General features: G+C 44.2%; 1 long non-coding RNA gene across 2 annotated transcripts; it reads right to left on the bottom strand.

Moving 5' to 3' along the window:
- Positions 1 to 2,855: 2,855 nt before the first annotated feature.
- LOC128324613 (uncharacterized) lies at positions 2,856 to 56,622 on the bottom strand. Of its 2 annotated transcripts, none has more exons than XR_008306985.1 (3): positions 56,545 to 56,622; positions 26,513 to 26,587; positions 2,856 to 3,002 (listed from the first exon to the last, which is right to left on the bottom strand). It is a non-coding gene; the product is annotated as an uncharacterized LOC128324613 (long non-coding RNA). The 2 variants fall into 2 exon arrangements; XR_008306986.1 differs by lacking the exon at positions 2,856 to 3,002 and adding an exon at positions 20,908 to 21,024.
- Between the last annotated feature and the right edge of the window lie 87,557 nt (positions 56,623 to 144,179).

The raw sequence follows: 144,179 nt of genomic DNA on the forward strand, positions 1-144,179 counted from the left end.
ACCAATCACTCGGTGCACGCCTCCCAAGGTGGTGCAAGGACTCAAGAGAGCTCAGTTTCCCACAGAAGATTCCCTTGATGCTGGACAGCGCAGCGTGAATGGCTACCTGCACATACCAGGGGGACTGTGTAGAGTATTCATCTTTGGCCAAAGCTTCACAGAGGCCCTATCTATCTATCTATCTATCTATCTATCGCCTGATGTGCATCCCTAGGTGGTGTACATAAGTTAAAATGCAACAAATATAAAAACAGGATAAAGTGATTAAAACAATCATGATATAAAACCAATTAAATTTAATTAAAAGCCTGAGAAAACACGTGTCAGAGATGGGGAAACTCTGATTTTAACAGGGAGTGCATTCTATTGCCCTGGGGTAGCCACAGAGGGGTCTCGAAAGAAGCCTTTTGTATTTTGCTCAGAAACATATCGGCAGCCAGTGCAGTTCTTTTAAGATGGCACTGTGTGGTCTGTTCAGGTTATCCCAGATCACGTTGCTGCCTTCTGCACCAACTGTCGTTTTCAGACTATGTACAGTGGGGGAAATAAGTATTTGATCCCCTGCTGATTTTGTCCGTTTGTCCTCTGACACAGAAATGACCAGGCTATAATTGGAATGGTAGGTTTATTGTAGCTGTGAGAGACAGAATAACAACAAACAAACCCTCAAAAGCCCAGTGCCCAAAAGTCAGCGATGGATTTGCATTGTAGTGAGGGAAATAAGTATTCGATCCCCTATCAACCAGCAAGATTTCAGGCCCCCAGGTGTCTTTTCACTATATGCAGGTAAGGAGCTGAGATGAGGAACACCCTCTGTAAGGGAGTGCTCCTAATCCCAGCTTGTTACAGTACCTGTATAAAAGACACCTGTCCATAGAAGCAAGCAATCACTCAGCTTCCAAACTCACCACCATGCCCAAGACCAAAGAGCTGTCAAAGGATGTCAGGGACAAGGTTGTAGACCTGCACAAGGCTGGACTGGGCTACAAGACTATCGCCAAGCAGCTTGGTGTGAAGGTGACTACAGTTGGCACGATAACTCGCAAATGGAAGAAACACAAAATAACTGTCAATCTCCCTCGGTCTGGGGCTGACAGTACATGGTCCCGTTCATCATCCCTTCAATGCAGTGAAGGTGTCCTGTCCCCTTAGCAGAAAAACACCCCCAAAGTATAATGTGTCCACCTCCATGTTTGACGGGATGGTGTTCTTGGGCTCATAGGCAGCATTCCTCCTCCTCCACACACGGCGAGTTGAGTTGATGCCAAAGAGCTCGATTTTGGTCTTATCTGACCACAACACTTTCGCCCAGTTCTCCTCTGGATCATTCAGATGTGCATTGGCAAACTGCAGACGGGCTTGTACCTGTGCTGCCTTCAGCAGGGGGACCTTGTGGGCACTGCAAGATTTCAGTCCTTCATGGCGTAGTGTGTTACCAATTGTTTTCTTGGTGACTATGGTTCCAGCTGCCCTGAGATCATTGACAAGTTCCCCCCGTGTAGTTCTGGGCTGCTTTGTCACCGTTCTCATGATCATTGCAACTCCACGAGGTGAGATCTTGCATGGAGCCCCAGACCGAGGGAGATTGACAGTTATTTTGTGTTTCTTCCATTTGCGAGTTATCGTGCCAACTGTAGTCACCGTCTCACCAAGCTGCTTGGCAATAGTCTTGTAGCCCAGTCCAGCCTTGTGCAGGTCTACAACCTTGTCCCTGACATCCTTTGACAGCTCTTTGGTCTTGGGCATGGTGGTGAGTTTGGAAGCTGAGTGATTGCTTGCTTCTATGGACAGGTGTCTTTTATACAGGTACTGTAACAAGCTGGGATTAGGAGCACTCCCTTACAGAGGGTGTTCCTCATCTCAGCTCGTTACCTGCATATAGTGAAAAGACACCTGGGAGCCTGAAATCTTGCTGGTTGATAGGGGATCGAATACTTATTTCCCTCACTACAATGCAAATCCATCGCTGACTTTTGGGCACTGGGCTTTTGAGGGTTTGTTTGTTGTTATTCTGTCTCTCACAGCTACAATAAACCTACCATTCCAATTATAGCCTGGTCATTTCTGTGTCAGAGGACAAACGGACAAAATCAGCAGGGGATCAAATACTTATTTCCCCCACTGTACAAAGGCAGCCCCACATAGAGTGCTTTGCAGTAGTCAAGCCTGGAGGTTACCAGCATATATACCACTGTTTTAAGGTCATTTAGAAATAGGCATAGCTGACAGAAAAAGGCATAGCTGACATATCAGCCGAAGCCTCAACCTGAGACACCAGAGAGAGTTTTGGATCCAGAAGCACCCCCATGTTACTAGGTAAAAGTAAAGTGTGCTGTTGAGTTGGTGTTGACTCCTGGCAACCACAGAGCCCTGTGGTTGTCTTTGGTAGAATTCAGGAGGGGTTTACCATTGCCATCTCCCGTGCACTATGAGATGATGCCTTTCAGCATCTTCCTGTATCTCTGCTGTCCAATATGGGTGTTTCCCATAGTCTAGGGAACACACCAGCAGGGATTTGAACCAGTCAAGTCATTTCCCTGCTGTGCCATTAGGTGGCTCATCCAATCTACTATGTGATAGTAATTAGTCAGGCAGCCGCACTTAGGTTGATGAGGGCCACCACTGGTCCCCAGACCTTACAGTGAAGAATATTGCCAGAATGCTTAGGTTCACATCTCATGTTTACTCTCCTGCAATCTGTATTATTATTTTAAACACTTGCACTCTTGAGCGCAGAATTGGACAAAAGGCTGAAATTTTACCTTTTTAATATTTGGAATAACATAAGGGTGTAGCTTTAGTGTTCTCTTTTATTTGCAGGTGTGCTCACATGTGCACAACAATTTTCTTTTTGGTGGGAAGAATTACAGAACATTTAGAATCAATGTTAAATTGTATTCAGTATTCAGCAGAAGGTCTGGCAATATAAAAAACGAACTGTATTGTGAAGGAAACCATGTACTCTGAAGGATAATTCTTTGACTGCTGCTGTTTTTCCTTTTCTGAAAGCAAAGCAGGGGAAATGAGCATTAAGTAAACTCAATGGATTTCCAACAACTATTATTACTATTATTATTTAGAATATGTATATGCTACTTTTCAACAGCAGCAACAACAAATTCAAGGCAGTTTACATAGAAGTAGAGTAGTGAGAAGGTGGTTCTTTGTCCAAAAGTAAAATAAAGTTGTGCCATCAAGTCGGTGTCAACTCCTGGCAATCATAGAGCCATGTGGTTGTCTTTGGTAGAATACAGGAGGGGTTTACCATTGCCATCTCCCGCGCAGTATAAGATGATGCCTTTCTGCATCTTCCTATATCGCTGCTGCCTGATATAGGTGTTTCCCATAGTCTGCGAAATATACCAGCAGAGATTCGAACCAGGAACCTCTTGCTCCTAGGCAAGTTACTTCCCTGCTGTGCCATTAGGTGGCTTTCTCTGTTCAAACAGGACACAAAATCAAAAAAGAAACCCAAGGGAGACAGCAGCAGCCACTGCGAGGGATGCTAAGCTGCTGGTAAGAACAGGGGTAATTGCTATCCTCCTGCTAAATATGAGCAAATATACATATCTGATGTATATTGATGGATAGTTTTAATCTGTACTTATATATGGTTTTTGTTTAAAAATATTGTAAATCACCTTGGGACCTCTGAATGAAAGATGGTTAATAAAATTAAATTAAATTAAATTAAATTAAATTAAATTAAAAAATGCTACAACTTTTAAAAGCTTATTTTTGCTCAGGTAGAAGTATACACTACTTTTATTGCCATCCCATAATGGGCTACTGAATCAGCCTGTCAAGTTTTTCTCCCTGGCATTAGTAGCTGGTCAATGTTGTGACATTATTTCAAATTCATTATTTGGTGCAAAAAATTAAAAAAGAAATCACAATGATATCATATACATTGGGTTATACATGCAGAAGACACTCCTTCCTCAAGCCTTCCTCAGTGCTAGAACAAATCTTTTGCATGCAGAAGATCTACGATCAATCGCTGGCAGCATCTCCAGGTAGGGCTTGAGAAAATTGCTTTCTAAAACCCAGGAGAGCTGCTACCAATTAGTGTAGACAGAGCTAGATGGACCAAAGGTGTGACTCAATATAAGGCAGCTTCACGTGTAAAAATGTACTCAGCATCCTGTCCTGCTCCAGACATTTTCTGAAATGTAGATGCATAGTGCATTGGTGCAGCTGTGTAGCCCTCTGTTGGATGTGGAGTGTATTGAATTACTTTTGGACCTGGGGGGGTGGGGCGTTGCGGTAGCAAGTGTCTGAGAGGGAGAGCATTCCGAGGAAGTTACTTTGTGAGGAAAAAAAGAAGAAAGACGTTTGTCTGTCCTTCAGCAGACTTTTGGGCTTTGTCTCATTCATTTTGGTAGCAGACAAAGCACGGAAGTTAGTTGCTGGAGAGGAGAGAGTGTGCATGTGTGAGGAAGACCAGCCGCTATGATGCCTGCCGCCTACCTCCAGCTGACGGGTCACTGTTTGCTGTAGAGGAGTCAGTCAACCAACATCTAGGATCTGTGGTGGCAGTCTCTCTGGCTGTGCCGACTGGCTGGCTCTCTCTTGCATGTGTGCATTTAAGAGAGAGCCAACCAGTTGGCACATCCAAAGAGACTTCCACCACTGATCCTATATGTCAGTAGTTGCCTGCTCCAGCAAGCAGTGACATGCCAGGTGGAGGCAGGCAGCAGACATTGTAGCAGCTACTCTTCCAAGCAGTGTAAGTGCCACCCAAAATCATTTTGTATGCCACTTTTGGTTGGTGCCATAGGTTGGTGACCCCTGTGCTAGTGCAACATGTTTATGCAAGTGCTCTGGATTATGCCAGCCAAGCTCTTGTTCTTCAAATCGAAACAAACCAGTGCTCCAGGTAGATCAGTGCACACACTGGGTCAACATGGGTTTGAGCCTTGGTTTGGGCTTGCTTACTGACCTGACCAACAAAGGTCTTTTGTTTTTCCTGGACAGTCCACCTGAATTCTGACCCCACCCTCTCCCTTGATAGAATCTGGGTTAGATTGATTGATTAAGTGTCAGCAAGTTGGTGTCAACGCTTAGTGACCACATAGATAGATTCTCTCCAGGAAGATGAAGTCCAAGATGAACTTGGCCTTTAAGGTCTCTCAGTGGTGCATTCATTGTTGTCATAATCGAGTCCATCCACCTTGCTGCTGGTCTCCCTCTTCTTCTCTTTCCTTCAACTTTGGACTTCTCAAAGAAGCTGGGTCTTTGCATAATGTGTCTGAAGTATGATAGTTTGAACTTGGTCATTTGTGCCTCGAGTGAAAATTCTGGATTGTTTTGTTCTATGAGCCATTGGTTTGTTTTCCTGGTTGTCAAATGGTATCCTCAAAAGTCTTCTGCAGCACCAAGTTCAAACGCGTCAATACTTTTTCTGTCTTGCGTCTTCAAAGTCCAGCGTTCACATCCATAGAGTGTTACGGGAAAAGGCATTGTCTCAACAATTATAACCTTTATTGTGCTATAGAAGGGAGACCAATTGGTCTGAACCTTTCTGTGTGGCTTCTGTATTTTCTTTATCAGCCCACCTGATATAGACTTGAAGACTCTATGGGAGGGCAATAATAGATAAAACCACAGGTTAAATTAATTAAACAGATAAAACACAGCAAATGTTACCCCTATCCTCCTACTATAACAGCATAATAGCTAACCCAGCCCTGCTAATGATATCCATTACAAGATGTTTGAGAAAAGATAGATCAGTGGGCTTGTCAGTGGGCTAAGGGAATCATATGAGAGTTGCCATCTGTGAGTGCTGGAAAAGGGGAGGGGGAATAATTTGCAGATGGGTACCAATGAAAGGTTAGAGTCTATTTGTGATCTCATTAAAAGGTTTTAAGACCATTGGAAAAGTACCGAAAGTTTCTATCAGCACTTTTCTTTACCTAAAGCTGTTCTATATCTTGTGCAACTTCAGGGCTGTTTGTAGATCTATTCCTGACTGATATGAGGTGTAAACTATGGGAAAAATCAACCTGGCTGGCTTTGCAGAAGTTATATATCCTGCCATATCTTGTACTGCTGATTTCATTTTTACTAAAAGCTGATACAAGGCAATTGTAGCACAGTAGGTAACAGCCTTCATCTTGGCATCAGCCATCAGTATCAAATGTTTCTCTCTGCCCCTTGCTAGTTGTACCACTTCGCTCATTCCAGAAGAATTACCCTCCCTCTTGCTAGGGTGCTACGCTGTTCCATATGGGCTACCTAACAAAGATCGCAAAATGTACTGCTCAGCATTAAAACAGCAGTTCCCTCTGCTATCGCCTGACCTTTACAACCCCAATCAAAAATGAAGTGTTATGCTGTGAACAACACTGCTGGCTAAAAAGCAATACTACAGGTATTTTTGTTCTTAGTTTCAAAAATCTTTCCTTAACTGTATGCCTTGGAGCAGAAAGGAGGGCAAAGTAGTTCTGAAAACACTAAATACTCTTCTCTCTCTTCATGAAAGTCTGGAAGTGTAGTAGGCCTAGGTGTAGGAAGCCCTGTGGAGATCACCAAGCCTATCAAGCAGCTGGCAGCTGGGAGGCCAGACACAATGGGTTGGATCGTAACCTTTCAAAGCACAGCTTTGAAGTTATATTTGAAAGCTGTGGTCTATAAGGATAACATCTCCCTTACCAGGGTCCCTGACAGGGTATCGGACCATATTGAATGTGTGTATTCGAGTTTGGGGTCCAGGGATAGATTGGGACTTCTGTTGGTGTACCGATCGCCCCACTGCCCAGCGGAATCCCTTACTGAGCTCATGGACTTGGTTGCGGAACTCGCGTTAGAGTCTCCCAGACTCTTGGTGCTGGGGGACTTCAATGTTCATTTCAGGACCAATATGTCCGGGGCAGCTCAGGAGTTCATAGCGGCCATGACAACTATGGGCCTATCCCAAGTGGTTTCTGGACCGACGCATATTGCAGGTCACATGCTTGATTTGGTATTTTACTGGGACTCCTGTGATTTCCCTGTTCCGTGGCTGGGGACTCCTGTGATTTCCCCATGTCATGGACGGACGACCATCTGGTTAAGGTTGGACTTACAACCACTTCCCATCTCCGCAGGGGCGAGGGGCCCATTAGAATGGTCCGCCCGAAGAGGTTATTGGATCCATTAAGATTCCAAGAAGCCTTGGAGGGATGTAATGTTGGCTTTGCTGGTGATCCTTTTGATGCCCTGGTTGAGAATTGGAACAACTTGTTCACCAGGGCAGTAGACATGATTGCTCCCAAGAGTCCCCCCCGACCTGCTTCAAAATAGGCCCCTTGGTATACAGAAGATCTACGGGGGCTGAAACGGCAAGGTAGGCGACTGGAGTACAAGTGGAGGAAGAATCGACTCCAATCTGACAGATTGAGACATAGAGCACATCTAAAGATCTATGCTCAGGCAATATGTGCGGCAAAGAGGCGGTTCTTTTCTGCCAGTATTGCCTCTGCGAATTCACATCCAGCGGAGTTGTTCAGGGTTGTGAGGGGATTAGTATCTGCCTCCCCTCCCTTGAACCAGAATTTGGAGTCATCAGTTACCCACTGTGATGTGTTTAAAGAGTTTTTTGAAGATAAAATCTCTTGGATTCGGGCCAACCTAGATGGAGACTCCACAATTAATTTGATATCTGAGCTGAAGGTGCCCAACAACTCCTCTTATGTGATTCGACTGGATTGGTTTCAGTTTGTGACTCCTGAGGATGTGGAACAAGCTGCTTGGATCGGTGAGGCCTACCACTTGTTCTCTTGACCCTTGTCTAACATGGCTTGTTTGATCTAGCAGGGAGGTTGTTGTAAACAGCCTGGTGGATATCATAAATGCTTCTCTGAGGGAGGGCAGGATGCCTCCTTGTCTTAAGGAGGCAATCATTAGACCTCTTCTAAAGAAGCCTGCATTAGATCCCTCGGAGTTATAGGCCTGTTTCCAACCTCCCATGGCTGGATAAGGTAATTGAGAGGGTGGTGGCCTCTCAGCTCCAGGTGGTCTTGGAGAAAATTGATTATCAGTTTCATTATCACTGATTATCAGGAAACAGGTTCTAGACCCATTTCAAACTGGTTTTCGGGTGGGCTATGGAGTGGAGACTGCCTTGGTCGGCTTGATGGATGATCTCCAATTGGCAATTGACAGAAGAAATGTGACTCTGTTGGTCCTTTTGGATCTCTTGGCGGCTTTCAATACTATTGACCATAGTATCCTTCTGGAACGCCTGAGGGTGTTGGGGGTGGGAGGCACTGTTTTACAGTGGTTCTGCTCCTACCTCTTGGATAGATTCCAGATGGTGTCGATTGGAGACTGTTGCTCTTCAAAATCTAAGCTTAAGTATGGTGTCCCTCAAGGCTCCGTACGTTCTCCAATGCTTTTTAACATCTACATGAAAATGCTGGGAGAGATCATCAGGGGATTGGGAGCTGGGTGTTACCAGTATGCTGATGACACTCAGATCTACTTCTCCATGTCAACTTCTTCAGGAGCTGGCATATCCTCCCTAAATGCCTGTCTGGAAGCAGTAATGGGCTGGATGAGAGAGAATAAACTGAAGCTGAATCCAGATAAGACGGAGGTACTTATCCAGATAAGACGGAGGTCAGAACTCTAGAGACAATTTTGATCTTCCTGTTCTAGATGGGGTCACACTTCCCCAAAAGGAACAGGTTCGCAGTCTGGGAGTACTTCTGGATTCACACCTCTCCCTGGTTTCTCAGGTTGAGGTGGTGGCCAGGGGTGCTTTCTATCAGCTCCGGCTGTTACGCCAGCTGCGCCCGTTTCTCGAGATCAGTGACCTCAAAACTGTGGTACATCTGTTGGTAACCTCCGGACTAGACTTTTGTAATGCACTCTACATGGGGCTGCCTTTGTATGTAGTCCAGAAACTTCAGTTGGTTCAGAACGCAGCAGCTAGGTTGGTCTCTGGGTCATCTCTGAGAGACCATGTTACTCCTTTACTGATGGAGTTACACTGGCTGCCAGTAGGTTTCTGGACAAAATACAAAGTGCTAGTTATAACTTACAAAGCCCTAAATGGCTTAGGCCCTGGGTACCTAAGAGAGCGTCATCTTCGCTATGAGCCCCACCACCCATTGAGGTCATCTGAGGAGGTCCGTCTCCAGTTACCACCAACTTGTTTGGTGACTACACGGAGACGGGCCTTCTCAGTTGCTGCCCCAAGAATGTGGAATGAGCTCCCTGCTGAGATATGATCCTCCCCATCTCTGGCAATTTTCAAAAAACACCTGAAAACCCTTCTTTTCACCCAAGCTTTCTCAGCTTCCTAAATTGTGGGGTTTTTAATTTCTGGTTTATTTTACAATTTAAAACCTGATTTTGGGGTTTTTAATCACTATAATTGTTTAATTGTTGTTTTAAAATGTTTTTAAATTGTTAATTGTCATATTATTTTTTAATTTGTTTTAGCTCTTTACTTTTTTAGTGGTGTGTTTTAATTGCAAACCGCCCTGAGCCATTTTGGAAGGGCGGTATACAAATCAAATCCATCAATAATATATAGGAACATAGGAAGATGCCTTACACCAAGTCAGACCCTTGATCCACCTAGCTCAGTACTGTCTGCACTGACTGGCAGAGGCTCTCCAAGGTTTCAGGCAGAAGTCTTTCCCAGTCCTAACTGGAGATGCTAGGGATGGAACCTGGGGCTTTCTGAGGCTATTCTCACGCACAGGCAAAAGGGGCTAAGCAAGCCCAGCCCAGTTTCGCCTGCTCATGAGAACTGCCACTTGGCTCCTAGTGGCGCCAAATCTGCCTCCAGAGCCCAACTTCAAAATGAGGTTGAGGGAGCAAGCGCCAGAGGCCGATCCTGGTCTCACTGCCAATGCAGTAGGGCCAGTCAATCTCCCGGGCCATGTGGTCCCATTTAGGAGAGAGATCAGCCCACGCCCCATTGCCTTTAAGGCAGGGAGAGTCACTGCGGCCCACGCTGCCCAACGCAGTGCGGGCCGATCTCCCTTTCAAATGGGGCCACGTGGCCCCATTTGGGAGGGAGACCACGTCCCCTGCATCTGATGTCAGATGCAGGGGCATGGTTAGCCGGGCCCCTGTATCTATGTCAGACGTGGGCGGTGGGGCCAGGGGACCACAGCAGCAGCTGCACATGGACTGCCACCAGCCTCCCTCCGCTGCTAGTGCCTTCCATAATGTAATCTAAAGGCTGGAAGAAAACAAGATATGGTGCTAATCTGGGGGATCCAGGCTAACTACCAGGGCCACAGAGCCCTTTGCCACCAGCTGCGATAGAAACCATTAGGGCTGTAAGAATAACACACGTTAACTTGTGCTTTTCTGTTTCCCGTCTCATTATTTATTACATATCCCTTATTTGTCAGCAGGTTCAGTTTCCTTTTCAAACTTAATTACACAAAGCTCCTGTAGAAAATAATGAGTGTTAAAGTGAGGGATACTTCTTGGCAAAACACCATGTGTGCCAGCTGCCCCTGTGTTAGTAATACAAAGTGACAACAATTAATAATCATTAATATTAAAATAATGCAATTAGCTGCAGTGGGGGAGACTCCTAGAAGAGCTAGCTTGAGACAGTTTGATGCTGTAAGATAATGATGAACAAACACCGCTTATCGTTATTTGTCATTTGCACAGCACATTCATATGGAATTGTGTGCCCAGTTGCACATGTATACGTTCCAGCATTTTAAATGAGATGTGCTTGCGTGCACCTTAGGGTCAGAGGAAGTGTTCGGGGTCATCCAGGTTGGACACTGGTTGGCAGCCCACACCACAGAGTCAACCTTGCTGGGCCAACTCTTCAACACCTCAGCGACCATGGTAGTGAGTCCACCAAGACAATCACACTGCCACTGCCTTTCCCAGCTCCATACCATCTGCAAAATAAAGAATTCCCCAGAGACCCCTCTATGAATTCTCCCTCTATGAATTACTCCCATTGGCTGATGTGGCAAGCCGTCCTGCCACACATGCCTCTTGGCCAAGACTTGGCTTTCTATTGCCCTTCCCACTGGCTAATGGGAAGCTAATGAGAATGGGCTTTCTCAGTGGCTGCCCCAGGGAATATGATCCCTGCTGAAATAAGAGCATCTCCTTTTCTGCTTGTTTTCAGGAAGACTTTCCTGTTCTCGCAAGCTTTTAATTAGAATTTTAATAATTTTAATAATTTGTTTTATATTGTCTTTATTGTGTTTTATGTATTTTAACTTGTGATTTTAATGTTGGGATTTGTACACTGCCTAAGAACATAAGAACAGGCCCAAGGCCCATCTAGTCCACCATCCTGTTTCGCACAGTGGCCCACCAGATGCTGCTGGAAGCCTAGAGATTGACATATCAGGCGGTATAAAAATATGATAGATAGATAGATAGATAGATAGATAGATAGATAGATAGATAGATAGATAGATAGATAGATGCATTAGTGGCCAGTAGAGGCGCCACTGGAGGGGGGCAGTGGCAAGAGGCACATTTTAAGCATGAATTAAAAGGTGCTTCACTTTGCTCTGTCAGCTTCTCTGAGCTGCTGCACGCCTCCCAGCACTCCCTGTGGCAGAGGGATCGGCTCTGCCATTCACCTGGCCACCAGCAGGGGATCAGCTCTGTGGAAGCCAAGAGAGTGGTGGAGCCGATCCTCCACCGCAGAGAATGCTGGGCAGCGCGCTGCAGCTCAGAGAAGCTTGCAGGTGCTGCCAGAGCAGAGGTAAGCACATTCTAATTTATGCTTAGAGGTGCCTCTCGCTGCCTCCCCACCACCACGGGTGCCTGCACTGGCTGCTACTGGCTAATGGACTTTCTCCCAAAGGCCTTGGGATGTCATAGGGGCCTTGAGGAGAAAGTCCATTGACTGATGGGGGAGTGTGGGAGGAGGATGACCATCCATTGTTACTGAGGGATTCGGCAGCAGCAGCTGCTCCTCTTATTTTCACCTGTGCATGAATGGAGATGGGACATGGCAGCAGATTATCTTCCTTCTGTCCTCTGAGGATGGAGGGATGCAGGAGCTGCTGCCACCGAAAAATTCTCCACTCATCAGTGGGGAGGGTGGGCGGCAAAACTCCATGGTGTCTTGGGCCACCCAACAGGAAGCTTGGTGGGGGCCCAACACAGCATGGAGAGCAGAGTGCAGGGCTTTGTCCAAAGGTTTCCTGCAACCTGGAGCTGGTCTGTTGCTGGTTGTACTGAATCCTGGAAGTGGCAGGGGCCCTTTGTAAGATACCATTGTAATCTTACAATATAGTTATGGCCCGGTTTAAACAGAGTTTGGTAGAATGTGTAGAGGGGTGATCTGGATGGCCATCCCTCACATGTGATTAAAGGACCTGCCAAGATAGCATCAGCATGTCCTAGAGTGATGTCAGGATGGGTGTGTTTGCGCCACAGCCCCAGTGTTATTGCATGTAGGGGCTGCTGTGGACTGCTGCTCATCTGAACCGCCACTTGAGTTTATATGCAAGACCTGCCTTGCTAACTCTTCTGAAATTTTCTTAGTTCTTAAACTAAGTCCATCTTACTTGTAATGTCTCTCTAGCCATTGAAAAGCTTTAAGCTCAGACGAGAACTGAAAGAGAATCTTGAAAACCATTCCAAATGTGGTCAATTTTTGAATTTTACAATTCAGAGACTGCCAAGTAGTGATGGTATTTGTGGAGAGGCTGTAGCTCTGTGGCAGAGCACATGTTTTGCAACCCGAAGGTCCATGGTTCAATCTCTAGCCTCTTTGGTTAAAAGGCTCAGCCAGGAAAGCTGCTGCCACACAATGTAGGCAACACTGGGCTAGGTAGACCAGTGGTTTGACTCAGTATAAAGTAGAATATATGTCTTATGTCAGCTGTCATATATTATTATTATTATTATATTATCAGTATAAAGTAGAATATATGTCTTATGTCAGCTGTCATATATTATTATTTATTATTATTATTATTTTTACATTTATATTGATGGCTACATGCAAGATAATGTCAAATACAGACTACTACTAATATCAAGGGAAGCTATGGTAAATGTTTGTTGAAGATCAAAGATTTAACTACAGGTGAAACTCGGAAAATTAGAATATTGTGCAAAAGTCCATTAATTTCAGTAATGCAAATTAAAAGGTGAAACTGATATATGAGACAGACGCATTACATGCAAAGCGAGATAAGTCAAGCCTTAATTTGTTATCATTGTGATGATCATGGCGTACAGCTTATGAAAACCCCAAATCCACAATCTCAGAAAATTAAAATATTACATGGAACCAAGAAGACAAGGATTGAAGAATAGAACAATATCGGACCTCTGAAAAGTATACAGTGTACTGTGCTTGATTGGCCAGCAAACTCGCCTGACCTGACCCCATAGAGAATCTATGGGGCATTGCCAAGAGAAGGATGAGAGACATGAGACCAAACAATGCAGAATTGCTGAAGGCCGCTAATGAAGCATCCTGGTCTTCCATAATACCTCATCAGTGCCACAGGCTGATAGCATCCATGCCACGCCGCATTGAGGCAGTAATTGCTGCAAAAGGGGCCCAAACCAAGTACTGAATACATATGCATGCTTATACTTTTCAGAGGTCCGATATTGTTCTATTCTTCAATCCTTGTCTTCTTGGTTCCATGTAATATTCTAATTTTCTGAGATTGTGGATTTGGGGTTTTCATGAGCTGTACGCCATGATCATCACAATGATAACAAATTAAGGCTTGACTTATCTCGCTTTGCATGTAATGCGTCTGTCTCATATATCAGTTTCACCTTTTAATTTGCATTACTGAAATTAATGGACTTTTGCACGATATTCTAATTTTCCGAGTTTCACCTGTATTTAGTGAGTATTTTTGAGAACATTTACTATGAACATTCACAGAAGTGCTATTTTTAAGATAAATTTGGGAGGTGAATTTATTTTAGCTCCAATGAAGATTTGTTTCTGCCCCATAAAGGGAGAGGATAATGACTGGCAGTAAGTCAGGGGAAATGGCAGAAGGATATGGGATAAGAGAGAAATAATTTCTATGGTACCATATGAGATATTTTCTGCCCTTGGGAGCTCATAAACTTAAAAGGTTATTATTAACCCTTTGGAAAGAGAGCAAGATGTTTTTATGCACTTTTCTTCAGACCTATTTCATCTGTTCCCACCCACCTTTTCAGTGAGAAGGAACTATTTTAGTCCATTGTAACTGTGTTTCCTGCCATGTTTAACACTCTTCTATATGAATCAGGGTTTCTTAACCTTGGGCCCCCAGATGTTTTTGGACTATAACTCCCATCATCCTCAGCCACAAAGGCCATGTCTGGGGATGATGGGAGTTGTAGTCCAACAACATCTGGGGGCCCAAGGTTAGAAAACCCTGAATTATATGACTTCTCTCCTCCTCTTTATGGAAACTGTACAGCTGGGATACTTCTTCATTTTCTCCATTATGCATGTGCTGAAGAAGTGCTGCCTATGACACATGTGTTGCGCAGATGTTTGGGCTCTTAAGATGCAAGAGGGCATGGACCTCAGACACTATAAGAACATAGTGAATGGAGAAGCCATCTTTCTTCCTTGCTATCTTAAGGGAATAGGAGAAAATAGAACAAATTCAAATTCAAATCAAAGGCAGCATGCAGAGGAAACACATGCAGGATCTGGCAGACAGACATGTCTGACTACTAGACAGTTCTGGCTATGGTTATGCCATAGAAAAATGGTTCAATAAATAATATTCATTCCAACACTTCATCATGACCATATCAACCAAACACTCTGTGGGTGGGGGCAGAAAGAAAAACCCTAAAATAAATTTATCTTGCCGTTTTTGCTTTACTAGGGAATATGTAGCAGTTGGCAGTGTAATACACTTTTTATTTTCATGAGTTATGGATGTGCATGGCCATCCCTAAAAAACTGAAATAAAAACTGTATTACACCGCCAAGCATCATATATTATATTTATACCATACCAGAGGAGGTGTCTGCAAAGCAACTATGGACATAAACTTTTATTTTATCTATACTTCCTTGTATTATTAGTATAGTTGTGGAAATAATAGGATTTACTAAAGGCTGTTACTCTTGGTAGTAGTATTGATATGATATGGTATAATACAATAGAAGGTTCTATAAATAATATATTGATCTTTGCACTGGATTGAACCATTGTGACGGATTCCAAAGGGTGATCACCTGCCAAGTAGCTTGAATTATGAGACAAAGAGTTAATAGTGTCTCATACAGCAGTGCTTTACAACTATTGTCAGGGCTGTCAATGATCTGTGCTAACAAACAATGAAACATTTTAAGCCACATTTTTCACCAAGAAAATTATGGACATCTAAATTGAGCAAAATTATGCTGAAGGAATGATGCAAATATCCATCCATGTTATTATTTTATGTAATAAGTTTTGCTAGTCATGAGGAAAATTGGATAATACATCAAGAGCGAACCCCCCAATCGGCACCAGTCAGAGAAGAACTTTTATTGGAGCCATTTTCTTGAATGAGGTAGTTTCCCTCTCTCAACTAAGCTTTATAAAATTCAGAACACATTGGAGTTTCCTCCTGTTGTTTAATAATAAAATGTTATACCTATTATTTGACTAGGGAATGTGGGTGGGGCCAAGGCTCTGCTCACTGAAGGCCTACCCTCTGGCCATTAAAAATCCTGCCATCAACCCTAGCTTCTGATACTGTCTTTCATGAGGCATGGCATGCTTTCAAGCTTATCTTCCTAGCCTTCAGGAATAAACACACTGTAAGCTGAGGTTCATTCTCAAGCATATTCAGTGCTTGTGAGGTGGAAATATAGAATCATGCCACACACAGAGACCTACTCACAGGGGCTATTCACATGAACTACCAGGCGGGAGGGGGAAGGCTTTGTAGCCCTTGCCTCCTGCCCAGATGATCGACATGTCCTTGGTGCGAGTGCCGAGCATGCTCCCACACGATCAACCCTGCTCCATGCAGTGTGGAAAAGGGCGGATGACTCGGAGGCCAGGACTCGAAATCCCAGTCTCTGAGCATCCCACAGTACACTGAGCGCAGTGTATTGGGTGATTCCCCTAGGAGAAGGGTGCTTTGGGTATACGATCTCGGGAGCTGGGTTATGGGCACAAATGCTTGGCTACGAGCCAGGCTTTGGTGCTAGATTTGGCACCAGCACTGCTGGGATCACGTGGATCCCAGCGGTTCTCACGGACAGCCAAGCCCAGGCTTGGCTGTTCGTGAGAACAGGCTGAATTGTGTTTTAACATACTACCCATTGTTCAAGGATATCTAAAACTCAAGAATTGTAATAAACAATGTACTGAGCCATTCTGAGCAGATGCTAATTGAAAAAGATCTGGAAATAGAGTTAAGAAGCTCCATTTAGATACTTTTAAAAAAAAAGCCACTAGGGTAACCTATACAGGCAGGTAACCAATACTTTCCAGGTGATGGCGTGTAGCATCCTAAGAGTCTCCATGTTCATTTATTTAATTAAATGTCTGTCCTTCAAAATGATTACAAATATGAGTGAAAAGAAAAATGGCTGCAAGTCTGTTCTGTTTAACAGGGGTTTGGTTCAGCCTTTTGGGTACTTTTATTGAAAACCTGGGCTGGCATATCATGCAAGGGAACATGGGTGCTGGAGCACTGCCAGGGGCGTAAGTACTATTAGGCAAGGGGAGGTGGCTGCCTGGGGCCCCCCATGTCTCGAGGGGCCCCCCAGAGGCAAGCCACATGACTATATATTGTGAAGTAAGAGTGTGTGTGTGTGTGTGTGTGTGTGTATCAGCGAGGGGCCCATTTTAAAATTTTGTCTCTGGGCCCACTCCAGCCTTGTTACGCCCCTGAGCACTGCCCTTGCTCTAGGCTAGGCCAGGGATTCTCAATGTTTGGTCCTCAGGTGTTTTTGGACTTCAACTCCCATAACCCCCAACCAAAGGCCACTGAGACTAGGGATTATGGGAGTTGAAGTCCAAAAACATCTAGGGACCCAACGTTGAGAATCCATGGGCTAGGGTACATCCTTGTAAGCACTGCAGGTGGGGCTGTGCGACCAGGCAACAGCACTTTGCTATAAGGCTTCATGATGCAGCTGTGGCATGTGACACCCATGATTTCCAATGGACACCATGTCATGCAGCTACATTCACAGAGCTTTACAACTGAGTGCTGCTGTTCTGCAGCACAATCCCATCAGTGGTTCTTCAGCCACTCTAGCTTCCTTGCATGGCATTCAGCTGTTGACCTTTGTTGGGCCACGTTTGGGGGCAGCTACTATAATAGCTGCAGAAGAGCATTCACCCTTTTTTTGGGTCTAGTATGACATTAAAGCATCGTGTTGGCTCCTCATTGCTGCCCTTACGCTACTACCAAAATCAGTTTTGAAAAATGATCTTAAAGTTGCTTTCAACTCAGTCTGGGCGTGCCTTTATAGCTAGAATATCACCCCATACACTGGGATCTTTATTACATCACACTAATCTAATTTAAATGCATTTTTACTGTACTTGGTTTAATGAATGTGGAATGTGTCACTATGCAATTGCACCATTAATTTGATAAATAGGACTTGAAGGTATAATTTTTTCCAGCATTGCAGACTAATGAAGCTAAAATACATATATAATAAGAAGTGTAAATAATAAATTATTCTTAGGAGCAAAAAAATTAATTAGATCTTACCACAAATTGCATCTCAATGTCAGTGGGTTTGGGGGATTTTTTTAAAAGAAGACTACTCACTTTCAAACTATAGAACTGCAATCTATGAAAAGTTTCTCACATTATCACCACCACCACCACCACCACCACCACACATCCTTGGGAATGTACTTTAAGGAATTACACTTAGGAGTCCAGTCTTATTCATTTTCTTGGAAATTACATCTGATTAGAATCTCATTGATTCCACTGGCATTTACTTCCAAGTAAGTATGATTAGATTTACTACTTTGTATCTCCATTCACAGAACTATAATCAGACTCAACAAAATGGTGCCTAAGTGCAAGTTCTTGTGCAAATACCAGTCTATCAATTGCCAAACCTCTCACAGATTAACTCATGTAGCCCAAACTACAAGCATTTGCACTATGGAGCAAATGCCTTTAGGAAGGTACTATAATCACCTTCGGAGGCGGTGGCAGGGCTATTCAGGCTGGCTTTTACAGGATGGGCAGAATAAGCTATGTTCACTGGTTTGGTTGCAGATGGGTAGCTATGTTGAAGCAACAAAACAAATCAAACACAAAAAACCAGGGGATAACACTTCATATATCAAGTGGGAGATCTCCCTGGCTTAGTTTAATGTTCTTAATTATTGCTTCTTTGCCTCCTTGAGCATGGCAGACTTTATTTATTTATCAATCTATCTATCTATCTGCATTTAATTAATTAATTAATTAATTAAATAGTACATGGCCCCAAACTTTCACTTTAAACTAACTCCTGCTAACTAGTCAAAGAGGCAGCTTTTCAAGTGGTGATTCTCTTATGCTGATCGTGGGCTGGGTGGGGGAGGGGAGTCCCTGTGAAGCTCAGCATAGTATCACTCACAGTGGCTGCTGGTGGTATCCCCTATGTGCAGTGTGTGTTGAATAGTTGTGAGCCTTTTGGGAGACAGGAAACTAATTTTTTCCAGTTTCTTTTGCTATGTATGTATGATGTCTCTCTCTCTCTCTCTCTCTCTCTCTCTCTCTCTCTCTCTCTCTCTCTCAATCTTAATGGCACTGGCTGATCTTCTGCACAGAGTAATATGGACCGTTTTGAACCAGCTGTGCTGTTGTGAAACAGGGCTGGTGCACTGCTACTTAAAATTGTGCTATCACACTTCTGTGATGCTACGGCCATTGGAAATAACGGTCATTGCATTCAGGAAATGTGATTGCAGAATTTTAAGTAGTAGTGCACCAGCCCTATTCTCCATGGCCGGACATTGTTTTAGGCACTTACAGCAGTACATGGGGGTCCACCGTCCAGAATCACCAGCATCGCACTGTTCAGAATGTCAGCCAATATTAATAAACATAATTTAAAAGTGAAAGGTCTCCATAACTGAAACAAACCAACAAAGATATATGCTGGCAAGAAAGGAAAAAAGTTCCCTAGAATATTCAGACAATTTGACCTGCAGTGAGAGTAAACCAATCCATTTTGTCATCCTAACAGAAAATGTTCACAGATTCCAACATTTGATCTCCAGTTACTAATAGTCCCTGATGCTGCAAGGAGACCAAAGGTAAGAACACCATATTGAAATTAATTAAGGTTGTGCATCAGCAGTTCTTGATGGACTGCTCTCTATGCCAAAGTGGTTTCTAAATACATTTGTATCTGCTCCATACTCTCCATGATGAAATCTAAAATAAATAAAGAGATCCTTATTGTTCTCAGTGCTGATGTGATTTGAAAAAGTAAACATAAATTGTGATTATGGCTATGGTGCTTGCTGGGTTGATTTCTAATTCATACTGATTCAGTAAATACTTCTCCAACTGTATGCTTGCTGTTGCATCTACAAATGTTAAAGTCTTAGCCCTCTGGCACAACGGTGTGTGTATAGGAGGACTGGTGGAATTGCACATGGGTACCCATGAACCTCCTTACAAGGACCCCCTTACAAGTCAGGATGTCAGCCACTGAGTAGCGTCTACCAGGGCTGCTCAGCTTCAGCCCTCCTGCAGATGTTGGCCTACAATGCCCATAACCCCTGGCTATTGGCCACTGTGGCTGGGGATTATTGGAGTTGTAGTCCTGTGGCTGCGGGGGCTAAGTTGAGCAGACCTGGTCTATACTGACTGGTAGCAGCTCTGCATGGATTCTAGACAGGAGTAGTACTGAAATGTGACCCTATGAAGGGGAGGGGCCAAAGGCCTTATAAGGAGTGGGAATGGTGAGTAAGTGCTGTGTGTGCGTGCATGCATGCATGCGCTTGCTTGCTTGCTCTTGTTAGATGAGAGATTTACTCCCTGTTCTCTTGGTTAGGTATTTTCACTGGACACCAGTATCAAGTTTCAAACAAAGCTTTGTTTCATAAATAAAGCTAGCAATATTTAGCAAAAGCTAGCAAAAGCTTTGGGTGCAGCCGCCTGCCTAGTCTGGCAGCCCACCCCCTTTTTATACCCTAGGGCAGGGATGGGGAACCTTGGCACTCCAGCTGTTTTTGGACTACAATTCCCATAATCCCCAGCCACAGAGGCCAATAGCTAAGGATTATGGGAATTGTAGACCAACATCTGCAGGAGTGCCAAGGTTCCCCATCCCTGCCCTAGGGTAAACAACTTTTGCACCTGCGCATCACATACAAGCCAAAGTGTTACTTTAACCCCAAAGGTTCTGATTCGCTTCCAAGTGTTATATTCCCCATTTACACTCTCAAGATATCTGGCTTGCGGCCCTGGCTTTCCCTCCCCGCTGAGACATACTTTTAAGCAGTGCCATCATAAAATATCCTCAAGGCGTGGGGGTATCTACCAACAGCTGCAAGCTTCATTGATGAGGCATGTAGCTAAGTGCTGCGCAAACCTGTTGAGAGCTATTTGCCAATAATATTCCAACACTCTTTTGTTCTGGAGACCTTCTTCAGCTCAAGCAGAGCTAAGACAATAAAGAAGTTGTTCCTGTTTCAACAGAGTTGAAACATCATTACTTTTATTATTCCTATCAAGAACATGGTGTCAGAAGTTGAAGCCACTTTCTAGTGGCAGAAAAGAAGCAAAAAGAAAACAAACCCTGACCCAGTTCTGCTGAACTGAGGCCTAGCATGGCGTTCTCTCCACCAGAAGGCTTTGATTTTAGTAAGGTTGCAGGATGGCCTGACTGAAAGCAGCAGATCGTTACAGGATTGCTACAAAGCTGCATGGTGAAGAAGAAATAATTATGGCCTGTGCTCTCATTTATGCAATGGACCCACAAACAGAGCAGATTTTTAAGTCCTTTACCTTTGCTGCTTCTGGGGATAGGGGATAACTATCTCCTGGGGAAATTTGATGAATATTTTGTGCCAAAGAGGAACCTTATTCATTCGAGGGCCTGCTTCCACCAGAGGACTCAGAGGCCTGGGAAAACAGAAAGAAAGAGAGAACAGCTGGCTAGGGATGTGCGAACCGGTTCGGATCCGAACCGGTTCGGGTCCGAACCGGTTCCGGTTCGGAGGTTCGGATCGAACCGAACCACCCCTGGTTCGGTTCGAATCCGAACCGAACTGGGGGTGGTTCGTTTCGAACTGGTTCGGACCGGTTCGGATCGGTTCGGAAAGCTGAAAATTGGTCAGATGGTAGCTGGCACCCAGGGGTACCTGTCACCCAAACCCCAAAGCAATTGGACACTCGTACGATTTTTTATGAATTTTTGAAAAATATTTTTATTTTTCTCTCATAGGATATAATGGGACCCGAACCAGGCCATTATTTCTTATTGTGGAGCACTCATGGGTGCCAACAACCATGCAAACCCTGAAGCAATCAGACACCCCTATGATTTTTTATGAATATTTGAAATATTTTTAATTATTTTTCTCATTGAGTATAATGGGACCCAAACCAGTCCATATCCCCTGTTGTGGAGGACCTAGGAGCACAAAAGCAGGGTGGGTGGTAGACAGGCATGGGTGCCTACCACCCAAAAAATCTCAAGGCAATTGGACACTCCTCTGATTATTGGTGAATTGTTAAGTGTTTTTGAATTCCTCATAGAGAATAATTAGGATTGCAGCAAATGTATAGCTTCACGTCGGGGGGAAAGGGGTGTCGTAGAGTGCAGTGTGGTGGGTGGTAGTTCCTAGGGTGGGCAAGGAAGCTATCAGAATTATTTGAAAGGAATTGGGCAAAGAGGTGATTTTTAAGTGATTTTTGAAGTTTACGCGTCTTTAAGGTTTTTCCTCATAATAAGTTATAATGGAGCTTTCAGCAGCCCTATAAGTGCACATGGGGGTGCTGGGGTGGCCCAGAGCAAGTGGTGGTGTAGTGCACATAGGGTGCCAACCACCCCCATGGGTTTCTAACCCATGGGGTACAGGGATCTCTGGTAGGGGCACCCCCATGGGTACAGGGTTCTCTTGTTTCTGAGGTATTGAGTGTGGATTCTATGATAGCAAATGAGATTTTCAATGAGACACCATCAATCCACTCTAATATGCTATCATAGAATCCACACTCCGCCTCCTGCTTCTTCTCTGTGTGTGTGCTTAGTAGGGGTGTGCAATTTGGGATTTCAGGTGATTTGGCTCGGACCTGAACCGAATCACCCCTGTTCTGTTTTGTGCCCGAATCTGGGTCACCCGAATCACCCTTGATTTGGTTTGGATTCGGATTTAATCCAAATCTGAATCCGAATCGATTCGGGGGGTAAAAAGGGGCCCAGGGGCAAAATTTTGGGGTGGGGTGGTAGTGCCCAATGGTTAGAGTCTACCACCCCAATTTCAGGGGGATTGGGCAAAGGGCTGATTTTTGGTGAATTTTTAAAGTTTTAGTGACTTTGGGGCAGTTTGGGGGCATAGCATGGGATCTGGGCAAAAGGAGTTGGGTGGGGTGGTAGTGCCTAATGGGTGCAGGCTACCACCCCAATTTCAGGGGGATTGGGCAAAGGGCTGATTTTTGGTAAATTTCTGAAAATTTCATATCTTTGGGGCATATTGGGGCATATTGGGGCAGAAAGTGGGGCCTGGGGCAGAATAGTGGGGTGTGATGGTAGTGCCTAATGGGTGGAGGCTACCACCCCAATTTCAGGGGGTTTGGACAAAGGGGTGATTTTTTGAGAATTTTTGAAGTTTTAGTGACTTTGGGGCAGTTTGGGGGCAGAAAGTGGATCTGCCCCAAAATAGTGGGGTGGGTTGGTAGTGCCTAATGGGTGGAGGCTACCACCCCAATTTCAGGGGGATTGGGCAGAGGGCTGATTTTTTGAGAATTTTTGAAGTTTGGGTGTCTTTGGGGCAGATTGGGGGCAGAAAGTGGATCTGCCCCAAAGGAGTGGGGTGGGCTGGTAGATAGTGCCTAATGGGTGGAGGCTACCACCCATCCCCAATTTAAGAGTGATTGGGCAGAGGGGTGAATTATGGTGAATTTATTTGTATGAGGTTTGTCTTCATAAGGTGAAGTGTGCTAAATTGATTACTTCCTCATATTATTCATAGTAAAGGAAAGTGTGAAAAAGTGAAAGTGGGGTCATGAGAGTTGTTTAATTGAAAAATATCTCATTTGCTATGATAGAATGAGAATTCACACCTTTTCTATTCACCATAATTCACCCCTCTGCCCAATCACTCTTAAATTGGGGATGGGTGGTAGCCTCCACCCATTAGGCACTATCTACCAGCCCACCCCACTCCTTTGGGGCAGATCCACTTTCTGCCCCCAATCTGCCCCAAAGACACCCAAACTTCAAAAATTCTCAAAAAATCAGCCCTCTGCCCAATCCCCCTGAAATTGGGGTGGTAGCCTCCACCCATTAGGCACTACCAACCCACCCCACTATTTTGGGGCAGATCCACTTTCTGCCCCCAAACTGCCCCAAAGTCACTAAAACTTCAAAAATTCTCAAAAAATCACCCCTTTGTCCAAACCCCCTGAAATTGGGGTGGTAGCCTCCACCCATTAGGCACTACCACCACACCCCACTATTCTGCCCCAGACCCCACTTTCTGCCCCAATATGCCCCAATATGCCCCAAAGACATGAAATTTTCAGAAATTTACCAAAAATCAGCCCTTTGCCCAATCCCCCTGAAATTGGGGTGGTAGCCTGCACCCATTAGGCACTACCACCCCACCCCACTCCTTTTGCCCAGATCCCATGCTATGCCCCCGAACTGCCCCAAAGTCACTAAAACTTTAAAAAATCGCCAAAAATCAGAGGAAGGTCCAATCGACTTGAAATTTGGGTGGCAGGTAGAACTCAAGGTCCCCTTTCAAACCAGCTATTTTTTGAGATCCGAACCGGTTCGGTTCGGATCCGAACCGGTTCGGATCCGAACCGAACCGGGGGGTGGTTCGGCAAAACCAAAACCGAACCACCCTGGTCCGGTTCGGACCCGGTTCGGATCCGAACCGAACCGGGAGAACCGGTTTTATGCACATCCCTACAGCTGGCCCAGAAAAGCTATGCCCAAAGACAAAACCAACCTGCCCCCAAACAGAGGAAAGCTCCTGCATGCATACGCTGTGGCAAAGCACATGCACAGAAAGCCAAGTGTTCAGCAAAGACTGCAGTATGCCACATATGTGGGAGGATGGGTCATTTTGGTATTGTCTGTTGCACTCAAGGGGTGAAAGAAGTCACAGAGCAAAATAATCTAGATGAAAATTTCTTTTTCGGACCATTCGCCTGCCTCCATGGCTCTACTGACCCATGGGAGTCGCAGCTGAAAATTAATGGTGTCCTAGTGAGATTCAAAATTGATACAGGTGCTGATGTAAGCATGATCTCAGAATCTGTCTACAGGAGTTTTTGCAACCCACCTCATCTCTAGCAGACATCGGCATGCCTCACTGGCCCTGGAGGGCAGAATCTAAATTCCATGGGCTATCTTACAGCCAATGCCCAATACAGAGGCAAGGAATACAACTTCAAAAGATATGTGCTCCATTCTCAGACCAATAATCTTCTGAGCCAGGACACAGCTACTGCAATGGGCCTGAAAAAATGCCTGGAAGAACTTTCCACAGAGCCTCATGATGAGGTTGGAACCTTAAAGACAGCATGAATACAGATAAGACTCAAGGAGGAGGCAGGTCCTTATGTAGTCTTTACAGCTAGAATGAGATCAGTTCTACTACTTCCCAAAGTAAAAACTCAGTTAGAGAGGATGGTTAGATATAGAGTTATTGAGTCAGTTACAGAACCTACTGACTGGTGTGTGCCAATGGTACCAGTATCAAAGAAGAATTATATATATATATATATATATATAGAGAGAGAGAGAGAGAGAGAGAGAGAGAGAGAGAGAGAGAGCGCAGGGATTCTCAGTGTTGGGTCCCCAGATGGTTTTGGACTTCAAACTCCCATAATCCCCAGTCCCAGTGGTCTTTGGTTGGGGATTATGGGAGTCGAAGTCCAATAACATCTGGAGACCCAACATTGAGAATCCTTGGTATATAGTATAGTATTGACCTAAAGCAGCTGAACAAAGCTGTGAAAAGAGAAAAATACATCCTCCCCTGGCCGTTTTCCATATTACATGCTGCAATGTACTCGCAACATGTCCACTAAGTGCCCCTCTGTATTTCCCGTGTTTCCACATCGGTGTCACTGCATTGCCAGCAGGGTGCCGTTCTTATTTCCCATGCCTTGATTCAAATTTTAATGATGTGCTTTTGCCCTACAATGTTGTAAATGCGCTGCAGGAAAGTAGCTGTATTTTTCCGTTGTAGGGAGCCTTGCCCTGCATTTTATGCATTGTAGTGTGTTGCAGTGTGGACAGTTCTTTGCCATTCCCGCCAGTGCTTGCTTCCTCCGCCCCCTTGCTGCAGGGAGAGAAACAGGCAGGGAGAAATCTTGGCTTCCCCCTCCTTTCCTCTCCACGGATCCCAAACCCCAAACCTCCCTCCTCCTTCACTTGCTTCCAATATAACTTGAGCTTTTCAACACAGAAGGGGAGGAGAGAGCAGCTAAGCAGTTTTCTGAATCCAACCCTTTCTCTTGCACTTTTTATTGAAGAGAAAGCCCATTGAACTAAATCATTTACTTCTGTGCAATCCCACTTGCTTACTACAAGGCAAGGGGCAGGGAGAGAGAACAGTGACTTACTTAAAAGTAAGCCCATTGAACTGAATCATGATTAATTTACTTCTGTGCAATCCCAAAGCCCTCACTGGAGGAGCGCTCCTATTCATTCATTCATTCATTCATTCATTCATCCCCCCCCCCGCCCGGAGGCACACCAGTTCCTGTCTTTCCCGCTTCTTGGCTTGCCACAGGATTCCCTTTCATTCCCCACTCCCAGTAAGCAGTTCCCTTGTTTTGTCACTCCAAAGGATCTCCCCCCAACTCTCCCTCTTTTAAAAAAACAAAACAAAAAACAATTCCCCCATTATTGCTTGCGCAAGACTGGAATGATGCAAGACAAAGTTAGATTTTTGTTTTGGAATGGCCTGCTTCCCCCTGCTTGCAGATTAGTGCAAGGCAGCCGCAAAGTTACCAAAAAATATTTCAAATCACACCCCACGCGCAACTCCATTGGCCCAAATGGAGCAGGAGGAGGGGCAGATAAACGCGTTTCAAGGAGAATATGGACAGTGCTGCCTTGAAAACACATTGTAATGGATGGAAAATATGAATGCCCACCAGCCTACAATGAAGCAATGAATAACACTTTACTCTCGGTTTTAAATCATTGCACTATTCCATCACACTTTGCAATGCTTTACTCATTGCAAATCTCATAGTTTGGAAAATGCCCTGGTGGATTATTTCCTTCCATGCCTAGCAGGTGCCCAAGTATTTTCATTGCTGGATGCAGTCAGTGGATTCTGGCAGATCTGGTTGGAACCTTCCTGTGCCAAACAAACAGTGTTCATCATACCATTTGGAAGATATTTATTCAAAAGATTACCTTTTGGAATTTCTAGTACTCCAGAGCTGTACCAAAGGGTCATGTCAGAGGTTCTGCAAAACCTGGAGAGGGTTTCTGTGTAAATGGAATGCAGATGGACGAAACGTTTTGTTGAAATAGCAGTTGAAGTACCTGTTTTGACAGAACAAACTCGAAACGTTTTGAGTATTTCAGCCATAGGGAACAATGGGGAAACATGAAACACCCCATTGTTCCCAATGGGTAGCTTCTAGGGACACCAAAGTGGGTTGTGTGGTAAGGCATGATGGGTGTTACCTACCACCCAGCCCACAAAAGAAATGAGCAAGTGGACGATATTTAACAAACTTGGTTTTAAAAAAGGTTAATTTCCCCCCAAACTGCTATAGGATCCTATAGGATTTAGGGGAAAGGTTAAAAATTTGGTATTGATGGGTAGCACCCATCATGCCCTATCACACAAAACATTTTGGTGTCCCTAGGAGCTACCCATGGGGGAATAATGGGGTGTTTTGAGTTTCCCCATTGTTCCCTATGGCCAGAACAATCTGCACTCAGAGTGCAGTGCACACAAGTTCTGCATTGCAATTTGCAATGCATTTTGCCACCCTGCCTTGAAAAACACTGCAGATTAGAAGCACACCTTAAAAGGGAATCTGTCCCTCCAACACAGTACACACATTTTAACACAGTCCAAAAAAGGCCAAAAAAGAATCACTGACCCAGAATCCACTGCTAACCTTACTGCCTGCACTGCACTGCAGTAACATCATTGGGCCAAGTTGCTCTCTCACACACAATTATGACTCCTTATGTTCCTAGCATTGTAACAGCTGCCACAGCATCATCCTTAGCAGCAAATAGCCATAAGCTCAACTAAAGCAACTTTAACCAACCAGTACTTGAACTGCCCCCCGCCGGTTTGGAGTCTGGTTCGAACTTGAACTGAATCACAAGATCTGGTTTTGCACACCCCTAGACCCCACTTGCTGGAAATTGGGGCACCCCTCTCCCACAATTCCCCACAGCAGCAGATCTGCACATGGCTCAATGCCAGTCCAAACCCAGGAATTCTGAATGAGAATACAGATCCATCCCTGTACCCTGTGCTTACCCCGTCTGCACATGCGATGAGGCTCTGACACATGGGGCATCAACATCTCCTTTGGGCACATGCAAGTCTTCCCAGGGGAGATGGGGGTTGCAGTGCAAAAATTCTATCATTAACTAGAGAGAGTGGGGCCCCACGCAAGTGGGTTCCCCATGCTGGGTTAGCGCAATTCATGAGCATGTGGTCTGACAGAAGACCAAGGGTATTTTACCCTAAGGTCCTCCCCATAAGACTAGGAGGCTCTTCTCACGATCGGTAAGAAGAGCCTCTAGGGGGTTTGCGAGGAGAGCGGGCTAAGCCTGCTCTCCTCACAGACAGTCTGCTCTGGGCAGCCTCAGCGGCCGCCCACACAACTGCCAGCTCCATGACAGAGCCGGAGATGGCTGGGAGGATAGGGGGACGCGTGGCCCCTGGAAGATCCAATACGCCCTGCGCAAATGCGCAGGGCATACTGGAGAGACCCCCAAGCCAGGAGGCTGCTTTTAAGCCTCCTGGCTGGGGGTCTACTTGCGAGTAGCCACGGCTACTCACAATTTTGAAAACCGGGTTTGCGGAGCACTCGTTCCGCAAACCCGGTTTAAGGGGAGGGGTAGTTAGGTGGGTTAACCGCCTGGAAGGCACCGGGCTCTCCTGCGAGCCCGGTGGCTCACATGGTCAGGTGAAATCGGGCTAGGATAACCTCGCCCAATTTTGCCTGATTGTCAGAATAGCCTCTGGGTCTTTCACGAGAGTGCAAGTCTGCTGGCAGCAATCTGCCAGGGGAGCAGGAGTGTGGTTTGGTCTGCATGGACTGCTTTGCTGGGGTAAGCCCTCGCAAGAGCATCCTGGGTCACAGCAGGCCAGACCCCAGGATCCTTTGTCTTCCCTCATATATTTATCTACCTCCTAGGAAGTTATTATGTTCCCTTCCTTTTCCTGAGTAACAGGAAAATAGCCCCCCCCCCCCAACTGTGCTTGTGAAGAACAATTTTGTTTCAGGGCTCTTAAGAGAGTGGCGATGCTATCGCTATCAGAAGTAGCACTGGCATGGCATTTAAAGGGATTTAAATGCCCTTTCCATGCCAAAGGCAGGCGGACAGTTTTGAAAAGGCTTGATTGTGCTCAGCACACCCCGTTTTAGATTGTGGCCAATGGCAGCCGCTCCTCTGATGTGCTGACACCTTGCCCACAGTCTGGCGACACCAGTGCTATGGAGCTTGCTGGGATGAAGCCTTGGTGGACCAGGAAAAGGGGGTGGCTCTTCTGTCCTCAAACTGGAGGTTGCTGGATGAATGCCTGTGATGCAATTCCCAGTCTGAAAAATTAACTGCATGTCTGCCAACCTCTGGTTTTGCGTTATGTGTGAATGCAGCCTATTTCTCTAGGTACTTAGAAACTACACATTTGCCTGATCTTACAGTATCCATTACTATCAGTTGTATAATGGCCAGATAGGGGTGATGAACGTGTAACATAATGTCCCACGATTTACTGGGCAAGAGTTTGCTCATTTTGTAGAAAAATACAACTGTGTCACAAAGAGCAGTCCAAACTGCAAAGTGGATTTTGGCTCAGGATGATCCATTTATGGTCTTACTGAGATACAGAACAAATCCCACTAATGCCACCAAGTATAGTCCAGCACAGCTGATTATGCGTCAACAGCTATGGACACCTGTTCCAACTTTAGAAACATCCTTGTTCCCTCAGTGGCCAGATATGGAGGCAGTCCATGTGGCAGATGAGAAGGCGAAAGCAGCATATAAATTCCATTTTGACAGGCATCAAGGGGTGAAGGCTTTACCAGACCTGCACTCTGGTTCCCAGGAGAGAATTAAACTGGACAAACAGAAGGGCTGGTCAGAACCAGCAACTGTACAAGGACAATATCAGACACCATGGTCTTATATTGTCAAAACCAGCAATGACACAGTTAGAAAGAATAGAGACATCTACAAAGTGTGCCACCACCATATCCCATTACAACATAACTGGAGCCATCAGAAGCAATTGCCATTTGGTGAACTGGGAGTTCCATCGGATCACCTAACTGGGAATGAAGCGGCACTCTCAAATAATGTACAAATCCAAGCACCGTCTGGTGAAACATGTTCCTCGTCTTCACGTAGGGAGGAGACAAGCTCTAGTAATTGAGTGATCCGGAAGCCTGCACATTACAGAAACAGAGCAGTGCATAGGTAGAAGCAGTACCCATCTGAGGGGCAGAATAATCCCCAGGGAGTTTTCCACACAGCAGACATTCCTGAGAACTCAAAGTTATCCCAAAAACCTGATGCAAAAAGTGGATTTTTTTTTTACCCTGGATATACATTGGGCTGCACTCTAACACACAGTGAAAAACCCAAATTGTGTGTGAAGTGCTCCCTGACAGCTCGCAGGGATTTTCGGGTAAATATGCCCAATATGTGAATGCAGACCCTCCATTCTGGAGGAGATGTGAGCTAAAGGGCTGTGTGAAAAACTTCTAGGAGGCTTTACACACAGGGTTTCAACCCTGAATCTCCTTCAGAAGAGAGCATATACACCAGCCAAACTTACCTCGAAGCCCCTTTGAGATCCTTGGAAGCACTCCACACACAAATCGGGCTTTGTCTTCTGAATTCTAGCTTATCTTGATATATTTCTGGATTTTTAAAATGCTGGTTTTAAGCTACTTTTTCTGAAAACACTGGAGCAAATAGGGAGAGGCACTGATGTAGACTCATTAGCATGATAAGAGGGATGCTTTCTTTGGAAATGCAGATATTGCTATTTAGGAAACTCCCCCCCTCCCCACTATAAGGAAAACACGGACACATGCCATGTGAATTTGCTTCAAAACAAAACCCGAGAGCAGAGGGGAGGGGCTGCTTCCCTCAATGCTGCAAGTGTAATTCGAAGTGGCTTCACTCAACATTTACCCCGAAGCCTGAAACCATGTGCTAATAACTCCCAGGTGCTGTTAGAGGTGACTGACAGTCTACTTATCACCTCCAGTTAGGAATTGTTTAAAGTGGTTTTGTTTTCATTGTTTTCCCTTCTTTATTGGGTTGGGTAGTTTGAAACTCAAAAGTGGGGGAGGATGTAGTGAAATGTGATTCTACCAAAGGGAGGGCCAAATGCCTTGTAAGGAGTGGGAGTGTTAAGCCAGAGGTGTGTGTGTTTGCTCTTTTATTCTGGAGCTCTGTGTTTGTGTTTGCTCTTTTGTTCTGCAGCTCAAGACAATAAAGATGCTGCTCCTGTTTTAACTGAGTCCTCACATCATTAATTTTATTACTCCTGTCAAGAACATGAGTCTTTCCTGGCCTTATCTGGATGATCCTGGGATAGAATTTAGTACCCTCCTTAAGCAAAACAGGTGTTCTACCACAGAACTACAATCCTCAAAACTTTTGAGGCCATACTCTTTGAATAAAAGGACCACAACGAGTGGAGCAGGGAAAACAACAACATGTATTTTGCCCCTAAAGAAAGTGATACACTGAAACCTGTTGGGCAATTTCAATTTTTAATACAGTTCCATTTCTGGCATCTTTTTATCTCCTCCTCCTCCTCTTATATTTAGCATTGTTGGAAGAAGAAAATAGGACATCTGTGTCAGTTCTTTGCAAAAGCAAGCACATCCCTGAACCAGTTTTCCTTGAAAACGGTGATGTGGTCCTTTCTGCACAGGTGCGCTGGAACGCCCCACAGTTTTCAAGGCCTGCTGAGCCAGACAGGCAGGCTCAGTGGCCGCTCTACCCACCCCCACTGCCATGCGGTGGGGGGAGGCCTGCTTGGCTCCCCCCCCGACTCCTGGTCACGCACATTGGTGGCTAAAAATAAGGTAACTTTTGGCAGTTTGGCACGGCACGGTGGGCGCAGGGTGGCGACAGAAAGCCTCCCCAAATGCAGGGGTCCTCATGGTGGGGGCTGTCTGGGTGCCCATTTTACCTAGGTGTGCCACTGCTCTGAACTAGAGTTATACTGCTATGGAAAACAATTTGAATTTTGGTAGGAAATGAAATGGGAGTAATGACTAAAAGCACAATATTTTGCTTTTCTACTGAAAAAGTCACAGCAGTGAAATAATGCCAAAAAGAAAGCAAAAACAAACAAAAAAAACCCCAAAGAAACATCACCATAGCCATAAGTACACACATTCTGTATAACTCAGCATATTGTATCCAAAGCCAGTTATGTTGGTACTATCTACCTGAATATTTTCCCCCTGCTTCTTTGTTCACAGAGTAATTTACAAATGACAACTGTTTCTGAACACACCCAGAATAAAAACACCTAGAAATGGAACTTATCATGCAGCTTTCCACAACCATTTCATCTGTCCACAGCTGGGTATTTATGAATACTCAGCAAGCCAAACTATTTTCTGACCGTTCAATAGCTTGATAGAGGACCCTTGGCCAAAATGTCATCTTTACTTTTATTTTCTTTTTCGAGTCCCACAGTTTAACATTTTGATTTCCTGTTGCTTGATTTGCGGCCAAAATTCTGACGTGGCATCAGTTTGGTTGCCAGATAATGCATTAAGCCTTACTAGGGGTAAACATAATGATCTTCATTAAACCCTCTCAATGAACCCACCTCCTGCTTCTTCAGGTGGAGAAAGGCATTGACAGGGAACACTCTTAGAGCGGCTTGGTGCTATTTCCTTCTTGAAAGCAGAGGGAGGGAGAGATGAGTGGCAGCTTTTAGAGAAGGTGGTGGGGGAAGTTAGGTAAACATACAAAGGGGTTGTCAGATTTCCTTTCCTTAATGGCAAAGTTTTTCAGCAATAAATCACTATTCAGTCAATGCCATTAGTTTGGGGGCATTATATCCCTCATTAAAGTGCATAAACAATTATATTTACTGAAGGTAATGTACTGTGTAGTGTATTATAACGATGCTCATTAACATATGTAATCATCATTTGAATGGGCTTTACTACAATGTAAACTGATAATGGCATGATTACCCACTGGGTTATTAACTTTTCAGTCCTAAGATAATAAAAGGTGAAGCAAGAAACAGAAAGCACATATGCATTGCCCTCCGTGTGTGATTTATGGGCTTCTCCATCGAGCTCTGAACACAGGTACCCATCATTTGAGGACTGACTCTTTATTGCACATTGCATTTGACAGAATAATAAATGTAATTGAGTGGTTCTGGGTGACCATCTGGGGAAAAAGAGTCCTATGAATAAGGAAGGTGCCTCGGCAGACTGAGAGTCCCTTCAAAGGAAATAATGTTGTCTGTCTCCCTGTCTATGCCTTGCTGGCTCTCTGTGGTTAGGCGTCTCTATAATGTCTGTCAGACTTGTATTAGCTGCAGATAGGAATTGCCACAGTCTTCTTGTCTTCCTTCTCCAGTGCACACCCAAAGAAAGCTGGGAAAGAGCAGAGCTGGCCACAGCAAAAAGAAAGCAAAAACAAACAAAAAAAACCCCAAAGAAACATCACCATAGCCATAAGTACACACATTCTGTATAACTCAGCATATTGTATCCAAAGCCAGTTATGTTGGCTGTTGGATTTTGGGTCACAGTTTGTTAGATGCTAGTTCTATTGTTTCAGAAGGAGAGATGATGGGCCAGTGTATCTTATTTAATAACATCAGAAAAGAGGAAATGGGATAATGCCATCTCGCTTTAAAATGGAAGCGCTTAAAGTGTTCAGAACAATGTTTAATGCTTTAGTTGTTGTGGACAATCACAATTACTCTTAGGCCAGTCACTCGCTCTCAGCCTAACCTACCTTACAGAGTTGTTGTAAGAATAAAATTGTACACCACCTTCAGTTCCTCGGAAGAAGGGGAAGATAAAAATGTAATAAATAAACAACTGTGCACTGAATTACAGTCAGAACGCTTTATGTGTATAGTGAGAAATGTGGCCAACTGAGAACCTAAATTTAGTTTATGTTAGAGTGTCTCTGCATTAACTTATAAAAATGGCAGAAGTGAAATGATCAGAACATTTTCTCCTTACCTACCCATTTTTTGGGACACAAACTTTCTATTTTGGTACACGGATCCCAGATATATTTGGAAGTACGTACCATTGGTTTTCAGGGAACTTCCTTCCTTGTGGCATGCTTTTGTTGTAAGAGTGAACTCTTTCATTCTTTTTATGATCTATTTTGACCAGGATTTATTTTGTTCTACTCAGACCTACAAAGTGTTCACTTTTTTCATTTCAAGTTACTAGCAAGCTATTGGCAATTAAAGTAAGCTTTATGAAAGCTGAACTTATTAGATGAAAGCATAATACAGCGAGGGAACTCTGCTCCCCAACAAGAAGTTAAATGAACAAGAAATTTTGCAAGAGGTCAGTTGTATGCCAACTAAGGTTAGAATTTCCAACACAACATCTCTTTAGTGCTGCTGCACAATTGTTTACCCATAATTATCTGGAACAATGGCAGAGCTACCATTGGGTGTGTGCGGAGGACATGGGCCACCCAGTGGAGCCAGGATGGGTGGCACCCAGTGGGGCATTGGACCTCTGAAAAGTATACAGTGTACTGTGCTTGATTGGCCAGCAAACTCGCCTGACCTGACCCCATAGAGAATCTATGGGGCATTGCCAAGAGAAGGATGAGAGACATGAGACCAAACAATGCAGAATTGCTGAAGGCCGCTAATGAAGCATCCTGGTCTTCCATAATACCTCATCAGTGCCACAGGCTGATAGCATCCATGCCACGCCGCATTGAGGCAGTAATTGCTGCAAAAGGGGCCCAAACCAAGTACTGAATACATATGCATGCTTATACTTTTCAGAGGTCCGATATTGTTCTATTCTTCAATCCTTGTCTTCTTGGTTCCATGTAATATTCTAATTTTCTGAGATTGTGGATTTGGGGTTTTCATGAGCTGTACGCCATGATCATCACAATGATAACAAATTAAGGCTTGACTTATCTCGCTTTGCATGTAATGCGTCTGTCTCATATATCAGTTTCACCTTTTAATTTGCATTACTGAAATTAATGGACTTTTGCACGATATTCTAATTTTTTGAGTTTCACCTGTAAGAGAGGCATCAAAGAGAGACAGGGCAGTAAAAATGGGTGACTTCAACTACCCACACATAGACTGGGTAAATTCACAGTCAGGTAATGAGAGAGAGTCCAAATTTCTAGATGTGCTAAATGACTGTGCCTTAGAACAGTTAGTCATGGAACCAACTAGAGAGATGGTGACTTTGGATTGAATTCTGCGTGGTGCCCAGTGTTGGAAGTGAAGGACTTTGCGCTGTCTCTTGTCTCAAAGACAGTGCAGGACAGACTAGTGAGTCAGAGGGCTAGAGGGTCAAGACAATGGTCATCCCTTCTCTACTGCTCTGACACTATCCCTTTGGAATGTAGATTGCTACTCTTAGGGACTAACTTCCTTCCTTCCTTCTTTGCACTTCCTCTCTCCCCTCTTCTCTTCCTGTTCCTTCTGCCTTGCAACATGCAAGCTCCTCTCCCTGCACCATGTGTGCAGAGATGCAGAATCCATCTGCATCCAGCTAGCTAGCTAGATTAGAGATCCTAACTCCTTACTTTCCTGTCTAGAATGGAGTTCTCTAATAAATACCATATATATTGATTTGAAACTATGAACTGGCTCCAAGTTACTTTACTGTCAGCATACACGCATGCCTAACTAAATTCTGCTGTGTTGTGCCTCTGTGCACTCTGCTATAATGAAAAAGGGATTCTCTTACCAGAGAGAATTCCCAGCACCCAGGACCTGGTGTGAGATGTCAGAGTTGCAGAACCATTGGGTAACATTGACCATAGTGTGATCCAATTCAGCATATATGCGAGTGGAGAATTGTCAAGGAAGTCCAACACAGATGTGTTGGAATTCAGAAGAGGAAACTTCTTAAAAATGAGGGGACATTGAAAGGGAAGGTTGACAGGGAAGTTGAAAGGGAAAGTCAGGAGGGTCAAATCACTCCAGAAAGCATGGAACTTATTTTAAACCACAGCACTAGAAGCACAGTTGGAATGTATACCAAGAAGGAGGAAAGGTACCACCAAGTTCAGGAGGATGCCAGTGTGGCTAACAAGTATAGTCAGGGAAGCTATAAAAGGGAAGAAGACTTCCTTCAGAAAATGGAAGTCCTGACCAAATTAAGAGAACAGGAAGGAACATAAACTCTGGCAAAAGAAATGCAAGGACATAATAAGGGATGCCAAGAGAGGGTCTGAGGAGCATATAGCTAGAAATGTCAAGGGGAATAACAAAAACTTCTTTAAATATATCAGAAGTAGAAAACCTGTCAGGGAGGCGATTGGACCCTTAGATGATGAGAGTGTCAAAGGGATTATTAAGGAGAGTAAGGAGATTGCAGAGAAGCTGAATGAGTTCTTTGCATCTGTCTTCACAGCGGAGGATACTGACCACATACCCTCTCCAGAATTGAGTTTTTCAGGGTTAGCAGCTGAGGAACTGGGTGAATTTGAAATGACAAGGGAAGATTGTCTTGAAGAGCTAAAAATCAACAAATCGCCAGGATCAGATGACATCCACCCAAGAGTTCTGAAGGAACTCAAATGTGAAATTGCTGGTCTCCTAGCAAAAATATATAACTTGTCCCTACAATCACACTCTGTACAGAGGACTGGAAAGTAGCCAATGTGACTCCAATTTTCAAGAAGGGATCCAGGGGGGATCCAGGAAATTACAGGCCGGTCAGCTTAACTTGGGTGCTGGGTAAATTGTTGGAAAGCATATTTAAGGACAAAATTGTTAAGCATATAGAAGAACAGGCCTTGTTGAAATAGAGCCAGCATGGCTTCTGCAAGGGAAAGTTTTGCCTCACTAAACTTTTGGAGTTCTTTGAGTGTCAACAGGCATGTGGATCAAGGTGATCTGGATGACATAGCATACTTGGACTTCCAAAAAGCTTTTGATAAAGTTCCCAACCAAAGGCTCTTGAGTAAACTTAGCAGTCATGGAATAAAGGGACACATTTGTGGATCAGTAACTGGCTGAAGGACAGGAAACAGAGAGTAGGAATAAATTGTCAGTTTTGACAATGGAGGTAAGTAGGAATGGGGTCACCCAGGGATCGGTACTGGGACCAGGGCTCTTTAACTTGTTCATAAACAATCTAGAAGTTGGGGTGAAGTGGCCAAATTTGCAGATGACACTAAACTATTTAGAGCAGTGAAATCCACAATGGATTGTGAGGAACTCCAAAAAGATCTCTCCAAACTGGGGACTGGGTGATATAATGGCAAATGCGGTTCAATGTAAGCAAGTGTAAAGTGATGCACATTGGGGCAAAAAAATATCAACTTCACATATATGCTGATGGAGTCTGAGCTGTCAGTGACTGACCAGGAGAGAGATCTTGGGGTCATGGTGGACAGTGAATTGAAAGTGTTGTCTCAGTGTGCGGCAGCTGTGAAAAATGCTAATTCCATGCAAGGAATCATTAGGAGTGAGATTGAAAATAAAAGTGCTAATATTATAATATCCTTATACAAATCTATGGTGTGGCCACATCTGGAGTACCACGTACAGCTTTGGTCACTGTATCTTAAGAAGGATATTGTAGAACTGGAAAAGGTGCAGAAGAGGGCAACCAAAATGATCAGGGGCCTTTAGCACCTTCCTTATGAGGCTGAGCTACAGCATCTGGGGCTCTTTAGCTTGGAAAAGAGGTGACTAAGGGGAAACATCATCAAAGTGTATAAAATTATGCATGGAGTGGAGAGGGTAGACAGAGAGACATTTTTCTCCCTCTCTCACAGCACTAGAACCAGGGGTCACCCCATGAAACTGAAGGTTGGGAAATTTAGGACCAACAAGCAGAAGTATTTTTTCACACAGCACATAATTAATCTATGGAATTCTTTGCCATGGGATGTGGTGATGGTCACCAGTTTGGATGGCTTTAAAAGGGGGTTAGACAGATTCATGGAGGACAGGTCTATCAATGGCTACAAGTCTGATGGCTCTCCAGCCTCAGAGGCACAATGCCTCTCAATACCAGTTGCAGGGGAGCAACAGCAAGAGAGAGGGCATGCACATACCTCTTGCCTGTGGGCTCCCCAGAGGCATCTGGTGGGCCACTTTGTGAAACAGGATGCTGGACTAGATAGGCCTTGTGCCTGATTCAGCAAGGCTGTTCTTATGTTCTAATATAGTGCTCTGTTAACAAGCAGTGCTTTCCCCCATGCTTAAGATCTTCTATAATTACACTTACAAGTGAGTTCCATTCAGTGTATGTCCCTGATAACAGCAAATACAAATTTATTGCTAGTCAGTTTAGGTGGGTTTTTTGTTTTGTTTTTGCTTCCAGTTGACTCCAGTTAGGAGACTGGCAAGTTTCTGTTCATGGTTTCCTCTCAAGGTTTTTTTCCTAAATGGCAAAAGAGCATTCACAGATTCTCCCTGGTCAGGTTCAGACGTTATGCTAAATCATGATTAAACCATTGTTTAGCATTACTAGTGCATGCCTCAGGCTCATGTTTTACTCTTTCTGGATTTTGGTTTTGAAATCAGCAGCTTCTTTTCATTGCTCTAAACAAGCCACAGTTGGTTGTTGTGTTCAAACCAGGCAAATCCTGGTCTGTTTTAACCTGTTCGTGAGCAAGGCAGCATATCAAACCAGGATCGTTTGTGTGTGTGTACATGCAAAGGGGGAGATAACTGACAAAGTCCCACTTCAGGTCTCCTTGGGGCAATAGCAACATAGTCTATATGAAGGTTAATGCAACACTTTAAAATTAAAGACACTGGGTGAGTGACAACTGTAAGGAACCGGTTCCAGCCAGCTGACTCACGAGGGAGAATTTTGCTTAGTCACCCCTCCCCCTGAGCTACAAAGCTGACTGGAGTTTTAATCTTGAACTTTTAAGGCAAGAAGTTAAAGAAAGAAAAAGGAAAACTCTAGTAGTTTAAATTTGCTGCCACCAAGCACTCTAAACTTTCAGAGTGTGGACCGCTGGCCTAGAGTGCTTTAATCCCGGGATCTCTCTTGAACTGGTTATTGGGCAACTGCAAACAAAAACCTGCTCCCCACGTGCTTGCCTGCACATGGAGCTACTGGTAGCTGAACTGAACTCTCAGGGACTCTGTGCACTAGAGGGCTCCCCCAACCTCTGAGTTAATAACCCACTCTGGGAGGCTTGTAAGAAGAAAAGAACAAAAAAAGCAGTTTATTCAGTACTACAGACTGGTTTGTCTTAGATGCACTTAAAAATGCTTAGGTTGGTTATAAGAATGTTTCAAAACACCCAGGTCTTTCTTAGGTGGCACACATTGAAATCTTAGTTACTCAGTTACAAAGAACAGATACTTAGGAATTGCATAGCACACACAAAAAGCAAAATAAACCCTGATGCAAGGTCACATACTTTCCCCTATGCTAGATTCTGAAGCCCCCAAAGTCTGGACTTCTACCCCACTTGAAAACTCACCAAAGATCCTGATGAGATCAAGCCTCCTGCAATCCTGTCTTTCAAGGATCTTCAGATTCTTCATGCTGGATTTCCTGCCCCTCTGCACTCTCTGCCCTCAATTCCACCTTCTTGTTCCCAGAATGCCCCCAGCAGCTCTCATGTCCTACCCACCTGGTGGCCTGATTGGTTGAGGCCTCGGGGTCACCAGCCTGTCAATCAAGACAGGGGTTCACTTCTGGTTAATCCTATAGAGCAGGCTTCCTCAAACTGCGGCCCTCCAGATGTTGCTGAACTACAACTTCCAGCATACCCAGCCACAAAAAATTGTGTCTAGAGATGCTGGGAGTTGTAGTTCAGCAACATCTGTAGGGCCGCAGTTTGGGGAAACCTGCTATAGAGGTTGGAGAGGCTGGGTCACCACAACAATAAACTAAATAAAACTTATGATCAACAAAGTAAAAGAAATCTCCTTTCTCACAAAAGATAACATAAATGTTATAGGAACATAGGAAACTGCCTTCTACCAAGTCAGAACTTTAGTCCATTTAGCTCAGTATTGTGTTATGCAGATGTAATAGTAAGAACCCTGTCAAGTTTTAGTACTTAATATGGGAAGTTATTTTATATTTTTGTGAGGAGGTTCTTCTTTCACATTTTGAGCAAAGAAGTTAATCAAACCAACCCATTCCACATCTTTCGGAAACAGCTTTGCAGCATCTTGGAGGAAAGGATTGTATTGTTAAATGTGCGTGGAAGTGTGTGTGTGTGTGTGTGTGTGTGTGTGTGTGTAGAATATGTTGATACATAGTGTTAAGTACTTTCCATTTTCACTCAAGCTACAAAATACTAGCCCTTAATAGACACACTTATATGTAGTAGATTTTGTAGTTTTTAGCTTTTTATTAATAACTTTTAATTTGAAACTTTTAAAATGTATAAGGTTTAAATGTGGTGTTAGCCTGGTCTCTTAACTTTTTAAACTTTATTAATTTTGTATTGTTCTACATTGTATTTATTTTATTAATGTTGTAAGCTGCCGCGAGTAGTAGTGCACCAGAAGGGTGAGGTATAACTATTTTAAATAAATAAATAATAGTTAATAAAAAGATTATTTAGGCACTATAGATATCATATATATTCCCTGCTGTGGTTGGATCCAGCTTCACCACTACCTTGGAGCTGGATGGCTATCAGGGGCAGAGTGGTGGACTGAAGTTCCAGATGTGTCTGTTCACTGGACCAGACACATGGAGTCTATGCAACTGAAGCTACCATTTCATGTTACAAGTAACCAACTGGCCACTAATACCATCCATGTAGAATGATAGAGTTTTAAGGTTATTTAAAGGCCATCTAGTCCAACCCCCTGTTCAGTGCATAAACTAATCTGGGGCTTAGGTCAACCACTCTGCCATTTGGAAAGTGGTGAAGCTCGGACTAACCACGCCATATCCATATTGCTTCTGTTAGTGCATCTGTTAAGGGTGTGGCCCTTAACAGCCAGAATTTCCCAGCATTTTGGAGATTGAGTGAACATGAGAAGCCCTTAGCACAGCATGTTAAACCAAAAGGGGTTTTGTTCATGGAATGTGATTACATTTTGAGAAAGCTACGCCTACAACTCTCTGATCACACGAACTTGAAATTAAAACTGAGAAACTCACTGAGAAACTCAACTGAGTTAATCTCAATTTAAAAAATAAACCAATGGACCTATCTGCTTCAAACTTCACACAATTGTAGGGGTTGAGGCTGGTCAGGTATTCTCAACTGTTAGAACCTGAAGCATGTTTTCAGGTCTAGAATGTCATCTTGATATTCCTTCAACAATTTTAGCATGAAATCAGTGATGGACATATCTTGATGAAAAGCTTTGAGAAATTATCTGTATGTAGACTTGTACTAACCTGAATGCTTCTTGAAGATGGTTTTGGATCAGATTCCCAAGGCCTTCTGTGAACTGAATTGTAGTGGACTTTTGGGGTGGGTTACTGAAATCTGTGGTGGGTTGCGATGAGTTCTGGTTCTGATGTGCTGGTGTTCTGATGTTCAGACTTTTGCTAAGAGCAACAGATGGTAGTACAAGCTGATGTACCACCAGGCGACGGGTCTTCCCAGCTGGCAATGGGAAGTCTTCCGAGGTGGCAATGGGAAGTCTTCCCTAAGACTGGAGCCTGCACAGCATGGTTTGAGTAATCCCACTCATCCCAGAATCTTGTACACAAATCATGATTTGCTCACTGATTCGAAGCACAGCCTAGGCACCTTTAAAAGGAGAGGAGGTCCATACCTGCTCCTCTGCCGCTGTCTGCTGTGGCAGCGCACCCGCAGCTGCCCTCAGAAGCCGGTGGCATTCCACAGAGCTATCCTCACACAGTAGCAGCACGCACATGGCCTCTGTGGATGCGCAATGGCCATATGCATGCTGCCACGGCACTAGGGCAGCTGGGAGGAGCGCCGCCGGCTCACAAGGGCAGCTGGAGGGCATTCCGCTGTGGCAAGCTGTGGCAAGGAGCAGGTACGGACCTGCTCTCCTCCCTTTTAAAAGTTCCTGGGCTATGCTCTGAATCAGTGAGCGAATCACCATTCATGCACATACCTACATGGGACAACAAAAGAGGGTCTGGGCCTCACCATATAAATTCCAGCCCTTGCAGATGTTCTGAATATTTCCATGTATGTATGGGACAGACAGTCCTAGGGCATCATGGGGAATGTGAATCAGAATAAACTGTGTCAGAACTAGCGTTTTCTGTAATAGCCTAATTAGTACTCTGTAACCTACTGGTATACCACCCATTCACTTCTATTTCATGTAAAATCTGATTGGGAATTCGTATATATTACTGAAACCAGATCCAGAAATTAAAGAGTTTTTTTGTCTATCCCCAGCTTAATAGAATTCAGGCTCCGAATTCAGATACATTTCTATTTAGCACTGATCAAAAATCTAATCAACTTCTGTCACAACTGGTAGTTGTTTCTATAAATGGCTTTATTCCTATTACTTTTAAACCTCTTAATCCTGTTAACAAACTCTACAAATACAACTATAAATAAAGCCAAGCATGAATTGCATTGAAACAAACTCATTATAGCATTAGTAAAGACATTACTGAAGGAATTATGGAAATCCATTATGGATTTGTGAAATGCTTCTCAATGAAATTATTTATATTTTGTACTTAAATTACCCAAACAGCTGTGTACACAGGTAAATTGCCCATTGGCACACATTTAAAGTACCGCCAACCCATGGATTTGTGCTAGGGAAGATACATCCTCATGTTTTCATGTTGTTTGCTCTCTTAGCATATACAATAACCATCACTTTGGAATGACTCATGATGTTCTTAGCACAGAATGGACATTAAATAGCAAGGTAGCACCTTGCTAGCACTTCACCTCTTGAGCAGTTGTTCCCCTTGTTTTCTGAAGTATAAACATAAACTTAAGAGCTCTGCTTGAAAGGTACAGTGGGCTTGTTATAATTACCACAGCTGCCACAGATGGCTCATTTTAACAAGAGACCCTAGGTAAACTTACTTGTTTAGCCTGCAGCATAAACAGAAAAATATTCCACTTAAACAAGTGGATTTGGGTTCTGCAGAGATGAAGCTCAAATCTGCCTTGCTAAGTTGTGTCATTAAAAAGATCCAAAGGTGGCTGAGGAAATAAGGGTCAGTTCAAAGCTCAAGTTGAAAATGTGTATCCACTTACCCAAGTTTATAATGTGTGTCAGAAGCAGGGCTTGCTTGGTTGCAAACTATCAGTTCCAATGAATCTGACAGATCAGGGTACTTGCTCTGTGCTTTCCATGTTGTAATCAAAGGGGTACTTCCCACTTTGTAATCTAACAACATGGAAACAATCCTGCAGTCACTCTTGTAACTGAAAATGTAGTGTGCATAGCCAGACAAAACTGGGCCTGTTTCTCTGTCCATCAACCCACTGCTTTTTAAGAACAGGGAGTTTTCATCCTTACCTCCATTCATGTTATCCCTGTTCCAGATCTTTCACTGTTGTTATTTACTACAGTCTCCTCACCATTGACATACATAATGATAATTTCAAAACAAAACAAAACAAAACAAAACCACCTTCTGTTTAAATGGGAGTTAAAGGTCTTTCAGTTTTTACTCATGTTCCAAAAAGTGTGGATAGTGCAATTTAAGGCAGGCATCTCCGCTTTCACACCATGTAAACAGACAGTAAAGACTTTGTACAGTGTCATATATTATACTGGCTTTACAAATTAAGCTCCATGCATCCACACTTTGCCTTCATCTTTCAGCTCAACACTGGGCTAGAGAGGGATACATCCAAGCAGAAATTCAATAGGTGCAGCATCCCAATCACTTGCTAGAAATACACCTGATGCATTTCTGTAAGGCACATTGGCTGGCATCCAGACTAATGCTGTGTGTGTGCTTCTAACAACAGCACGCATGGGGCGCTAGCCCCTGTGCTTCTGAGTCATGGGTGCTCTTGCTCAAGAGTGCAACTATTTTTGTCACTTTCCCCGTTTCTATCTATCTATGTATGTAACATATTTGTATACAGCCCAAAACACAAGTCTCTGGATGGTTTACAACAAAACAATAAAAACAAATAAAAAGGTTAAAACATTACAATAATTTAAAATTTAAAAGGTTAAAACTATTAAAAAAACAAACGATATCTAATGTCTATATCTAACAAACAGTATCTAATTAAAAGCCTGGGTGAACAAATGTGTCTTCCATGCTCTGGAAGTGGTCTGTCACAGTGGAAACACAGCAAAAACAGAGGGTCAGGGATGTGTTTCTACTGTGACAGAACATTCCAGAATGGAAGGAGCAAACTCTGCATGTGTACTGCTGACAGAAGTGCACATGTAGCATTAGGATACTAACCAGTGATTTTCCAAAATGCCAGCTACTTTAATAAAAGTCTAGATTGAAATTCAACCAGTCCAAAATCTATTTCAGTCACTTGCTACAGAAACTCCTGATGGATTTCTGCACGATGCATTGTGAGATTATCTCCAGCAGCCCTCAAACTGGTTACTAAGAGAATGTGCTATCAATACCATATAGCAGATTTTATTTATTTATTTATTTATTTATTTATTTGACATATTTGTATACCACCCACTATCAAAGTCTCTAGGAGGTTTGCAGCAATAAAACCAAGAAATTTCAACAATTAAAATATTTTTAAAAAGCAAATTAAAATACCCTTTAAAACTACCAAACAGCTAAAAAGCTTGGCTGAAGAGATGTGTCTTTAGTTGTTTCCTACAAGCCAAGCATTGGCATGCTTTTAAACAATATATTAACAGGTCCTATCTGTAATAAGATCTGTAACAGCTGAGATGTTGTGGATAATGTCAGAATTAAGAACACAGTGTGAATGCTGCTGGTTGTGGATGAGATTATTTCACCCCCTTTTAAAACAAGCATTACTTCACCATTCCTTCCCTTAATTTTTTTTTAAAAGCTCTTTCCCTTATTCTCTTCCCCATCCCTCATTACAATTATCTTTCTCTCTTTGAACATGATTCTTTCCCTATTTCCTCCTGTCATGTTTCTAAAAATGATCTTGCCTTTATTTTCTCTCTGGTTTTTATAAAAATTGTTCCACTATTTCCCCTCCCACTGTTTAAAGGGCTTGTTCCATTATCCATTATTACCCATTGGTTTTTAAAGGGCTTTTTTCATCACCCCTCCTCTCATTTTTAAAAAGGATCTCTCTCTCACCCCACTCTGTTTTATAAAGTTTTCCCCGTAATTCCCCTTGCTTTTTACAGGGATTTTTCTATTACATCCCACCCTTATTAACTGTGGAACTTACTCTGCAGTAAACATGCCAAGGACTGTCCTGTTAGGCAGCTACTACCGACACAAAACAGGCTCAGCAAACCAGTAGTCTCTGAGGCTCTGCACACGAGCAGTGTGGAGAGCCGAGGCGGGTTTGGCGGGGAGATCTTGGCTCACTCTCCCCGCAGACTATCATGGTGCTAGCCCTGGGTGGCTGGATTGGTCGCCCACATGATAACAGGCTCTGTCATGGAGTTGGTTGGGGTGGTGAGGATCGGGGGCCAGGATGATCGGGAACCAGAAAATCCCAGAATGCCCCACATGCAGGGCATTCTGGGGAGACCCCCATGCTGGGAGGCTTGTTGGAGCCTCCCGGTCGGGAGTCTTCTCATGAGTTGCCGTGGCATGGAGCTGTGCCATGGCTACTCATGATCAGGGAAACAGGGTTAGCGGAGCTCTCGCTCTGCTAACCTTGTTTAATGGGGGGGGTATTTAGAGGGGTTTGCTGCTGGGAGCCGTGTGGCTCCCTTTGCAGCCCATGACCACTGGAAAGCGGGATGGGCTCCTTTAGCCCACTTTCCAGCGGTCGTGAGAATAGCCTCTCTGAATGAGGGTCAACTTAGCCACACAGCTAAACTTGCTATGGTGGCTCAGCTGGTTCACAAAGCTCAGCATAAGGCAGGCCTGCAAAACATAAGGCCCGGGGGGGGGGCAGATCTGGCCCACAGGGACTTTTTTGCTGGACCCAGAGGTGGTCCAAAGTATTGAGGTGCAAAATGCCAGCTTGCCCCATGGACATGGCAGGGGGGATCAGCCCCCTTTCAAAACTGATCTTTGCAAACGTTGGAAGTGCGTGGGGGACAGGGAAGAGGAAAGGTTGCCAGGAGCCTCCTCTTACATTCTCATGCTATGGGTAACTAATAATTGCTTTCATTAATATTTTTAATGAGTAACTAATAATTGCTTTCATTAATATTTTTATAATTATTAATGTGCCGAATATTTACCTCAGACCCTGCATACCAAGTCATGTTTGGTTCCTGCCCACCAGGGTATTTGACTTGTGCACCCCCGGCATAAGGGATACAACATCCATATTTACTGAGGGAAAAGACTGATGCTAGGAAGAATCAATCTGGCCATTTGATATGTGCTGTAATGTGTACCTAGGACTTGATTACACTGTTATAATTGATATTTCAAAGGAGAATAGTTCAAGAAATACTCAACATATTTTTTCATTCCAAAGCAATGAGAGCATGTACAGCTCTGGGGATCTTATAGATACACACACACACTCAGAAGGATCGGGGAAGAAAGTATATTACCTGTTGGTGCAATAAAGGTTGCTTACATGTGAATCCCCACTGGTACTACATCCAGTAGCAGAGATATAGGAAGATGCTGAAAGGCATCATCTCATACTGCTCAAGAGGAGGCAATAGTAAACCCCTCCTGTATTCTACCAAAGAAAACCACAGGGCTCTGTGGTCGCCAGGAGTCAAAATCAACTTTACGGCACACTTTACATGTGAAAACCAGCTTTTTAAAGAGTCTGCCATATCTGCAATAAATTTATTTATTATTATTTTATTTATTAAAACATTTTTATACTGCCCCAAACTTACTAAATTTGACAAAATAGTGGCACGCTGCCTACTTGCTGTGTGCCAAATTTCAGACAGACTGTATGAATAGAATCTGACTGATAGAATATTCAGAGCTTATAATGATGGAATGCAATTTTTACATCTCACTTTAACTATTCAGGCATTACTGTGTCTGTATAATTATGGGATGTGTTTTGTGTTGGGTTTTGTGGTTATTTTAGCAAAGCGCCAACAAAAGAAGCTACCCACTCCAGTTACAGAGTAGAGTGCAGAGTTTAGTTGTTGTAGCTATTTAAAGAACATACATGGAGATTGTTGTACAATCCAAATACTAAGTTGATTTATTGGTGAAGTACATTTGAGATAGGAAAGACCTATTCTATCTATTGGCTTTGTAATGAATAGGTAGGGAAAGAGAGATATGTTTCCACCTTCTCTCTATGAAGAAAGGAAGAGGACTGATTCACCACAGGAAATACCTGAGGAGTCAAGGCAGGGGTCATGGAGTAGAGGCGAGCAGGGACAGGTATGAAGACCCTCACTAACCACCTCTACTCCCAATGCCCCTAGTGGTCATTAAGATAGTCGGTGCAAAAAGTTGATGCACTGGAACTCCATATCCAACATTTTGTGACTTGGGTGAAATCATTATAAACCAAGAAACAAAGTCCATCTAAGATCACAGGCATCTCTGAGCAGAAAAGGACATAACTTAAAAATAGTGACTGACATCCTAATGAAGCACCTGTGCAACAGGAGCAGCATGCTTCTGAAAATGTCAGCTAACTCAGCTCCACCACTGGCTCAGCTGTGAGGGCAAATTTTAATGACTTCTCCTTCCCCAGGAAACACTCTGTGCCACCCAAAAATATGTCCCTGACTGTCATGAGGCCCTCAGGGTAATATTTTTGTTTGACACAGAGGGGTTCCGGAGAAGGGGAGGTCAATGAAATTTATTGCACATGTGCACACACACACACACACACACACACACACTAACACTAACACTAACACTGGTGCAGTGTTAGAGTTGAAACTCTTTGGAAGCACTGGTACTAGACTGGTGATTCTTCCAATGCACCTGTCAGGGCCAGCCTGCCTGTATGGGTGACCTGTATGATCACTGAAGGCACCAAGTTTTAAGGGACACCAGTGCACCAACACCCCACTGTGCACCCCACCCCACAGTGGGCCTCCACTGATGAGGCAATGGCAGCAGTGGAGGGGAAGGAGGCAGAGGAGACTGGAGAGGAGGCAGTGGTGGTGGAGCCTGGTGCAGTCCAGTTTGGGCCATGGCAAGTGTGTGCCCTAGTGTAGGCAGCAGTACCAACTCTGTGTGCCCAGGCATGCTGTCTGCCCACTTGCCCACTGGCCTCTCTCTCTCCTCCAGTGCTCAGGTGCAAATGAGCCGCATGCCTGGCAGAGTTGTGTGCCAGCCTCCTAGTGCTGAGGGGACAGGGTGGCTCTGGGCTTGAGGACTGAGGAGGAGGAGGAGCGCACCATTGAGCATATGCAGGGCTCCTCATTTCTTGTCTGGGGGTGCGGCATCAAAGTCATTCTTTGCCTAGGGCACCAAAAAAAACCCAGGGCCAATCCTCAAGCACCAGTGCTTCATTAGTCAGGATGTCAGTTACTATTTGATGACAATTATACACGGGTACTTCTGGTATCTTCAGGTACAGCTTATAGCTGTTAGATTGACTAGATGGGTTGGACTTACATTTGTTCAACACAAAGCTCCTAAACATTGCCATTTCCCTAAGGGAGCATAGCCCACTTTCTGGTGAGCGTGAGAACTACCAGGCTTGCAGGCAAGCCCAGTGCCCTCAAAGCAGGTAACCCGATTACGGAGCCCTCCCCTTAGACGAGGTTAGCTGAGCGAGCCCTCCACTAACCCCGTCTATTTGATCGTGTATTGCTGCGGCATGGCTCTGTGCCATGGCAAACACATGAAGAGACCTCCGCCGGGAGGCTGAAATAAGCCTCCTGGCCCTGGATCCTCACAACCCGCACTGGCTCCATGATGGAGCCGGCAGCTGTGTGGGCAGCCAATTCAGTTGCCCAGGGCTTCCTGCCTGATCGTCCGTGGGGAGAGCAGGCTAAGGCCTCTCTCCCCGCTAACCCGCTCTCAGCGTGTCTCACCGATCATGAGATTCGCCTCAACGTGGTATAGTGGCTAGAATGTTGGACTAGGACTGGGAAAATCCAAATTCATGTCCCAATTCTGCTTTGAAACTCACTGGGTGACTCTGGACCAGTCAGTTATCTCTGAGTCTAATCTATCTCACAGGGTGGTTGTGAGTATAAACATAACCACGTACACCACTCTGAGCTCCTTGGAGGCTGAGCAAGATCTAAATGTAGAAACAAACAAACAAATAAAATGGTGGTTTGAGAGGCAGGGAGTCACAATTACCTGCAGCACTCCATGAGCCATACTCTGTAGTGACCTACATGGCATAGTGGTTAGAGTGTTGTACTAGGACCCGAATTCAAATCCCCATTTGACCATGAAGCTCACTAGATGACTTTGGGCCTTTATCTCTCAGCGTAACCTACCTCACAGGGTTGTTGTGAGGACAAACATAACCATGTACACTGCTCTGGGCTGCTTGGTGGAAGAGCGGGATATAGATGAATGAATGAATGAATGAATGAATAAAATTAAATCAACTCCAAATCTTAGCGCACCAGCCATCAATTAATAGTCAATCGACAGTCTCATATTACAAATGGAAAACACTGAAACTAAGGGCTTCGAAAGAGCCTGCAAATATAGAAGATGAAAGCTTACTCAGTATCCAGACACACCCACAGATTTTCATTGTCTTTTCCCGTTGGATCTGATGATCAGCTCACATGGGCAGCAGGTTCCTCCCATGATTTCTGCTGCGCCACCTACTGGCCCGCATTTTCCTTCAGTGATTAATTCACATTCACCAGAAAAGTAGTTTCAAAAGTGGTGTCATCACTTGACATGTTTCTAATCTAACCAGTGCTTCCAGAATGCAGGTGGGATTCTTGGAGTATTTGTCCTCTTGTGCAAATGCCGGGCACTGGCAATGCCTCATCAGAAGCCCATAGTAGCACAGGTGGATCCATACCAGCCTGCAGCAGCACTGGTTGATCACCACCACGCGCGAGAGACTGCGCAGCGCAACATGCTTTTAAATAAGCAAAAGGACATTGCATATTACTTTCAGTGCAGGGCTAAGGGCAGGGCTGTGTGTACACTCCTACACCATGGAAAAAGACAGACCAAACAGGTCAGGATGTGAATCAGGGCTCTTCTGGATGGACACTTCTGTGGTTCTACCAATTCTACTCCCAATCCTGCTGAGACTCACATCTTCAGCAATCTGTGTCTTGGGCTACCTATGGCCTAACACTGACAACATCATTGTCAAATTCAGCAGACTCCAGTGGGTACCACAAATGTCGCTTTTCTGTATGTCATGTCAAATGGACAAAAGCTAAATGTCTTCCATGTTCGGGAGTGCAAGCAATTTCCTATTCTACCCCCACCACACCATGCTATGCTCCTATCATGTGTAAATCTGACAGCTTTACCTCTTGAGACTTCTTCCTTCTCTTACTGCATTAAACGGAGGGAACATGTGATGGAGCACATGCCTTGAGTGTAGCCGGTCATAGAAGTGGGATAGCTGCACATTTAATGAACATCCATCCCTACTGAAAATCACCATCTGGACATTATGAAACAGATCATGATTTGGGGCATACAGAAAGCCTGTGGCAGAGCAAAGAAATGCAGGCTCATGTTCTCTGAATAGATGATGGCTTTCTTTCCTTCAGTACATTATACTGAAATGAAAACTGTTCAACTGGAGGTGGAGTAGAATGTGAAAAGATGCAAGCCATTATTGGAATTGAATTCAAGACGTGACAACTTTAGTTTTGCAAATTGATTATTACAACAGGACCAGAGAAACAAAAATCTGAAAGGGCTATAATGATGAGGATGAAAAGTAAGGAGGATTTACATAAGAACACAAAAACAGCCCTACTGGATCAGGCCCAAGGCCTATCTAGTCCAGCATCTTGTTTCACACAGTGGTCCACCAGATGCCTCTGGGGAACCCACAGGCAAGAACTGAGGGCATGCCCTCCTGCCGTTGCTCCCCTGCAACTGGTATTTAGAGGCATCCTGCCTTTGAGGCTGGAGGTGGCCTATAGCCCTCTGACTAGTAACCAATGATATACCTGTCCTCCATGAATTTATCCAAACCCCTCTTAAAGCCATCCAGGCTGTCGGTTGTCACCACATCTTGGGGCAGAGAATTCCATAGGTTTATTACGCATTGTGAGAAAATGTACTTCCTTTTGTCTATCCTAAATTTCTTGGCAGTCAGTTATATGGGATGACCCCCTAGTTCTAGTGTTATGAGAGAGGGAGAAAAAATTCTCTCTATCAATTTTCTCCACTCCACGCATGATTTTATAGACCTCTATCATGTCTCCCCTCAGTCATCTTTTTCCTAAACTAAAAAGCCCCAGGTGTTGTAGCCTTGCCTCATAAAGAAAATGCTCTAGGCTCCTGATCATCTTGGTTGCCCTCTTCTGCACCTTTCCCAGTTTTACAATGTCCTTCTTAAGATATGGTGACCAGAAATGTATGCAGTACTTCAAATGTGGCCACATCATAGTTTTGTATAAGGGCATTATAATATTAGCAGCTTTATTTTAAAACCCCTTCCTAATGATTCCAAGCATGGAATTGGCCTTTTTCACAGCTGCCACACATTGAGTTGACACTTTAAATGAGCTGTCCACCATGACCCCAGGAGCCTTCACCTGGGCAGTCACTGACCCATCAGCGTATAGTCAATATAGTGTTATGGCCAACATGGCCAAGGTTAGTGGACTGGACCCAGAATTTGGTTCAGAATTCAGGCCTATTTCCGATAACCATGTTCAGCTCAGAGAGGCACTGATACAAGGACGCACTCAACTCTGAATGAACTGATCAGTACATGGCATCTAGGCCTCATGACTTGCTTTTGTGACAAATGGTAATTGCTTTGAAAAGGTAAGGGTAAGCCAGCATTTCCTATGAAAAGGTGTTTCACAGTGTTTGTGCAGCTTGTAATCAAGAAACACAATGGCCAGGCTTGTTTTCCTGTCTCACATATATTCAAATGCTATCCCTGTGGAATGCCTTTACAAATGCATGTTAGGTAGATTTACACACACACAAGTAATTTGATTTGTATCTCACATAGAGTTTAGATCTCTTCCTCCTCACCTTTCTGACTTCTAACACTCTTTGTAGCAAGAGGTGCCAGGGGTCTGCCTGTTAAGCAAAGACAAACCAACAGCTTAAGAAATGCAGATGTTCTGAGAACACAAGAATACAATATTTTCTGATAGCAGCTAACAGGAGATGGAACCCAAATCCTGTTTATCCTGGACTGAACTAATATCCTGCACTGATTGATAATTGTCAGGAAACAGGATCTAGAGGCTAACAGCAATTTACACTTTTGAGATTCATGACAGATCAAAAGGACCAGCTTGTATAAAAGGAGCCACCTCAGACACGGCCAGGCAGCAAGCTTTGCCTAAACAGCAGACCTTTGCACAAGAGCGATCCCCAGAGTTAGCTGCTCAAGCTGAGGGGCTGAAGCAGGAATTCTATCCGTGGGTAGGGACTGTCTGTGACCTTCTGTTGCGTAGTGAGAAGTCAAGACTACCCAGCCATGGCTCGCTCTCGCTCTCTGTCTTGTTCTGAGCATCTACCACTAGCCTGCTGGACTGCCTGAGCCTGCATCATTCCCAAGCCTCGTGCCCTAAGCAACAAACAAATCCTTTTGAAGCCTTCTTCATGAAACAGGTGAGATGTCTATTCAACGAACAGCCTAGCCTGCTCCCCACTTCCCTCCTCCCTACTAATCACCGCCATCCCTTTCCTAAGCCCCTCCTTCTTTCTTCTCTCTTGGATGACCTGTTTGAATTTTATCCTGATGAGCATCTTTCTATAATAAAGCCCCACTGAACTTTCTGAGTGTGTCTTCCTCTGTCTCTGTTTGCACGCCCAGATCCCACATGGTCACCATCTCCAAGAACAAATGCAGTTTATATATGATATGATTTTGCCTCTTTCCCTCTGAGCATATACAGAGTGTGAAACCAGGAGTAGCTCACAACAAGATGTGAAGTTGGGGTTTTTTTTGCTCCAATATGCATCACTTTACACTTTTTAACATTGTACTGCATTTGACAATTTTTGCCCACTCACCCAGTCTGGAGAGATCCTTTTGAAGTTCCTCACAATCTATTTTGGATTTCACTACCCTAAATAGTTTGGTTTCATCTGCAAATTTGGCCACCTCGCTGCTTACTCCAAATTTTAGATAATTTATGAAAAAGTTAAAGAGCACTGGTCCCAGTACAGATCCCTGGGGGACCCCACTTCTTAATTCCCTCCATTTAGAGAACTATCCATTTATTCCCACCCTCTGGTTCCTGTCTTTCAACCAGTTTCCGATCCACACATGAACTTGTCCCCTTATCCCATTACTTCTAAGTTTGCTCAAGAGTCTTTGATGAGGAACTTTGTTGAAAGCTTTTTGAAAGTCCAGAGCAGGTATACTATGTCAACTGGATCCTTTTATCCACACACCTAGTGAAATTCTCAAAGAACTCCAAAAGGTTAGTGAGGCAAGACTTACCTTTGTAGAAGCCATGCTGATCCCGCCCCGCCCTGGATCCCATTTTGAAAATCGGTGTTACATAGGCTACTTTCCAGTCCTCTAGTACAGAGCCTGATTGTAGGGATAAGTTATATATTTTTGCAAGAAGGTTGGCAATTTCACATTTGTGTTATTTAAGGACTCTTGGGTGGATGCCATCTGGCCCTGGTGATTTGTTAATTTTTAATTTTTCCAGACAGTTTAGAATGCAGTCTCTCATCACCTCTATCTGACTCAGTTCTTTGGCCTCAGTCCCTGAGAAGCTCAGTTCAGGCACAGGTATTTGTTGTTTTTGCTGTTGTTGTATATGCTCAGTATCCTCTGCTGTGAAGACAGATGGTTTAACTTCTCTGCAATATCCATTTCCTCCTTAATAACCCTTCCACTCCCTCATCATCTAACGGTTCAACCATGTCCCTGGAGGCTTTTCACACACGGCTTTTATTTCAAATCCACTCCTGGTTGGAGTGAGCCAGTCCACATATTAGTTGGATTTACCCCGAGGTCCCTGTGGGCTATCAGGGACTAGGACAGACAGGACTTCATTTCCCCCCGAATGGAGGCTGCAAATTCTGGCTTGGCGCAAAGTATGTCCAGTTTTAAAAAATCCTCTAGTTTTAGAGGCTTGGGGGGGGGGAATTCATATCCCAGTGCCTAACAAATCTAAACCCCTCCTCCTGGCACCACCGTCTCATCCAAGCACTCAGACCCCTCAGCTCTGCCTGTCTCACTGGCCCCACACATGGAACAGGTATCATTTCTGAGAATGCTATCTTGCGGGTCCTGGACTTCAATATGCTACCTAGCAGCCTAAATTGGGCTTCCAGGGCCTCCCGACTACATTTCCCAACATCATTGGTGCTGACATGCAGCACAACAGCTGACTCCTCCCTTGCACTGCATAACAACTTATCTAGATGCCGCGCGCAACCTTTGCACCAGGCAGCCAAGTCACTGTGTGGTTTATTCACGGGTCACAGACCCATCTCTCTATGTCCCTAATGATCAAATCCCCTGTGCGAGAAGATATGGGCTCATCATTCATGGAAGCGGTCCCTTCTAAGGGAGCATTTCCTTCTTCCTCAGAATGATGTCCTCCTTCCCTGAGACCTTCATTCTCCCTGACAGTGAAGGAGCCATCAGTCTTGGAGTGGAATGCCTCTATCACATCCCTGAAGGTCTCTTCCATGTACCTCTTGGATTCTCTGAGCTTCTCCAGATCCGCCACCTTGGTTTTGAGGGAACAAATGTGTTCCCTGAGAGCCAGGAGCTCCTCATACATGTGACACTCTGTGCAATACACTGTGAACCGCCCCCTCTCCTGCTGGCTTTCTATTTTCATAACTGGTTTTGTTGGCTGTTCAGAGTATTTGGAGATTGTTTATTTGAAAGTTAGGTCTTAGCTGTAGTTGTCAGCTATTCAACAGTTTAACTGTTTAAACTTTTTCCTGAGAATATGAAAGAGGGAGTAGTTCTTACCTTCTCTTCCTGCTGGTCTCCCTTGTGATCAGCGGACCTCCTTTCTAGCTCCCCAACACACCTCCCTGCCAAATTCCATACAAAACTCCTATGACCCTGTTTGCGAATTCCTGTTCGCTAATTTTCCTGGCCATTGCCTCTTATATGGACAGTAGGCTTCAAAATGATTTGAAACATATAATTGGCATATCCTGTTTCACAAAGGATAGTTTGTAATGTGGATCTACTGATGAGAAGCTAAAGAGCTTCTGAAAGTCACCTATATTGGTCACCTGTGAACAGAACTGGTCAGTCTAGGTGCATACTCAGTGGAATAGGAGTTTTCAGGCTGGCTTGATTCTGAAGAAATCCATCATGACATCTACAAAAAGAGCCTGGGCTTGGCTGATCTGCCAAGGGATTTTCCATCCAGAAAGTTCTTTTTGCTCCACTTCTTCTTTTTTTTACACACACAAAATCTATGGAAATGCTGCATTTGTGGAAGCTCCTGGACAATATTTCGCTTTTAGCTGTTATAAAAATGAAAATAATTGTGAAAGCAGAGAGAAATCTGCAGCTGCTCCAGGCTATTCATGCCATAAGAGATCCCATCAGGCCCTCTTTATTGTTGCAGTTTTTGGCAAATTATTTTCTTATCGCACACAACCTATTCACTTCTGTTCCTGCATAACCACTTAGGCTCATAAAGCAGTGGGTCAGCAACAGTTTAGCATATAGCACATGGATCGCCTGGCCTTGGGGAGCACTGGTGCCTGCCCCTCCGAAAAGCAGCAACTGGAGTCAATAAAAATCTGGCCTGGGCAGGCCAGACTATTAGCAAGCCCAGCTCTGTCACTCTTCGCATGGTTTGTTTTGTGCTTAGCACAACCCTCCTGGTACTGCCATCAGGTCTCACCTTATGGAATGGAAATAAGTGTGCTGCCTTCCCAAGAGCAGACTGCATTGCCAGAGCCTTCTCTTTGAGGGACACACTCATAAGAAGGGGACAGCAGCAAAACAAAACGTACATGTCAGGCATGCAGAATGTGCAATCCGCTTTTGATGGGCAGCAGCGCTGCAGTGTCGGCCAGTCCAGGCAACGTGTTTATTGCGCCCGGAACACATGTGCTACTGGACAAATGCTCTGGCATCTTCAGCGTGGGCAGAGAGCATGCCACTCTGATTATACTAGCCCATTAGGGAAGCCATTTGAAGAAAAATATTTAGCAATTTGGAAAGAAGCAAGGTTCCAGAATGGCTTGTTTCTGCGTGACAGCCTGCCATGTACAGATGAAAGGGAAGGCTTATAACAAATTTTCATTACGCACAAATAATAATTAAAAAAAAAAAGCCAGAGGAAGAAAAAAGCAACAGCAGGCAGAGCAAGTGCTTTGAGGCAGAGAGGTGTGGCCAGAAATTTACCCAGGAGGCCACAAAGGAGACTCAGCAAAACAAATCAATCAATCTCTCAATCACTCACACTTACATAGCGCCCTTTATGGAAACGGCAATCAGCGCCTGACAGCCTGTCAGGTTTCGGCCTTCAAGTCCTTGCCTGCTAACTATTCATTAAGTTCACCAACATGCAACCTACAGATCTAGGCTCCCCCTCGGCGTCCTTGCTCACCTTCCCGTAACAGCTTTCAGCTCTCAATAGAAAAACAGTCTGCACACTGCGTCGCTGTGACTGAGGTAGGTGGCAACATGCGGCCCTGGAGTCATTGTAAACAACATGGGCCTATTCAGAACGGCTTTGTTTCTATCCTTGGCTGCAGATTTGGATCCAGCATTTAGCATCTGAGTCAATCCTTCCAGGAGCTGTACTGCAGTAATTGAAGCATCTCAGAGTGAGGTTTTATTTGTTGTTGTTGTTTGCTATGTCCACGGCTGCTAACTTGCACAGGGGAATAAATAAATAAATCTACAACTCACAAAGTTCTGAGAGCAAATGTGGCCTCTGAGAGAAGAGACCTGAACAAAAGAGAACTCACCCACTCGAACCCCTTCCTTCTTCATATTTGACTCTAATTGTTCTTTGTTAGCGGATTCCACTGACTGATACCACAAGGTCTTATGAGGGGAAGTGGAATGACAAGAACAGATGTTATTCAACATGGACGATAAGGACTGAAGCTATAGTCTGCTCTGACACCGGGCAAAATGAGTATTCGCCAGCCTCACACAGGAGGACCGTATGATGGCGTGCTCTTCACTATTTTTCAAGTGGGGGCCACTTTGGCAAAAATCCCTTCAGTTTGAGAGCCACCTCACACGGCACTGTGCTTTTCTCCGTGCTGGGAGGGCGCTTTAAGAGTGACAGAAACCTCTCTTAAGAGCTCTAGGAGGAAAGCACGGGGAAGGACTACACTTCCCAGCACTCCGTGCATGCCATCCAAGATGGCGCAGGGGTTCAAGAGGGCTCAGTTTCCCTTGAAGGAGTCCCTGAGCTGGGCAAAGTGCAGCCGTGCATGATGAGAATGGTCAGCTCCACATGGTGCCAGGAGGACCGTGCAGAGTATTTCTCTTGGGCCGAAGCTTCATGCAGGCCCAGTAAACAATTAGTCAAGGAGGGTTGATGAGGGCCACCTCTGGACCCTGGGCCTTACAGTGAAGAACATTGATATAATGAAGCAACACACCATTGCCATGCACTCTTTGTGGGGTTGTCCAAGGACTGGAAACTTCCATTGGCACAGAATGCTGCACCCCCAGCTGGTGATGGGTTGGAAGTTTGAACCAGCATGGCAGCAGAGATGTAATGAGAGGTTTTCTGGTTTTAGCCACTTTTATGTTTTACGTCTTAGTACAACTTTGAAAAAGGATCACATTTATTTGAAATGTGTCAGGCTCACAAAATATCCCATTCAGCCATAAAACATTCCAGAAGCAAGTAAAGATGATCTGTAATCTAAAAACCTTCGGTTTAAGATGAGAGTTAAGATGCTTTACGTTTTCACTCATGCTCTAAAAAGATTGGCTATTGCAGGTTAAGGTGCCCATCTTAACTTCCGTGCCATATAAGCTGTAAAGTCTTTGTGCCATCTGGTATATGATGATGGATGGCATTAGAAATGAGGCTCCATGCACCCACACTTTACCTCGATCAGAGATGCATCGGGCAGAAATTTATCAGGGGCATCTCTCAGAAATGATTAGGGAAACTGCACCTGTTAAATGTCTGTCTGGATGCATCCCTCCCCAGCCCAATGTCCAACTGAAAGGCCAAGGCAAAGTGTGGGTGCATGGAGGCATTCCTTAACATGTGCTTTTAATTTCAGTAGGATAACTTTGAGTAATGTTCCACATTATGTCAGTCACTATCTCTTTCTTGCTGTATTCTCTACAGAGTAGGAGAAGATGGGTTATTGGCATTTTTGTTTTAAATATACTATCAGATCTTATGCCTTGTGGGATGCTTTGACTAATGTCAGATTCTTTGAGAACAATCTATGTGCTGGGTGGAGTGCTGGTGGGTTGACCTCGCAGGATTTTTACATCGTTTTCCACTCCGATTTTTAAAAGGACTTTCCCATTATTCTCCCCTCCCCCAAGACCATATCTCAGGGACTGTTTAACTGTTCCCTCATTATATGGAAGCAAGTCCCACTGACTTTCATGGAGTTTCACGCTTCCTTCTGTTGGGAATTCTCTCTGGTAAGAGAAACCTTTTTCATTATAGCAGAGTGCACAGAGGCACAACACAGCGGAATTTGGTTAGGCATGCGTGTATGCTGGGAGTAAATTAACTTGGAGCCAGTTCATAGTTTCAAATCAATATAAATGATATTTATTAGAGAACTCCATTCTGGATAGGAAAGTGAGGAGTTAGGATCTCTAATCTATCTATCTAGCTGGATGCAGATGGATTCTGCATCTCTGCGCACATGGTGCAGGGGAGAGGAGCTTGCATGTTACAAGGTAGAAGGAACAGGAAGAAGAAGGAAGAGAAAGGAAGTGGCTGGAAGGAAGGAAGTCCCTCAGATTAGCAATCTACATATCAGAGGGATAGTGTCAGAGCAGAGATGGGATGACCAATGTCTTGACCCTCTAGCCCTCTGACTCACTAGTCTGTCCCATGTCATTGAGACAAGAGACAGCGTATAGTCCTTCACTTCCAACACCTTCTAGGTGAGCAGGATCATTTATCAAAATGCTGCTGGGAAAGGCATGTGTACTCCAGCCCAGTATCCTCTTTCTCACAGTGCTCCGCTATATGCTTCCAGAAAGCTCCAAAGAAGTTCAGCAAGAATATCCCAGAAACAATTCCCACCCAGGGCCAACAAACTATTGTGGCATAGACTGACCTTGCACATGGAGGTTCTACATGAGAGCTCAACCACCTGTGAATATGGAGGCTTCATTTCTTAAGTATGACCTAGTGAGGCTTCCATATTTATTGGCAGTTTGGCTCTGATGTTGAACCTCCATATCAAGAGCAGTCTACACCAGAGTGATGGTTTCTTGGTGCTGGGTGGGAATGGTTTTTAGGATTTCCTTTAGGAGGTTCCTCCTTTGGAACTTCCTAGCATGGGGTCCTTGGTCCCAGTCTTATACATTTTTACTCAGAAGTAAGCCCCAGAGAAATAAATGGTGCCCCCATTTCTGTGCTTTGCTGATGGGCTGGGAGGAAGGGGAAAAAAGAACCCACATTCTTGCCTATTATCTCTCCTGGTACAGATTCCTATGTATGTTTACTCAGAAGTAAGCTACAGTGGGATCAATGGACTTACTTTCTAGTAATTTATTCCAAGCTTTGCCGAGGGCCTCTACTTCCCCACTTTTGGTGGGGGTGAGAGAAAGGAGGCAGAGGGAGAAAACAAATATCCATGACTGGAAAGGGAGAGGGAGGCATGGTTGTTTAACTATAAAAGCGCCAGAGTGCTCATAAAGGTAAAGTGTGTCGTCAAGTTGGTGTCGATTCCTGGCGACCACAGAACCCTGTGGTTTTTCTTTGGTAGAATATAGGAGGGGTTTACCATTGCCATCTCCTGTGCAGTATGAGATGATGCCTTTCAGCATCTTCCTATATCGCTGCTATAGAACCCATAGTCTGGGAAACATACCAATGGGAATTCGAACAGGTGACTTCTGGTTTACTAGTCAAGTCAGACTCAGTGGGCAGACTCAGTTATGCTGTTAGCTAACTTTCCCTTAATTATTTTCCCTGTCATTATGGGGATTTCGAACAGTAATTACTCAAAAGTAACTAGATTGATGTTTTCCAAACCAGCAAAAGGCGCCAGTCCCATATGGACCTGAATTTGGGGGGAATGCTAAAAAGATGTCAGACATTAAAAAATATACATTGAGGCGATTCTCAAGACAGCCAAAAAGCGGGCTAAGGGAGCCTAGCCCGCTTTTTGGCGGTTGTGTGCTACCATGGGAGCCGAGTGGCTCCCGGTAGCAAACCACCTTAATTACCCATCCCCTTAGCCCAGGTTAGTGGAGCAAGTGCTCAGCTAACCAGGGTTAACGGGTTGTGTGTTGCCGCACAGCTGCAACTCATAAGTAGACCCTTGACCAGGAGGCTAAAAAGCAGCCTCCCAGCTCAGGGGTCTCTCCAACATGCTCTGCGCGGTCATGGAGAGCATGCTGGAACTTCCAGGGGCTGCGTGGTCCCCGAACCCGCAAGCCCCTGCCAGTTCCATAACGGAGCTGGCAGTCGTGTAGGTGGCCGATCCGGCAACCCAGGGCAGACTGCAGGATTGTCTGTGGGGGGAGCGGGCCCGCTCTCCCTGCTTAACCCCATCTGGCGGTTCCCGCTGATCGTGGGAACTGCCTCCTTTTTCACACAATGCATAATCCACTTGTGGAATTCTCTGCCACAAGATGTGGTGACAGCCAACAACCTGAATGGCTTTAAGAGGGGTTTGGATAACTTCATGGAGGAGAGGTCTATCAATGGCTACTTGTCTGAGAGTTATAGGCCAACTCCAGCCTCAAAAGCAGGCTGCCTCTGAGTACCAGTTGCAGGGGAGTAACAGCAGGAGAGAGGGCATGCCCTCAGCTCCTGTCTGTGGCTTCCGGTGGCATCTGGTGGGCCACTGTGTGAAACAGGATGCTGGACTAGATGGGCCTTGGGCCTGATCCAGCAGGGCTGTTCTTATGTTCTTATTCCTCATCTCAACTATATTGGCATGACTGTGCCCGTATAATAATATTTATTATACACATCTGCTAGGTGGGTCTTGTTTTTGTTCTGACATTGAAGCTGATAGTCATTCTAATTCTTATTACCAGCTGAGCTTGTTCTCCCTGCTCCCAGAAGCCTCCCTGGTTGCAACTGCATCTCCAGGCTTGGAGACTGCACTTTTGCTATGCTCAGGAGCTGCATCGCAATGTGAGCTCCCAATCTATGTTATACATGGGGACAAGTCCCTTAGTTGGCAGTGGACTAGTCACCCCTAGATTTGACTACAAGCCCCACAAATGGGAAAGGGGATTAGCTTTACACTCTTTATGAGGGGTGCCCAGCTAAACAGACTCCCAGGACTAGCTACTGCCTTGGAATGAAATCTAAACTGCCCTCTCCCTCTCACAAAGAGAGACAATACCTGGCCATAAGGCCAGGGAGAAAAGACAGAGAAGACAAGGGCAACTGCAGCCTCCATTACAATAGGGATGAGTCAGTGATGTAACTTTGAAGAGGTGCCCATTGAAACTCTTGAAACAGTTATTGGGAAGCCCTTCCCAGCACAGGATATTCTTTAAACGCACCTGCACATTCCAATTGTCCTCACAATCAGCCATGAATACCACAGGCGATTCACACACATTCCTACTTGGGAAGGACTAAGACACAATGCATTTGTTGTCTGGGCTCCCTTGTTCCGCAGAACAGGACAAAAGACAAATGCCCTCAAGGCACGTTTTGGGATATAAGTATCCCTAATTCCCTGACCCAGTGTGCTTCCTCAACTACACCTGGGACTCCCACTGTGAAATATCTTAGTGTCCCCTTGTGCCTCTCACTCTGGACCCCAGCAGACTGCAGCAAGAGACTCCAGCCGGCCACCTTGGTGTTGCGACCCAGGACAGGTTTTTAATGACAGTTTTACAGTGTGGTTTAGGTTTTAAGGATGTTTTGTGGAATTGCTTTGAGATCTTTAACTGAAAAGCAGTCCAGAAATCCAGTAAAGAAAGAAATAAAACAAAAGGCTTCTTCTCATCCTTTTGAAAGGTATATCCTGCCTTGCGGTTTCTCCAACAACTTTTGGCGTGGCCCATGTCTTCTCTCCATGACAGTCACAAGCATTGTAAGTTCAGAGTTTATATTTTTATGAAATGTTAGACTGAAGTGTTGGAGCTGACAGTGCCTCTGTGTCTTTCAAAAGCGAGCCCCACTTTCTATCCAGCTCAAGTAGTGTAGTCACTGCCTCCTCTGTGAACGATACCATAGTGGTCGGTTAAACCCATTGGAAACCTTTACATGGGTTCTTCTAACAGCATGTTTTGCATACCACACGAGCAATGCACTTCCCAAAGGCCTGAGTGTTGGTTGTGTGGTCTGTTAAACATGCCATTAGAAATACCACCTAGGCAGAAGCTTACATTCACTGGTTTCTGGGGGAGCAACCACACAGAAAGTGGCAACTGTGCCATTCAGGGTATGTGTAAAGGGCTCTTAGACAACAGCCAGCCCAATCTGAACACAACTTTTCCAAATACGAAGTCATTTGGATCATAACCCTGCCACCTGTTATGATCTTCTGGAGAAGTCCGGTTACAGTTGCTGCCAGCTCATCTGGTGGTGACCCAGGACTGGGCTTTCTCTATGGCTGCCCCGGGGCTTTGGAATATGCTCGCCACTGAAATAAGAGCATCTCCTTCTCTGTTTGTTTTCAGGAAGACCCTTAAGACTCACCTGTTCTTGCAGGCTTTTAATCAGAATTAATTTTAATAATTTGCTTTAATAACTTTTATGCTATTGTTTTTATTGTGTTTTGTGGATTTTAATTGGTGACTTTTTATATTGTTTTAAATTTTGGACGCTGCCTAGAGATGTATATATCAGGTGGTATAAAAATATGATAAATAAATAATACATTTACTGTCTAATGTGAAAAGGATTTAAAATGCTTCAGTTATGACACTTTCCCACAAAATCCTCCTATACTCTTCTTGGGAATGCACTTTCCCCACCCAATGATAATTAAAACTGTTACAGATGAGGGGCAATATTGTCGGAAAAGTTCTACTTTCTTTTTGACAGCAGTGATGAGTCCCCTTAAATAAAATGGCAGAATCTTTAAAACCAGAACGAAAAAGCAAAACAAAACAAGTAACAGTTCTGATCTGTGGGTCTGCAGAAATGGGTGGCTGTGAAAGTCTGAAGGCAGAAAGAATGGTTGACATTTCAGATTCATTCATCCCAAACAATACTTCCATCTGGTTTCCCATCCCTTTCTTGCTGATTCTTAGAAAACAAACTATTGATTTCTCTAGCATTTTATTGGAAGCGCAGGCATAGAGATTAAAAAAGAGAGATCATGAGCAAAACTATTTACATAGAAAGATCATGTATTCGCAAAGAGCCTTCGATACAGGTCCAATATCTTCTTTAAATATATGTAGATAATTCACATGTTCCAATCATCATATTGGAACAGCATCCAACTCTTTATCTTACTGCACCAAAAAACAAAACAAAACAAAAACCTTAAAATACTTGCATCTATACCACTTCAGTCCCATTGAGGCTATTCCCACAATCACTGGAAAGTGGGCTAAGGGAGCCTGCTTCCCAGTGATCGTGGGAGCCACCAGGCCCTTGCCTTAAATGAGGTAAATGGAGCAAGTGCTCTGTTAGCCTTTTTTTTTTTTTGCTCGTGTGTTGCGGCGGTACGTGGCGACACATGAGTAGACCCCCCACTGGGAGGCTGTAGCCAGACTCCCGGGCTCAGGGGTCTGTCCAGGATGCCCCACATGCTCGTTCAGGGCATCCTGGGACTTCCGGGGGCTGTGTGGCCCCCAATTCCCACAGCACCCACTGGATCCGTGACAGTCCGCTCTCCTCGCAGACCCAACAGAAGCTCTTCTCACGGATCATGAGAAGAGCTCCATTGACTTGAACGGGACTGACACTGTGATTCTAGGCCCAATCCTACAAAAGTTAGTAGTAACACAGGCCTACTTCTCATAAACCTTTGACGATAGAGGTACCACGTGGATCTTTGAACGTTGCTTGGGAGAAACCACAGAAACAGTGTCAACATTTCTCATGTAATGTAAAGAGAGTGGGCCACAGGAAGGAGGTATGCACATACCTCTTGCCTGTGAGCTTCCCAGAGGCAATGGTGGGCCACTGTGTGAAACAGGATGCTGGACTAGATGGGCCTTGGGCCTGATCCAGCAGGGCTGTTCTTACGTTCTTGTGTTCTTATGTTCTTACATGATGCACAACCCACATGATGCGTAGCCCTCTATCAATGCTGCCATTGCTTAGGGCACGCTGACGCTGCTGTGCAAGCACGGTTTCAAAGGCAGCCTCTGTGGTATAGCAACGGGGCTGTTCCACAATGACTTTACCTTCTGGACAGCAGCAGAGCACTCTTTTCCTTTGTTTCCAAGTGTCTAGCATCCCTCCAGTGATGGCCTATTGTGCATCTGAGTGATCACAGAATGGGAGTGATTTTCACGTCTCTCCCCTCCCTCCAAAAGCCCTTCCCACTTACATAAATATATTCCTGGGGGTTGTGCAACCCTTAGAAACATATTTATGCAAGTCGAAAAGGCTTTTGAAGCGAGGGCAGTGAAGCAACAATTTCTCCCCCTCCCCTTCTACACCCACTCAGCTGTGCAAAGGGCCATCACCCTGCAGAACGTAAGCCCTTCATAAGCCAACGTACCGCTGCGCATGATGTCGGCCACCAGAAGTGCACATTTACATGTTAAAGTCACATTAAGTTTAGTAAGACGCAGGATTGACTCTCCCATTATGTTTTAGGTGGACTTTTTGGGCATAATGTTCAAATGAAGCAAACAGACGTTTAGAAATTAGTGTATCATCCCGGCAGACACATCAGAGAGACAGGACTGGCTGCAGTTCCCCATCAGAGTACACTCCAGTAGCAAGCTTGGGTTTGCTAACACATAATAAGGCTGTTCACATGACCCATAAGCTGGGGCTGGAGAGGACTCGGGCGGGGGGGGGGAGGCAGGAGTCTGCCTGCCTTCCCCCACACACTTGGAGCCATTCCCAGGCACCGAAGCACCAGGCACCCACACAACCAGTGCATGAGTGCTCCAGGAGTAGCAAGGATGAGAGGGAAATGCAGGCCGGATCCTCCTGCATCCCACAATGCCCTGCATGAGGAGCACAGCGCACTGGGGGATTTCACTGCTGCTGAGTGCTACTTCTGTCCAGTTCTATGGATGCTCAGGCTGCTGGCAGCCCAGGTGTCTACACAACTGGGCAGTGAGGGAGGAGGGCATGCACATGCTCCCTCTTACCTCATATGTATGCTAGGTTTAGAACCCAGGCTACCTGGCTGAAGAGCGCCGGGATCTGGACTGATTCCGGCACTTCTCACAATCAGTTCTACCCAGGTAGGGCTGTGCTAGTCTGGGCAGAGCTGGTCGTGAGAACAGTCTCAATACGTGGCAAAGCCCTCTGTTGCAATAACTCACTTTTGCTGCATTTTGCACATTCATTACTGATGCAAGCCTAATTCACTTCAATAGAGGGCCATTACATGGTGTTCCTTGTAACTTCCCCCTAACATTTTTTTTAATGCAAGGGGGAGGAAGAGTTGCTTAAACCTTTGCCCATTAGCTTTGTTTAGCCTACTTTCCAGTAGGCTTATGAGATCACACGGCATTCTGTGTCTGTGTCTGTGTGTCCATGTGTTCCCCCCCCCCAAAAAAAACTTTGCAACGCCTGGACCAATATGAACCAAATCAGGTATAGTTGTAGGGACACGTAGGGACACCTCAACAGCATAGTTTGTGATGATGTCATCCACCCTGATCCAAAATGGCAGGTGCATAAACATTTGAGACGAAAGTGGGCTAACTTGAGAAATGCTTGCCAATACTTAACCGATTTGAACCAAATTTGCTACAGCTACAGGGACACATAGGGATGCCCAAATGGCGTGGTGTGTGATGATGTCATCCACTCCAATTCAAGATTGTGGCCGCGTGAACATCTGAGGCACAAGTGGGCTAATTTGTGGGCTGTCTAACCGATTTAAGCCAAATTAGGTACAGTTGCAGTGAGTGACACACAGGGACACCTCAGTAGCATAGTTTGTGATGATGTCACCCACCCCAATCTAAGTTGGTGGAAGGATAAAGCTTTGAGGCACAAGTGAGCTAACTTGTGAACCGCTTAACTGATTTGAACCAAATTTGCTACAGCTCTAGGGACACATAGGGATATCTCAACAGTGAAGATTGTGACGATGTCATCCACTCCAATTCAAGATGGTGGACACATAAACTTTTGAGGCACAAGTGGACAGTCTAACCAATTTGAACCAAATTTGCTACAGCCGAATGGACACATAAGGATGCCCCAATGGTGTAGTTTGTGATGATGTCACCCAACCCGATCCAAAATGAAGGATGCATAAACTTTTGAGGTGCAAGTGCACTAACTTAAGGTTGTTTTCACAGCCACAATCCACCCCTGCAGGGGTGGTGGACCTATTAGGATGGTCCGTCCAAAAAGGCTGCTGGACCCAGTAGGATTTCAAAAGGCTTTGGAGGATTTTGATGTTGGTGTGGCCGCTGATTCTGTCGATGCTCTGGTGGGAACCTGGAACAGGGAACTCATCAGGGCAGTAGACAAGATTGCTTTTAAGCGTCCCTTCCTACCTGCTTCAAAAATGGCCCCCTGGTATACTGAGGAGTTGCAGGGGCTGAAGCGGTTGGGTAGGCGACTAGAACGCAAGTGGAGGAGAACTCGGTTTGAACCTGACAGGATGCAGCATGTGACTCATTTGAAGACTTATGCAATAGAGGTGCGTGCAGCGAAAAAGAGATTTTGGTCTGCACGCATTGTGACTGCAGGTTCGCGCTCAGCAGAGCTATCCCAGGTTGTGAGGAGTTTAGTCTCTGTTCCTTCTACTTCAAATCAGTTCCTGGGATCATTCTGCTGTGATGCTTTTAATGGGCTCTTTGCAAACAAGATCTCCTGCATTCAGGCCGACTTGGACTCCACTATTTTTGCAACATTTATGGAGAAGATGTCCAGCGATCCTTCTTGCAGTATTAGGTTGGATCAGTATTAGGTTGGATCAATCTGTGACTCGTGAGGATGTAGACAAGCTGCTTGGGGTGGTATGGCCAACCACCTGTTCTCTGGATCCTTGCCCGACTTGGCTGTTTTTATTTAGCATGGAGATTGTTGGAGGTGACCTAGTTAACATCATAAATGCATTGCTGAGGGAGGGTAGGGTACCTCCTTGTCTGAAGGAGGCAATGGTTAGACCTTGTCTGAAGGAGGCAATGGTTAGAAGGCTCTTAAAGAAGCCTTCCCTGGACCTCTTAGCGATGGATTGTTACAGGCCAATCTCCCTTGGTTGGGCAAGGTGATTGAGAGGGTGGTGGCTGACCAGCTCCAGATAATCAGGAAACTGATTATCTAGACCCATTTTAAGTTGGCTTTAGAGCTGGTTATGCGGTTGAGAAAGCCTTGGTCGGCCTGATGGATGACCTTTACCGGGGAACCGACAGAGGAAGTGTGACTGCTGGTTCGTCTGGATCTCTTGGCAGCATTTGATACCATCGGCCATGGTATCCTTCTGGATCACCTGAGGGAATTGGGGATAGGGGGCACTGCTTTGCAGTGGTTCCGCTCCTCTCGCTTGGGTAGATTCCAGATGGTGGAGCTTGGTGACAGCTGTTCCTCAAAATGGGAGCTGTTATATGGAGTCCCTCAGGGCTCCATTCTGTCACCAATGCTTTTCAATACCTACATGGAACTGCTGGGTGAGGTAATCAGGGGGTTTGGTGCTGCATATTATCAGTATGCTGATGATGCCCAAATCTACTTCTCCTTTTCATCTTCAGGAAATGGCACTCATTCTCTAAATGCCTGCCTATAGGCAGTAATGGGCTGGATGTGGGATCCAGCTGAAGCTGAATCCAAGCAAGATGGAGGTGCTTATTGTGGGGGCTCAGAATCTGAGATGTGAGTTAGATCTTCCTGTGCTAGATGGGGTTACACTCCCCTAGAAAGAGCAGGTGCACAGCTTGGGAGTACTCCTGGACCCAGGCCTCACCCTGGTATCTCAGGTGGAGGCCATGGCCAGGAGTGCTTTCTATCAACTTCTGCTGATTTGACAGCTGCACCCATTCCTTGAAGAAAATGACCTCAAAACAGTGGTGCATCAGCTGGTAACCTCCAGGCTTGACTATTGCAATGCGCTCTACACGGGGCTGTCTTTGTACGTCGTTCAGAAACTTCAGTTAGTTCAAAATGCAGCAGCCAGATGGGTCTCTGAGGTAACCTGGAGAGACCATATTATACCTGTCTTGAAACAGTTACACTGGCTGCCGATAAGTTTCCAGGCAAAATACAACATGCTGGTTATTACCTTTAAAGCCCTGAATGGCTTAGGTCCTAGTTATCTTAGAGTTACCTTCTTCTGCATGATCCCCACCACACGTTAAGGTCATCTGAGGAGGTCCGTCTCTGGTTATCACCAGTTCAACTGGTGGCGACTCAGAGGCGGGCCTTCTCTGTAGCTAATCCTGGGCTATGGAATGCACTCCTGGCAGAAATCCCTAATTTGAGTTTATTACTGTCTTTCAGGAGAGCCCTTAAAACCTATCTGTTTGTCCTGGCCTTCCAGGGTTTTTAAACTGCTGTAAACTGTTTTAAATTGTTTTAAACTTTTGCCCTCATTTTCCAGGGTTTTTAGCTGTTTGAATGTTTAATTGGTTTTATTCTGTTTTTATAGTTTTGATGTTAATTGTTAATTGTTTTTAATTGTTTTTATTCTGTTGTAAACTGCCCTAAGCCATTTTGGAAGGGCGGTATATAAATCTAATGAATGAATGAATGAATGAATGAATGAATAAATAACTTGAGGACTGTCTAACCAATTTGAACCAAATTTTGAACAGCAGTAGTGAGTGACACACAGAGACATCTCAATGATGACATCCACCTCGATCCAAGATGGCAGACACATGAGCATTTGAGGCACAAGAGATCTAACTTGTGGACCTCGATTTGCACCAAATTTAGTCCAGATGTAGAGACAGTGAAAGGAGAGTAGGCTGATTATTTGTTCATTTCAACTTGTTCATTTCAAAATCACCTCTGAGCTACTTTTGCCCCTGCAGGAGAAAAAATAGAAGTCTCCAGAGAAGACTTCAGACATTTTAAAAACAAGACGGCATACTCGTCATGTACGCCATCCAAAATGGGTATGGAAATCCTTCCCTGGAGCATCAGTCACTCCCCTCTTCCACGATGCTCACGATCATGGTTTTTGTCTGAAAAGATGAATGCTCTAAGCATGATGGCAGGCAGGCACTTCCAGGAATGGCAACCTGAGGTGCCCCAGGCTGCCAATCACAGAAGCGCCAGTCATGCTTACAGCGTTCACCTCTTCAGATGAATGTCGTAACTATGATAAGCATGGCAGGGGGAGTGAGTGGCATTCTGGGGGGTGAGGCTTCCAGACCCACTTTGGATGGCGCACATGAGTTTACCCTCTTACTTTTAAAATGTCTGAAGGTGGTTAACTCACCTGCTAACCACACCTTCTGCCAATGAAGTGCCAGCTAGCCTTAACTCTGAGCATCCCTGCCTTTGTATGCAGAAGCAAGTGCTGAAGGTGGAGAGGGCATTCCAGGTACCCGAGGACAGGGCTTGAGACTGCTGTTAAAGCAAGACAGGAGCATAGTCCATTGCAAAAACTAATTCCATGAAAATAGCTACATGGGGCTGCAAAGTCTAATGGCTCAGGTACATTTACGCCTGCGACTCCTAGACTACAAGAGCAGTCAGCCTGATCTCTGCTGTATCACAGCACTCCCCTATAATGGCCAGAGCTATTCCCCTTCAAGTAAACCGAGGAGCCAATCGGAGCTTGTCTGGCTCTATATATAATAGTCCAGCGGTTCCCAACCTGTGATATTCCAGATGTTGCTGGACTACAAGTCCCATCATTCCCAGCCACAATAAATTGTGGCTTGGGGTGATGGGAGCTGTAGTTCAGCACCATCTAAAGTACCACAGGTTGAAAACACCTGTAAGCGTTGGTCTAGACCAGGGATTCTCAATGTTGAGTCCCCAGATGTTATTGGACCAACTCTCATAATCATAAGAGCCCCTGGTGGCGCAGTGGTAAAACTGCCGCCTTGTAACCAGAAGGTTATAAGTTCGATCCTGACCAGGGGCTCAAGGTTGACTCAGCCTTCCATCCTTCCGAGGTCGGTAAAATGAGTACCCAGAATGTTGGGGGGCAATATGCTAAATCATTGTAAACCGCTTAGAGAGCTTCCAGCTATAGAGCGGTATATAAATGTAAGTGCTATTGCTATTGCTATTGCTATAATCCTCAACCAAAGACCACTGGGGCTGGGGATTATGGGGACCAAATGTTGAGAATCCCTACTCTATACCCAGGTTCCTTAGTCTGAGTGATGCCACTAATCTAGAGTAGAAACATAGATTGTCTCACCTCACCTCTGTTTGTCTCATTTGGTCCTTGACTAAGACTGACCCCAACTCTACTGTTTGCCTCTGGGCCTTTGACCCATGTCTTTCTGCTCCACAACTGGACCTCCCTAGCTGTGTCTAGCTTGAAGCCAGGCCAAGGCCTGATAGTGGCCTTCATACAGTTCTGTTCTATATGTTGGATTGTCAGCTGAATAAATGTGGTGGACAGAATCCATTCTTTTTAATGTTAACTCTCTAGCTAGCATCAGTAAGAAAATATGGTGTTGGAAGTCGTCTTTTTCCAATGGGTGTGTGTGGGGGGGGGGCGGTCTTCTGCTTGGCTGTGATTTACTTGGCTATCGAAAAGACTTTGTATACTATCTCTTCCAGCAAAAGGTGAGAAATGCAGAAGTGCTGGCATTTAACAAAAAATACCAACCACAGCAGGAAGTCATATCTGCCCAATTACAAGGTGATCTTGGTTCATTTTATGGTTTGATTTTTTTCCTCGATCACATATGTTTTCAAACACAGTTCTGATATCCTGTGGGGATGGCTTTTGTAAAGAGCCAGGGCTTCTGATTGAAGGAGCTTCAAAAATAGCTCTCTTACCCTTCTGTGTGGAAAAAGCACAGCCTCGTAATAACACATTTATTTGCTTTGAAAAAGAGAAGGATGTCAAAGAGAAAGTTAACAGTAAAATTAGCTCTGTTTGTTTGGTGGTCCTGCGATTTCATCGTTAGATGTAACTGTGGGGAGGGAAGCAAGGTTGTTTAATAAGCAAAAATTGCTATTTAAATGAATCTTGTGTTCAAAAACATATCCAAACAGAAAGAATCATCAATTATACAAGCACTCTTGAAAGAGAGACAGAGAAAGAAAGGGGAAAAAAGTGATGCTTGATATCCATAGACAGATTTCCCCCTATAGTCAGCACACTGTTCAGTCATCACATTCAAGAGACAGAAAATCTCATTAATTTTGATATGAATGATCTGCATTTCCCACCAAGTTTGTATTATGTTGTGATGGATGCTAACTGAGCACCAGGTGATGCTGTGCTTTCCTAGTTGTGAGCTGATCTTGATTCAAAGTCCTCCCATTCAAGACCTCTGGGGGAAATTTCTGGAAGGTGACAAGGTGTGGGTTTTTCTTGCAGCCCCAGGGAATATTGTCAGGTTTAAAGAAGAACATAGTTTGTGAACTTCAAAATTATTCTGAAACTGAATCATTTTAATAATTAAGCCATCCACATCTAGGTGCACATTTAGCTCCTTCTAAAAATGCATGGGATACATTGCTATCCATGTACAGTATATGATAGACCAATACAGTCAAATCCCCAAGCTGCATGCCTAATATGCAGTCCACTAAAGCCTATTTCAGATGTTATGTAAAAGAGACGCTGTACTTGGGTATAGCATCTCAAACGGGATCAGTCCTGTCCTAGCCCTGTCACTCACCTCCTCAGCCCACCACTCATGCTTACAGCATCATTCATCGAAGAGGGTAATGCCACTTCTGTGTTGATAAGCGTTTCCGTGAGGAGAAGCCTTGGGTCCCTGTGTCTCCTAATCATGGAGGTGCCCATCACAGAAGCAGTATTCTTCGCTTCAGACTAACACCACCGTAAGCATGAGTGGCAGGCTGAGGAGGTGAGTGATGGGGTCAAAGCAGGACCTTCTGGCCCCGTTGGAGATGCTGTAACTGGGTACAGAATGCATCTCTTTTACATAATGTCTGGATTAGGCTTGTGTGTATTGTGAAGGTAGAAAGTGGATTTGACACACAAAGGTATGTCTTTTTAGGGTATGTTTGCATGGCAGTTTTGAAGGTGGGGGAGGACTTCTGAAATCTGCTGAATTTATATTAGTGATATCACAAAAAATCATTTTCTCTAGCTTGCAGATATGAACTTCAATAATTTTTATTGAGGTCAGTATTACTACAACCCCATAATTCATCTCCAGCTCCCATTTTAATTAAGCTAGGGAATAATTCAGTTCCTTTCCCTGACACCCACCTAAACCTCAAGCTTCCTTCCAGCTCCCCTCCCATCCACTCTCAGTGCTCCAAGTCCCCTCCCTGCTTCCCTCCCAGCCGCTTACTGGGCTGCTGGCTATGATGGCAATGATGAGTGGTCTTACAGTGCCTTGATCTGGAGTTTGCCATGCTGCTATGCAGTGCACCAGGTATAAATACACCCAAGAAATGTAATGTTCCCAATGCACACTGAAATCTGCCATTTCCCAAGCACACTTGTGCCTAGTAGTTTGTTGTGTAACGGAATGTCTAGTTGTGTGCCAGGTAAGAACAGAGGTTGGAAAGTCTTCCACTGCCTCTGAAGCCAGTGGCCAGGTAATTGGGAAGATGACTTTGGGTTGGTGGAAGAGAAGGGAGGAAGGATTTGGAGGCTGTCTGATCATTGGGAACTAGGGGGAAGGAGCAGGAGGCCTGTGGAAGGCGAGGGGCTTGAGGCCTCATTAGGGCAGTTGGGGCAGAAATCTGACTCTTTTATGCTTCTGGTAGCACCTGGGATGTGATAAGATCTGATCTGGCACAAAATTGGACTTGGAATAAACCCAACACATTTCTTGAGTTTTGAGGGAAAGATAGTTTGGTTTCCCAAGCTCAGTTACAAGTCTATTCGAGAGAGTTCATCTGAACATTAATTTTTAGACAGAATTCAATGCCCTCAATAACACCCCAGGCCACATGTTTCTGTAACTTTATATTTTATCGGTCTTTTTCGATTGCTGCTTCTTGATACTATAGGATGGAGTAACTGTGGAATTAGGATGGATCATGCAGTTTCCACAGCATGAGTTTTGTTGTGCTCATCTGAAAGAATGGGACACCTTTACCACAACAGGCGATATTTCACAGCTCTCTGGGGCTTATTTCAAGAACAGCACATTTTCTCTCTTAAACATTTTTGATATGAAAAATGGATTTCCAAAGGGTGAGAAAAGTACCCTGAAAACCCCATCTTCCACATTTTCTTGCTTTTGGGTGTGTATGTGTGTGCCTGTCCACAGCCATTGTTTCCCAATCTGCTGCTGTTTCAGCAGATCTTATAAAATGTTTGATAGGGCTGCTTCTTTTCCCTATGTGCCCTGATTTAACCAGGTTTTGGTTACATGAAGAGATCAGTGAAGGGGGATGAAGCCATCTTGTTCATCCTGATGCACACCCAAACCAATAGCTCCTGGTTTTCTACACTGTGGTGATTTCATTGCCACAAGGCAGTGGGGTAACATGGGGAGCATTGGTCCAGTTGCTGAGACAATGGGGATGGATTCCCTTTCTCCTTCAAATGCTCTTGCACCCTTGAAAGTACCACAAAATCTCTGAAATGGAAACATACTTTTCGAAGGGTACAAGCACACATATAACTCAGTTTCTCAGTTCAGTTGAGCTGTACTTATTTCAAATATACTCCAGTTCATAAACACACTTGTCCTCTAGCTAGTGTGATACAGAGTATTGGATTAGGACTGAAGAGACCTGGGTTCAAATCTTCACTCAGGCATGAAATTCATTAGATGCCCTTAAGCCAGTCACTGAGGCTGTACTCACTCACTCACAGCCTAAGTCGGGCTAGGGACACTATCTGTCTCTTTGTGTGTCATTGCAGGGCACTGCACACTCACGGAGTGCATTATGGGATTTCTGGGGGCCGTGATGATGCACCCCGGCTCCCGACCCTCTATGCTGCCAGAGGCAGCCAGTGTCTGTCTGAGTGCACGATTCACATGCCCAGCATGGACCCAACGATCGTGTGTCGGGGTGGTAAGCAGCCTTCCTCCCTCACACGCCCAGTAGCCCTTCTCACTGATCACGAGAAAGGGCCCACTATCTCAGTCTCAACCTCAACTACCTCACAGTTCTGCCCTATATGTGCCCTGATCACCTTGTGGGAAGGCCAGGACAGAAATGGAGGAATGCCAGGATAGAAATAGTAATATCAAGCCTTCTAGCGGCACAGCTTTACTTTAATGATCATTACAGCATTTACTTTACTTTAATGATGATTACAGCATTTTAAAAAATGCCTTTGCTAAAGTTCCAGTATATAGGGACTGAATATCTTTGTTTATTGTCTGTCTGTCTCCCCCCCACAAAGAATATATATATGTATATATATAGAGAGAGAGAGAGAGAGAGAGAATGTGACTTTTAAAAACAATCTTTCTTTGGTGCCATGTTTTCAGAAAAACTGCACACCAACTTTTCAAAAGCACTTACAAACCTCCATTTGTCATCTAAGGATACATTGGAACTGCAAGCTTGTCAGACTCTGCTCCGGTTAAATTAGGGACTGGACAGAGCAAGAGCACCCAGAGGCTTGTAGCCAGAAGCAGAAGAATCCTTCAGTTGTTCAGAGAAGTGAGAAAGCCTCAACCCAGAAGTCTTTCAAGGGTCATCGAGCAGTACCTGACCTCTGGCTAGCTGTTAAAAGACTTCCTTGCTGAACTGGCTCCTTCCCCCTGTAGTTCCTTTAACTGGGTCTGGATGGGAGTGCATAGGCCAAATCCCTGCCTGGAAGGTTTGCCTGCTGCAAATTTAAACCGGTAGATCTCTCGTGGCTTCTTTCCCACAAGGAACACTAATAATAATAATGTGGATGTGCTGGAGATTCTTTATGAGAGATCCTTATTCCTCTTGTCAAATTACAGTTCCCAGAGCTTCTTTAGAGACTGGCGGGGAGCGGGGGGGTGGGGTCACCATGATTAATCCATTTGATGTTTAGTGTAGGCATGCCCTCAGGAGAAATTTACAGAAGAACTCTGGAACAAATGAGATCTGAACTTCTTTGTAAATCAAGCAATCTAGTCCACTGGCATTCACCGGGCTGCTGTAAACTCCTTGACCTGCCTGATCCTCCTCACCAACGGAGATGTCTGTTATGTCCAGACCATTGATAGGCAGCATGCAATGTGAGATCTCACTGATCAGAAGAACACAGAGCAGGCTGTCTGAAATATTCCCTTACTCTGTAAAATTAGGCTCTTCTCAGGGAGTAAGATGTACATTTGGCTATGCCATGCTCTTTGTCTAAATGAAAATTAAGGCCGTTCTGGTGAATAATAGTTTCGGTAAACAAATATACGACCCTCTAGGAAAAGCCCACCCAGAGATCTCTCTTCAGAGGGCTCAAATGACTGACATGCAGGTGTGGAAAAACAGTGACACCTAGTGGGCCATGGATAGAACAGAAGGGGTTTTTAATGCCATCCCCTCCCACCTGTACTTGAGATAATACACTTGATAATGAGGACAGTTTTTTGTTTCTCTTAGTAGGAGTTAAGCTACTCCACATTACTACATGAGAGTACTTACCTAAGTAATCAGTTTTACTGATTACTTATAGGCCTTATCCGTTTTACTGCTTACGTATAGGCCTTATGTGGGCAAACACCTCCTGTGTCACTGAAGAACTAACAATAAATAAACGCTATAGCATCAAGTTAGGAGCATAAAGTTGCACTAAATCCTTTCATGGTGTTTGCCTCAACCATGACCACTGCTTCTTTGCAGGGGTATTCAGTGCAATCGTATATACACACGCCTGTTAATGTGCATGTGCACGTACACACACCTCCTTTCCTTCTCATGTCCAATATTTTCAGGGGCAGAAAAGAGAATGGAACACAGAGGCAAAATGTGTGTGTGTGTGTGTGTGTGTGCGCGCGCACTAAGAGTTTTGCACCCAGAAGATATTATAAATATATCCCTTGTCCTGTTACTAACTACTAAGAAAACGTAGGAGAGTAGCTCTTGGTGGGAAGGCAAGTGAAAATAGAAAAGGAAAGCACAAGGTGCCTAATAAGAGAAATAAACAAAATGGAAAGGATACTCCCAAGGATCCTCATCATGGGCATTCTGTATAAAACCTCAACATGAATGCTAAATGATATAAAAAACAATTGTTTTGCTATCACTGTGCACACGGCATCATCTCCAATGGGATTCAGTAAACTATTACGCTGGGTTTCTATAGGAATTGTTGCATGTGGGCGTGCTCCTTTATTATTGCTGGGTCAATGTTCAACTAGCACACAACTTCATTTATTAACTTATTTGGATAATCAGACACAGGGCTACATGAAATTAATAGGGTGCTTTCAGATAATGTAGGTGCATTCACAACAGCTGCCCCCCCATCTCTCTCTCTCTCTCTCTCTCCCCCCCCCATGTGATTAAAAGGGGAACACACCAAGTCTGTGCCTATTGTGATGTCCTTTGCAATATCCTGATGCTCTCTCAGGGCATTCCCTTATTGCCTTTTGGGCCCCTGTTTGTCTGAATGCCTAGTTTAAATTTGTATTTGGAGAGCATGTGGAGCTGCCATTTGGAATCAGCTACCCTCCCACAATGAAGGGATGTGCTAGAACAGGGTTTCTTAACCTTGGGCCCCCAGATGTTGTTGGACTACAACTCTCATCATCCCCAGACACGGCCTTGTGGCTGAGGATGATGGGAGTTGTAGTGTGCTAGAAGAACCCTGTGCTAGAAGAATACAAGGATGTAATGAAGAATGTCCTGATGTCCTCACACAATGTCCTCACACAAAGAACCCTGGCAACTGCAGGTCTGAAGACAGACATAAAATAAAAGGCAGAGTCACCTTACGTCCACGGAGCTGTGAACCCACCTTTGCCACTGAACTATCAGACAAGCATAGGCTCTTCAGTTTTATCCAACCCCACTCACTCCTTTGCTTGTTGCTGATGCCTTATCTTCCTTTTGGTTACTGCTGCCTCTTCTCCGAGGTGGAGGAAGTTAACAAATGACACTGTCAGCATTTTGATAAACAAACTGAGACAAGAAACAGAGGCAGAAGTGGGTAGGTGCATCAGTAGCAAGAGCAGTGGGAGTGAAGGAACAAGACTGATCATGGACCTATGTTCATCTGACAATGCAGAAGTGATGGAGGGTTTGCAGGGTAGTGAACATAATATGAACTTTCTTTTGATGTTACTTTTGACTTCAGCCAAATTCTATGAAGGGGCAAGGAATCCCTAACAGAAATCTCATCAGCATCCTGCCAGGGTTACAGTTCCAGGGCTCTCTGGGATAAACGGTTGCATTGCAACCGGCTTGCATGTGGTGTAAGATACACCAACTGGGTTACATGTGGTTTAAGATACACCCATTGATTAGTGCTCTATTTCTGTGTTTTTCACTAGGAAGTAGGCACCTTGTTAAAGGGGCACGCATTTCCTTTGCAGTATTTTGGAAAGACATTGCAAGAAACAAGGATGTTGACTGCTCCCTATGCTTGCTCATGAGTAGATCTGCTAGTGGTAGGCACCCTACACCTGCCATTTCAAGCTGAGTGAATCTTTCTATCTCCAGCTCTCTCCTGAAAGAGGGGACTACAGCTTTCGTTGGAAGTAGGTTCTGGACTAACACATTTTACTCTTAAAGGAATAGACATGGGGGCTATTCCCACGACCAGGAGAAATCGGGCTAAGGGACCCTAGCCCAATTTCTCCTGGTCGTCTGCTGCCATGGGAGCGGCACAGCTCCCAGCAGCAAACTACTCAAACTAGGTTGGTGCGGCAGGGATCGGGGGGTCTCCTGGCCCCTGGAAGTTCCAGAATGCCCCACTCTCCCCACAGAAGCCCTCAAGGCACTTCACACTACTCGTGTGAGGTGCCTCAATCACTTCTACCCAGGTTTTCCTATTACCTTGCTTCCAAACAACCGAAAATTGGGAGCACACATGGCTCCCAAACCCGGGTAGAACATAGTTTTTGATTGTGTGAATGTTCTCAATGTCTTCTTCAGAGGCAGAAAGTTCTTAACTCCACTATTTTGTAGGAGCAGTTCACTCATGGTATGTTATTTTAAACTTCTTCTTGCCTCAACAACAGTTGGTGAAAACATATGATGCACCTCTGTACTCAAAACATTTTCTACTTCTGGGCATCAATGTGAAACTTTGCATCCCTCCTTACTTATTCATATGTAATGGTTAATCAGCAGCAGCAGCAGGAGAGCGTTTAGAATCACAGTCCAAAAGTTGGCTATTGTTTAAGCAAGGGAGTATTCATAGCTTGTTAGGGACAAAAATATCCAATTAGCTCCCTTAGAGAAGGAGTGGAACTATCCTGTAACTTGGGAACAAGAACAGAACCTTCTGTTCTAAGTGGGTGCTAGAGCATCTGGGTGGGTGCTAGAGCATCTGGGTGGCTAGGGTGCTGTAGCACCTGTTTGAAGATGGTTCTATCCTAGGAACAGTAATATGTTTTAGAAGCCAGCTCAAGCCCTTCAGTTCTAGATGTTTTCACAGTTCTAGTCATTTTCAGTGTCATTATTACATTCATGTGGCCTACACATATATCTCTGTAAAAGAAACCAGTAATGTTAGGTCACTGATAGTTATAATGATAAAGCTATAATGATAAAATCCAACTGAAGTTTTGCACAAAAAGCCAAGCCATCAAATTTGTGGCTTTAGCTAGTTTTATGCTGGAATAAGGAATGTGGTTTTAGTATTTCTTTTTGCAAAGTTAGCAGAACCCACAGGTTGACAGCTTAGCTTTTTGTATAAAATGTTTTGCCTAGCTCCAGTAAGAGTTTTGCAGTGCATTAGCTAATGTAATACAACTTCTTCCACGAGGTTTCCAGGGTTAGATGATTAAGCCATACATTTTTTAAAAACCACATTTAAAGACACTTTGGTAGGGAGCCTCAACAAGTCATACAAGTAATTTTCAGCCATGATTCATGGATAAAAGCACAATATCAAAATACAGTTGCATTGGAAATAAGAAAAAATAGAGCAAAGTCTTTCTTTTGCAACAGCACTGCCATTATAGTGTTGTTCAAAGAAGCTCCATATATAAGAGAAGGCAATCTTGATACAGAGAATTACAGGTGGGGCTTCTTAAAAAAGGATAATTTATGTACACTTTCCCCTGACCTCTCATATATATAATCCCCACAATGAAATTTTCTCCATTGCTTTTCTTCTTGACTGTTGACCCTCCTGATAGATCCCAATTTTCATCAGCCAAGCTTGTTACTCTTCAGATTAATAAAGGGATAGGATATTTCAGCCAGAAGGTGCAAGCCTCCCTAGAGACTTCAAGGGCCAACAGGCCCATACACAAGCAGTTCAAAAGCCAGGCTTGACTTAAATGGTTGATGATAAAATTTTCTTCAGATAAATGTAGGCAACCAGGAATGAGCAAACCACACACACACACACACACACACACACACACACACACACACACACACACACACATATCACCATCTACTGCTTAAAAACAATAAATACAGTGTACAGTATACATCAACCTCAATAAAAATATTAATATACCTAGAGGCTAGTCACATGTGCATGCAAAACCAGGCTAAGGAAGCCCAGCCCGGTTTTGCACACACGTGTGTACTGCCGGGATTGGGCCTGATCTCAGCAGAACTGCAGCGGCAAACCCGCCTATGGAGCCTCCCTCTAAAACAAGGTTAAGGGAACAAGCGCTCTCTTAACCTCATTTTTCGATCGTCTGTCAACTGTGGTTGCTAGCAGCCATGGCTAGCGCACGTGGGGAGGGGAGTCCCCATAATGCACTGCACACTTGCATGGTGCATTACTGGAACTCCCGGGGGGGCATACGGGGCAATGCGTCTGGGGCAATAGTCGGAGCTATTGGGCAGGCAATCCGCCTGGCCAAGGAGAGGGAACTGCTTGTGTATGGGGAGGTAAGTTCTTCAAGGTTTGCTCCCTGCCTACCCTATTGCCCCTTTTCACTGGTCATGAGAAAGGGCTCCTACTCTCTGAGTTTTGTGTTCTTGGAAATTCTCCATTCAGGAAATAGTGGACCGGGTCTCACGATCAGTGAGACCCGGTTTCCTCGGGTGAGCGGGAACAGCAGGCTAAGCCTGCTCTCCCCGCTCACGAGCGGGCAGGGAGCCCTGGGCAGCTGGATCAGCCACCCACACGATGGCCGGCACCGAGACGGAGCTGGCGGGGGGTGGGGGAGCGGAGGCCATGTGGCCCCCGCAAGCCTCAGTATGTCCTCCGCGAGCGCGCAGGGCATACTGGGGAGACCCCCAGAGCCAGGAGGCGGCTTTTCGCCTCCCGGCTGGGGGTCTACTCATGAGTAGGCACAGTGCAAAGAAGGCACGGCTACTCACGATCGTAAAAAGCAGGTTTGCTGGAGCGCTCGCTCCGCAAACCTGCTTTTTACCAGGGGTTCTTGAGCGGGTTACCTGCTCAAGAACCACCGGGCTCAGCTGCGAGCCCGGTGGTTCTTACGGTCAACAAAAATCGAGCTAGCCTCTGCTAGCCTGATTTTTGTTTATCGTGAGAATCACCCCAGTGGCTGAGATGTAGACTAATATTTCTCATGAGTAGTCATTCCCCTTGAAATTAATGGGACAAATTAGTCATGAGTAGCTTGTCTAATCAACTTCAGTGGGTCTACTGATGAGTAACTTAATTGGGCTATTAGCCTCCATTTCTTTTCTTTTCTTTTGTACAGAGTCACAGTCACTGACCCCTGCACCCAGAACCCAGTGTACTTCCAACTGCTCTTGCCCAATACTGCTTTGGAGACTCCAAGTCAGGCACCTGTCTCTGCACTCACCCCCTAAACTCCCTAATCCCTGAACCTGGTTTAGGCACCTGCAGTGCCCAAGCCCAGTTTGGAACTTTAGTGTCAATCATGTACCCTGTTTGGACCCCTGGATCAAGGTGCCAACCCAGCAGCCTTCCTGAATCCCCACCCCCAAACATGAAGGCTTAATTACAGTATGGAACCAATTCGGCCCCCCAGGGCTTGGGCTGGATCATCTGTGGGGAGAACGGGTCAATAAGCCCTGCAGGCTCTGCACACAGATTGTGTGTAGAGCCTCAAGGGCAAATAGTAACTGCTTTATCTTTCTCCCTCTGTGAGGTCATTCACACAATCAGAATCTGTGTTCTACCCAGGTTTGGGAGCGGGGTAGAACACAAGAGAGGCGATCCTCATGATCGGCCAAAAGCAGGCTAAGGGAGCCTAGCCTGCGTTGGAGCGAGTGTGTGCTGCAACGGGAGCTGTGCAGCTTCCGGCAGCAAACCTTCCAAAGTACCCCTCCTCTTAGCTGAAAATTGGGATCATACACAGCTTCTAAATCCGGGTAGAACACAGTGAGCTGGGTCTCACAATCCGTGAGACCCGGTTTCTTCGGGTGAGCGGGGAGAGCGGGCCCTGGGCAGGCCCTCACGAGTGGAGAGGGAGCCCTGGGTGGCTGGATTGGCTGCCCACACGATTGCCGGCTCCAAGACGGAGCCAGTGGGGGCAGGGGAGCTCGGGGGCCATGCGGCCCCCGCAAGCCCCAGTATGCCCTGCGCAAGCACGCAGGGCATACGGGGGAGACCCCCGAGCTGGGAGGCGGCTTTTCGCCTCCCGGACGAGGGTCTACTCATGAGTAGGCACGGTGAGAAGGCGCGCCGTGGCTACTCATGATTGTAAAAAGCAGCTTTGTGGAGTGCTTGCTCCGCAAACCTGCTTTTTACCAGGGGTTCCAGAAGCTGGTTAGCCGCTCCAGAACCACCAGGCTCGGCTGCGAGCCCGGTGGTTCTGCCGATCAGCAAAAATTGGGCTAGCGCAGGCTAGCCCGATTTTTGCTGATCGTCAGAATTAGCCCCAGTTTTTGATTGAGTGAATGACCTTCCTGTGTATGTGTCTCTTTACATAAGTGGCTTCACTTTAGCCACTCCCCGTACATGCTTTCTCCTCAGAAACAGCCTTTAATCCAGCAATTGCAACTACCTGGTTTTTGTATTGTGCTTTTTGAACATGAATAAAACATGTTCCTTTCTTTTCAAGAATCCTTAATACTTGACTGTGTTTAACTCCTGGGACGCGTCACTGCCCATACCTGATCAGTAGTTGTGGGTGCTTGCTAGTTTGGTGCTAGTTAATCCAGGCCAGCTATGCTGAATAGTTACTGAGCCTTTTCTCACACCCGGTGAGAAGAGCTCCACAGATGGCTGTGGAGAAGGCAGGTTGGACTGACCTTCCCCACAGACAACTGCTCATCCTGCACTGGGTGTGCTCCCCAAGTGCCCAAATGATTCCCCATGCGCCCAGGCAGAGGGGAGGGTCAAGGGCTGGGATCATCCCAGCACCCGGTAATACCATAATGCACCACACGAGCCTCCCCAGGCTCCCCACCGTCTGGCAGCCGTGTCTGCTGGGCAATTTTTTTTTTTTAAGGGGTTAAGGGACTGCTTGCTCCTTTAACCTCATTTTGATGGGTGGCTAATTCGGCAGATTTGCCGCCATGGTGCCACCAGGATCGGCCTGATCCCAGTGGCTCACACGCATGTGCAAAACCGGGCTGTGCTCTCTTAGCCTGGTTTTGCACATGCATGTGAATAGACTCACTGCCTGCTTTCCCAGCTGATATCGTTGGCCACAGAAGGAAAAGAGGTCCCCTAGCACCCGAGTAGCTCTCTGCTTGTAATTCCTCCAGAAGCAACTCAGTGTCCCAGCTTGGACATGCAAATACTTGGTGCACATGTGCATCAACAACACAGGTCCAAGCAAATATGGTAACAACTCCAGCTCATTCCCCCACAAACCAATTTGGCTTTTTGAGTATTCCAGTTGAACATCTCTAAAAACTTTGAAGGGTTTTTTTTTTTTTAGCATTTGAGAAGAATGTCCACAGAAGCATAACTGATTAGCCTGGCTGTTCCCTTCCCTGACAGTCCCTCCTTATCTTCCACCGGGGTGGGAAAAGGCCTTATCATGAGAAAGAGAGAGAGTGACCTCAGTGACCTTGATGCCATTGGCAAGGGTATTCTTCTGGAAAGCTTCTCCATGGCTTTTAATTCAAATCCACTCTGGATTGGAGTGCTCCAGTCCACATATTAGTTGTACTTACCCCAAAGTATCATGGGCCAGTACAGACATTACTCTGTTTCTCTCCAAAGCGAGGCTGGGCATTCTGGCTTAGCCCGAACTATGCCCAGCTTTTAAAAGTCCTGTATTTCTAGTGACTTTTGAAGAAAACCTAGCATTTTCCTTTGATGCTTGGAGGGGACATTGCTGACAATTCGGCTTACTCACACTTTTGTGTTTTTAAAAAAATGCTGAATGGAGGTGTCTCATGCCTCCTCCTGGGATCTGATTGGTTGGAGGAAAAAATTTGAAACAAACAGTGGGAATGCACATAAGAGAAAGATCGCAGGGAGTGCAGGAGGAGCCCACAGCTATGTAAAGTGTTTAATCCCCGAAGTAAACATCTTGTGAATCTTCTGTGAAGCAGATTCGCTCTTCAGATACCCCAAGGCATAAAGCCTTTTGTGAAAAACCTTCAGGTTGGGGGTTGGAGGAACAACCATGTGGGGATTGTGTTTCCTTCTGGAGGGCAATCTACAAAAAATGGTGCTGAGTGATGAATCTGCTCTCCGTGGGACTTGTCCTGCAGAGTTCCTCAGGGTTCAGTTTTGTCTCCTGTGCTTTTTAACATCAGCATGAAACTGCTGGCTGTAATTTGCTGCATCATTCTTTGTTGCAGGTTTCTGCTATGTTGGTTGTTTAAAATGTTGCATTTGAACTGTTTTATAATCTCTATATATAAAACACTAAGGTTGTACGTGGCAAGCCCCGCCTACGCAGTGCTTTACCAATTGGAGGTAACAGAATAGAAGCACTTTGGTGATTGGGCAGTGGGGATTCCATATGCAGATAGGGAAGAGGAGTGGGTAGGGGGTGAGTGAGTGAGTGAATGGCCGGGAGGGGGTGAGTGAGAGAACAAGTGGTAAGGAGGGGGTGAGTGAGTGAGTGAGTGAACGAGTGAGCGAGTGGCAGGGATAGGACGAGTGAGTGGACAGGGAGGGGGTGAGCAGCAGGAGAAGGCGAGTGAGCAGTGGGGAGGGGGCAAGTAAAAAAGCAGTGAGGAGGGAGCGAGCGAGTTGGGAGTGAGCGAGCGAGCAGCAGGGATGGGGTGAGTGAGCGAGTGAGTGGTGGTGGGGAGAGGCGGGGGGGGAGTGAGAGTGGATGACTGACACTAAGCAATAAAGCAGGGGACAAGGAGAGCAACAAAGTCCTAGCGCACAGATTCTCTGTGCGAGTTCAGCTAGTGTTGTTTAAAATGTTTATCTTTATCAAATAAAATGTGAAGCTGGACAACTAATTTAAACCTATGTAGCGAATACTTTCCCTGTTCTGTAGTGATAGTCAAAAATGTTGGAACAGAACTGTTTATATTATCCCTTTTTGTTGTCAAGGGTCCATTTCCAAGTCAGATTTCTTGTTCCAGGAGACAGGAGGCAGAAGACCGTCTCCTTGGATTCCAGTATACCTAACAACATGGAAAGTTAGAAGCACAGGGAAGCAGAAAGTGAAAAATATTATGTTAGATCCAGGACAACAGAATTCAAAAAGTTTTAACTTTTTGTTTTACTTTAATTAGGAAAAGTCTTACAGGATTGGATGAGAGTTGACTTGCCCTAAGACATGGGCCAAGAGTCTTGGGCATCATTGTGACTTCAGACAAGGAGGTGGGCTGACCACACGCTGTAGAGGCAACAGGCTTTAAAATATATAGAGAGTGAATTCCCAGGATGGTATTGGGACAAAGAAAAACCCATTCATTAGCTTGTAGCATGTCAGACTAGTTTCTCAGCAGGGAGGGGATATGTGAGTAGGTCATTAATCAGGTATGTGCCTCAGTCTGGAAAGGTGTTTTACCCCAGGAGAAAACAAAGGCATGGGTGTCTTTTCTTGCTAGTTACACAAAGGCAAGTTTAGCTTGCCAGCTTATGCTGGTTTTGCCAAACAGTGCATCCATGCAGAGTCACACATAGTCTAGCTACTGCAGAACTGCACTTACCCCTATTTTGGTCAAACATGTGTACACTCTTCTTTGAAACATTAAGTAGGGGTGTGCATTCATTTCAGAACAAATGAAAAATGGTACTAAGTTTGGCCCTTTGGGCTCAATGTTTCTTTGTACCTAAATGAAAACATCTTGCAACGAATGGGGTTCATTTTTGGAATTCCCTGCTAGCATATCCCCTGCTAACTGAGCAAAGAGGCACCCTTTAAAAGGTTGTTCTCTTTATTTAGCAGAGGAAGAGCAACTGACCCTATCCAACAGCCTCCAGTGGCTGTTGCTGGTGTCTTCCTTATGTTTCTTTTTAGATTGTGAGCCCTTTGGGGACAGGGAGTATGTAAACTGGTTTGGGAACTTTGGTTGAAAAGTGGCATATAAATATTCATTGTATTGTATATTGTTGTATTCCACCCATTCCCATTCATATCCATTTGTGCAGGGTGAGTTACCTTTCCTGGTAAATCAAAGAGCTCCTTTATGCAGCTTCCAGGTGGTGGTCACCATTCTGATTTTCCCACAATGTCCTGGACATTTTATTTGTTTATTTATTATTCAACACATTTATATACCACCCAGAATTTATGTCTCTGGGTGGTTTACAATAAAACAAATGAAATATCGTTGCTCAGGGTATTGTAAGAAAATGATGGCCACCACTGGGAACCACCATGTTTTCATGGCAGCTACCATTGTTTCCCACAATGTCCCAGAACCACAAGCACTGAGGGCATTTCTGGGGAAAATCAAAATGGTGGCCACTAGGAGGCAGCTGTGCTGAGAGCTGTTGCCTGTGGGTATATTCATAATTAAACTAAGCAGACAAGTTGTGATGGATCTGAAGTAACTTGGACTTGGTAGATTTGTGCATGGATATTAATAAACATGAAAATGCACCAATAATATATGGAAAAGAAAAAGCAAGGCTTAAAAATACAAATAGTATAACACACGATGCAGTGAATTAATCATATGGGTTATGGACTGAGGGCTACGTAATTAAACATGTAAGGTATGAAGGTAAAGTACCAGAATACATGGAGAGGATAATTCCTTTAGTCAGCAAATGGGCAATAACAAGAAAGGAATTTTTGTCTAGGGATATTGAGCAGTTGTATAAACATATGATGCAAAAGCTTTTTCAAATAGACATAACATTGCCATATGTTCCATCAAAAAACTGCAGAGGAACTTGGGAAAAACAGAATGATTTAAGGCTGGCTATACACATTTCCGCCACCACTTGGTTAGCTGAGCACAGACAGCAAAAGGTAAGGAGTGCAGTTAAACGAGGACACATTGAGAGACCAGAGTGTGCCCCAGAGAGCTTTGGGCTGAGATAATGAAAGCTAGTAAACATCACCAAGGAACTGCTGCCTTCCTCAGAGCACAGAAGAAAAAGCAGGCTGCACTTGCATTAAGTCCTTTGATCCCTCATTGCATATGCAATAGTTTCGTCAGTGGCACACCAGAAGCCCATTAAAATGGTTAGACCTATATACTATTTGTAAACTTCATTTATCCATGTGCAGATGACTAAAGATGCAAATTGCAGATTAAACAAGGCAAAAGAGCATCTCTATCCATGGTAAAGATCTGTTACCTTGCAGAAAAATAGTGGCTCAAACCACAATCACACACACACACACTGCTGTTCTTTCCCATAGCCTTAAATCCTAGAGTTGTGGTAAAGCTCTTCCTTAGATGAATGGTCCAGTATGCTCAGCTCAAATATACCTCAATATCCCCAGGCAAAAAATGACAACGCTAGGGGAAATGGGCCGGTTCAGATGACCTAAAGTGGTGAGAGCTGGGGGTTCCCAAGGAATGTGCACTTACAGTGCAAGCTCGTACTTCTGGCCATTTCCATGACCTTTGAACCTGCCAGTGTTGGGTTTCCTCTACCACCTGGCATTCTTCACCCAACTTCAACTCTTGGTTACAGATGTCAGGCAAATATTGGGTGGTGGAGGGAACCCAGAATTGGCAACCTGACAATGGAGGGTTCAAACGATATGGAAATGGCTGGCAGTACTGGTTTATGCCAGGAGCACATGCTCCTCAGGTACTTCTGGTTGCCTCCACTTTATTTGCAGTGGGCCATATGAACCTGTTCATAGATTCAACAAGGCTGACAAGCAGCCTGCTGTATACAGGGCCAAATGGATGGAATAAACAAAGTTTGAGATTTTCAGAAAGACATCACAAATATTTGTGGCAACTGCTGTTAAAAGTCAAAAAGTGCCTCTGGTGTTTTACCTTCAAGGTCAAACTGCATATTATATGTGAGATTCATTACAGGTTCTCAGAACATTTTTCTTTTAAGTTTAATGTATCTGTAGGAGGCTCTGAATGTGATCAGAGCAGCACTGGGGAAGAACCTTTCCCCATTGTTGCTGTTTTCCTGATCTAAATGCCCCCCCCCCCGTAACAACTGTTGGCCCCATGAGGTGAAAAAGCAGTTTTACAGTGGTGGATCTCTTATATTTAGCAAGGGGAGAGCAACTGTCCCTGTTCAGCCCAGCATAGAATCCCTCCAGTGGCTGTTGCTGGTGTCTCCCTTATGTTTCTTTTTAGATTGTGAGCCCCTTCTGGCAGGGAACTATTTTCTTATTCATTTTGCTATGTAAAGCGCTTTGAGAACTTCGTGTTGAAAAGCAGTATATGCATCACCGTTGTCATCATTGGCATCGTCTTCATCATCATCATCATCATCCTGTAATTTTTTCCCCATGGGGGTAACAGCAGTTTCAGGGATGAGAAATTCTGATATTTAGATCAGGGAAACAGTGTGGGGGTGGGGCAATGGGGTTTAAAAACACTTCCCAACCTTGCTACTGCAAGCAAATGGGCAACCCCACTTAGCCTAATTTTAGTTGAGAGAAAAAAGGAAAGGAAAAGAAGTTAAGAGATCCAATCTCAGACTTGCTGTGAAATGTGCTGTCTGACTCAGAATGGTTACCTCCATTCTACTGCTAATCTGAACCTATAGTTATTTTAAAAGGGTAGCCATCCCCCACCTCCAGATAAATATTAGATTGTAGGGAAGACATGAGAACGTGGCTTCATCCATCATCCCTTCACCAAGCTGTTCCTCGGACAACTTCCACTTGAAATCCTTCCCTGCAGGATTGCACTTTCCTCTATAGCACTGGGACAACTGAGAGGGAGAGAAGTCAACACACTTGGAGGTACTTCCTTGAAAGACAGGATCTCAAAAATTCTTTCTACATCCTCCCTCTTATAGCTCCAACTTCTACAGTATGTTCTCTTGTTGGTAACATATTTTTTTTGTATGGAAAGGACTCCTTGTGAGTACTAACTTGGTAGTAAAAGCACATTTTCATAATTGCCTACTATTATAATAAACTATAAAAGAGCATTAAACAAACAGGTGGCAAAATGGAATATTTTCTATAGACAGTGGGAAGTGAACAAATCTAAAGCACTGGAGAAAAGTTATTCATTCAATTTTTCCCCCTTTAAAATATGGAAACATTAATTGATTCTTTTATATTCTAAGGCAATTTTCATTTATTCTAGACATTGCACAGAAAAATAAAAAAGAAATAATGTGGAGTTTTGGTGTAAAAACCCACATTTTGCTATAAAATAGGTTGATTCAATAGCAGATTTAAAAACATTAATGTCATATTGAGGAAAATGCTGACTAGTTAAACTAGATGTACTCAGTGTAACACTATAACAAAACCTTTGAATTATATCTAACATATGGAATGAAAATTTTATTTTAATTTTTGTGGGATTTAGGAGCAAAAAGATTGGAAACTATGAACACGTAAAGCCTCTTATTTATTTCAGGCCAAATACAATATAGCCAGCTATACTGCATGCTTTGCCCAACAGCCTGGCAGTTGTAAAGATAGAGCACACCAATTAATTGAAAATCCAAAATTTCTGGAAATTTGCTCGACAGTACTTTTTAATTATTTAATTTTAGTCATCTTTTTTCTCGTAGAACCACATTTTCATTTTCCATTTCAAAATTCCAACAGAGGCTTAACAGCACACAACTTTTTGTACTTGAATTAAAGTGTCTGTCTTCAAATGATGCACCGTGCTAATGATGTACTCAGGATGGAGAGCTGGTCTTGCAGTAGCGAGCATGAAATGTTCCCTTTGCTAATCAGGTTAGCCTTGGTTTGCTTTTGGATGGGTGACTGCATGTGAGCACTGTCTGGTGTAAGATATTCCCTTTATGAGATGCAGCCATAGTTTGGTGGCAGAGCATCTGCTTGCCAGGGTTCAATCCCTGGCATCTCCAGGTAGGGCTGGGAAAGACCCCTGCCCAAAACCTATTGTCACTGTAGACAATATTGAACTAGATGGGCCACTGGTCTGACTGAAGGTAAGATAGCTTCATATGTCCCTATGTTCATATTATCAAACACTTTAGACAAAACAAGATCCCTAAGTTGTCATCACATTTAGCTACTTACTGAATGGTAGTCATATTTAAAAGGATGCTGTAGGTGCTTATACTTCTCACTCTGATTCACTGGATTTCCGAGCAGTTGCCTATGTGAGTACTAGTCCTCAAAAGATATTACCCTACTGTGGATTTTTTATTTCTCCTCTAATGATAGTTATTTATCAGAACTATCAACTACCCCTGTAGTGGACCAACATGTCTGTCTATGATTTTGGTGGATCAAAAGTGTAATGCACTCCATTTTCCAGGCAGAATTGGACTCTTCATTTATTTCAAGTGGTTTGGAGTAAATGCTTTCCTGGACTGGGGCCATACCTTTGACCCCAAATTTGCTTTTTGAGAGAGGTCAGGGTTGAGAAGAGTTGCCAGACTGGTTCTAATTTTTTTCACTGGCTTGCAAACACATCAAACTAATGCAACAATAAAAGTGGCTGCCAGAAACTTGCCTGTGCTACTTTGCCTGCACCATCTAAGTGTATATAGAGCTGGCTTCCTATGTTAATTAATCCAACTAGCCTTGCACAAAAAGGGACACCATTACATCTACAACAGGGATATAATGCCAATCGCAGAAGGTAGTGATCAAAATATTTGTCTGGAAACAAAGCTGAACTCTTAATAGATTCCAGACATCAAGAGCTCATACCTACTCACACTTGGACTGAAATCTATGAGTTACAAATAAAATGATTCCACAAATGGTTCCAACTATCTTGTAAATCTTCTAAGCAGCAACCTCTACCTCTACCTGTATTATGTGGTGGCATGGTGATGCAAGATGTTAACTCTGTTTATATTCAATAGTATCTCAGTAATCTGTCCAGTCTTTCCCTATTTGCAGTTCCAGTTCCCGTCCTTTTCAGTATTATCCTTTGAATTTCCCAGTGATTTCAGTTCAGTATCTCTTTTCAAATATTTTCAATCTCTGTGGGCTGCTAACCACCCCACAGTTCCCATCCCTGCTAGTCTCCAATGCAGATTATCAGCACCAGGATCTTATAAATGTAAGAGCACAGTCAAAGGGACGAGCATCCTCTTAACGAAAACCCTCCTTCCCCTCATTGGGAACATGATTCTGAGTGCAAAACAGGTTCCTATCCCTGCTTTCTATCATAGTATTTTAAATCCATCATATACTATTCAGTCCTTTTACACTAAACAATGTTCTGAAGGAAGCTTCAGGGATATAGATCTCAAACAATGCCACTCCAGTAGCAAGATCTGACTAAAACAATTAAGCGATGCAGCCATTGGTATCCTCCTCCTCTAAATAATTCAAAGAATGACTTTGGAACCACATCTAAGGGAAAGCCACTGTTATAGCCTTAGGAGTTGAGAAGAGGGTAGCATAGCAAGTGGTCTTTAAGAGCACCATCTCTGAGAAGGCTTGAAAGTAATTCTGGCAATAATGGTGAAGGGACTGTTAGTCCTTGCTCCCTTTTAAGGCATCTAAGACCACGCACTTCCTTCATCTCCTAAGGTCTCAAAATCTCTGGCTCTCCCTATGTTCCATGTGTACTAGGCCTGCTGCATGTGGCCTTTGAGTTCCTGGGAGTGATGACGGCAACATTAGGATAAGGAAGGAATCCCATCATTGATCCATGGTGAAGCTCCTGAAGATCCACACAGAAATCCTGTTTAATACACTGATGGATGCTTACCAACACGAGGGAGTAAGTACTGCAGAACATATGACAAAAGCTAGTGATGGAGGGGGAGGATAATAAAAGAGTGAAGAAAAGTTGTCTGAGGTGATTATGTCAGTGATGTGATGTGAGGAGAACTGCAGTTAACAGACTGTGAAAGACCAAGAATGCTTAAGAGAGAAACATATTAAACAGTATAGTGGTTGAGAAATTCATAGGGGAGAGCCTATCAGGATGATTTGAGAAGAGATTAGATGTGTAGACAAGAAGAGATGAGACAAGAAAAATTCAAGGGTGTTTAGGACAAGTTGGCAAAAAAAAAATCATCAATATTTTCAGGCTTGATGGTAGCTGGGAAGAAAAAGCTTGCATATGTTCAGTATACTCTTTCACCTTTGATAAAATGTTCATGATTGACAGAAATCATCATAGCTGTTCAGTGAACGGATGCACAACATCATTCAAAATGGATCAAGCAGAAGATGCCTCATGGAAAATAAAATATGTATCAGTTTGATCAGAAGCACAAGTGGACTAGGATACTCTAGAAAAAGACTTGTCAAAGTGGTTTTCTGTAGTCCAAGCTCATTAGCATTCCTTGAGTGCTTCAAATAACATTTGAAGGCTCCTTGTTAGTCAGACACCTGGTGGATATGTTAGCATTAATATCACAGGACTTTCAGTGCATCTGCAACCAAGGTGCTCTTCGATTTTTCTATAGACAAAGTAAAATTCCCCTTCAGCTGATCAAGACTTCACCACCACCTCTCCAGAATCCATGTGGGCTGTTTCAAGCAATGCAGCAAAGGAAGACAAGTGGTATGTTTGCCCTGATAAAATTCTTATTAATAACCTGGTGTGAGAAACCACACATGGTCAGAGTCAGCAAAGATGCCCAAACTCACTCACTCACTCCAGTTTTCAAGAATATCTACATGAAGCTAAATTAATCCCTGGTAAACTATTGCAAATTCCATTAAAATTAGATATTTGAACGAGAGTTCAATTGTTTTTTAAACCAGGAGTCTAAATTTCATGCTAGAGGGTCTGGTGATAAAAATCATTTAAACTCCCCAGAGCAATGCCTTTCATCCTCTTTATTGGAGTAGCATTCCTGGTGGTTTTCATATCAGCAAGAAGAGTGTCTGAGATAATTGCTCCTTCCATGGAGGATCAATACTGCATACTCCATCAAGGTGAGATAGTCCTTTCTACTTGTCCAGATTTCATTCTGTAGACAAATTCTCACTTCACAGAGTAATGGATATAGTGTCTTACTCCTTTTTCCTGAACAGAAAAGCACCTTAAGGGGGAAGACAGGATGGTCCAGTTGACCGAAGGGCTATAGGGCATATCTTGTATGGGAAAGATAAGTTCCACAGTCCAATTGATGATGTGTCTTTCCAGTTATAGAAGCAGCAGCAAGGGTCCAGAAATCTAGTACAGATAATCAAAACCATGCTAGCTAAGTACAGTTTTATTAAAAACAAGAGACAATTCTTGAAGACATTTTTTCTTTTCTCACTTTTATGGGCCTGTAATATACTTTACTATATCTACAGTGGATGAAAAAGAAGCAACGTGGACTGTAAGTGGATTAGGAGAAAATAGAAAATCAGAGATTTTATCTACTGAAGAATGATCACTTAGATACAAGTATTATTTTGCTTCTGTAAAGAAAGATTCAAAAGCCCAAAAGAGTCCTTGAGGCCCATTAATAGAGGCACATTAAGTACTATCAGTAGAATGTGCACACATGCAAAAGTGTTTCGGATCTGGCCATAAATTGGTTCATCTCAATGGCTTGATATCTCAAACATCAATCTGTTTCTAGCATGGGTCAAAAATATTCACATTTTCACATGGGAGAAGGAAAAACACTAAAGCTAATTCTTCCTACAGAATCCTTATGTAAGAAAAAAGCCATGAATACAACATGGAAGAATACAACATCACTGACCTGATGCTGAGTGAGATTTGCATAACTCAACAGGGGGGAAATTGGGATGTGCCAAAATGCTTTGGCTTCTGAATCCTGGCACAATCCCTTTAAAATAGAGAGCTTACCCAGATCCTTTAACATGGAGGAGAGCAGGTCCATCCCTGCTTCTCCTCCAATCGGTGTCATTGCAGTAATCCTGGCACTCCCCCCAGCTACGCCTACATGCCAGCAGGGCATCTCCCAGCTGCTCCGAGTGACACCAGCACATATATGGCCTCCATGCATGCGCAGCGGCCATTTGCGGGGTCAGAAACCATTCTGACCATGCACATGGCTACTGTGCATGGGCAGAGGCCATATGCTTGTAGGTGTTGTGCAGGGACAGCTGGGAGATGCCCTGCTGATACGTGGGCATAGCTCGAGGGAGTGGCGGGGTTACTGCAATGGCGCCAATTGGAGGAGAAGCAGGCAGCTGCAAAGCGAGGCTGGTGGCAGCCCATGTTCAGCTGCTGTGACCCCTGGCCCCGCCCCCACATCTGATGTCAGACATGGGGGCCCAGCTAGCCACCTCTCTGTGCTTGATGTCAGACATGGGGGCGTGTCTCCCTCCCAAACAGGGCCATGCGGCCGCCTTTGAAAGGCAGATTGACCTGTTCTGCGTTGGGCAGCATGAGCCAATCTCCCTCCCCCCAACGGGGCCGCACGGCTCCGTTTGGGAACGAAATTGGCTCTGCTACATTGGCAGTGAGGCCAAGAGCGGCTCCCCCTGCCTTTCAAGACAGGGAGAGTCGCTCCAGCCCACGCTGGCAATGCAGCGAGGGCCGATTTTGTTCCCAAATGGGGCCGTGTAGCCCCGTTTGGGAGTAAAATAACCCCCCCACATCTGACATCAGACGTGGGGTTGTGTCGGGGCTGTGAGGCGTGGCCCCTAATTGGTTCTTTGAACCTGTTCGCCCAATGGTGGCTCTGCCCCTGGAAGCAGGGATAGACCTGCTCTCCTACACATTAAAAGGGCTGGGTAAGCTCTCGATTTTAAAGGGATTGTGCCGCAATTTAGAAGCCGAATTGTGTTTCGAGCGCATTTCAAGAAAAAAAATACTTATCTATAGCTCTTTCCTGCAGCACAGAAAATATAAATGATATAAAATTGGAAATCAGGTGCCATTAAATATGTTGCTTTGAAGAGGCAGAAGATAAGGAGAGTTTAAAAGAGTTTGAGAGAATATTTGTTTCCAGATATTGGACTATGATGTTGGTGGGAACTTGTTCAGATTTGGTATAGTTTAGTGGTTAGAACAGATCCAAACCCTTTTTGGCCAGAAAAACTCACTGGATGACTGTGGGCCAGTTACTCTCTCTCAACTGAATGTACCTCACAGAATCATCATGAGAATAAAATGTCATAGGGGAGGGAAGTTTATGAATACTACCCAGAAGTCCTTAGGGAAAGGGTAGGGTAGAAATATAATAAATAAAAAGCTATATTTTATCATTATGTGCATGTCCTGTTCATTACAACGATGAAGAAAAGAAGAGGAGGAGCAGGAGCAGGAGGAGGAGGAGGAGACGAGGAGGAGGAGGAGGAGGAATTATTATTATTATTATTATTTTATTTATGGAATATTTTTCCTATGTGCTCAAAGTGCTGCATATAAAATGGCCAACATCCAGCACAGTGTTATATTTCTATAACACTGCAGTGTGGGCCAGCTGCACCATTCAAAGACAGTGTCGATGCTGCACAAAAAAATTGTGCAAGCAGCACTTCCACAGATTTCCTCATTCAGGACAATGTGCAACTGTCCATTTTGCACAGTCCCTACACTGCCTTTGAAGGGTGCAGCAGCCTTGCAGTGCAGTGTTACAGATATGTAACACTTGCTGGATGTTGGCCATTACATCACAACAGTTCTGTTAGGAAGATGGTGTGGCCCGTGGTGAGCTGAGGGTGAGACAACAGTAGTTTACCTAAGTCTACCTAGTGAGTCAATGGCAGAAGCAAGATTTGAACCTGGGACTTTGTAGCCCAAAGTTCATACTCTTAGCCACTAGTTGAATTTAAATGTAAAGGATTGTGGTCATTGAGTCATTCTTTATTTTGAAATCTATCTCTCTATCTGCAAAATGCTCGTGAGTGACAAAATAATTCATAACAGAACATGGAATTATTTATTTTCTGTATTGCATGTGGAGGAATTGTACCAGTGATTCGGAGACCTATACCTTGAGCAGAATGAAAGGAAAAGCAAAGCAAAGTCCTGAAAAGATGGAAATGGAAGAGCTAATGAGGGAGGTAGTGGAGTGCAATGAGGTTGCCTTGTGGAGTAAAGAGAGCAAGAGGGTAGTGAATCGAAGTTAAGAGTCACAGCAGGGAGAGCCCATCATCAAATACGCCAGGATCCACAAAGGAGTCTACTAGGGAAGGAAACCTAAGAATAGAGAAAGCCTGTCTAGATTGGAATACATGGAATAGAAAGACTGAATAGAATAGAAAGAGCAAGAACTGGAGGTGTGGCTGAACACAGCATGCGAGCAATTTGGTAATGTGAGTTGTGGTGGTGAAATAAAATAGGAAAGTCAGCGGAAGCTCCAGAAAAAAATAGGAGACAAGTAGCTAGCTGTTATAGCAAATGGAATTGATGAAGATACACATAGAGGCTGTTCTCACACGCAACCTAACCCGGGTCATGGGATGCCCAGCCCGGGTTAGGCTGCACATGAGAACTAGGCCAGCACTACCTAGCCCGGCTTTTCAGCCTGGCTGTTAGCCGAGGTTAAGGGAGCAAGCGCTCCCTTACCCCCAGCTACCGGCTCATATGCGAGCATGGGCTGCTTACAGCCCAGCTGCACTCACAGACAGGGTCCCTAGAGGGCCAGACTCTTGGCACATGCTGCATTGTGGGCTTCATTGTGGCCCGAACAACAGGTCCCGGCCTCAGATCAATCCGCCCGGCTCTGCACTGCACGGAGCAGGGCTGATTATGTGGGAGTGCACTCTGTGCTCCCGTCAGGCTTACAAGAATCGTTTGGGTGAAGGCAAGATTTGGAAAGCCTTCCGCCTGCCCGCCCAGTAGGTTGTGTGAACGGCCCCATGGTTTCATCAACAAATAATGTTGTTTTCATAGTAATTGATGGTAAGGGGGTATCAACAGTGAGGCAGTAAACATTAAATATTAGCAATATTAAATACCACTAAAATGCATTATTTGGCGAGATGGGAGTCCAGAGGAAGGCTTCACAACTCAAAACATGGAGGAAAATAAGAAAAACTTGGATTTCAATTCTATAAGGCAACCAGAGAGAGAGAAGTCTAACCCTCCCCTCACCCCCTGCCACAGACCCCCTCAGCTCAGAGATCTCTCTACCCTCACTTGAGCTGCACTCTTGCTCCTCCTCCATCCCGTTGCTTCCACCCCCTCACCCCTCCTGGTCACTCCTCCATCCCTTTACTCCATCCCCCTCACTCCCCTTGGTCGCAGCTGCAGCGTTGCTGGCACCTATTGTCCAAGCTGCAACCCCCTATCCCCAGAGACCTCCTCACCTGAGCCCTGCTCCTGGTCCTCCTCCTCCTCACAGCAGCAGAAGTGGTTGACCAGGCCCTTCCTCACTGCTGCCACTGCCATGGTCGCTCATTCCCCTCAGGCCACTGACAGGCTCGGGCCAGTCCCTCGCCCTTCCATCTTTCTCTCTTGCCCTCCTTTCTTTTTCTCTTTTGCTCTCTCCTCTACTCGCTCTTCCCCTATGTCTTTCTTCCCCTCCCTCCCTCCCTCCCTCCCTCCCTCTCTTCCTTCCTTCCTTCCTTTCTTTCTTCCTCTTTCTTCCCCCCTCCCTCTTCTCTACAATCAAGAACATCTTCTGACCAGCAACAGTTGCATTCAAACCATCACAGGCTCCTCCTCTCTATCTGCATATGGAATCCCCACTGCCCAATCACCATGGTGGTTCTGCTGTCACGGGCTCCTCCTCCCTATCTGCATATGGAATCTCCACTGCCCAATCACCACTGTGCTTCTGCTCACAAACTCTCACAAGAGCTGCCATGCATGGGATTAGCCACGGGTATGCCTTAGAGAATTATATATATAGATGAAAAGGCAGGGTATGAATTCATCAATGAAAAAAATATTATTTTCTTTTATCTATTACAGAATTGACTGTTTTTATCTGTGGTTTTATTATTTTACGCTGGGTGGTTTGTTTATGTGTATGTTTGCTGTTTTTCAGTGCAATTCTAAACATGTTTACTCAGAAGGAGAGAGCTCAGCTTACTCTGAAGTATGTTTAGAATTGCAGACCTAGCTGTGTTATTTGATATTCATTGTTGCTGCCATTGTGGTAATTCTGATTGTCCTATGTTCTAAGCCAATATCAGGGGTATAGATATAATTGAGTGGATGGATTCAAAGAACCTGGGCCTCCCCAGCTCCCGAGGGCACCCCAACTCTACTCCTCCCTATTTTCTTCATTATCTTCCTCACTCCTAGGGGCCACCAGGAAGAGGGGGGAACACAGGTCCCCTTTCCCCTAGCTACGCCCCTGGCCAAAATAAAAGTTAATTGGCCAAAAAGTGAATTGTGAAATTTGGAAATAAATATATGAATATTTGGTGACTCTAGATTGAACTTTGTTACTGAGAGAACGACACATATTTCTTCAAGATTCATAAGTCCAAGAAACTTCCTAGGCAGCAGACTGTGATTTTGAGATGGTTGTGGTGCTTTAACAGGTTTGTTAATTATTGTAAGGCATATAAGAATATCTTACAAGCCGTGTACAAGAAGCATTCACCCTGGATGATTAATGCAACATAGATACATTGCAGGCAAGCTGATCTACATTTAAATCTTGGAGAGAGACACATAGCAGTTTTCCAGTTCTACGTACATTATTTTCCTTGTTTTATCCCTCTTTTTAGAACATCTTAAAATATTCCTGCTTATACTTTAAGGGACAGAAGAAGATGAAATGTTACATTTGGCAAGTTTCTTTCATTTTATAATTTGCTTCTTTGTGAAAATGCAGCAAAGGGTGACTTCTATTATGTTTTAGGTACGAATCTGCATAGAGTAACTTCCAGCTGTTGACCGTGTGATTAGTCCTTTAAAGTGCAAAAATGGCTGTTTACAAATACCCATAATTACTGTAATTTTCAGACGAGAAATCTGCGCTCACCTCAAACCAGCCCACATGCCAGTTCTTGCCTGGACAAAATGACTATTTCTTTATGGTGAGAAATTTCAGTCACATATTTTTTTAAAAAATTAGCAAAATATATTTTGTCTGCAGAAATAGATTTTAGCATGAATAGACCTCTGAGACATCCAACAGTGTCAATAATATTTTCTATTCCAGGGGAGCAAAAATATTTTTTTCCTTGATAGCATTTATTTTATATTCACTGCACTGGAATGACTTTTTTTAATTCTGCCAGCAAAGACTTATCATATGTGGGTGCCATTGCTGTAACATAAAGATAAGGATGGAGGCTTATTCCACTCATAAGCTCATGAGTCTGTAAATTGGAACTATCCTTCAAAGTACAATGAATTTTACCAATCCAGTTTTTTGTTTTTTTAACATGAACAAGACTGGAGTGTTGTTTCCCACTGAAATATTTTCTTTCATTGACTTAAGGAAGCACATTCAGATGTATCAAGGAAGAAAATAACAAAAGCACTTGACCCAACATTAATCTTACCTTGGATGAAAGGGGATCCTGGTTTGGGGGCAAGAGTGGTGGATCTCCATGAGCTGCAGTTTTTGTGCATCTCTGTCTTAGGTAAAATCCATCCTTACAGTGCTGTGCAAAACGTATGCATGCTCCCCACTGCACTCAGTCTTATTGCACAAATGGGAATAATTTCTGTATGGAAATCTGTTTCTGCTCAAAGAAACTGGGTTCTACTTGAAGGCAATTACATTGGCACTGGTTCTGCAGGGTGCAGAAGTTCAAAAATGGAACCAGATGATACTTCTATCTGGGGAAATGTTCTAGATCTTCAGACAAATTAGGAACAGTTCTGCACCTGAAGGTGTTTGTTCAGGGGCAAACATTAACTTTATGCAGTGTGGAGAGCGGATGGACATTGAACAGGAAGGAAGACATTTATTGATTTAGGATATTTGTATACTGCTGCAAACTCATGTGTCAGGGCAGTTTACAACATATAATAGAGTGCTCCATTAATTTTGATGTATATTCTGTAACCAAAGAAGATATTCAGACAGTATTAATGGTGGCTGATATGATGGGCAGCACTCCATCGATGCTAGTGACCTGCTGAGGCTGCTGTGCAACTTGAAAGCAAGCCCGATGGTATAGCACAATGGGAATGCCATGGAACTACTTAGAAGTTCCAGGGTTGCCAGAACCCAAGGGGTATACTCGTGGGTCAAATGGGCCATAAGCCAGAATTTGGCTTTTTTAAAGCCAAATCTGGCACCTAGCTTAGAACTGTCTCAGGGTAGCAGCACGGTGCTCCTTCCACTGGAAGCAACAGAAGGAGCCCTGCACTGCTGCCCAGAAGCAGTTTTAAGCCATTTTACAGCAGCCCTGTTGGGCTACACCATTGGGGCTTCCTTTCAAGCTGCACAGCAGCCCCAGTGGGACCCTAACATCAACGGAGTGATGCCTACCATGAAGGACATCTTTATATATAATTCTCTTAAACGTGCATGTCGCTAATCCCATGAGAGTTCGCAAGCAGCTGCCGGATAGGATAGCGATGGGGATGGGGAAGAAAATAGGGATGTTGGCTGGCAGCAGGCTGGCCTGGCCGCCGGGAGGAGGAGGCGGTGGTGACAAGACGGGATGGCCACCGGGCGGAGGAGGTGGCGGCAGGCCAGACCACCCGGAGGGAACAAGAGACGATGGCGGGCCAGCCCAGCCACCGGGAGGAGGCGGCCACTGCTGGGAGTTGGTGGGCAGGTGGGAGGAGAGAAAAGCATGGGAGAAGAGAAGGGGGGGGGGAGAAGAAGCGGGCGGGCCGGCTGGCCTGCCAGCCTGAAAGCATGGTGGAGGCTGAGAAGCGGACCGGGGTGGGCCGGGGAGGGGAGAAGCGGGCCAGCCAGCCAGCCAGCCAGAAAGCCGGGCGGACAGGGGAGAAAAAGGCAGTGGTGGTGGGTGGGCTGGCCGGAGATGCAGATGCTCTGAACCCGGCCCAGCTAGTTATTTATAGAATCTCAAGAACTCACGGATAAACCCAGGTGTGTGTGTGTGTGTGTGAGAGAGAGAGAGAGAGAGAGTTCTATTTGTTCACGCTACTAACCCCTCACCTTAATTACTAATTTGTAGTATTTTCTTAGACAATCGCAAAACATATCTTCATACCATGACAATCCATTTTTCAGTAATTAAGAAATGGGGCCTATTTCTACATGAAATCATTTATCTGTGCTGAACTTCCACATATATAGAAAATGACTTTTCCATTGCACAGATATCTTAGATCTTTATTGGCCATTAAGTAATAGTTTGTAGTTTGGATACATTCCAGTCTGTTGCCAGAAAAAAACCTTTGTTGCACATAACAAAGGAAAAATCCTTTGCTATTACAGAATCTTTAAAACGATTCACTAACATAATTGCTGGTTAAAATCTTAATCTATACCCTGTCTTGGGAAAATTTTGTTTTCTAAAACATGTTATATGATTATAGCCCCTCATAGGTAAAACAAAATAACCATTTGGGAATTCACATTTTTGGAATTAGTACATATTCATTACATGTACTGTATTTTACAAAAAGGATGTCATGTGCCACATAAATACTTTGAGGCTGTTCTCATAACTAGGGGGGGTGCACAAAACTTTGTTACCCAGTTCAGTTCAAATCTGGACTGGACTTGAACCGGACCAGGCATGTTCGGTTTTGTGCACCCCTAACCCCCGCTTCGGTTCAGGTTCTGTTGTGCATCCCAGTTTGGTTTGGGTTTGGGAGGGGTTTGCAATTTTTTTTAAAAAATGGCTTGGGTCTGAGGTATTTAAGAGAGCACCTTCTTCTTCATCAAGCCCACTGTCTGTTGAGATCATATGGGGAGGTCCGGTTGGGGTTGCTACCGGCTCAGTAACCGGGACTTTTCTAGAGTTGCCCCAGGACTCTGGAACATGCTTTTAAACAAAATTAGAGTTTTCCCTTCTCTGGATGTTTTTAAGAAGGACCTAAAGACGTACCTGTTTAGTCAAGCTTTTAGTTTATAGTTTTAAAGCTTCAGTTTTAGAGATTTTTAATTGTATTTTAAATTGTTTTAATTATGTTAATGTTTTAATTGGTTTTATATTGTGAACTACCCAGGGACCTTTTTGTATAGAGCAGTATATACATGTACTTAAACAAACAAACAAATAATTCACTGCCGCTCTTCTGGGGGGCTTCTCCAAGGCTGTGGTGTGTGTGTGTGTGTCTCCAGAGGTTCCCTCTCCCCCTACTGGCCTCTGTTACTGTCCAAATCATCCGGCTCGGATGGTCTTTGGCTGTCAAAGGCTGTTATAGTGTCTGTTTTAGCAGTATAAGCAGCTTTTCATATAATCACATGGTAGTGTGACTCTGTTGGTCCTTTTGGATCTCTCGGCGGCTTTCAATACTATTGACCATAGTATCCTTCTGGAACGTCTGAGGGGGTTGGGGGTGGGAGGCACTGTTTTACAGTGGTTCCACTCCTACCTCTCTGAAAGATTCCAGATGGTATCGATTGGAGACTGTTGCTCCTCAAAATCTGAACTTAAGTATGGTGTCACCCACACTCCATACTTTCTCCAGTGCTCTTTAACATCTACCTGAAACCGCTGGAAGAGATCATCTGGGGATTTGGAGCTGGGTGTTACCAGTATGCTGATGACACCCAGATCTCCTTCTCCATGTCAGCTTCTTCAGGAGATGGCATAACTTCCCTAAATGCTTGCCTGGAAGCAGTAATGGGCTGGATGAGGGAGAATAAACTGAAACTGAATCCAGATGAAGACGGAGGTACTTATCGTGCAGGGTCAGAACTCCAGAGACAATTTCAATCTCCCTGTTCTAGATGGGGTCACACTTCCCCAAAAGGAACAGGTTCGCAGTCTGGGAGTACTTCTGGATCCACACCTCTCCCTGGTATCTCAGGTTGAGGCGGTGGCCAGAGGGGCTTTCTATCAGCTTCGGCTGATACGCCAGCTGTGTCCATTTCTTGAGATGAATGACCTCAAAACAGTGGTACATATGTTGGTAACCTCCAAACTTGACTTCTGCAATGTGCTCTAGGTGGGGCTGCCTTTGTACATAGTCCAGAAGCTTCAGTTAGTATAGAATGCAGCATCCAGGTTGGTCTCTGGGTCATCTCAGAGAGACCACATCACTCCTTTTTTAATAGAGTTACACTGGCTGCCAGTAGGTTTCCGGGCAAAATACAAAGTGCTAGTCATAACTTATAAAGCCCTAAATAGCTTAAGCCCTGGATATCTAAGAGAACGGACTTCCGGTTAGATAAGATGGTGGGCGGCAGCATTTCTCTTCAGCTCCTTTTATTGTGTTAGTATCTTTCTTTGCTTTTCTTTGTTTTTTATTTGTTTTAGTAGGCATTTGCCCTGAAAATCTCTTTTCCATAATAGAACAGGTTAACAACAGAATAATTGGCTGAGGTCTGTGCTTTGGCTGTTGCAATCAGAAGACCGAGTATTTTTAAGATAAAACCTACTGGACCTATTGGACTTGGCAGTGCTTCAATAAGGAAAGCTGTAATGAAGAACAAACAATTTAAATCCAGAAATAAAAACTTTCGAGGCTTCCAAGGCCACAGTAAGGTATCCAAGGTTTCCAAGCCTTTGCATAATGCTGACTCTGCTACACAGACGAAGATAGACTCATTTTATACTCGACCACAAGTCGTAAGCACAATAATTATGGATAAGGACAATAAAGTTAGTAGTTGTAATAAATCAAATGCAGAAAAGGGGTTTGGCTCAGCCAGGGACTGCCGAGACAATGATCAGAACTATGCTTATAATAAACTCCAGAACTCCTATTTGGACAAGAATGAAAGGAGGGACCCTTTATCCTTATCTACAGATGAGTCAGCAAACCCACTTCTTAGCTCTGCGACAAAATTGACCTCATCAGAGGCTAATGAGGAAACACCTCTAAGAATGCCTGTGCTCATTTTAGACACTCTGATCTATTTCAGCGTTTCTCAAAAATTGCAATTAATATGGATAACCTAAATGCCGAGATGAAAAATTAACTAACTTAGTCATCTTAAGTAATTCTGTTAGCGGCAAAGTTGCACAGCCAAATAAATGTACACAGGCTGCAGAAGCACAGACACAAACAGAAGTACAGATCCAAACTCTTAATATGGAGCTGAGGTCAGAGCGGTTTGTTACTCTTTCGGAAGGAGATTGTAAGATTTCCGCAAGCAACTCCAATCAAAGACCTAAGCAAGGAACTCTACATTCTACCTATCAACCTAATTACTTTATTTTGGAGATTCTACAAAATTGCAAAAACTCGCAGCGCTAGAGCTCTAAGCAAAAAATCAGAACCTCGCTTGCTCAAATTTTGAACTTTCATGAGCAAGCAGTGGATCTGATATCTTTTTCAAGATTAAATACATCTAATCCTCATATGCTTAAACTGCTGCTTAGATTCGAGCATGCTTTAATCCCAGAATCCTTTTTTAGAATGCAAAATTTCTTAAGGGAATGGGAAATATTCCCTAGAAGGGTTTTTATGCCAACTCCCACTATACCCAGTGATCCGGCAGAGACATATCTTAGAACCATGAAGAAACATATGATCATCTCTGCCACCCAATCTAACTGTGATTCCCAGAAGAGATTATCACCTCATTGTTTAGTAACGGCCACTAATGACCAAATGACACAGACGTCGGCGGTGAACGTATTTGCTCCAGAAAGGACACAGTCTATCAATCTAGACGAGCTGAATGACTCATCGTTAATTACCATCTAAAAAATCGAAGAATTATCTGATGGCATGCAGTCAACGCCTTACACCTGGGATCATACATATAAAGTATCTAAGTCTGGAGTTGAGATTTACGCCGGAGAGATAGGTTTTACTCAGAAACCGGACTCGAAGAGCGGGACCATAGGGGACATTGGTAGGGCCCCCACCCATTCTTCTGAAAGTGTTCTAATAAAATCTAGAGATTCTGTCCTGCATATACAAGGAATCGAGGAGAAGTGCACCCAGACTAGTAGGGCAGTCAATGCCAATCTCAAGAGCAGGTGCAGGCCTCCTACGAGGCTGTCACTATGGGATGATCCCCATTTTGACAGAATCGCCCATCTTCTGGAGGCATCATATTCTCACTCTCTTCTATTTCCTGGTGAGGCACTCATTTCTGAGGAAAATACGGGAAATGCCTCATTGGACCTTTTAAATCCGCAATTGGATCACTCCCTTCAGGGCAGCTCGGCTTTATTTTACCCGGTTGAGAGCTTGTGCCTTCCAATGCACAACTTGTCAAAGCAGCAGAATGTGAATGCCAACTGACAATCATGTAATTACTCCTCCAACGATCAACTCACGCTTCTTTCATGGAATGTTGCCAGTTGGCAACAAAAAAGGACTGACCCAGATTTTGAAAACTTCATCTCGAACCATGATTTAATTTTTCTACAGGAGACCTGGATGAAGGACGAATTTGATTTCTTCTGTCTCCAGCAACTTCAGTTCTTCTGTCTCCAGCAACTTCAAGTCTTAGTGGGGGCAGAAATTCCAGTGGTTTGGCAATATTTATTTCTATGCGATTGCAAGTCCATGTCGAGAAATTCCCTTTCTATGAAAGTTGGGTGCTAGCAGTTTTGCTAACATTCTCTAATTTCCAGATTATATGCATTAATGTATATTTGCCTACTTCACGGGATGGTGCTCAGACTAGAAGGCTGTGGAAGGCTGTTGAATTGTATCTTATGCATTTGAACTTTTTACATCCATCTGCCTCCCTCATATTTGGGGGTGACTGTAATGCAAGATTGAATCAAAATGATCCACTTCTGTTTGATAACTTTGCTTTGAGCCCTCCAGATCCAGGTATCAACACCCATATTCTAATGCGTGCCTCTTTAGATAAGATAGGCAATCTTGCTGGACGTATGTTTTTACAAACTATTAATAACTTAGATTTATTTGTGTTAAATGGGGCAATAAAAGGAGATTACCCAGGCCAGTTTACCTTCTCTTCAGGGGGCAGACGCTCAACTATTGATTACATAGTGACATCTCGAGATCTTCTAGGGAGGATAATAGAATTTAAGATTGTACCAAGACCTGAAAGTGATCATTTCCCTCTCATTTTGGTCTGCAATTCATCTGGTTTAGACTCAAAAAAGGCATTGTGGAATTCAAATGAGTACTATAAAACCAACACAGGCTTAGGGTGGCAGAAGATTAAATGGACACAACATTCTGCCCAGGCAATTAACGACTGGTGCAATTCAGAATCAGGGATGAGGATACGTGATTTTTTTATGGGACATCTGGGAACTGTGGAATGCTGCCCAGGTAAATCTGCAGGCTATTCACTAGTAAACCATACAGGGATGATTTCTAACTATGAATCTTTAATTTTCCATAAGCCCTTATTGGTGAAACAGAGTATGAGGAGAGCGGACAGTCAGGCTAAAAATAGCAAGAAATTGTTTGACCAGGAGTGCATTCTTCTTAAAAGAGCCTTAGTTCAACTTTCAAACTGCCTCAAACAAAATTTTTCACCATACCTAGAGCAAGAAATGGCACAGTGTAAAAGAGAATACAAATCCCTCTTAAGATTTAAACAGGAAGCAGCCATGAAAAAGTGCTGGGCAGTGGTTATAAATGCTGTCAAAAAGGATGACTCGATTGGCTTTTGGCGGTTAACCACGCCACATGCTTACCCCTATAGACATATTCCCATTTCGGCTGATCAATGGGAGAACCATTTTGCGGCATTGTATAGTGAACCAATACCTTCCCTGCCATTGGATATCTCTTTGACTTCTTTGTCACATTGGCCCTCGGTCACAACTCATGAAGTTAAATGTCTAATTACACAGCTAAAGAGAGGGAAATCACCAGGTAATGATTTCATTTCCCCAGATTTTTTGTTATCTAATCTAGATTGGTGGGCAACAATTTTGGCAGCTTTGTTTACATACATAGACCGTACGGCCCATATTCCTAAAGACTGGGGGCTTGCGGTTGTCGTCCCGATCCACAAAAAAGGAGTATGGGACGACCCTATGAACTATAGACCAATAAGTCTGCTTAGTGTAATTAGTAAACTCTACGCAAAACATCTCTGTGTTAAACTTTGTGAATGGATGGACCAGTAGGGCATTTTAGAACAGGAACAAGCAGGGTTTAGACCAGGTAGGTCGGTTTTGGACCACTGCATTGTGTTGCAATATTTAATCGAAAAATATGTGCATATAAGGAAAACCCCACTTTATGCTGCTTTCATTGATTTTCAGATGGCATTTGACTCTATTTCAAGAGGCAATCTTTGGGCAAAACTGTTTCAAACCTCAATTGATAGGAGGCTATTGTTATTAATCCACAGACTTCATGAAAATTCAACTCTCTGTGTACGCCTTGATTACATGGGTCATCTCTCAAAGAAAATACCCACAAAAAAGGGAGTCAGACAGGGCTGCATATTAGCCCCTTTTTTATTTAATTTCTATGTGAATGGCTTAATCCAGCGGCTACAAGGTACAGATACACATGCCCTCAAACTGGCTGATAAATATCTATCGATTCTTATGTACGCCGATGATGCGGTAATCCTGTCCCAAACCAGAATAGGTTTAAAGAAAGCTCTGGGAGTGCTGGCTGATTACTGTAAAGAAGTGCAGCTAGTGATAAATTACACCAAAACTAAGATTCTCCGTTTTAGTACAAAAAATCGTAGCTTCAACTGGTCAATTGATGGCCGTAGAATAGACCAGGTAAAGCAACTTAAATACCTAGGGGTAGTTTTTCAGTTCAATGACCATAAAACTGCACATATGAGATCTGTTGTAGATAAGGCCAAATGCAGTACCACAGCTATACTGAGATTTTTTTGGTCTCAGGGGGGACATTACATTCCAGCTGCCATTAAACTTTACACGGCCAAAGTAGTCCCTCAACTTCTTTATGGGACACAATTGGGGTCATATTCTAACTTTAACGAACTTGAAAAAATCCAAACGGGTTTTTTGAGAACGCTATTTGGTGTACCTAATTGTGTGCCCAATGTGGCAGTCCGCCGGGAGGCGGGCCTACTCAAATTGGAATCCAGGGCATGGATAATAAGAATATTTTATTGGATTAAACTCCATCTTTACCCGACAGGACTAATTCCTAAATTCTTATCGGTTGAGCCGCAATCATCCTGGAGTAGGAAGATAACAAACAAACTTAGTCAAAGTGGACTATCTCCTGCCCTACTGCTGGAGGCTGGCGAAAACACAGCCCGTAGACTGGTGAGACAGAGATTGATAGGCATAGATTTACAAACTGAGTAGGCCAGCATACGGCTTTTTTACAAATCAATCTATGCTAAGGCGGATCTTACTCCGGCAGCATACTTATTTACAATTACCTTAAGTAAATTTAGATGGGCCTTCTCTAGGGCTAGGTTCAACGTTTTCCCATCGGCTTTACTGTACGGGAAATACGCAAAATTACCCTATGAAGAAACAAAATGTCCTTGCGATCAGGCGGTCGAAACTATGGCCCACATTTTATTGAAATGCCCTATATATCAGGACATAAGGCATCAATTAATTGGTCCATTATTAAAAGATCTGAATGGAAAAGATGATGACCTGGTGGTAGCGTACTTATTAGATGACAAGGATATATCAACTTCTGCCGCAGTAGCCAAGTTTTGTTATGTGGCCTCAAGATTACGGCCCTCAAAGGAACAGAGTCTCTGAGGCTTCTGGGAAGCTACAATATGCACATGTACTCCATTTTAAGTGATTAACTGTGTTAAATGTGTTGTATCATTTGGTCAAAGACCGTAAATAAATACTAAACTAAACTATCTAAGAGAACATCTTCTTCATTATGAGCCTCATCACCCATTGAGGTCATCCGGAGAGATCCGTCTCCAGTTGCCACCAGCTCGGCTGGTGGCCACACAGGGACAGGCTTTTTCGGTTGCTGCCCCAAAACTGTGGAATGCGCTCCCTACTGAGATACGATCCTCCCCATCTCTGACAATTTTAAAAAAGCATTTGAAAACCCACCTCTTCACCCAAGCTTTTTCAGTTCTTTAAAATTTTAAGGTTTTAATTTGTGGATGATTTTTACATTGTTAAATTGTTTTAGGTTTTTGTATATATGTTAACTTGTTTTATGCTATTGTTAACTGCCCAGAGACAAAAGTTTGGGGCGGTGTACAAATGTGATAAACAAACAAACAAACAAATAAATAAATAGTTCTGGTCAGTGTGTTTTGAGATCCAAGAGGCATGAACCAATCCCATCATTAGGGACTTCCTATACCGTTTTCTTTAATTTCAATCGACTTCCATGCACTGATCTCTGTCATACTTATTGGTTCTCAGTTCCATCATTGTTTCATTGTGTCAGGGAGACAGTGGCCAACTTTTGCAAGGCATGTAAAGGAGATAGGAGGTGCAAAAGAGGTGGTGCAGCCTACAAACAACCAGTTAAGGTCTATAGAGAATTTCACCTCAGGAAACCCCTTCTTTGATTACTGATGCTGAGGGCCAGTTCACAGACTAAACTGGCATATGGTGAAAGTGTGTTACATATGTGCTATTGAGCTGTGCTTGGCTAAAGTGGTCACGAGATAGCTTCATCAAAGTGGGGCAGATTATGAAGGATCAGCAAAACCCATACAAGAGCAGACCAGAAACTGGAAAGAAAAAAACCTCAACATACACAGTGAACATGTCTTATTTCCACGTGTCAGGAACTTAAAGAAGCTGAGTAAGAGCTTATCAGTGAAGAGCTCAATCTGCAGTGTTGTATTCCTTTTTAGGACCCTCCAAGCCCACATACACAAGTGGTTCACATCAAATGTTGGTTGGTTGGATTGCTCTTCAAACATGGAAATGTGTACTGTATAGTTTTGAACTTCTTCAAGCTATGCCTTTGCGACCTTATACATTCCTCTCCATTTATCACTATTTCTGTTTTAAGCCACTCAGTCTACTATAGAGGGAGAAGATGCATTTAATGCAGTCGCAGTTTCTTTCCCCGGAGGTTTTTTAACTGAAGAACTCTCTTATGGTTCCCATAGAATAGTAGCAAGAAGTAGGGCTCCTTAACCCTTTCCTTTCTTGCCATTTGTCCCCTCAACTGCTTTCCCTTCCATGCTTCCCCATCCATTAACTTTCCTCCTCCTAGGTGGGAAAGCAGGTGGGGGAGCATTTGAGTGGACAAATGGCAGGAAAGGCAAGAGCTCAGCATCCCTCCCCACTGCTGTTTTCCATCCCTGATGGTAGCTTCCAGGACTGGGTTGCTGTTTTTTTTTTTAAACAGCCAGAAACCCAAATAAAAAGAAGACAAAGTTGGTTGGGGTAGAACCAAGTGACTCTGTAACATATGGCTTGACTCCTAGAGTGGTCCAGATAAGTGAGGCTTTACTGTCTGTACCAAGTAGATATTCGATGAACACGAAACCAGAGTGCCCCTTCTATTTTAAGCTATGAACCTCTCTAATGAATGGATTAACACCCGGTGTGCTATAGACTACTGAGACATCCGCTGTCCTAAACAATACAGCCTTTGAGAGCCTGCTAGTCAATAAAATAAAATACCCCATTCTCTTTAATTAACATATGAAATAAACACAATCTGTGACACCTAGTGTGCAGCAGCAATTAAGAGGCAAGGCTTAGTTAAACCTCCTAATATCTCATTTAAATATGCAATTAAGGGATAATTGCCTACAATCAATAAAAAATTGAAATATTTTGCAGAGGCTTCAATTATTTTTTTTGTGAGGCTTTCTGCTACTTTGAAGAAAGCGTTCACACCTCTTGTAAAATCAACACTATGCAACTCAACAGTCCTTTGATTTATGCTGCTACAACTCCTGTCTTAATCATTTGTATAGTAACAACAGTGTGTGTTCTCAGAAGCGTCAAAAGCCAATTCTCTCTTTTACTGCCGTGGCTCCCCCAATCAAGCAGTCCTGGGAATTGTAGTTCTGTGATCGATGACAAATAATTGTCAGTACTCTGACAAAACTTCAGTTCCCTGGTTGCTAGAAGGGAAAGTCAGAGCAACAATGAGTCATTTTGGAAGGGCGATATATAAATTGAATAAATAAATAAATAATCTCAAGACAATTTGTTTTTGTAGTGTAAACTTTTCTAGCATTAGAAAATATGTGTTGTACAGTTTTCTGTAATTTTTACTGACATTCTCTAAATTCGCTATCATATACCCTGAATAACATCTTGGCTTTGTCCCATGTAGTAACTGTTTCCTCAACTGGATGCTATATGGCTACTAGCCATGCAGATTCTTTGATTCTGACAATGTTTATTTTCGTTAAAAAAAACCGCACAGTTTTCAGTCTTCTCACAATCTTCATATTAAAAAATTATATATATATAAAATAAACCCAAAGACCCATATCCAATCTGTATCTTCCTCCAAAAATGATCAGTTCAGCCCTCCCTGCCCCCCCGCCCGCCCCACCCGGCATGGCAAAAAGAAAACAAGTTTGACAAATTGTGAAATATTTGACCCTTGAAGTGTTTAGCTGAGCAACCAAACAAGAAACATTTGTTTCCTTGCTGTTCATCTAGGTGTAGGGTTGTCAGTCTTCCATGATTGGTTTGGAATCTCTGGGAATCAGCATCCATCTATAAGCGACTGCTGAAAGCAATCTAGATATTTTAATGGCTTGCTATTGTGAAAAATATAGTGAGGGTAGGTGGGTTGGAAGGAATCTCCAGGAACAGCTTCAGTCAGAGTTGGCAGCCCTATCCAGGTGGAGCCCTTCTGTGGGTTTCTACCAATAACACCCATCATCATCTGTCTGAAGCAGAAACTTAGCAATACTTAAATATAGATCCATCTCAGAAATTTTTAGCATTGAACATTATGAGGCCTCTCTCATGACTGAGTGAGATAGATGATTGAGGGCGGGCAGTGGGGAAGGCAGTAGAGGCTCGCCTTCCCCGCAGACGAGCCACATGGAGTTGCTGGGCAGGCAAATAATGCATCCAGTCAGTCCTCAGCCGCCATGGGCAGTGTGGAGGTGCGGGGGTCAGGACGCATTGTCCCCACCCCCTGAAATCCCACAATGTACTGCACGAATGAATGGTGCATTGTGGGAATCCCCCTAGCAATGGGCAGGTGCCTGTCAGTGTTTCAGCGCCCGCTCAAAGCAGCCGATGCTGACACACAGTCAGTTGAACGGGGTGAAGGGAGCGCTTACTGCCTTAATCTCCTTTAAGAGCCCTGCTTCTAAGCCGGGTTTGCCACTGAGGCACAGCTGGGCGCTGAGCGGCAACTGGCAGTTCCCACAGGCAGCCAAGCCCTGCTGGCTTAGCTGCTCTGGTCCAGTCTTGACTGCTCCTGAGAACAGCCTTAATCCTAACATCATTCATTCATTCAATCATTCATTCATTCATCATATTTTTATACTGCCTGATATGTACATCTCTCTATTATATAGTGGTATGCAGCAGAGAAAACTAAAACGATTGTTTTAGGTAGAGAATAAGTAGAGATATTTCTTTTATTAAACTAATATTTATGAAAACTTTGGCTGACATACTAATGAAACACTAGCTCACCCGAGTGCGGCGACCGCCGCCCTGCGGGGGCCGAGTGCAGCCACCACCGCCAGCCGCCGCCTCACCTCCGCGGTCGGGCCCGCCTGGCTCCCCGGCCATGGCCGCCGCCGCCATTCTCCTGGGTGCGCCTTACCCAATCAGGCGCCCCCGCAGCCCAGCCAATCAGCTGGGCTGCCGGGACGCACATTCGAAAGGCACACCCAAGAGAATTAAATATATAGATAGGTGCTCCTAACATCAGTGCACATATAATGCGAGCCCCTGCCTTGGCCTCTGTGCTTTCCCAAGTGTGGGCACTCTTGTGCAAGAGCACAAAGACTTTTCAGATCTCACCCGCACTTTGGAACTGCTCTGTTAGGGTAGAAACGCGTCGCGTGACCAACAACAATGGGGGATGGGGGCGTAGCTCATAGGAACACAGGAACATAGGAAGCTGCTATATACTGAGTCAGACCATTGGTCGATCTAGCTCAGTATTGTCTTCACAGACTGGCAGCAGCTTCTACAAGGTTGCAGGCAGGAATCTCTCTCAGCCCTATCTTGGAGAAGCCAGGGAGGGAACTTGAAACCTTCTGCAGGGCTAGAGCATCTGCTCTGCATGTAGGAAGTCTCAGCTTCAATCCCTGGCAGCATCTCCAGGAAAGGCTGGGAAAGACTCCTGCCTGAAACCTTGGAGAGCCACTGCCACTCAGTGCAGACAATACTGAGCTAGAGAGACCAATGGACTGACTTGGTATGAAGCAGCTTCATCTGTTCCAAGTTTAGGCTTAGGTCCGAGTTATCTTAGAGAGCACCTTCTTCTGCATGATCCCCACTGCACGTTAAGGTCATCTGGGGAGGTCCGTCTCCAGTTACCACCAGTTCGTCTGGTGGTGACTTAGAGACAGGCCTTCTCTGTAGCTGCTCCTTGGCTGTGGAACGTACTCCTGGCAGAAATCCATAATCCGAGTTCATTGCTGGCCTTCAGGAGAGCCCTTAAAACCTATCTGTATAGCCTGGTCTTCCAGAGTTTTTCATTTGTTGTAAATTGTTTTTAATTGCTGTAAGTGTTTGGCCTGGTTCTCCAGGGTTTTTAACTGTTTAAATGTTTTAACTGTTGATTAGTTTTCTGCTGTTTTTATAGTTTTGATTTTAATTGTTTTTACTTTGATGTAAACTGCCCTGAGCCATTTTTGGAAGGGCAGTATATAAATCAAATAAAAATAAAAAAGTTCCTGTGTTGTTCCATTGCCATTATCTATCTATCTATTTCTCTAAGGCGTACCTGTCACTAATCCCATGCATGGCAGCTCTCACGAGAGTTCGTGAGTGAGCTTCCGGCACTGGGAGAGGAACGCAGCGGTGCTAGCAGACAGGCTTGCGGGCGAGGCAGGAAACAAAATGGCAGTGTGTGGAGAAAACGATGGTGGCAGACGGGCGAAGAAAATGGTGGCGGCGGACGAGCAGGCAAGGGAAGAAAGTGGCAGTGGGTGGGCAGGGGAAGAAAACCGTGGCGGCAGGGGCGGGCAGGCGAGTGGGAAAAGAAAATGGTGGCAGTGGGCGGGCGGTGGGGGGGGACTAGAGGTGCCAATGATCTGTGCACAGCCCAGCTAGTTATGACTATTCCCATTATTGCCACCCATATACATGGTGCTAGAATGAGGATAGTTATGTGTATACATAGGCTTCTTTTCAGTAGAGAATGGTATGAGGTGCACCTGTAATGAAGGCTTCATTGAAAAGGTTGGTTTGGAGGAGCGATTTGAAGAAAGTATGAGAGGTGATATCACAGAAATGTTCTGAGACAGTTCCAGATGTAAGGGGCGGCAAGAGAAAAAAAGTGAGAAATCATTTGCAAGTGCAGGAGATGTTTGGACAGCTGAGCATGGTGGAGAAGGATTAGTGAAAATCACAGGCAGGTTTGTGTCAGGATAGGACAGTGGAGTGATTGCAGTGGGCAGGGCAGGGCCATGAAGATTTTGAAGGTAAAAATAAAAAGCTTGTGGGATACTAGAGTGGATCGAAAAGCAGACTAGGGATATAAGGGAACATCACACAGAGTGATGAGTGTGATGTTGGCCTTATGGTGCATTTTAGATGAAAGAAGGGGACCAAGATGAGGCAACTGATTACTAGAGAAGAGAAGATTGTAGTAGACAAGGTGAGAGATGACCAGAGTTTTGTTGCGAACCAGAGAGGAAGGGCTGCATTTCTGCAATGTTGTAAAGAAGAAGTGCCATGATTTGTGATGGGCTGAAAAGAGAGGTGTCCAAGCAATAGCCAAGTTTTTGTGCTTGATCAACTTTGAACGTGTTAGAGGTTGTTGATTTTTACCCACAATAGGTAAAACAGCAGAGCACTAAGGAATGAGCACACACTCCAGTTACAGAGTGGGTAGCAGAGGATGGTTTGGATATTGCAGCTGTTTAGAGAAAACATGGAGATCCTTGTATGACTAAACACTAAATATTTATTGGTTAAATACACTTAGATAGGAAAGACCTATCTCTAATCTAAAGGACTACATAGTGGATAGGTAAGGAGAGAGAGAGATAGATGTTTCCATCTGCTCTCTAGGAGGAAAGGAAGGATTGTGACGCAGCACAGGAAGTGCTGCAGAGTCAGTTCAGGGGTCATAGAGTAGGGACAGATAGGGAGACCCTGACTCACTGTCTCTACTCCCAATGCCCCTAGTGGTCATTAGGACAGTTGGTGCAAAAGGTCGATGCACTGGAAGTTCATCTCCAACAGGACGTTCACTGGATGCATTCATTTCTTTACAACAATTGCTGACTGCAAATGTTATTACAGTAGTGCATTATCTGAAGAATGACCGTTTTTATTTTCAAGCCATCTTCACGTGTATTCACTGTCTTCAAAATATAACTACTTCATACAATATGTGGATTTTCAGAACTGAAAATAGTCATGCTAAACATAGGTACAAAGAGTCACCCAATTTTGATATTTTCCTGTTGAAAGTTGTCACAAAGAATTTGCTAGAATTCATTTTTAGCCATCTACACAATCAAAACCAATAAGAAAATCTATTTTGCTCTGTTTTTAAATAAAGCATTTCACCATCACCCCTTTCTCTTTGCTTTCAAAAGTGTATTGGTTGACATCCAAACTAGATTACTTATGAGTAGTCACAATGAAATTGATGAGGCAAGTTAGTGATGACTAACTTGTTCCATTAATTTCAATGGGTCTACTTATGAGTAACTTAGTCTGGCTGTCAACCATTGAGTAAAATTGATAGGAATTAATAATGAGACGCTGGGAGGCCTGAAAACCTTGAGGAATTAAGAGCCTTCTGTTGATGTGCCACATGCTGGAAGCTATAATCTGGTTTTTTTTCAGTTCTTTTTAGAGCCAAATTCAAAACAAAACTTTGTTCTGAATGACAAGTAAAAAGGAAGCAGCATTGCCTTGACTAAGAAAGGGTGATCTACATGTGGCAATAAGGTTCTCTATGTGCTTCACAAAGTAAGGTTCCTTGTAAGTAAGAGCTAGGGCCACTTATATGATGAGCTCGGATGGGTCAGGTCTCATATTCATGCTACAGTCATCTTTGACAGTGTTGATCACCAGTGTGTGACTCCTGCAGCACAGAGCCAATCTTTGCCTTCGTTTGGATTGTCAAATTGATTGGCATTTGGCAGTGCCAATCGTCTCCTTGGTTTATCATTTCTGCTGTTCCTTGCATGTAGTCCACTGCTGTATGCAAAACCTGAAACATTAACGATTCCCTATTGACCTCTGCAGCAAACCTAGAGAGGTTTTTGCTGTTCTTGGCTGAAAAAATATGGTTGTAAGAAGAAACACTTTTAAGAACGGGTCTTTTGCTGTAGCACCCATAAACTCTCTAATTAGGATTAAACAGATTAAGTTGAGACGGTGTGTAACCTTGTTGACCAGTATTGTTTTTCTCTTCTTTGAATGCATCTAGAAATTGCAACTCATAATTTCTTATATATCACCTCATATACAATACCTAGGACAAACTCTTAGTTGGAAAAAGTGCTTCTTCTGACAGAGAATAATTCCTGCATAATAATTTGTAACTGCAGTTCAATGGGTACTAAAAATTAGATTAAGTTCTTCCAAGATACTTGCAAATATCTAAATTTCGTAAGTGGCCAATATATTTTACTGGATCTCTTACAACCAAAGTGTCACTGAATATGATTTTCTCAGTCTGGATCCAGTGCTTGCCCCGGCCTTAAATATCTGGTTAAAGAAACTTGCTCTATTTTATTTTCCCCTTTCACTACTGCTGTGCCTGTAATTTGATTTCCAATTTCACACATATCCCTTCCCCAACAAAAAAAATTCTTCTTAACCCCGTTAAGAAACCCTATCGTTTTAAATTCGTTCTCTGCTTTAATTTAAGAGATAACTCATTCCTGTTTGCAGCGTTTTAATGCACTGTGTTTTTCCCCCTACAAGCAACGTACGTGTGTAATTAATAAACAATTTAGTATGTTGAGAAACCTAGGAACTTGGCAAATGTTCTGGGGATATGAAATCTCAGGAAAAGCAGCACATTATAAGAAATAGTAAGTAATTACTTATGTAAGCTTTTCTTTTTTAAATTCTAAGAACATTAGCTACTAATTACCTACTAATTACCAGTACTTCAGCAGGTGTATGCACTTAACTGTAGGCTAAAACCCCTGTGAAAAACAAACCCCTCACATTCCCTCTCAAGATTAAAACAGAATCCCACTGGACCTCATAACATGGCAGAGGTGTAGCAGAGCTGTTTACATGGCAGTGCTTTAACTGCTTGATTGCTTAAGGTGAAAACAGGCGCCAGTTATTCTGCCTCCCTTTTTCTGTTAATGTCAAGGCAATTTACCAACATGAATAAGTGGACTGGTAACCAAATGAAATCCAGGGGGCTGGGTGGGATGGAGGGGGACGTAGAACTAAACTATGATTAAGATGTCTCAATCACAAGCACATTTATCTCACTTCTCTAGTGAGCTGGCAGCTTATTTCTGGTTATGAATAAAGCAGCTAAAAATGGGTCAAAACTTTTAGATCCCCTATCCAGCAAAACTTAGTAGTGACTAAGTCCTAGTAAAATGAATCGAAGAAGTAGGGGCTAACTCAAGTCCTGTTGCTTTCAATGGACTTTGTCATTACTAGTGTGAGCTGGATTGGGTCCTCACTGGTACGCTTTCCCATGATGAGCTTTTAAAGAAAGCTTTTGCCCTGAATTATTTTTATTTGCTGCTCCTGTACATTTTCTTCTGGCTGTTTTAAATTTTCTTCTGCAGCTCCAATATAGTATGTTACATTTTATATAATCCTACCCCCTGTGACTGTTACCTGCTGCCACGTTCTTTCTGGGGACCAGTTTCCTGGGGCTATTTACATTATGCCTGCTGCAACTTTAAGAATCACCAGCAGTCACAGCCAGAAACCTGATTATTCTGGTTTTTAAAAATTGTATGTTAACCATTTTAGGAGGCTTTGGCCAGAAAACTGCAGTGTGTATATGTATGTATGTATGTATGTATGTGTATGCGAGGGAGAGTTTTTGTCATGAGCCTACTCTCACCAGTGAACTGGAGTCAGGAAGAAGCTGAGCCAACACTGGACTTGGCTCCAGGCCGCAATGGTAACCCAGAGCATGTGGAAAGCCCAGAATCATCATCATCATAATCAAATGGCATTCACTCTCTAAATGCCTGCCTACAGGCAGTAATGGGCTGGATGAGGGATAACAAATTGAAGCTGAATCCAAACAAGACGGAGGTGCACATTGTGGGGAATCAGAATCTGAGGGATGAGTTAGATCTTCCTGTGCTGGATGGGGTTACACTCCCTCAGAAGGAGCAGGTGCGTAGCACTCCCAAGCTATGCTTGGGAGTCAGGTTCAGGCCTCACCCTGTTATCTCAAGTGGAGGCCATGGCCAGTAGTGCTTTCCATCAGCTTTGGCTGATTTGACAGCTGTGCCCATTCCTTGAAGAGGATGACCTCAAAACAGTGGTGCATCAGCCGGTAATCTCTAGGCTTGACTATTTCAATGTGCTCTATGTGGGGCTGCCTTCATACGTATTTTGGAAACTTCTGTTAGTTCAAAATGCAACAGCTAGATTGGTCTCTGGGGCAACATGGAGAGACCATATAATACCTGTTTTAAAACAGTTGCACTGGCTGCCAATATGTTTCCGGGTAAAATACAAAGTGCTGGTTATTACCACTAAAGCCCTGAATGGCTTGGATCTGGTCTACCTTAGAGAGCATCTTCTTCTGTATGATCCCCATCGCATGTTGAGGTCATCTGGAGAGGTCCATCTCCAGATTCCACCAGTACGTCTGGCGGCTGCTCGGAACCAGGCCTTTTCTGTAGCTGCTCCTGGCCTATGGAATGCACTCCTGGCAGATATCTGCAGTTTAGGCTCACTGTTGGCCTTTAAGAGAGCCCTAATGACTTACCTGTTTGGCCTGGCCTTCCAAGGTTCTTACATTGTTTTTAAGTATTTTAGTTGGTTTTAAATTGTGTTTAAATTGTTTTTATATGGTTTTAAGAAGTGTGTTTTGAATAATGTCCATTTTTATGTTTTTTAAACTAGTTGTACACTGCCCAGAGCCTCTGGATGGGGTGGTTTATAAATGTAGTAGTAGTAGTAGTAGTAGTAGTAGTAGTAATAATAATAATAATAATAATAATAATAGGCACTTTGGGCATCGATAAAATTACAACACATCAACTACAGAAGGCCACACTACTCGGGACAGCACTAATACTATGAGGCTATCTTTAATTTTTCTTTAGTTATCCTAGACCCTTGGAAAGGGCCCGATAATTAAAGTACCAAATCCAGTCAATAACATCTGGTAGACTGTGTGTAAATAGCATAATAATGATTTCTTTCTATTTATTTATTTAGCATTTATCGCCTGCTCTTCCTCCAAGAAGCCCAGAGTGGTGTATATGGGAGTGTTTATCTTCACAACCACCCTGTGAGGTAAATTAGGCTGAGAGATCTGTGACTGGCCCAGAGTCACCCAGTGAGTTTTATGGCTGAATGGGGATTTGAACTCGGATCTCCCCGGTCATAGTCCAACACACTAACCACTACACCACACTGTCTGTGAAGAGGTAGAGTCCATGCCAGATCCAGTCCCAGTCCCAGTCTTGTTGGAGTCATAGGAACATAAGAAGCTGCCTTATACCAAGTGAGACCATTGGTCCACCTAGCTCTGTATTGTCTGCCCAGACTGGCAGCAGCTTCTCCAAGGTTGCAGGCAGAAGTCCCTCCCAGAGATTAAGCCTGAGGAGGCAGAACTTGAAGTAGGCCCGATGTTGTATCCTGACCCAGACTAGAACTAGTAGGAACTCCAGAGATAGGGCCCCTTATAATGGTACCTGAGGAGCCTGGGCCTCCTGAGATAACAGCCTTATCAGAGCCTAAGTGCCCAGGAGAACCAGCCCCCTCCTCCTCCATTACCAATCCCCCCTGATATTGCTGTGTCAGCACCAGCAAAGGACAAGGCAGGATCAATGAGAGAGGAGGAGGGGATACTAGGCTTCAAGCTAGGAGGCCACTCCTTTAAGAAGGTCACTCTCTCACCAGGGGGACAGACTGGGCTCAGGGGTATTTCAGGGTTCAGTCTGCCTTTGATGCTGTTGAGTCAACATGTCCTATGGCTCTTTTTGAGGTGCTATCTGAGCTGCGCCTTGAAGCCTGAATTGTGCCTTGCTGCCTGGTCTGGCTGCCCTGTTGCCCCCGTTGCCCAGATATGACTGGAAGTCTCTGACACCCCATGGGCACGCGAACGTTGCAGGGAGGAATGCTGCTGCCCCAATGAGCTGGAATTAAAATGGACGTCGGTGGGGGGGGAAAGCGGTGGGAGGGGTAAGTGCACCCTCCCCTGCTCTTAAGGTTAGACACACACACCCTCGCTGTCGAACTGGCAGAACCGCTGATACCATGCTCATCCCTACTTAAATGTTGCTAATTGAATGATGGGATATAAATATCTTAATAATTAAATTAGGACTAACTTGCAATGCTATCCCAATTTCACTGCCTTACTCAGAGGTGACAAAATTGGGGACAGTTCAATAATTTTTCAGCTGGTGAAATAGTGGCTTTATCAATGGAGGTAGCAGTGATGTTCTTCCCAGTGGCTGCTAGCTAATGGTTGCAGTGTTCTCCCATAAGCCCTGGGGGGTTCTATTCTATTCTAGGGATTCTGAGAGAGAGAAAAGATGGCTGTCAAGCAATGGCTGCCATTGCTTGACATTTTGCACTGCCATTTTGCACTGCCATTGCAAATTTTTTTTGCCATTTTGCACTGCCATTGCAAAACAGAGATCTGTTGCCCTGCAACTTGCCCTCCCCTCAACCCTCCCAAAATTGGAGGCTTCTGAGAAAGTTTATAAGAGTACGTTTGACACAGTACTAAAATAAATAACAACTCAGTTTAAATATTAAAGAAAGCCTGGATAGTTATCTGCTTTGAACTTTCATACTTCCTTTGCACTTAATGCTTTACTGAAACTCAAAGTAACTTTGATTTTTATTATTTATAATGAACAGGCCTACCCCATTGCAGGACATCATTATTTGGAAGGAAGTCTGATTGATTTCAAAGGCCAGAGCCAGAGGCTTTCCTTGAGTCTTGGGTGCTGCTCTAAATTGAGGAATAAACAGCATGATTGCCAACACGAGTTGGGAAGCATTTCAAATTTGAGGAAATTTGAAAATAAATAAAATAAGTTAGAGAAAAACTACCTATAATGTGCTCCAGAGTCCTCCCTCCATCTGAGGACTGAAGAAATTTTGCAGACATAGAATAAGCTTGTAAAACAACATGGCCTGGCATTAAAAAAAAGTATTTTTATCTTCCTCCCCAGCTCTGGTGATTGAATATATAGCCAAATAAACATATTGTTCAATGTGAATACATTTGTTGTAAAACAATAAGGCTAGTCTCACAACGTCTGGAAAGCGGACTAAGGGAACCAGCCCACTTTCCAGCGGTCGTGTGCAGTACCAGAAACCACATGGCTCCCAGCTGTTACCTCTCCTAATTCCCCCTCCCCTTAAATGAGGTTAGTGGAGCTAGCACCCCACTAACACCATTTTCCTGATTGTGAGTTGCTATGGTGCAGCTCCGCACCACAGTGACTCATGAGGAGACCCTCGACTGGGAGGCAACAACAGGCCTCCTGGCATCGGGAGTCTCCCCAGAATGCCACACACACTTGCACAGGACATCCTGGGATTTCCTGGGGCCGGGCAGCCCTCGATCCCCGCCGCCCCTACTGGCTCTGTGACAGAGCAGGTAATCATGTGGGTGGCCGATCCAGCCACCCATGGCTTGCCAACAGATTGTCTGTAGGGAGAGCGGGTCAAGCTTGCTCTCCCTGCAGAAGCCCTGCAAGCTCTCCACACTGCTCGTGTGGAGAGCCTCAGTGTATTTTAAACACTTGATACCCAAAATAAAAGTGAGCTCACAAGAATAAGTTTTCCAAGATAACATGTAGTTTCTTGATTTTAAAAGATTTTTTAAAACAAACAAACACAAAACTAACAGGTGGACTGATCTCCTTGAACATTGACACATTTGATGTGCTATTCTGACATGCATTTTGAGAACTTTCTCCCCAGCCATTCTGAAGTTATAATATGGGTTGCAAAAAATGGGGGTACTTCTCCCTCTATATGACAGCAAGGAGCAGTTTCCTGCTAATGAGACTTGAATGATGGGGGATCCAATTCCAGAACTTTCTGTAACTTTCTGCTGTGAAACAAAGCAGTTATGATACTTTTAAGCAGTTCTAGAAACTTTTTTTTTGGGGGGGGGAATCAGTAAAAATCAACCAATAACCTTGAAAGTCCCCACACTTAGTCATCTGTGTTTGGTCTGAAAAGGCCAGTGGGCTAGAAATAGAACCAAGCAACCACTTGCATTAGCAAAAAATGACTTGCTTCTTAAGGGTCTATTTCCACCTTGGTGGTGATTCACATGTCCTGAAGCAAAGCAACACTTTTGATGTTTCTTACCTCACACCAGACTTTTTGTTATGACTTCATAGCAATCTTAAGCTTGTGGGGAAACCATAAATTGCTTTATGCTTTTCAAGCCAAGCCATTTCCTGTAAATAAAGATTGTGCCCCCTCTACATCCAATTCTGTACACATCTGTTCCCATGCATGACAAAAGTGTATTTTTTACTTACCTTGGAGAAGTATCTATTTTTCTCTTGTAATAACTGATAGATTGCAGTTCCTTGTAAACTGGAGATTTACCTATCAGTTTGCAAAATAGTAATCAAAATGGTCAGATCAATGTTCATCATAACAGTGATTAGCTTGAAGGGGCTAATGGACCAGGAAAAAAACCAAGTAGCCATTGATTTGGTGAGAAATGAATTACCTTTTAACCAGGGGCATGGGGACAATGGAGTAGGGGGCAACAAGCATCTCTCGACATCCAGGGACTGGGGGAACCACCCTGCTGCCAACCCTCCCACCATCTGGTGAGTTCACTGACTGGGAGCGTGAGGACCCCTCTCCTTCCCAGACAGAATTTCATTGAAATGCTGACTGGCCCAGGGCTTTTGCCCCTGCCTCACAATCAATGAGGCAGAGAGTGAAAACCCCAAACCAGACAGTGTTTCAATGAAATGCTGGCTGGGAATGATCCCTAGTGGCCACCCACCCTGTGTTCACAGACACAGGGGGCTTGGTCAGTGCTTGGATGGGGCCGTTCAGTGGTTTGTTGAATCACTGACTGAGGAGGGGAAACTTTGCAATGGGACTGAATGGCCCTGTCCCGGCACAGACCACACCCATGCATCTGACTTGGATGCAGGGGGTGTGGCTTGGGCATACATGGACATGTGCACAGAAATCAACAACAACAACTTATATACCATTTTTCAACAAAAGTTTCCAAAGCGGTTTAGAGAGAAATAAATAAATAAACAAGATGGCTCCCTGTCCCCAAAGGGCTCACAATCTAAAAAGAAACATAAGAGACACCAGCAACAATCACTGGAGGTATAGTGCTGGGGGTGGATAGGGCCAGTTGCTCTCCCCTTGCTCAATAAAGAGAATCACCAAATTTAAAGGGTGCCTCTTTGTCCAGTTAGCAGGAAGGGAGTTGCTGGCGGGATCTTGTCCCACAGTCACCGGCGAGCTCCCTACACACCTGCTTTTAAGGACTTGCCTCCATGTTGATGATGACTACCTGTGATCATTTACACTTCTGCCTTCCCCAAACAGTGCAACAATGTGTATCATTAGACTTTTTGTAATGCGTTTATTGCTTTCTTAAACTGATTGAAAACCATGCATTTTAAGCCAAACTATTTCCTGCTAATAAAACATATTGGGATGGTGTTTCCTCTCATTCTCTAGAAAAGAAATCAAATGGCTGTTGTTGTTGTTTTGTTGGTTTTTTTGGCAATAAAGCACTTACCTCTATCTTGGTGATGTTAATATCTAAAGTTTTTTGCTTCCCTTTTTCTGAAACAGTGCAACAAATTATGTTCCTTACCTTTGATCATTCCTTATGCTGCATAATTATTTCTGTTATGAGTTTATTTTCTTACTTGGTGGAATGAATATATATATATATATATATATATATATATATATATATATATATTCCAGATGATTTGCAAAATGAATGTTGCCTTATCGTTGTCAATTTGTTTGCTGTTTCCTGTTCAAGTGTGTCTATTTCCAGGGTGAAGTTTCCCTCTACTGTCTCTAGAATTAAGCCTTAGCAAAGGTTATTCACAGAGTCAAACAAAGAAAGGGAGAAAAATATTTTGGGATTTAGAGATGCTAAAAATCTCTCATCTGCTGGATCACTTGGTTTCAAATCACCTCCAGCCATTACAAATGCCTGTTCTAGAAAAGGAAGAGACTTCTTACCTGGAGGTTTTACAGACAGGGCATCTACCTCGAATCTCCTTCAGAAGAGAGTGTGTGCATTCACACTAGGGATGTGCACAAACTGGTTCGGAGGCCATGTTGGAGGCCTCCGAACCGGACCGGTCTGGCACTGAGGGGAGTCTACCTTTAAGGGCGGGGGAGTAGTACTTACCCCTCCTGCCGCTCTTCCCCCTCCGGCGCTGCATTTAGGAGTGAAGTTTTGGGGGCGGCAGCGTTCCTCCCTGCCGTCCCTGCCCCCGTCATTGCCCGGAAGTCGCGTAAATACAAGCACGCATGCGCCCGTCGCCACCGTGCGCGCACGCCGCATACGTCACACGCACGCTGCATGTGACGTATGCGGCGTGCATGTGCACAGCTGCAACAGGCGCGTGCGCCACGACGAGCACATGCGTGCTTGTATTTACGCAACTTCCGAGCAACGACGGGGGCAGGGGCGGCAGGGAGGAACGCTGCTGCCCCCAAAACTTCAGTCCTAAATGCAGCGCCGGAGGGGGAAGAGCGGCGGGAGGGGTAAGTACTACCCCCCGCCCTTAAAGGTAGAGCCCCCTCAGTGCCAGACCACGCCGCAGTGGTTCCATGCACACCACTAATTCACACACCAGCCAAACTCACCCTGAAGTCCCTTCAAAGTCTCTTGGGCCCAATCCACACACATATTGGGCTTTGTCTTACCTCAAGGTATTTCTGAGTTTTTAAAATTCTTATTTATTTGTTTATTTATTTATTGTTAAATTTATATACCGCCTTTCATTAAAAACAATCCCAAGGCAGTTTACAAAAGTTTAAAAAAACATATAATAACAATAATTAAAAGTATTAAGCTAAAAATATGACAACAAATCTGATTTAAAATATATAATATACAAATGCAAAAACTATACATGGATAAAAACACACACAGAAGCAGCAATAAAACAATCATGTAAAGGCCTGGATAAAAAGCCAAGATTTAACAAGCTTTCTAAAAGCTGTGATAGAGTCCGAGGAGCAAATGACCACAGGGAGAGCATTCCAATGCTGGTTTTAAGCTATTTTTTCTGAAAACGCTGGAGCAAATAGGGAAAGGGACTGAATCATAGCATGATAAGAATTATTAGCATAATAAGGATACTCTATTTAGAAATGCAGATGTAGCTCTTTATTACTCTCCCCCCCCGCCCCCACTGGCTAGAAGGAAAATATGGAGGAAAACATGTGAACTTGCATCAAAACAAAACCCGAGAGCAGAGGGGAGGGGCTGCTTCCCTCTGTGCTGCAAGTGTGATTTGAAGTGACTTTGCTCCACATTTACCCCACAACATGAAGCCATGTGGGAATAACTCCCTGGCATCCTTACCACTCATTTGTTCAAAAGGCGCACAACTGCTTTGCCATGATTATCCCATCTACTCTTGGGATAGGAGGAGGAGAACCAAGCTGCCCCTGTGAGATGCTTCTTCTTCTCCTGCATCCTCCACACCTTGATGGTTAAAGCCTGGTGATGGAGCTTTAGCCATCACTGAGGAGACAATGAGCACATCATAATAGTGAAACCACAGGCTATGTCATAATTGTCACCTGCAGAGGTGGGGGCAAAGTGTCATCCTTCAGCACTAGGGAGAGATGTAGCTGGTTGGCACCTATCTATGCTACAAACATACACATGTTTTTATACCAGTCCTATCCTGGGAGTTCTAGTTTGGAGAGAGTACTGATAATTCTCAGAGTTATTCATCTTTTTGAGGTTCCCATTGATCCCTATAGGGAAATTATCTGATGAGGCCCATGTGCAATTCTTGGACACAGACCTCTTCAATACGATGAATATTTATATACCACTTTTCAACAGAAGTTACCAAAGTGGTTTACATAGATATAAACAATCAAACAAATAAAATGGCTCCCTGTCCGCAAAGGGCTCACAATCAAAAAAAGAAACATAAGATAGACACCAGCAACAGCCACTGGAGGGATGCTGAGCTGGTGTTGGATAGAGCCAGTTGCTCCCCACCCTCACTGCTCAATAAAGAGAATCACCACTTTAAAAAATGCCTCAATGCTCAATTAGCAGGGGAAAGCCCTTCAGAGCTTGTTACACCACTGCAACTGGCTTCCTTCCTGGACTGCTGTGGACTGGTTGGCTTTGGTGTCAGGGACCAGCAGCAGCACAGACCCAGTGGTTGAGAGACACTGCACTAATTCATGATAGCTCCACCATCTTCTTTCTGTTAGGAGGACTTTAGGCTACATGTAGTTGAGTTTATTTGCAGTCATCTTTGGGGCTGAATCTGGATGTTGAATTCAGAAGCCTTTTCAAAAGAAAAAAAGGAAAACGGGGTAAGGATTTTGCCATTTTCCTCTCAAACAAGAGCCCTTCTGTGTTATTGCTTCATCTTGGAATGTAATTGAAATGCCAAGAGACTAAAAAAAAATGCAGGGTTGATGAAGAAATGGATGCTAGTGCAATGAAGATAGCTCTGTCTTTGTCGATGTACAGTCTTTTGTCTCAGTCTGTCACTTTCTATTGCACTGTGACTGACTAATTACTCCAATTCATTAAAATTGAATATGAATTCATTTATTTTTTTAAAAAAAATTGGCTGACATCCTAACTTTATTAGAAGGAGTCCTATTGAAATTTAGTAGTTTTTTGGATTAACTCCTTAGTAGTAGAACGAGCCAGTTCTGAGAGCCTGCGGCGTGGGCAAGTGCTACGCCAAGCTCATGCGTAAACTGATGGTGCCTGACGCCATCCGGTGGTCCCGAGACATCTACATAGAACACATCTCGGGACACCGCCAGTACCAGGAGCCAGCTTGCGCCCCTAACGTCCCGGAGGGGATCCGGACCAGCCCGCTCCTCTAACCCAAGAGGGGAGGGTCCACTGTGTGCTCAAAGGAACGGCTTGCCCTCCTAAACCCAGAGGAGGGGAGCCACCCACGGCTTGCCCTGCTACACCCACAGGGGGCAAGCCAAGCCACCACATCCCACAGGGGAATGGCTCGCCCTCCTAAAACCCAGAGGAGGGGAGCCACCCACACAACTTGCCCCGCTACGCCCACAGGGGCCAAGCCAAGCCACTGCATCCCACGGGGAAACAGCTCGCCCTCCTAAAAACCCAGAGGAGGGGAGCCACCTACAGCTTGCCCTGCTACGCCCACGGGGGGCAAGCCACCACACACTCCACCCTACCTTGGTAGAGAGGAGCTCCACCAGAGCTGCGGACAAGCCCAGTGAGGTTTCTTTTCCCCCCTGCAGAAGGATGCCGGACCACCTGGAAACCCCCAGATGATATGCCAACCCCCTGGATGATATGCCACCTCCCACCCACAAGTTGAGACCGGGTTCCCCCACTCTCCTGGCTTGGACTCTATCCTGGACTCTGTCCAGATTCACATATGTGTGGAACCAAAGGAAAACTTGCATACATTGGCGATGCCTTGCAGCTTGCGACTAACTCAGATGGACACTTATTTTCTTATGGCTGTCTTGACCTGCATGTATGTATGTACGTATGTATGTAACCTCCCACCTCGGGAACGTGGTATGTAACCTCCCACCTCGGGAACGTGATCTATAACATATCTGCATGCTAAACGAACCATGCCAGCACAGCGGCTGACCACGCCAGGAACTCCTGCTGACAACACCCCCGGAGGACCCCCTGGACCTGAAGAAGACCCTCCGCCGTCAAGGACCCACGCCCAGAGGCTGCAATTGGCAGAAGAAGACTGGCACGGCCCTGCCGGCCACATGCAAGGTGAGGCTGGGATCTGTCCCTCCCTTGGACCTTTTGGACATTCCTCTCACTGAACTACTTTAACCGGACTCTACCCAAACCCGTAGGAACTCGCGTACAGTGTTATATTCTCTCTACCATTGCAACCACACATTCGTTAGTATGCGGCTGTGCTTTATCGGGAAACTCTATTCACTATTGCTTTTGTAAACCATATGTTAAACATTCTCTAATAAAAGTCAACCTGGGCAAGGTAATTGAGAGGGTGGTGGCCTCCCAGCTCCAGACAGTCTTAGAGGAAATTGGTTATCTAGACCCATTTCAGACTGGTTTGGGGGCGTACTATGGGGTGGAGACTGCCTTGGTTGGCCTTCAGGATGATCTCCAATGGGGAACTGACAGAGGGAATGTGACTCTGTTGGTTCTTTTGAGTACTTCAGCGGCTTTTGATACTATTGACCATAGTATCCTTCCAGACTGTCTGAGAGGGTTGGGAGTGGGAGGAACTGCTTTGCAGTGATTTGCGCCTACCTCTAAGGCAGATTCCAGATGGTATTGCTTGGAGACTTTTCTTTAAAATGTGACCTATTATATGTTGTGTCCCGGGGCAGGAGGTTAGCTGGGAGGGTTTCACTTTCACAAGTACAGCAATCCCCTGAGGAATGTTGCCTTGTTTGTTATCAGCAGGGGATCTCTATCCGGCAGTTGAGAGGATAGCTTGCTTTTGATGTGAATCACTACCTGCCTAGCAGGCTGTGTGTATTGTAATGTTTAAGGACTTTCTTGGCTTTACATTCAATACATGCCTACTTAGAAGTAAGCACCATTGGTTTCAATCAGATCTTCTCTCAAATGAGTGTGTACAGAATTGCAGCTTTAATTAAAAAGCTGTACTTTTTTTGTTCTATTGCTGCTGTTAATATGTCAAGGAAAATGGTCAGGTAAAAATATCTTCCCCAACAGTTGTTGGTAGATTTCCAGAGCAAATACAAGTCAACTGTAAAGTGCAGCTGCTAATCTGCATAAGCAAATTATTTGCAAGACAATTTATATAATTGCAAATTATGCACCTGGATTTGTAGAGCCAGAATATGGCAACCCTACCCAGGGTTCCATACTGTCTCCAGTGCTTTTTAATATCTACATGAAACCACTGGGAGAGATCATCAGGAGATTTGGTGCAGGGTGCTATCAGTATGCTGATGATACCTAAATCTAAGAACATAAAAACAGCCCTGTTGGAGCAGGCCCAAGGCCCATCTAGTCCAGCATCCTTTTTCCCACGGTGGCCCACCAGATGCTGCTGGAAGCCTACAGGCAGGAGTTGAGGCCATCCCCTCTCTCCTGCTGTTACTCCCCTGCAACTGATAGGGGACTACCAGAGAAAATCTCTTTCTCCATGTCAACATCATCAGGATAAGGCATAACCTCCCTAAATGCCTGCCTGGAGGCAGTAATAGGCTGGATGAGGGATAATAAACTGAGTCTGAATCCAAATAACATGGAGGTTCTTATTGTATGGGGTGAGAACTCAGGAGACAATTTTGATCTGCCAGTTCAGGATGGGGTTACACTTCCCCAGAAGGAACAGAAACACAGTCTGGGAGTACTTTTGGATCCACACCTTTCCCTGGTGTCTCTGATTGAGGCAGTGGCCAGATGTGGTTTTTATCAGTTTTGGCTGATACACCAGCTGTGTCCATGATAAATGACCTCGCAGTAGTACATATGCTGGTAACCTCCAAACTTGACTACTGCAATGCAGTCTATATGGGGCTGCCTTTGTACGTGGTCTGGAAACTGCAATTGGTACAGAATGCAGCAGCCAGGTTGATCTCCAGGTCATCTCGACGAGAGCATATTAAAAGAACTACCTTGGCGACCAATACATTTCTGGGCAAAATACAAGGTGCTGATTATAATCTATAAAGCCCTAAATAGCTTAGGCCCAGGGTATTTAAGAGAACATCTTCTTCACTATGAGCTCCATCACCCATTGAGATCATCTGGAGACGTTTGTCTGCAGTTGCCACCAGCCAGTTGCCACCGGCTACACAGGGACGGGCCTTCTCTGTTGATGCCCCGAGACTCTGGAATGTGCTCCCTGTTGAAATAAGAGCCTCCCCATCTCTGACAACTTTGGGGTGGTGTACAAATATAATAAAGAAATAAATACATAAATAAATAAGGACAATTGAGAAAAGTCCTCTGGATGTAAACCACTATGTTCCAAATACTGGAGTTAACAGAAGAGACTACTGCATGATATGTCTCCTGAGACCAGTGTTCTTCATTGCAAAGTTTGGGAGCAGTGGCAACTACCATCCACTCCCTGAGTAAATGTCAGTTTGGCTCCATGACTAATTGGCCTGTGCAAAGCTTAAACCAAATACTTCGCACAGCCTCCTTGGCACTGTGTGGAGGTGACTGTTCCCAGTGTTGTGCTTTGTCCAATGCTGGTGGATCTCCTTTAAGGAAAAAGGAGCCCTGTAGAGCCCCATGCCATCTTGGAAGGTGCTTACAGAGCTCTGGGAAATGTAGTCCTCTCCAGTGCCTTGCCCATAGAGCTCTATAGGGAAAGACCTGGGAAGGACTACACTTCCCTACACTTCATGCATACCTTCCATGTTGGTGCTGGAGTTCAACAGGGCTCTGTTTCTTTTACTGCAGAAAGTGCAGCACTGTGCAGGGATCAGTATGGTAGGAAATGGCTCTCACATTGAATTATTATTATTATTTTTTTTTTTTTGGCCAAAGTGGCCTCCACTTGAAAAATAGTGAAGATCACTAGCTTAGACTATGGTTTCTTCAGTGATCACAAATGCAGAGCCAATGTGTCTCAATCTATCAGTATAAAGAGAAAATCTACTGTGTAAATGCACATCCAGTCATTAATCACTTTTGGTGCATCCTGCTAAATTATTAGAGCCTCAATTTGCACAGGCTGAAAGTAGCTTTAGGCGGCAGTGCTAAAAAGGTTAGGCCTGAAGGAAATGTAATCCTAGCTCCCTCTTACAAAGAGAAACACTTTCTGACCAACTATAATAAAAATATGGCTCATCCAAAAGGTACTCTGTGGTCTAAGCTTGTGAGTGGAATCTCTGCCATGCATTTATACATTTAAGATTCCACAAAGTTTTCCTTTTCAGCTTCACCACATTTCTAAGTGGTGTGGAAAGGTCAGAACAGATGAAACCAATGCCCACTGTTGAAGCAATTTCAGGCCTTTGAAACTGGATCTCTATTATCAGAGGCTTTAAAAGCTTCATCATAAAAAATGGGGGATTTTCTAGAACAGGGCAATTTCACTTTGATATGCCCAACGGAGTTCCACACACAAATGAAAGTGAAAAAATCCACAAACAAGTTCAAGAGAGAAATCTCATATCTACATAAAAGCAAAGTTCTGTGCTTATAAGATGTAGACTATATACAACATACAGTGCATATAGCTATTATAAAGTGAGGACCTTGCCACATAGATAATCTAGCCACATGGATTTTTCAAGCCAGCAATATATGCTTCCAGAAACATCCAGAGTAGGTGCAGAAGCTTTATACATGATCACAAGTATCCACACGTCAAAGCAACTCAAAACTATGATGAGGACAATCACCAAATAAGAAGTTTCTTGCCTTGGAGAAAAGATATAATGCAAGCAACCAGCTTCTCACCCATCTCCCCTTTTACCTCTCCTTTCCCCCTTTGCTGCACTAACATCATCTCTTCTTGGCCTCCATGTCTATTTCTTCCAGTGCTACCTGTGTAATTTGTGCCATGCTGCTCCTATGCCTCTTGCAGTCATAGGAACATAGGAAACTGCCTTATACCAAGTCAGACCCTTGGTCCATCTAACTCAGTATTGTCTACACAGATTGGCAGTGGCTTCTCCAAGTGTAAAGGCAGGAGTCTCTCTCAGTCCTGTCTTGGAGATGCCAGGAAGGAAACTTGGAGCCTGGCAAGCATGTAAGTCTTCCCAAAGTGGTCTCATCTCCTAAGGGGAATAGCTTACAATGCTCACACATGTAGTCTCCCATTCAAATGAAAACCAGTGCAGGCCCTGCTTAGCAAAGGCGGCCATTCATGCTTGATACCGCAAGACCAGCTCTCCTTCCTAGTCCTATCTTCCTTAGTGTCACATATAAACTAGTCCTCAAAACCAGGCATAGTGGGGAACCTCTACAAAAGGAGCAGGCCAGACATCTGTTACTTGATACTTTGTACACAAATATCTGTGGAAGTTATGAAATTTCCTTCTTTGGAGGTTGTTATTGGACAGCTTGTACTGAGTTAGCTGAAGAGCATGGATGGCCAAACTCTGTTAAGGATAGGCTGCACAGCAAAGACACTATAGGGTCAGAACTAATTTGAATTGGGAACAAAAGGATGAATGTTTGAAGAACAGGAGGAAAACCAAAAATAATAAACCAGGTGGTTTTTCTGCTAGTAGCACACGCGCAGAGCTTGCATTAGTCAGCCATAAGCAAACATGTTGTCTCTTACAGATGTGTCAATGCTATTTTACAGAAATGTCTCATACATCACACCTAAAATTTCAGAGGCTACTCTAATCTCTGCATAGCGGTCTGGAAGCTGGAAGTGCATTTTGGAGCACTGTTGGAGGTTTTACTGCACAATTTCTGTTATTAAAAGCATATTAACAATAGTATTGATAACGAGAGCTTTGACTTGACTAAACTTTGCATTTGCTTGGATAGAAACAAATGCAATGATATGTAGGTCTTGTGTCCTCAAGAGTGATCTTACAGAAATGTATAATTCAGAAGCTGTCTGAGTGGGGAATTTCGTAAGTAAAGTAAACAGGTAGTGAAGTAACATTGGCTAATAGCTAAATGTTGGGGGGATTTCAACATGGATACAAAAAACCAAAAACCGCAGACATCAACCGCAGTAGAACATAACAAAATCTGGGAAATTTTGGAAGATTGATCATGTAAAATGCTTGTGACTAGGTGAGAGTTCCAATAAAAAGCTACAACCTTAGAGGGAGTATAAAAATAATTGTATTAGATTGTATAGGGTCCTCAGATTTCACTGGAAGTCTGGGCACCTTCAGTTGGCTGAATTACCTTGTTTCTGTTGTATTCTTTCTTTGATTTGTAGTAAAGCCTAATAAACTGTTTGCGGGGGAACAGTAGAGTCAGATCATTTCCTTGGGAGTCATCAGAATGAATATCTGGGTAGACCTTATCTTCTGAACCAAAGTGTGTCTTCTGAGCTGTGGCCAAGCCCAGAGAGATACACGTAAACTAGTTAAATGAAACTCTCACAGTACAGCCTGCCAATCAAAGGACAGTCAAGCTCATAGTAAATTTAGGAACATAGGAAACTGCCATATACTGAGTCAGACCATTGGTCCATCTAGCTCAGTATTGTCTTCACAGACTGGCAGTGGCTTCTCCAAGGTTGTAGGCAGGAATCTCTCTCAGCCCTATCTTGGAGAAGCCAGGGAGGGAACTTGAAACCTTCTGCTCTTCCCAGAGCGGCTTCATCCCCTAAGGGGAATATCTTGCAGTGCTCACACATCAAGTCTCCCATTCAGATGCAACCAGGGCAGACCCTGCTTAGCTATGGGGACAAGCCATGCTTGCTACCACAAGACCAGGTCTCCTTTGGTAAAGTACTACAGGCCAGCCCTGTAGCCAACCTTCCCTGTTAAGTGGGACAGACATATTTCTCCTCTTCTTAAAGCAATGCATTGTGCTGCCTGAATTTTTTCCTCTCTCACTGCTGGAGGAGGATCTGCAGGGGAATGGAAAGTCTGTGACCTTCCCTCTCACTTCTCCTCCATGCAGAGAAAGCATTAACTTTCATAATGGGCTGTGTAAAAGTCAAGTTAACTGAAAATTCATGATGAACACCAGGAATTAAATGACTGGCTAACCACCCCACCCACACACACACACAACATATTAAGGAGACCGTGAACAAGTGGATACCAAAAACAAATAAAATAGTTTATGCTATAACTAAGAAGTAGAAAACTAGTGTAGCTTGTTTTCTCAAGGATTCATTTCAAATTTTGTATCACAAGACTACATCAATACAAAAAAGCAGGCCAAGAAACACAGCAAGATCACATTACAGTGCAACCAAATTTAAACATTTAGGAAGAGTGGTGCTGAGAACAACATGCATAACATGTTGAAGTTGATAAGATTAATGTCCTTCGTAAAATATTTACTACATCATAAACTTCTTTTCTCAAACTTATAAAAATTGTGAGAAAATAATGGCTTCTTTAATAGAGTAATGGGTAACTTAGGGTAGATTTTTTCAATACCTCTTTATGACACCCTTTAAGTACGTGTCCCTGCTCTGTCCGCTCGCAATCATAATGATTTCAGAAGATACAGACTCTTGCTCACTTTTTATTACAGGCAGACAAACATGACAAAACTAAAATTCAAACTAAAATTGCTCTACTGAGCAAAGGAAAAGTCCAAGGAATGAGGTTTAACTCTAGCTCATAATAGCAAACTTTAATATTTATCTCTTCAAGAGTCATGGTACTCCACAAAGGTGTTTCCCCCTGGATAACTTAAATAGTCCAAGGGTGATCATGAAAAATACATAGTAAGTCAGGAAATCTTGAGCAAGCAGACTTTTGGAGTCCTCCTACCACACTTGTGGAGGGAGCATTATCACCACCTCCCATTTTTTCAAGCTACAATTGTTCCTGTTCTTAAAAACAAGATGTCATTCTTTAAATGGAGGCTGCGATTGTCATGTCACAACTTAAAAAGCCCATTTAAAAAAGAAAATTCTAGGTGGACTGAAGCAGTACTACAGATGGGGTGATGCACCCACTGGTCCCATCCTGGTGACAGGGCTGACACTGGCATGTCCATGAGTTACCAGTTGCAGGGAAGAACAGCAGGGCATGCCCACAGCTCCTGCTTGCGGACTTCCCAGCAGCACCTGGTGGGCCACTGTGCGAAACAAGACACTGGACTAGATGGGCCTTGGACCTGATCCAGTGGGGCTGTTCTTATGTTCTTATGAGATAACATCCAAGTCTGAAACTTCCACGCTTCTTGCAGCTGTTGTCAGTAACTTTTCTTGTGAGTGAAATTGTGGGACAAGATTTTTACTACAGCTTGATTAAAATTCTGGAGACCTGAAGAGACAAGATAAAATGGCACGGTAGACCAGATTAGGCTCATGGGTCTCCAGTTCACTATCCCTCACAAAGAGTATCCTGCATTCATCTGCCTTAACAGATATTTGTTCTAATTCCATGATTCTCGAAGGCCGTTCTATTTTTTGTAAGATAACTAACTTAGCCAAGGAAAAATGTTAAAAATGAAAATATTGAGAACCATCCTGAAAATATACATTTATTGCTTCAAAATTTCCTCCATCTCATTGTTTGTCATTGGCTTTTCTATACAAACAGCAAAGATATCTCAAAAGTTACATCTATTGTTCAGAACCCTTCACTTTCCCCACCTTTCTGTTTCCAAGTACTGCTTCTCTCCCAGCTCGACATATTTTATCATTTTTTCACTTAGCCTTTAAAACAAAAAATGAAAGTGCCAGAGCACCTGCAATTCTCATGTATATGCATGAAATAGAATTATATCCCTCTGGGATGCTGGTGTTGCGACTCAGGGGAGCTGGTGGGGTAACCATGGCAACACGTCTCAGTGACATGACATTTTGCTTTTAAGTGATAAAAGTATGATTTATCCTGGTAAACAAATCCATTACAACTTCCCCTCTGCAAGTGGTGTCACCATTCCAGTGGAGCCAGGATTGGCAATAGCCTGTCCCACTCTGTGCATCTGCCTGCATACTACATTTCATTGCATCGTATCTGGTAGTTATTGTAACCACTAGCTATGATGGGGTGAGTTATACTATATAAGTCTTGGAGGTTGTGTAGTCCTGTTAGCCTGACAGGCATGTCAGACTCAATATGCCCACTGTTGGGCATTACTGGATGGAGTTTTACACAGACAGCAGGGAGACTCAACAGATGGAAACTGCAATTGAACTCTCTGCTGGCGGTGTGGAACCCTGTCAGAGTTCTGATGTTCCTGTTGGGCCTGACATCCTGTGGAATGTGTAGTTCTTTTAAGGTATGCATCCATGCACCCACAATCCCCTGTACCAGTTGGGGACCTAAAAAGAAAGTGGGGTGGGGAGGATTTTTTAAAACCAGAAGCTGCGGCAAAAGAAGCGGTGAGGCAGCTGTCTCCAGTGTTTCACAGGAGTGAAGAGCACTTCATGGCTGCAGTCCTCGGGTTCCCATGTAGCCCCGATACAGCAGGGGATAGGAAGTGGGCATGGGGTCTACCAAAATGTCAGAGAAATGTTGAGGTTCCAACCCAGGAGGGTCCATATCACCCTCCTAACAATTACCCAGTCAGGTCAGATCTTGGACAGGCCTAATAAGTCCCCATCCATTCTGATACCCATATGCAGGCTCAGCAGAATCCTGACAAGTAACAGCCAGTGCCATATTGTGTCGGGTAAGTCAGAACTGAAAATTGCTTATATAGCTGTGATGGCTACTACATGGAGTGCCACCAGCCAGTGCCAGCATTTTCCAGGTACGTCCAGCAAGGGCATGTCTAAATAATATCATCAAGCCAATCCACATGAAGATAGCTTGGAAATATTAAAGTGCCATTGTGTAATCACCATGGTGCAGAAGTGTATTTCTGAATCAACCTAGGCTTTCACATACAACTTCCTGCAAGGCCTTGCTGACCAGAGCATTTATCTTATCCTTACAACTGATGCCCAAATGGAACCTCTTGATCTGATTCAGCTGCAAGCCCGAGATCCAAAACTACATAGATTTCTGCTTCTTGTCCAGGCTCCAGATGTCCTTCTCAGGCAGCACAAAGGGAACTGACATGGAGTTCAGAATTTACTGCCACAAATGTCTATAAAAAAAGGAAGTATTTTGCAACCAATTAATCAGAAAAATCTGGCTCCTTATATAGCTCACTCAGAATTCTATATTCATTTGGCTATTAACATTACAATAAAAAATAAGGAAAAACATGCTTTCTGCACATGTCCTGCTGAGTTAAAATTTACCTACTAATATAACAGCACAGAGCCCTCAGCGTACGCACCTCTTACAACATTTTGGTTGTCCACATGGCCATTATTAAAATAATCATAGCCATTGCATTTATCCTCAGGACACAAAACCTTCTTTGTTGTTCTGCTCTATAATTTCCATAATGTTTAAAAACAAAGGTCTCCCTCTTGCAAAGAAAATATGGAATTCTCTCATTCCTAGCAAAGCATTCAGAATTCGGGCATTGAAGGGAGGCAAACTGGAGAGGTCAGACTGAAAATGAGAGGGAAATTGCTCTCCAGAAAAGAACAGAAAGTGCCCCTGAAGCTGACCAGATAGGGCTGTTTTGTGAGGCCTGAAGCTCTTTGGGGTTGCAGCCATCCTGTTATGCTCTAAAATTAAAGCTACTTGCTGAGCACAGTGCCATGGTCCATAGACCAAATGTTTTCAGGGAAAGCTGCTGCCACCTCAGCTCCAGGCTCTCCAGCCAAAATACAATTGGAAGCATTTCCTCCATTCCCATCCTGGCTACAGGCAAAGTGGCTCTCTCCAAGGCATCAGTGCCAAGGGCAGTGTTACACCCTCCACTGCCCACCTGCTCATGGAGATGCTGCTGGCATCCCTAAGCAAATGTCACGGACTGCTAGTAGGTTTCTAGCCCACTAACTAGCTACACTGTGGCATTTCTCCGGCTTTCCCAATAGCCATGAAAGATACCAGGCACAGGCATTAGCTGTAATCATTCCATGTTTATTAGCACCCTTAGCTAGGATGCAGATGCTCTAGTGACAAGTGCCATCACCATTGCAGCAATCCTGACTCCACAAGCCATGGATTTGAACCAACATGCCAGAGGATGACAGGCTTGTTACACCTATGATTTTTTTTTAAAAAAAAAATTGTATTGGGTGACCTGCATCTTACTGAAATTGAAAGAAGAGAGTGAAAGTTGTCCATACTTTGATTTGAAAGTCACACACATTTCAAATTATTTTCCCCACTATGACATAACCAAATTTATCGGAGCTTAGACTTTTAAAAAATCAGTGAAATGTTCCTTTCCATATTGATGCTTGTTTACATGTCAAAACAGTAGTCAAAGCAGTTCCTTTCTTTGTGTGCACTTAACAACCATCTTACGTGTGGCGGGGGGTGGGGGACAGCACCGTTAAAATCAACGCATGCTGATTTTTTGCAGGGGTTTCATTTTGTTCTGTTTTGTTTACCCATAAGATGGCAGCTACAGTAGGACTTGGGGCTTTATACCACTTAGCTGTCATGGCTGATTTTAAAACATGTATACCCCACCTTTCTTGCCACAGGCAACCCAGGGTGGCTATCAACAAGAATAAAAGCATCATCAATATCATCATTTAAAAATGCCCCACAAAAATACAGAAACAACCGACAGAGAAATACAAGCCACTTTGGAGGAACAATCCTACTGGAATCACAAAGGTTCTTAATACAACCACCAATGTAAGTCCATACATTCTGATTGCCTTAAGAAATGTTGGGTGAGAAGACCTGTGAATAGTTTCTGAGCTGCAAGGGAAGCTCAGCTCACAGCACTCTTCTGGTGCAGCAGGCGGAATCCCTGCAGGCTGCTTCTCAGCAAGCAGTCTATCAGCAGGTACCTCTACAGTAGCTGCTCAGCAAGACCCTTCCAGCAGGCACTTATTCACAGGCCTTCCATATGCAGGGGCAGTCACAGGGGATAGGGAAGAAGGAAGAGCTCCTGGGGGCAATGAGCTCATCCATTTCATCTCAGCAGCACCCTCTTGGTCAGAGGGAACTGTCTTATGCCATTAGAATAAGCACTTGGGGTTTATTCTAAATGCTTCCAAAACCCCTCCTTGCATATTATTCAATGAAGTGGTGTGTATTCCAAACTCAGTTTGTTGCATGTTTTGTTTTTCATCAGCTGGAGCTAGCTAAGGTATACAAGAGGAAAGACAGATTCTAAATCTCATTCCTCCACATATATGGTTCCTTTTCCTGATTTTTATTTTTAAGCGTGGGATGCTATACTGGCACTGCATGTGTGAGCCACTGCCATTGACAGCGTGGGGTGAACATCAAGTAGACTGTGGTCCATCAGTAGAGCAGCGGCTAATTTTCAGTGGACCATCTATGCCTACTGGCTGTTGGGATTCTTGCAAAGAATACTGGGCTAGGGCACTTTCCAGTTTAGCCGCTCAACAGCAGCAAAATGCATTCAGGCAAATCGCATTCAAAATGTAAATAGCAAAGCACCCAGCAGGGGGAGCAGTCACCTGAAAATGAAGAACCCCCCAAAACAGCTACCTTTTAACGCCAGACATACAATGTTTTATCAATAAATCGCAGCAATTAAATCTGAAACAAGGCACCGGAAATGTGAGCGTAGGGACTGCGGTGTCACAACACAGCAAGTGTGGAAGCACACTTCAGAGATGTTGCAGGGTCTAATCTGAAAGCACCTAGGTGGACAGCAATGTACTTCTTAATTCTTCTATTCTTAACAAAAGTGCATGCTATGGTCAAACTATACATGACATTTATCTGGACTTTAGTCAGTTTCTTTAGTCAATTGCAGCCGGAGGGGGCAATCTGAACCATGACCACTGTGGTTCAAATTGGGACATCCCATGGTTGCTATTGGCAGTGTGTGTGTGTGTGTGTGTGTGTGTGTGTGTGTGTGTGTGTGTGTGTGTGTGTGTGTGTGTGTCTTCAGAATCACTTCACACAGATTAGTTGTGCCTTCACTGTTAAAAGATTCTGGATGTGCACTCTTGATTTGTGAATTTAAAACACACTGATGGACTTGAGGGCTTTGGGGTGAGGAGAAGACTATTGCTTATTTTATAGTATTGTATCTATGTTATTGTTGTGAGCTGCCCTGAGCAGCAGTGTACTGGAAGGGCGGGGTATAAATATTTTAAATAAATAAATAAACCTACTGATTTATTTATTGTACTGGTTTGATTTGGGGCAAAGACTGAGGGTTAACAGAGAGCTTCATGGGAGATGAAGGATTTGAAGGATGAATGTAAGGGAAAATAGAGGGTATATTACCACATGTTTAGGGGTGATAATTCCTTACATAAGGGGAGAACATACCAAGTCACAGAAGAGGCTTTAGGGCAGATGTGAATTGTAGTGTTATACTAATACACCACATGGAAAGAACAATTCACATTGATGTAAATGATTTTCTAAAATAGAAATTTAATCCAGCTTGGTAGCATTGATTTTCAGTACTAGTGTTCTAATCTGTTCTCTCGAGACTCACTGTTTTCCTTCCCATAGGATATTTGGTGGGTTGTTTCAGTAGTGAGATCAAGGTAAGAGCCAGCTTCTTCATCAAGGCCAGGATAGCATGTGTAGAAAATGTACTACAGTTGTTTGAAACAGTGATTCTAACACGACTCTACTGGCCTTTTCCTCCATGCTATACTTGTTCATTGGTGAAACTGGAAACAGTTAAATGTTCTCCCTCTCCTTGCAGGATTCTTGCTTCCCCTTTTTCTTCCACAGCAGCATTTTGTATCTGCTGTAACAGATGATGATTTTGTACTATGCTTCACGTACTCCTTAAACTTGTTCATCACTGACTTTCTGCCTCATAATACACGACCTACAAATATCAGGGGGAATGACACACAAGAGCTGAACAATTCTGCCGTTCTGTCAAAAGCTTTAAAAAAGAAAAGAAAAATCTCCTGACCGAGCTACCTCAGGAAAGAAAGAAAAAAACAACTTGCTGAAACATCACCTAAAACAGGAGGTTCCAATTCACTGGAACTCGACTTATTACATGCTTGAGCAGCTTCTGGAACAGCAAAACGCTGTGCAAGATTTTGTAGACCAGTGCAAGGTAGGAAAAAGTAGATAATCTCCTAACCTTTACACTACAGAGTCTGACAGCTGCTCTGGCTACTGTCCTCCTTGGGAAGCCAATGCTGACAAGGCATGTCTATACAAAGGACCAAATAAAGAAACTCCCCCAACTGTGTTTCTTTATGTTTTCTAACCAGGCAAATTCCTATTCAAATCAGTTGGCTTTGGGCAGCAAAGAACTGGAGTAAAAATCTCAACGGTTGCCTCTTTGTTCTTCTTACCAAACTCATAATTGTGTAATTATGACATTATTATTATTTGGGGGTAAATTTGTAACTCTGCTTACAGAAGGGAATTGGTCCACATAGCCCTGGGACATAGAATGAGTCTTCCATCCTCAGAGAAGCAGTCAGGAACATTGGAAGCTGCCTTATACCAAGTCAGACTATTGGTCCATCTAGCTCAGTATTGTCTTCGTGGACTGGCAGCAGCTTCTCCAAAGTTGCAGGCAGGAATCTCTCTCAGCCCTATCTTGGAGATGCCAGGGAGGGAACTTGGAACTTTCTGTATGCAAGCATGCAGGTGTTCTTCCCAGAGCAAGGGAGATATCTTACAGAGCTCGCACATGTAGTCTCCCATTCAAATGCAAACCAGGGTGGCCCCTGCTTAGCAAAGGGGGAAATTTATGCTTCCTACCACAACACCAGCTTTCCTCCCCAGATCAGCTCTTCTCCCCAAGTCATCGGACCTCTATTTGAATCGTGACAAAATTGAAACTCCAGATTCAGAGGCAGTATGCCTCTGAATGCCATTTGTTCGGGAGCAACAATGGACTGGGTTTTTGCCTTCATGCTCATTATGGGCTTCCTAGAAGCAACTGGTTGGTCACTGTGGAAAACTGGATGCTGGAATACATAGACTTATCTGTAGAGCTCCTCTTATGTTTCTGTATTGAGCATGAGGTGTTTATGGAAAGATCCCAAAGCTCACCATACAATGAGGCTCTTCTCATGATCTGTGAGAAGAGCCTGGGGAGGGTTTGCGAGGAGAGCAAGCTAAGCCCGCTCTCCCCACAGACAATCAGCAGTCTGCTCTGGGCGGCCACAGCAGCCACCCACACAACTGCCAGCTCTGTCACGGAGCTGGCGGGGGCTGGGGAGTTCGGGGGCGCGTGGCCCCCAGAAGCTCCAGCATGCCCTGCACAAGTGCGCAGGGCATGCTGGAGAGACCCCCAAGCCAGGAGGCTGCTTTTCAGCCTCCCGGTCGAGGGTCTCCTCGTGAGTAGCCACGGCTACTCACAATTAAAAAACCCGGGTTTGTGGAGTGCTCACTCCACAAAACCAGTTTAAGGGGAGGGGTAGTTTGGTGGGTTAACCACCTAGAGGCCACCAGGCTCACCTGTGAGCCCGGTGGTTCCCACGGTCAGGCAAAATCAGGCTAGACTCCCCTAGCCCGATTTTGCCTGATCGTGGGAATAGCCTCACTCACTACTATGAATCCTGCTTCAAGGTAAATCCTGCTTCAAGGTAAAGTTTTCAACTTGGCCTAGACTGAAAACTTATCCCAAAAAATCAGGCTTAAGGACACCTGCAATGGACAACCACTACAGCTTCAAATTTGTCAAAACAGAATCACTAAAACGTTTACTTGAAATTTTGATTGTTTAATTTCATAAATTTAAAAACCTCAGGAGGCACACAACTGGCCCAGTCAACAAGTTTTCCATTCCATTCCATTCATAGCTACACTTTCAGTCATAATGCAACTGTTGCATCCATTGCTAGACGTGACATCACAGTTCCTCTGTCATCATGTCCTGCTCATGTGTTCTCCCCACAGATTGTAAAATCATGGCCAGAATCCTGTGTGGTGGTGTGCAAAACATTTATGTTAATAGTTGCAGTAACTATTGACAAAACAGCAGTCAATTTGCTAAAGCCAAGTGACTTTGATAGGACAATGTAGAATGTGGGAAAGAGTTTTTGAAATGGTGGGCTTGGCCAAGTCAAATGGACATGAGTACAAGGAACCAGAAGCTCACCACCAGCCTGTTGTGTGCACTATCAGTATTTCCACATTGCGAAACGGTACAGTTCTGCTTACCCATATCTCAAAAAGGATATTGTATTGCTGGGTGCACAAGAGGGCAACCAAAATGATCAGGGGTCTAGAGCAGGGATTCTCAACGTTGGGTCCCTGGATGTTATTGGACTTCAACTCCCATAATTCCCAGCCCCAGTGGCCTTTGGTTGGGGATTATGGGAGTTGAAGTCCAATTACATCTGGGGACCCAACATTGAGAATCCCTGGTCTAGAGCACCTTCCTTACAAGATAAAGCTGCAACATTTGGGGCTTTTTAGTTTAGAAAAAAGGCAACTAAGGGGAAACATAATAGAGGTTTATAAAATTATGTATGATATATAGAAAATGCCCCCCCTCCCCTCACAACACTAGAATTATGGGTCATCCCATGAAACTGATTGCTAGGAAATTTTGGACGAACAAAGGAAGTACTTTTCCACACAGTGCATAATTAATCTATGGAGTTCGCAGCCATGGGATGTGGTAATGACTGCTAGCTTGGATGGTTCTAAAACGGGTTTAGACAAATTCATGGAGGACAGGTCTTTCAATGGCTACTAGCTTTGATGGCCATAAGCTACCTCCAGGCTCAGAAGCAGGATGCCTCTGAATATCAGTTGCAGGGGAGCAACAGCAGGGGATATGCCTTTATCTCCTGGTTTGGGGCTCCTCAGAGGCATCTGGTAGGCCACTGTGTGAAACAGGATGCTGGACTAGATAGGCCTCAGGCCTGATCCAGCAAGGCTGTTTTATGTTCTTTATACCTCTAATGATTTATTCATTTATTATTATTTTATTTATTCGATTTCTATACCGCCCTTCCAAAAATGGCTCAGGGCAGTTTACACAGAGAAATAACAAATAAATAAGATGATAATAGATCGTCCCCTGCTAACTGGGCAAAGAGGCACCTTTTACCGTGGTGATTCTCTTTATTTAGCAGGGGGAGAGTAACTGGCCCTATCCACCCCCCAGCACAGTACCTCCAGTGACTGTTGCTGGTGTTTATCTTGTGTTTTTTTAGACTGTGAGCCCTTTGGGGAAAGGGGGCCATCTTATTTATTAATTATTTCTCTGTGTAAACCTCCCTGAGCCATTTTTGGAAGCACGGTATAAAAATTGAATTTATTATCATCATTATTATTATTATTATTATTATTATAGAAATAAGATTTTGTATTCCAGATAGCCATTTGTCTACTTCCAGCAGTTGCTTCCCATGTGTTACACAAGGGTTTCACACTGCTTGAAGGTGATTGATTCACACACATCTTTCATTTTGAGAATGCCTTGTTGGCCCTGCAGTTCCACATTGCACTGCACGGCACAGCACTAAAATCAGAAAGCCGTTCTGCAGTCCATGTAAGGGGGCTCCACAGACTGCCTGCAACAGCCTGTAGCATTCCTCCTCCTGTTCTACTGCAGCTTCCATTCATTGCAACCTAAGGAGTGTGCAGGTTTTACTTTAGATGTTCAACTGCATTTCTTAAGGCAACCCCCCCTCCCCACAAAAAAACCCAACCTTGAAGCGTGTCATTTAAAAAAGCACCTGACTGCTCAGGTCCCCAAACTCACTCAACAGCATTTTTATACCATCCAGGCAGTCTGAAGGGCTCATAAATCAGGCACAAGGAGCCTCTGGTGGACATATGCTACATATGAGGTTTGTCAGCTGGCAGACAGTAGCAGCAGCAATGGTCTTTGCAGTTTCCTTTCCTGGCATATGAAATGAGGTGGGCTGGAAGTGTCACGGGAGAAAGT

Source organism: Hemicordylus capensis, chromosome 4 (assembly GCF_027244095.1).
Source record: "Hemicordylus capensis ecotype Gifberg chromosome 4, rHemCap1.1.pri, whole genome shotgun sequence".
In the NCBI taxonomy this organism is placed as follows: Eukaryota; Metazoa; Chordata; class Lepidosauria; order Squamata; family Cordylidae; genus Hemicordylus; species Hemicordylus capensis.